At 40.1% G+C, this 140,742-nt stretch overlaps 14 protein-coding genes, 1 long non-coding RNA gene and 1 pseudogene across 34 annotated transcripts; all 16 read left to right on the top strand.

Moving 5' to 3' along the window:
• Positions 1-974: 974 nt before the first annotated feature.
• Positions 975-2,912, top strand: LOC146687133 (tripartite motif-containing protein 16-like). Its single transcript, XM_085438860.1, has one exon. It carries the CDS (start codon positions 975-977, stop codon positions 2,625-2,627), a length of 1,653 nt encoding a protein of 550 aa, XP_085294986.1. The 3' UTR covers positions 2,628-2,912.
• Positions 2,913-5,808: 2,896 nt separating this feature from the next.
• On the top strand, positions 5,809-11,315 carry LOC146687132 (sperm-associated antigen 4 protein-like; annotated as a pseudogene).
• Positions 11,316-11,943: 628 nt separating this feature from the next.
• On the top strand, positions 11,944-13,913 carry LOC146687131 (tripartite motif-containing protein 16-like). The gene has a single exon (XM_085439176.1). It carries the CDS (start codon positions 11,968-11,970, stop codon positions 13,624-13,626), a length of 1,659 nt encoding a protein of 552 aa, XP_085295302.1. The 5' UTR covers positions 11,944-11,967; the 3' UTR covers positions 13,627-13,913.
• A 3,413-nt stretch (positions 13,914-17,326) lies between these two features.
• On the top strand, positions 17,327-24,231 carry LOC146687130 (serine/threonine-protein kinase pim-2-like). Of its 4 annotated transcripts, none has more exons than XM_085439244.1 (10): positions 17,327-18,319; positions 19,732-19,805; positions 20,783-20,908; positions 21,953-22,189; positions 22,315-22,440; positions 22,564-22,658; positions 22,797-23,147; positions 23,237-23,417; positions 23,504-23,674; positions 23,764-24,231. In XM_085439244.1, exons 3-10 carry the CDS (start codon positions 20,890-20,892, stop codon positions 23,853-23,855), a joined length of 1,272 nt encoding a protein of 423 aa, XP_085295370.1. In that variant the 5' UTR covers positions 17,327-18,319; positions 19,732-19,805; positions 20,783-20,889; the 3' UTR covers positions 23,856-24,231. The 4 variants fall into 4 exon arrangements, with proteins under 4 accessions (XP_085295370.1, XP_085295371.1, XP_085295369.1 ...); XM_085439245.1 differs by having other exon boundaries at positions 20,729-20,908; XM_085439246.1 differs by lacking the exons at positions 17,327-18,319; positions 19,732-19,805; positions 20,783-20,908 and adding an exon at positions 21,031-21,555 and having other exon boundaries at positions 22,797-22,844; positions 22,929-23,147.
• Positions 24,232-27,967: 3,736 nt separating this feature from the next.
• Positions 27,968-29,741, top strand: LOC146687129 (tripartite motif-containing protein 16-like). Its single transcript, XM_085439262.1, has one exon. The coding sequence runs from the start codon at positions 27,989-27,991 to the stop codon at positions 29,648-29,650; it is 1,662 nt and encodes a 553-aa protein (XP_085295388.1). The 5' UTR covers positions 27,968-27,988; the 3' UTR covers positions 29,651-29,741.
• A 10,114-nt stretch (positions 29,742-39,855) lies between these two features.
• On the top strand, positions 39,856-41,792 carry LOC146687128 (tripartite motif-containing protein 16-like). Its single transcript, XM_085439242.1, has one exon. The coding sequence runs from the start codon at positions 39,856-39,858 to the stop codon at positions 41,503-41,505; it is 1,650 nt and encodes a 549-aa protein (XP_085295368.1). The 3' UTR covers positions 41,506-41,792.
• Positions 41,793-52,704: 10,912 nt separating this feature from the next.
• On the top strand, positions 52,705-54,685 carry LOC146687127 (E3 ubiquitin/ISG15 ligase TRIM25-like). Of its 2 annotated transcripts, XM_085439239.1 has the most exons (2): positions 52,705-53,525; positions 54,233-54,347. In XM_085439239.1, exons 1-2 carry the CDS (start codon positions 52,734-52,736, stop codon positions 54,287-54,289), a joined length of 849 nt encoding a protein of 282 aa, XP_085295365.1. In that variant the 5' UTR covers positions 52,705-52,733; the 3' UTR covers positions 54,290-54,347. The 2 variants fall into 2 exon arrangements, with proteins under 2 accessions (XP_085295365.1, XP_085295364.1); XM_085439238.1 differs by having other exon boundaries at positions 52,705-54,685.
• A 3,714-nt stretch (positions 54,686-58,399) lies between these two features.
• On the top strand, positions 58,400-60,537 carry LOC146687126 (E3 ubiquitin/ISG15 ligase TRIM25-like). Of its 2 annotated transcripts, XM_085439237.1 has the most exons (2): positions 58,400-59,409; positions 60,120-60,253. In XM_085439237.1, exons 1-2 carry the CDS (start codon positions 58,618-58,620, stop codon positions 60,174-60,176), a joined length of 849 nt encoding a protein of 282 aa, XP_085295363.1. In that variant the 5' UTR covers positions 58,400-58,617; the 3' UTR covers positions 60,177-60,253. The 2 variants fall into 2 exon arrangements, with proteins under 2 accessions (XP_085295363.1, XP_085295362.1); XM_085439236.1 differs by having other exon boundaries at positions 58,401-60,537.
• A 5,127-nt stretch (positions 60,538-65,664) lies between these two features.
• On the top strand, positions 65,665-71,203 carry LOC146687125 (serine/threonine-protein kinase pim-1-like). Of its 2 annotated transcripts, XM_085439265.1 has the most exons (11): positions 65,665-65,780; positions 66,389-66,462; positions 68,616-68,852; positions 68,978-69,103; positions 69,227-69,321; positions 69,460-69,507; positions 69,592-69,810; positions 69,900-69,926; positions 70,230-70,398; positions 70,485-70,655; positions 70,745-71,203. In XM_085439265.1, exons 1-11 carry the CDS (start codon positions 65,737-65,739, stop codon positions 70,834-70,836), a joined length of 1,302 nt encoding a protein of 433 aa, XP_085295391.1. In that variant the 5' UTR covers positions 65,665-65,736; the 3' UTR covers positions 70,837-71,203. The 2 variants fall into 2 exon arrangements, with proteins under 2 accessions (XP_085295391.1, XP_085295390.1); XM_085439264.1 differs by lacking the exons at positions 65,665-65,780; positions 66,389-66,462 and adding an exon at positions 67,592-68,212.
• A 663-nt stretch (positions 71,204-71,866) lies between these two features.
• LOC146687124 (uncharacterized) lies at positions 71,867-73,985 on the top strand. Its single transcript, XR_014916413.1, has 2 exons — positions 71,867-73,708; positions 73,790-73,985. It is a non-coding gene; the product is annotated as an uncharacterized LOC146687124 (long non-coding RNA).
• A 7,270-nt stretch (positions 73,986-81,255) lies between these two features.
• Positions 81,256-83,199, top strand: LOC146687123 (tripartite motif-containing protein 16-like). Of its 2 annotated transcripts, XM_085439241.1 has the most exons (2): positions 81,256-82,086; positions 82,791-82,904. In XM_085439241.1, the coding sequence occupies exons 1-2, from the start codon at positions 81,295-81,297 to the stop codon at positions 82,845-82,847; spliced, it is 849 nt and encodes a 282-aa protein (XP_085295367.1). In that variant the 5' UTR covers positions 81,256-81,294; the 3' UTR covers positions 82,848-82,904. The 2 variants fall into 2 exon arrangements, with proteins under 2 accessions (XP_085295367.1, XP_085295366.1); XM_085439240.1 differs by having other exon boundaries at positions 81,256-83,199.
• Positions 83,200-86,613: 3,414 nt separating this feature from the next.
• LOC146687122 (serine/threonine-protein kinase pim-2-like) lies at positions 86,614-93,572 on the top strand. Of its 8 annotated transcripts, none has more exons than XM_085439259.1 (11): positions 86,615-86,831; positions 87,640-87,660; positions 89,076-89,149; positions 90,127-90,252; positions 91,294-91,530; positions 91,656-91,781; positions 91,905-91,999; positions 92,138-92,488; positions 92,578-92,758; positions 92,845-93,015; positions 93,105-93,572. In XM_085439259.1, exons 4-11 carry the CDS (start codon positions 90,234-90,236, stop codon positions 93,194-93,196), a joined length of 1,272 nt encoding a protein of 423 aa, XP_085295385.1. In that variant the 5' UTR covers positions 86,615-86,831; positions 87,640-87,660; positions 89,076-89,149; positions 90,127-90,233; the 3' UTR covers positions 93,197-93,572. The 8 variants fall into 8 exon arrangements, with proteins under 8 accessions (XP_085295383.1, XP_085295382.1, XP_085295384.1 ...); XM_085439260.1 differs by having other exon boundaries at positions 90,073-90,252; XM_085439257.1 differs by lacking the exon at positions 90,127-90,252 and having other exon boundaries at positions 86,614-86,831.
• A 10,041-nt stretch (positions 93,573-103,613) lies between these two features.
• LOC146687121 (tripartite motif-containing protein 16-like) lies at positions 103,614-105,583 on the top strand. The gene has a single exon (XM_085439263.1). It carries the CDS (start codon positions 103,635-103,637, stop codon positions 105,294-105,296), a length of 1,662 nt encoding a protein of 553 aa, XP_085295389.1. The 5' UTR covers positions 103,614-103,634; the 3' UTR covers positions 105,297-105,583.
• Positions 105,584-108,948: 3,365 nt separating this feature from the next.
• Positions 108,949-115,902, top strand: LOC146687120 (serine/threonine-protein kinase pim-2-like). 6 transcript variants are annotated; one of them, XM_085439248.1, is made up of 9 exons: positions 108,949-109,979; positions 111,391-111,464; positions 113,624-113,860; positions 113,986-114,111; positions 114,235-114,329; positions 114,468-114,818; positions 114,908-115,088; positions 115,175-115,345; positions 115,435-115,902. In XM_085439248.1, the coding sequence occupies exons 2-9, from the start codon at positions 111,428-111,430 to the stop codon at positions 115,524-115,526; spliced, it is 1,290 nt and encodes a 429-aa protein (XP_085295374.1). In that variant the 5' UTR covers positions 108,949-109,979; positions 111,391-111,427; the 3' UTR covers positions 115,527-115,902. The 6 variants fall into 6 exon arrangements, with proteins under 6 accessions (XP_085295374.1, XP_085295379.1, XP_085295375.1 ...); XM_085439253.1 differs by lacking the exon at positions 108,949-109,979 and adding an exon at positions 110,695-110,782; XM_085439249.1 differs by lacking the exon at positions 108,949-109,979 and having other exon boundaries at positions 114,468-114,515; positions 114,600-114,818.
• A 3,733-nt stretch (positions 115,903-119,635) lies between these two features.
• LOC146687119 (tripartite motif-containing protein 16-like) lies at positions 119,636-121,671 on the top strand. The gene has a single exon (XM_085438584.1). It carries the CDS (start codon positions 119,677-119,679, stop codon positions 121,336-121,338), a length of 1,662 nt encoding a protein of 553 aa, XP_085294710.1. The 5' UTR covers positions 119,636-119,676; the 3' UTR covers positions 121,339-121,671.
• Positions 121,672-130,947: 9,276 nt separating this feature from the next.
• Positions 130,948-132,940, top strand: LOC146687118 (tripartite motif-containing protein 16-like). The gene has a single exon (XM_085438585.1). It carries the CDS (start codon positions 130,963-130,965, stop codon positions 132,607-132,609), a length of 1,647 nt encoding a protein of 548 aa, XP_085294711.1. The 5' UTR covers positions 130,948-130,962; the 3' UTR covers positions 132,610-132,940.
• The last annotated feature ends 7,802 nt before the right edge of the window (positions 132,941-140,742 follow it).

Below are 140,742 nucleotides of genomic sequence, written 5' to 3'. Positions count from 1 at the left end.
ACAGTTCAGGCAAAATTTTACTAAAACCTTGAATTAAACTTTAACGTTTTCATAATAATAATAATAACGGATACTTTATTGATCCCCATGGGGAAATTACTTGTTTTTCTCTGCATTTGACCCATTCACTCAGTGAAGCAGTGGGCAGCCCACTAAGCAGGCGCCCGGGGAGCAGTGTGTAGGGACGGTACCTTGCTCAGGGGTACCTCAGGGTAGCCGTTAGGTGGATTCGAACCGCCGACCTTCCGATCATGGGGTGACCACTTTACCTACTGAGCTATCCCTGCCCCTTTCATTTAAACTCCACTGTGACTGTGTACACAGGAAAGACTACAAAATAATGTTTAATTGTTTTGTAAACACTGTGGACCGATCTGCATTTGTTGTTGCTAAATTTAAATATTTGTTACTATTTAATGATCATAATCTCATTTGAACATAGGTTTGATTTAGTGGAGTCAGTTGTTCCCATGCATCATTCTGTAAGTATGAGAATGAACTAAGATTAGAAAATGTCAAAATATAAAGTGTCATTTATTTTTATTCATCACAGCATCCTAAACTTTGCTGAACTTTTTGAAATATAAAATGAACTCACTGAGTGTTGACTGTCATAACTCAAGAAAAGTTAAACTGGGCTGTCCCAGTTGAAACTAATTTTAACAGTTTAAACCAGTTTGCCTGGGTCAGACTTGTTACTGCATGATGTAACCAAACATAACACACCCTGCTTCACCTGATTGGCTCTTGGTCGCTCTGTAAGAATATTTCTTTAGTGCCTCCCTTCACAGATGTGTCTGTATCAGGATGGGTCTAAACAACATGGTGTAAATGCAGTTGCTGGTGAGCCTCATTTCCTGTAGGAGGTGAACAAGAGCAGAGATCTGTTTCCCTTCAGAGCACAGAGGTTGTTTCTGTTCAGAGGAAGTGAAACTGTCTGACAGTCACTGAGAGACGGTGAAACGGCACAGCACATGAATCAAATGGATCAAACAAAATTCTGCTGTTCAGTCTGTTTGGATCTACTGAAGGATCCGGTGACTATTCCCTGTGGACACAGCTACTGCATGAACTGTATTAAAAGCTTCTGGGATGAAGAGGAAAAGAAGAAAATCTACAGCTGCCCTCAGTGCCGGAGGACTTTCACAGCGAGGCCTGTCCTGGAGAAAAACACCATGTTAGCAGATTTAGTGGAGGAGCTGAAGAAGACTGGACTCCAAGCTGCTCCTGCTGATCACTGCTATGCTGGACCTGAAGATGTGGCCTGTGATGTCTGCACTGGGAGAAAAATGAAAGCATTCAAGTCCTGTCTGATGTGTTTGGTCTCTTACTGTGAGAAACACCTTCGGCGTCATTATGATGTGGCTCAGTTAAAGAAACACAAGCTGGTGGAGCCCTCCAAGAAGCTCCAGGAGAACATCTGCTCTCGTCATGATGAGGTGATGAAGATGTTCTGTCGTACTGATCAGCAGAGTATCTGTTATCTCTGCTCTGTGGATGAACATAAAGGCCACGACACAGTCTCAGCTGCAGCAGAAAGGACTGGGAGGCAGAGAGAGCTGGAGGTGAGTCGACAAAACATCCAGCAGAGAATCCAGGACAGAGAGAAAGATGTGAAGCTGCTTCAACAGGAGGTGGAGGCCATCAATCAGTCTGCTGATCAAACAGTGGAGCACAGTGAGAAGATCTTCACTGAGCTGATCCATCTCATCCAGAAAAGAAGCTCTGATGTGAAGCAGCAGATCAGATCCCAGCAGGAAACTGAAGTGAGTCGAGTCAAAGAGCTTCAGGAGAAGCTGGAGCAGGAGATCACTGAGCTGAAGAGGAAAGATGCTGAGCTGAAGCAGCTCTCACACACAGAGGATCACATCCAGTTTCTACACAACTACCCCTCACTGTCAGCACTCAGTGAGTCTACAGACTCATCCAGCATCAATATCCGTCCTCTGAGCTACTTTGAGGATGTGACAGCAGCTGTGTCAGAGGTCAGAGATAAACTACAGGACATTCTGAGAGAGGAATGGACAAACATCTCACTGACAGTCACTGAAGTGGATGTTTTACTGTCACAACCAGAGCCAAAGACCAGAGCTGGATTCTTAAAATATTCATGTGAAATCACACTGGATCCAAACACATCACACACATGGCTGTTATTATCAGAGGGGAACAGAAAAGCAACATTAATGGAAGAACAACATTATTCTGATCATCCAGACAGATTCACTGACAAGTGGCAGGTCCTGAGTAGAGAGAGTCTGACTGGACGTTGTTACTGGGAGGTGGAGTGGAGAGGGGGAGGAGTTCGTGTGGCAGTCGCTTACAAGAATATCAGCAGAGCAGGGAGTGAATCTTTATTTGGATATAATGACAAATCTTGGTCATTAAATTTTTACAACAACATTTATACATTTCGGTACAACAACATTGAAACTCGTGTCTCAGGTCCTCGTTCCTCCAGAGTAGGAGTGTACCTGGATCACAGAGCAGGTATTTTGTCCTTCTACAGCGTCTCTGAAACCATGACTCTCCTCCACAGAGTCCAGACCACATTCACTCAGCCGCTCTATGCTGGACTGTTGCCTTATTATTATGGAGCCACTGCTGAGTTGATTAAAGTGAAATAGACTGAAGTCTTTCATATTGTGGGTTTAAATCTGTATTTTAGTTTCATTTTATTTTCTCTCCATCATTTCTGCACAGAGATCAGCTGTCAGTCAAACATTATGGGTGGTACCTCCACATCTTCTAGTTGTTCTCTTGATGTTTCTGAGTTTTTAAAGGAGATCTTTCCTGTGACTGTTTATGGAGGCTATCACTGCTCATCATCATTTTGATTTACTAAAATATTTCTCCACATGAAAATGTAAACTTCTCTATCCTCTAAATGTTTCTGGAATATTTGTCTTGAAAAATGTCGACATTTCTCTCTATGAGTATGGCAGACCATGTGTGTGTGTTTGTGTTTGTTTTGGTCAAAATCATCAAACAAATGAGGAAAAACTGTGATTTTAATGAATGAATTCATATATTGTGTTGATGTTTTATTGTGTGAATAAACTGGAAGGTTTGACTATAAATCAAACTTTGAACAAAGTCTTTTCTTCTGTCTTCATTCCAGGATCTCACTCAAATCTGATGCAGAAAATATGAAACTAATCTGAGAGAATAACTGAAGCAGTTTTCCTCCTGAAGCATCACAAAGTTCAGAGTTCATGTTTCGAGCAGAAGATTCAGCAGTCGCTCTGTGACCTTTCAACTTTCTTCACTAAAACAGCTTCATTACAGAGAAACAAGTCACATTTTCTTCATGTTCTTAAGTCCTTTCAAATGTTTTTAATGGTCCTTGAATGCAGCATCAGTGTCGCAGGTTTAAAAGGTCACTTTCTGTTGTGTTCAAAGATTTCCTTCAGATATGGTCTTTAATCAGTAAAGCCAGTGATACAGCAGTGTCATTAGCTGTGTTATTGGCACCAGGCTGTGTTTATGTATGTATTTAATTCTGTCTGAGGATGTCTTCAGCATGAAATGATCATTTGCTCAGCTGCTGTGTCTCATCTCTTATCAGACATTGGTTGGAACAGAGTTTTGTTGCTGACCATCTGACAAGAGGGTGAAGAAAAGCTTCAGGCTTCATTTGGACACTACGTTGGACAGAAGTCTCCACAAAAATGACTCAGAAACACAAATATTATTAATGAAAGTCCAAATGTCAAAAAGGGGTCATACATGATCCTGAGAAATGTCCTTGAACATTTGAACATGAGTCAGAGGGTTGTCAGGTTTCTACACTGCATCGTGGCATCAAGCCTGAGATGTCTGTGGAAACAAGTATGGAGGACACAAATGCACAGACGCAGTCGAGCTGTTTACTGCTGATGAGGAAGGAAAATAGTCTGTTGGATATTAAAGCAGCATTTATTAGAGTAAGAACAGATACTTGTGTCCTTCATTTGATCCCCGTCAATTTACAGAAGACTTAAGGACCCTTTGACTTCTAACATACAGCTGCATGTTTACAATTTTATTATTTATTTATTTATTTCTAGCAAAGCGAGACTTTACTGATTAAAGACATATAATCAGACATATTACTGTTACTTTCTGAAAAAGACTCACATAAAGCAGATTTATCACAAGCAAACATCAAGACACATCCTTCATGGCTTAAAGGTGCAGTGGGACTCTTCCGCCATCTGGTGGTTGTAACAGTTATGACAACTGTTCCTGCATATATGTCCCTCCTCAGTGTGAAGAAGACTGGACTCCTGCTCCTGCTGATCACTGCGTGTTCCTCCTGTCAGATGTTTCCCATTTTTATGACCACCTACACCCCAAGATACTGTTTTAAAAAATGTTGATTTCAGATGAAAACTCTGAAACAAGCATGAGAGCTGATCTTTTCTTAGATGGCTCGTATGTTGCTGGTTGTTCAGGCTGTGCAGGCCTCTCCCTCTCTCTCAGCAACGCACTGATCCAGCGCCACACCTCAGCCCTGTCAGGTCTGCTCAGACACTTAAGATCCTTAAACCTAGGATCCAGTGCCGTTGCAACCCTGAGCCACATGATGTTGGTTTTTTCCTTGCGCTTCTCCGTTTCTGCTTTGAAGGTCTCCTTGAATTTAACCATGTAAGCTGGGTCATCCTCAGAGACTGCCATCACTCACCACAGGAGCTGGCAACACCACTGAGGAGGGAATAAACTTCTCCCCTCCCAGAAGTTCAGTTATACACCTGCGATAATAGAGAAACACACTTCATTGAGAATTTGTTACATTTACTCACCTAAGGTTCAGTTACTTTACACACACACACACACACACACACCACTTCTTACATAGGAAAGTGCTGATTATGTTTATGTTCAGTTCCCCACTGTGGTGAAAAATAATGTCCTGTTACCCCGAGGTAACTGTGATTACTTAGAGAAGTCCGATAGTCTCCGGTGAGTGCAACCGTGTTGGTCTACCCCAAAGCCTCCTCCACTTTGGCTTTCTCATCTTCACACAAGTTTTCTATCTTGGTTACAGTGGTGGCTCTCGAAGGCAATTCATACCCCTCATCCTCCACGATGTTAATCGGCCTGCAAGCTGTAGCTACCCATTTTGCTATGGCTGGAAATTTATTTGAAAAGAGATTTTTTTCAAGAAAAGCAAGAAAATGTTGTGATCTGATGATACGATCAGAATCAGAACAATATGACTCTTTGCTTTTGAAGACGCTAAGAAAAAAAGTTCCTTAATTAAGAGAGATTTTCATATATGAGTGTGATTCAAATATTATTCTGTTCATAAGAAAAAAACAAGCTGGCACCGTAAAGTTTATATATAAAAGAATCTGCACTGATGTGTACAGAGATGCTTCTAATGGAAACATGCTCAAATCATAGTTAAGACGTCTGATAAGCTTTGTGTTAGAGTCCCTTAACCCTTTCTCTCGCTTTCATTTTACAGCCATGTTGAGAAGAAGTGAAAGACTTCAGTCTATGGGCTGTTACAGCAGAGAAGGAGAGCCGATAATCTCCTACAAGGAGACTTTATACAGTTTAGTGCTGATCTACATGTTCTTTTTTGTCATCCATTGACATATATGCATGTTTTATAATGACAATCCATTTGTTCTTCCATGTACCTTTTTGTCTCACGTGATTTTGTTTGTTCTATGCAGAATTTTCAAAGGGCGACGGCTCCGTCCTCGTCCTGGCCCCGACACTGCTGACCACGACGATGTTGATTCTGACTACACTATAGTCAGTGACAGCAGCAGAGGCCTCTTTGGAGCCACCAAGGCATTGGGACTTTTGGTCCTCATGCTGGCATTGTGTTTTGGTAAATGATCTCCTTCCACAAACAGTTACAGTCTTTCTAGTAGTACTATGTGCTTTTCTTCTGGATTAAGCGTCTCATCTTATTTTGTGTTTCTCTTCACCCACCAGGATTGATTTTCGGTATTGGAGGGCCCAAAATTGACTTTTCCACCCCGTTCATGAGTAAGGTATGAAAAACATATGAAGCTCATGATATAAAACTGATTTTAATTTTCAGATAATGCCAGTTTAATGTATCATAAAGCTTTTACATATAACATAAATGGCCTCGTCTCAGTTACATTACTTAAGTAAGTTACATTACTTAACCACCTGTCCTCAGACATCCTGGTGAACTTCTATCGTTGCACCATCGAGAGCATCCTGACCAACTGTATAACAGTCTGGTACGGGAACTGCTCTGCCGTTGCAGAGGGTCGTGAAAACTGCCCAGCGCATCGCCGGAGCACCACTTCCTGCCATAAAAGACATCTACAGGAAGCGGTGTCTGAAAAGGGCTGGGAAAATCATCAAAGACCCCAGTCACCCATCACATGGACTCTTCACCCTCCTGCCCTCTGGGAGGTGCCACAGGAGCCCCCGGACTAAGAACACCAGGTACCGGAACAGCTTCTTCCCCACAGCTGTCAGACTCCTGAACTCTGCCTCCTGACATCTGACCCACGTTAAACTCATGGACTGAACATACACACACCCACAATGGACAACTGTACCCTCAAACACACAATAATAACATGGACTGAACCACCACTCACAACCACTAGCACTTTATATAGCCTCTGTAGAAACTATCTACACCCTCACTTATCTTAACTGCACTACTGTATAGCTCTGTGTAAATAATCATTCTGTACATTCAATAATCTTTAATCCTACAACTGTTTACAACTTGCATAGTTCCCATTTCTGTATAGCTGTATATCTCAAATTTCTGTAAAGTTATTTATTTCATATTCTGTATAGTTTTTCATATTTATATCCTGTTCATAGCCTGTACATAGCTTGTACTCACTACAGCCTGTACATACTTAGTTATAGAATATTCACAACATACTTCATACCGTGTACATTATAACATACCATAATAGACCCATTTCTGTAATATACTTACATATCTATACTATTGCTAATATATATTGTAATATATCTATATCACTAAAGCACTTCTGGATGGATGCAAACTGCATTTCGTTGCCCTGTACCTGTGCATGTGCAATGACAATAAAGTTGAATTCTATTCTATTCTATTAATGAGCGAACATGAACAGGTGGAAGGGCAGTTACAACAGCTGCAAAGGGAGTTCATGGACATTAAAAAAAGAATGGACTCCCTTCTTCCAGTTGGGGACAGGATGCTCAACTTTGCTCTGGAGGGACTGGGTAAGACATGAAATCAGATCAGAAGTCATGTAAGAATTTCTTTGTTGTTGTTTTGCAATTCCTTTCTCACTCTGTGTTTTTGCCTACAGGAGCAAAGATTGTAAGAGAACAGTCTTCATCATCCTACCTTCCAGAACAGTCTGGATTGAAGCTGTGGGGGCTTACATTAATACCTGCAAAACCACCATGTGTAAGACCAAGAGTGGTTATTCAGGTATAATCTACTCCCACAAAACAACAACATAACATCTCACACATCTGCACAGTTTAATAGTCAAACACTAGCGGTCCGTACTGAGCTCTGTTTTTCTTTTTCTCTTTAGAGTCGAGCACCCATGGTCCCAGGAGTGTGTTGGAGTTTTGCAGGCTCCCAGGGACATTTAACAATTGAGCTCTCCCACAGCATCACGATCAGCCATGTGACACTGGGTCATATTTCTAAGACGGTGTCACCATCTGGAAAGATCTCCAGTGCTCCCAGGATGTTTTCAGTGTTTGTAAGTCACAGATTTCTGGATTTCACTGTGCACACATCCCATCACTGCACCAATGTTGAACTGTTGCATTTAGCATACATGTACATAGAGAACAACTTTATATGTATTCATTTCTGTCTTTTCACGGAAAGAGAGCGTTAGGCGACAGTGGTGTCCACCTGGGAACATTTCTATATGATGAAAATGGAGATCCACTGCAGACCCCGTGAGTATACTCTGCCATTAGACACATGCACATCGACTTTTCTATCCAGAGTAGAGATTAGCACCCCTTGCTATCTGTATATCCTCCCTCAAGATAATCAAAGTATCCCAAAATTTATCATCCTGTCAAGACTCAAAAACTTTTATCCAACTAACTCGACCTGGTTTTTTTTGTCTCTCAGGACCACAAAGTAGATGTCATCCGCTACGTCGCACTGCATGTGTTGAACAACTTGGGCAACCACAAGTATTCCTGTCTGTACAGCTTCGGAGTTCATGGAAAGCTGACAGAACCAGCTTCCCATGAACTTCAAATATATAAGAAAAGAGAGGGGAAATGTGACAGTGAATCAGACTCCAAAACATATTTAAATAATTGCATTAGAAAACAATGTCCATTTAACCCAATTTTTTCCAGGGAACATCCATCCTACCAGGTAAGACATGTCTGATTAATATGTTTGCAGTCTGCTTCACCTCACCCCCAACCAGCCATGGCAGAGGACTTGCCCCTCCCTGAGCCTGGCTCTGCTGGAGGTTCCTTCCTGTTAAAAGGGAGTTTTTCCTCCCCACTGTTGCCAAGTGCTTGCTCAAAGGAGATCATCTGATTGTTGGGGTTTTCCATCTCTTATACTGTAGGGTTTTTACTTTACATATACAGTGCTTAACAAATTTATTACAACACCCGTCATAAAAATAAGAACACCCCAAATTTCTTAAACCTGTAATTCTGGTCTACTGGTTTTGTTGAGCACTGTGTTATTGTGAATTGGCCCTACATAACATGAACTCATTTGGACTGAATTACATTTTTTGTAAAACAAAACAATTCTCTAAATTTTCTCCTCTGAAAATTTTGATACATTTTAAGAACAAGATCAATAAAATTTTAAGAAGATATGTTTTTTGTTATTCTTAATTGTCAGTGTATATTAAACAAGCGTGATAACACTATGGCCACAGGATTTAAAATTTGAAAATGAACATTAAAACCCCTAAAAGTAAAAAAGTAAAGTCCATGTTGATGTGCTGTGAGCCTTCACTGTGATGAAGGATTTGAGGTTTAGTGATTTAACTTCTGCTTTAACCGTGTGATGTCAGTAATACAAAGGTAGCTTACGTCTTACCCTGGTACAGGCACGTGCAGAGGGGGCTTGAGCACCCGCCCCTTTCCTGATGGGTTCCCAAGGTGCCCTTTTGTTGAGGTAACTTTTTTTTTTTTTTAATTATTATTATTTTTTTTTTAATGTGTGTGTGCGTGCGGAGTCCTGTCTGTGCCCCTCAACAATAATATTTAACTATTAATCACAGTTTTGCTAAATAAAAGGATCTGGCTTGCATCAGTCACATGATCACATTTAACCAATGATCGCCCTTGATGGCAGAACGCGCTGGTTACGAGCCGGGAACGAGCTCACAAAGAGCACGCGCATGTTTTGCGGTCCGGAGCTGTAGGAGAAACACAAGTTAACTCAGAGACACAGACTGATGCCACAAAACCAGTAAGTAGGTGTACAGCGTACACTGTAGTGTATAGCACACAGGAGTATTGGCTTATTACGTACACGTTGGTAAGCTGTCTTGTTGCAACTGACGAACTGAAACAAACGAGCGTGCTGTGTGTGCAACAGCGCGACAAACATTACCTGTCCTTTTATTAACTACACAACTAGTGCTGGTCATAGCTGCTGGCTACCTGTGTAAGGCTGTCATGGGTCTGTAGCTCTGTCACCGTTTTAGGGAACATATTTAGTTTTAAAGTATTTAGAACATATTTAGTTTTAAAGTAAGTTACAGAGCATTTCCTGCCTTTCTGAGGGGATTATATTTCACTAAAAAACGATCTAATATGCATGTCCACATAATAATTATTATAATTATAATATATTAAAAAACACACGCTGTATTTTAAAGAACATACATTAAGAAACAGATTATATTAGATTTATATTTTAAATAAGACAAAAGTTGGATTTTACAGCAGTAAAATGATTGTATCTCTACAGTTTAAACATGTAATAAGCTTTGCCCTGCACAGAGTGGATAGTGAAACAAGTGGAATCATCATAATGACATTATTTCATATTTATTACTTCCCCCTCCTCATTGCTTTATTATTGTAGCTCTAGTAATAAATAATAATGTAAGGATTCTGGATCAGCACCATGATGCCCATAGTATATACAGTATTCTGAAGAAGGTCTAAAATGTCACTGTGTGTGCGTGCATGTGTGTGTTTTATGTATATGGATTATTTTAAATTATTACTCATGATATAACATTGTCCAGACATGCCTGGTAAGGACATGAGGAGGAAACAGAGCTGTGTGAGGCTACTAAAGGCAGGGCTATAACATTTTTCTGTCGTCATTTTATTATAGATTAAGTGCAAGAGTTGTTAGGTGTGGATAATTAGATTATAGTTTATTGCAATACCAAGTTGTGCCTTGTTCTCAGAAAGACAGCAAGTGGAGAGTGATATATGAAAAGATGGGATGGAAGGAAGAAGAGAAGCAAAGAGTGATTCACAGGCAGAGCCTAAGCGCTGTCACCAATCTTTGCATTTAGTTATTATCTCATGACACTTGTTTAATCAGCTACCATCTCTCCTATGGACTTTTTAATGTCTACAGTCTCAGATCAACACAGCCCTGCCCTCCAGCACTATCCACAGCAACCCCTCAACAGCAACATTGTACCCATCAGGTAAAGCATCGGCTACGTTTGCTTTGCCTTGTTGCCCATATTAGATTCTTGATGAATGTGTGTTGTTGTTATTCAGCCTGGCTCAATGTGCCCCTTTTTAGCTTTAAGCACCCGCCCCTTTAAACCTCTCTGCACGGCCCTGCCCTGGTACCATCATTGTCGTTATCAGTAACTGTGTCATGGTCCCTGTGTCTGCCCGGTCGGCCCAGTGTGGCTACATGTGTTTTTGCTCTCTCTCTCTCTCTCTCTCGCATCGCTCTGCCTGGGCGGAGCTCACCTCGGCCTCCCGCCTTTGGTCCACGCACCTGCAACTAATTACTCACCTGTGGTTCATCGTCCTGTTTGCCGGCCACTTCTTAAGGAGTGGCTCTGAGCTCCTCGTCGCTGGACTATTGAGTAGCACACGTTAGTCTAATCGTGGCTTCGTGAATTTCGGAGATTCTTTGTGCGTTTCTGGTTGTGATCATCTCGTCTCAGTGTGTCCAGAATCGCACGGACCCGTCCCGTAACCCTGTAGCTTGGAAACCTGAGCATGAGTGTGAGAAGTTTGACGTGGTATGTGTGGAAAAGGAATTTCCCGAGTGGAGCGAGCGAGCTGGAAGTGGAGCGTGTGCGAGTGTGAAGATCCTGTTTTCCCTGAACTTCCCCGTGGACCCCTGGCTTTCCACTGTGACTGTGTACACAGGAAAAACTATAAAATAATGTTTGTTTGTTTGTTTGTTTGTTTGTTTGTTTGTTTGTTTGTTTGTTTGTTTGTTTTTGTAAACACTGTGGACCGATCTGCATTTGTTGTTGCTAAATTTAAATATTTGTTACTATTTAATGATCATAATCTCATTTGAACATAGGTTTGATTTAGTGGAGTCAGTTGTTCCCATGCATCATTCTGTAAGTGTGAGAATGAACTAAGATTAGAAAATGTCAAAATATAAAGTTTGATTTATTTTTATTCATCACAGCATCCTAAACTTTGCTGAACTTTTTGAAATATAGAATGAACTCACTGAGTGTTGACTGTCACATTTCAAAGCACCAAGTAAAGATAAACTATTAAACTTTAACTGGGTCAGACTTGTTACTGCATGTTGTAACCAAACATACCACACCCTGCATCATGTGATTGGCTCTTGGTCGCTCTGTAAGAATATTTCTTTAGTGCCTCCCTTCACAGATGTGTCTGTATCAGGATGGGTCTAAACAACATGGTGTAAATGCAGTTGCTGGTCAGCCTCATTTCCTGTAGGAGGTGAACAAGAGCAGAGATCTGTTTCCCTTCAGAGCACAGAGGTTGTTTCTGTTCAGAGGAAGTGAAACTGTCTGAAAGTCACTGAGAGACGGTGAAACGGCACAGCACATGAATCAAATGGATCAAACAAAATTCTGCTGTTCAGTCTGTTTGGAGCTACTGAAGGATCCGGTGGCTATTCCCTGTGGACACAGCTACTGCATGAACTGTATTAAAAGCTTCTGGGATGAAGAGGAAAAGAAGAAAATCTACAGCTGCCCTCAGTGCCGGAGGACTTTCACAGCGAGGCCTGTCCTGGAGAAAAACACCATGTTAGCAGATTTAGTGGAGGAGCTGAAGAAGACTGGACTCCAAGCTGCTCCTGCTGATCACTGCTATGCTGGACCTGAAGATGTGGCCTGTGATGTCTGCACTGGAAGAAAAATGAAAGCCTTCAAGTCCTGTTTATTCTGTCTGGCATCTTACTGTGAGAAACACCTTCAGACTCATTATGATGTGGCTCCATTAAAGAAACACAAGCTGGTGGAGCCCTCCAAGAAGCTCCAGGAGAACATCTGCTCTCGTCATGATGAGGTGATGAAGATGTTCTGCCGTACTGATCAGCAGAGTATCTGTTATCTCTGCCCTGTGGATGAACATAAAGGCCACGACACAGTCTCAGCTGCAGCAGAAAGGACTGAGAGGCAGAGAGAGCTGGAGGTGAGTCGACAAAACATCCAGCAGAGAATCCAGGACAGAGAGAAAGATGTGAAGCTGCTTCAACAGGAGGTGGAGGCCATCAATCAGTCTGCTGATCAAACAGTGGAGCACAGTGAGAAGATCTTCACTGAGCTGATCCATCTCATCCAGAAAAGAAGCTCTGATGTGAAGCAGCAGATCAGATCCCAGCAGGAAACTGAAGTGAGTCGAGTCAAAGAGCTTCAGGAGAAGCTGGAGCAGGAGATCACTGAGCTGAAGAGGAAAGATGCTGAGCTGAAGCAGCTCTCACACACAGAGGATCACATCCAGTTTCTACACAACTACCCCTCACTGTCAGCACTCAGTGAGTCTACAGACTCATCCAGCATCAATATCCGTCCTCTGAGCTACTTTGAGGATGTGACAGCAGCTGTGTCAGAGGTCAGAGATAAACTACAGGACATTCTGAGAGAGCAATGGACAAACATCTCACTGACAGTCACTGAAGTGGATGTTTTACTGTCACAACCAGAGCCAAAGACCAGAGCTGGATTCTTAAAATATTCATGTGAAATCACACTGGATCCAAACACAGCGTACACACAGCTGTTATTATCAGAGGGGAACAGAAAAGTAACAGCAATGAAACAACAACAGTCTTATTCTGATCATCCAGACAGATTCACTGGATCGTGGCAGGTCCTGAGTAGAGAGAGTCTGACTGGACGTTGTTACTGGGAGGTGGAGTGGAGAGGGAGAGTTTATGTAGCAGTCGCATACAAGAATATCAGCAGAACAGGGAGTGGGAGTGAATGTTGGCTTGGACATAATGACAAATCTTGGTCATTAGATTGTAACAACAACAGTTATACATTTCGGTACAACAACATCCAAACTCGTGTCTCAGGTCCTCGTTCCTCCAGAGTAGGAGTGTACCTGGATCACAGAGCAGGTATTTTGTCCTTCTACAGCGTCTCTGAAACCATGACTCTCCTCCACAGAGTCCAGACCACATTCACTCAGCCGCTCTATGCTGGACTGATGCCTTGTCATCATGGATACAATGCTGAGTTGATTAAAGTGAAATAGACTGAAGTCTTTCATATTGTGGGTTTAAATCTGTATTTTAGTTTCATTTTTTTTCTCTCCATCATTTCTGCACAGAGATCAGCTGTCAGTCAAACATTATGGGTGGTACCTCCACATCTTCTAGTTGTTCTCTTGATGTTTCTGAGTTTTTAAAGGAGATCTTTCCTGTGACTGTTTATGGAGGCTATCACTGCTCATCATCATTTTTGATTTACTAAAATATTTCTCCACATGAAAATGTAAACTTCTCTATCCTCTAAATGTTTCTGGAATATTTGTCTTGAAAAATGTCGACATTTCTCTTTATGAGTATGGCAGACCATGTGTGTGTGTTTGTGTTTGTTTTTGTCAAAATCATCAAACAAATGAGGAAAAACTGTGATTTTAATGAATGAATTCATATATTGTGTTGATGTTTTATTGTGTGAATAAACTGGAAGGTTTGACTATAAATCAAACTTTGAACAAAGTCTTTTCTTCTGTCTTCATTCCAGGATCTCACTCAAATCTGATGCAGAAAATATGAAACTAATCTGAGAGAATAACTGAAGCAGTTTTCCTCCTGAAGCATCACAAAGTTCAGAGTTCATGTTTAGAGCAGAAGATTCAGCAGTCGCTCTGTGACCTTTCAACTTTCTTCACTAAAGCAGCTTCATTACAGAGAAACAAGTCACATTTTCTTCATGTTCTTAAGTCCTTTCAAATGTTTTTAATGGTCCTTGAATGCAGCATCAGTGTCGCAGGTTTAAAAGGTCACTTTCTGTTGTGTTCAAAGATTTCCTTCAGATATGGTCTTTAATCAGTAAAGCCAGTGATACAGCAGTGTCATTAGCTGTGTTATTGGCACCAGGCTGTGTTTATGTATGTATTTAATTCTGTCTGAGGATGTCTTCAGCATGAAATGATCATTTGCTCAGCTGCTGTGTCTCATCTCTTATCAGACATTGGTTGGAACAGAGTTTTGTTGCTGACCATCTGACAAGAGGGTGAAGAAAAGCTTCAGGCTTCATTTGGACACTACGTTGGACAGAAGTCTCCACAAAAATGACTCAGAAACACAAATATTATCAATGAAAGTCCAAATGTCAAAAAGGGGTCATACATGATGCTGAGAAATGTCCTTGAACATTTGAACATGAGTCAGAGGGTTGTCAGGTTTCTACACTGCATCGTGGCATCAAGCCTGAGATGTCTGTGGAAACAAGTATGGAGGACACAAATGCACAGACGCAGTCGAGCTGTTTACTGCTGATGAGGAAGGAAAATAGTCTGTTGGATATTAAAGCAGCATTTATTAGAGTAAGAACAGATACTTGTGTCCTTCATTTGATCCCCGTCAATTTACAGAAGACTTAAGGACCCTTTGACTTCTAACATACAGCTGCATGTTTACAATTTTATTATTGATTTATTTCTAGCAAAGCGAGACTTTACTGATTAAAGACATATAATCAGACATATTACTGTTACTTTCTGAAAAAGACTCACATAAAGCAGATTTATCACAAGCAAACATCAAGACACATCCTTCATGGCTTAAAGTTGCAGTGGGACTCTTTCGCCATCTGGTGGTTGTAACAGTTATGACAACTGTTCCTGCATAATGTCCCTCCTCAGTGTGAAGAAGACTGGACTCCAAGCTGCTCCTGCTGATCACTGCGTGTTCCTCCTGTGTCTAAAATCTATTTCCATTATGAATCAGGAAACTGTTTGCACCAATCATAAAGCCAATAAAATACGTCACACACTAAGAAATAACAAAAAGGAATTGTGCATTTCAAGGAGATTTTTCCCTCGTTTTTTGAAATCATAAGAATACAAACTAATGCCAGACTGTCATGTTTTCATAAGTTTGTAGAGACACTGTTCTGTTGTATTCTAGGACATCAGTCACTTTTTAAATGCATGCTACTCCTCATCATCATCATCAGCATCATCATCAGCACCCATGACCTCCTTTTAGTTTTGTTTTGTTATTTTTCAGAGTTCAGGAGACGTTCTTATGGGATTTCCACAGTGTACAAGTACTGTTTAGAGCCTTTACCTAAAAGAAAAGAGTAAAGTTCAAAGTAGATTTACTCACTGCAGGAAAATAATGCCTCAATCTGATATATTGTCTTATATGACAAACTGAAAGTGATGCATCAAAGTGTAAGCAGCATTTTCCTGTTACAGCTTGTCTAGATGGAACTGATCTGATCTCCTTTATGTGCAGGTAGATATCCAGTGGGTTTGCTAAGGGTCACAGATGAGGGGCTGTGTGAGATGTTTAATGGGAAAGGAAATAAAACCATTGTTCCAGACCTGCAGCTAAGATACTCGAGTATCTTCAAATATGAAGCTGAGTATTACTTCCATACTTTCCTCCACTGCTGATGACCTTGTTACCTGCTGCTCCCTGTTAATGATCAGCCTCAGTTCTGATAGTAAACTGTTGGCTCTCTGGGGGGAAGAAAGAAGTTTGTATTTGTTTAAGATACAATGAAATCATATTTTGACATATTGGAAGATGACATGGAGCTGAAAAAATACTACAGGTATAAATGGAAACTACAGTTTATTTCTGTTATTTCCTGTGATAGTGTTTGTACACTCGCTCATGATAACTGTTCATTCAGCTGCTGTTTTTGTCTGCTGGACATCTTTAGCCTTCAGTAAGGATGCATTCATAGATCAGCACATCTTTTTGAACCACATTTCTTATGAGACTCAGAGTTTACATTTTGGAAATGTGGTGAGACCTGGGGTAGAAAGAGACTGAAGCCAGCTTCAACCTCGGCAGTTTTGTGTGTGTCTGAAGCAGAAAGATAAGAACTGTGTGGCCAACTCATCACACACATAATCCTGAATCAGAAAAACAGCATCAAGTGTTGTAATTGTTAAACACAGAAGTGTGATTTATATCAAAGTCAAAGTCAGCTTTATTGTCAAGGACCATATACGTACAGTCATACACAAGAATTTGAAATTGCAATCCTCCCATGGCCCCCAGTGTACACTAAAACAATATAAAGATAAAAGGATAAAAATAAAATAAAAGTTTTATGCACAACACAATACAATACTATACAATTATTTAAACAGCAGTGTCCAACACAATCATAGTGATTGTGGACAAGTTTGTGTGCAAGTGGGGGTGGGGCGGACAGTGAAAAAGTAATAGTGTTGGGTCAGAGTTCATATGTTTGGGGGGTGGGGGGTTCAGAGGAAAGAGGTTAATGCAGGTCTGGAGTTCGTGTGTGAGAGCAGGGAGTGAATTCAGCATCCTGACAGCCTGATGGATGAAGCTGTCGCTCAGTCTGCTGGTTCTGGCCCGAAGGCTGTTCAGTCTCCTTCCTGATGGCAGCAAACTGAAGAAGGTGTTGGACGGATGAGTGGAGTCACCTGTGATGCAGATAGGGTTGCCAACCGTCCCTTAAAAAACGGAATCGTCCCGTATTTAGAAACAAAAGTACACGTCCCGTATTGAGCTAATAAGGGACGCACTTTGTCCCGCAATACAGTGAGAATCAAAAGTAGTCTATAAATGTTTATGGAATTAACGCTTTGTTTGAAAACATAATTCCCAGCCCCTCTCCTGCTTTGTGACCAATGAGCTGACAGCACACTTATGACAATTCGAGTATGACAATTCAGATTACCGCTCATCTCATTGGTCGAGGAAAGGTCGCTTACGGAGAAAATACCGGAAGACAACAGATGACCACAACAACAAGCATGGCCAACAGGGAAACAAACGCCGACACGGCGGTGCAAGTCTCGGACGACAGTACACCTGGGCAGTAAAGCTGGGCAGACACTGTGCGATTTTTTCAGTCACGTTATTCAGCTCCTGCTCAAACTGCATGATTGACGCGCAGGGGTTAGAAGTTGGTAGGTCACGATGCAGGTCTCACACTATACCGCCCGATGCTCTGATGCGACCTGAGCGCTCACACTGTGCGTCCATAAAATGAAGGTTATAACAGAAAATCTCTCGCTCTCTCTGTCTTTCACTCACACAGACACACCACCAACATCAACTTTGCTAAATTGCTAATGAAAAACATGATCAGGCAGCTGTGATTGAGCAGCATGTAAATCCAACTATTTTCACGGTTGTTGTGGTCGTGATAATTTTGTGATGCCACATCGAAAAGGCTCGGATGAGCTTTCCAAAGTTCTACAAGTTGTGCCTCCATCGCTTGTGTCCAGTTCACACGCTGCACAGCCGTGCTGCTCCGTCTTTTTCACCGACGTTTACGTGTTTGCGCGTGAGCAGTGTTAGCCGAGCGATTGATATCGGGAGCTGGTCGTGAGGTGTTAATCGCTTCTCGTTACCCCACGTATACTACACGATGCACGATGAAGGCCCAAATCGGGCCGATCACCAAATCGGTCGCACGACTCAAAAATCGACTCAAAATGGGCCAAAAATCGCACAGTGTGAGCCCAGCATTAGAGCAGCAATGTTTGTTTGTTCAGACAAAGAAAAAAAAAAGGCTGCAAAAGTACAGGGAGGAATGGGAAAAGGAAAACACCTGGCTGGGAAAATGCACGATAACACCTATAAAGCGCACTGCACTGTGTGCCGGCGCACTTTTTCCATAGGCATGCTTCTAGTGGTGGGCACATGAAGAACATTAGGGGCGTGAAAGCTCGGAGAACCCTTAACCAACTTTTTGTCCACCAGGCCATGGCAGAAGCAGATATGGTATGTAAACACTGGTTTGTTTTTTTTCAAACCCTCTGGTTAAGGTTAATATGGGCATGTGCAGTGAATATCAGCGCTATGTGGCCAGAAGTGTGATAATATAATTTATTTTGTGTAATAAACAACTGCAAGGATAGATGATTACAACAAATAGATCACTAATACATAAAAGTAATACATAGATTAATGATGATGATGAGTTATGATGTGTAATCATGGGAACAAGTGGGTTTACAAACAGAAGCAGCTGATTAGCTTTAGAAAAGCTGAAATAATACCTCAACTGAAGCCAATTGTACTAAATGCACTATATGTGCACTGTTACAAGAATATTTTTCGTTCTATTGTTTTCTATTAATTTATATAATTTTAAGTTAAGCAGGACAGAGTTCTTTTAAAGAAAGATTTACTTATATTCTCAAAAGTTAAGCATGACAGGCTTCTGTTTAAGAAGGAGACCTGTTTTACTGTGTTAATGTTGTCATTTTGAGCTAAAAATAAATGGCTAAATGATCATTTGTTTCCCATATGGTCATATCACAAAGAATATGCATCTGCTTAAATCAAATTCAAGTCAAATGGTTAAAAAATAATTTCACACACAAAAAAAGGGCTACAAAATTCACCACACTGGGAAGGGTGAACTGGGTTGCCCGGCCCTGGCCACGAGGTGTCTCTTATTTATTTTTCAGGGAGTTGGCAACCCTACATAGCAGCCACCCAGCCCAGCTCTAGAATTTTCTTTTCCTCCCTTGATCTGATGAGGAGTGTTGTTCTTGTGCCCACTGCCAGCTGGAAACTTGGGTACATTTAATATGAGCCGCTGTAGATAAGTTTATGAAACATTTGTACTTGAAACTGATGTTTTAATGTGTTGTTAGACAGAGAAGTCATGAGCCGAATCCGACAGGCATTGGCCATTGCATGAACTCCTCTGGGGAGTTAGCTTGCAGCACATGTTCAAATTGAATGTTCTGGGTCTTATTATGCTGCAACGAGATTCAAATCCACAACTGCGATGTTTTTGTTAAGGAAGAAAGCTAAATGTTCTAAAATATGTGAATGAAGTTATTACCGGGCTGGATAGCAGACTGTTAGCAAGCTAGCAGCTAAGGAAACCTGGCTACCTTTCCAATATGGCGGCTGATACAAGGTCAAATATCAAGATTATCTGCTTTTGCCTAAGAAAATTTGGTTAACAGCATTTATTTTTTCTGTTAATATTTTTTATATGGACCAGCCTGTACCTTTATGATGTTAAGACTGCTAGATGAGCTGTTAGTGACACTGAGTTAGTCATGACTATGCTTTCTGTGTTTTTTCCCTCCCCTTTTGGTATCCTGTTCCTGCTGGATGAACCACTTCATGATCATCCTCATCTGATGACTCCGCTGCGCTATCCTGCCTGGTAGATTCTCCTTGCTGCAGGTGTATGCTTCTGCCAGCTGGATGCTGTTACTGGATAGTACACTGTTCCAATGGAGCGGTAGGAACAAATTGAAACACACTAAAAGAAAAGGGTTATTGTTTAAAATTGTGTTTTAATAAATGTGTTAATGTTAATTAAGTGTTCATTGTGTGCTGGAGGTCCTACTGGTCCTATGGTGGAGCAGCTACTACCTCTCCTTTAAGAAACTTGCCTCTGATGGGATACAGATATTTGGGACACATTTCAATTCTTGTAAGGGTTTAAAAAATACACAAACTTGGAAGAGTTGACTGGATTTGTACAAAATGAGATGGCTGGCAATGGAAAGATGCAATTCGATTGTTACATGTTTAACTCTTTAAAGCCGGTCGGAGCGGGCACGCTCTGTTTTGCGTAACTATTTTTAAATCCCTGTAGAACCGGGAACCGCGTAAGCTAGCGCAATAATTTTTTTGCATATGAAACCAGAGGAGTTGTACTTACATCTTATGCCATCAGCTTGTCCTAGGTCACGGTTTCCTTCCACATACAGCTTTGCAAAAATTGCATAAAAAGCGCTTGCAGTAACAAAAACATAATATTCCAGAAACACGCTTTGCCGATCCGATCAGCTGTTCGTATTCCAGATGTATTTAATTTTCAATCAAGATGGCAGAGCTGTAATCATGCTCTAAAATTATATATTGTAATATGACAATTGTAAAGTTACTTAACCTGTGAGTCCTTGGTAAAGACATTCTCTTCAAAGTGAACGCTTCAAAGATGAGATGCAAGTTTCAAGTACATCCTTCTTATGTTAGCTAGCCACTAGTTCAGTCTCTGTGCTACACCATCACCTACAGGACAACTGCAAAACAACAACAACAACAACAAAGAACAAAAAAACAAAACATGTAGTTAAGATGATGGTTTTTAATTAGCTGCTGTAAAACAATGTAATAACAATAAATAATGCAACCATGACATTAACTGCTTTTTAGGTAAGTACTTTATGTACTTTTGGAGAACTGTTAGATCATCCATGTTTTCTACAGTCATTGGTTTGCTGGACAAAGTGGCCCACCCGAGGGGTTCCCTGCCATTGACCAGCAAGCCACCCTGGCTGAGGATCATCTGATTGCCAGGGCAGAAGGAGCAGAGCATGCCAGGCAGTCATGGAGGTACAGCATTCTAATAAGGTGTCAAGGGGGTATACACCAGGCTTTGCTGGACACGGGCTGCGCACAGCTCCTGGTTCACCAAACCCCGCTTTGCCCCAGGACATTATTGGTGTTGCAGTGGGTGGAGGTTACATGTGTACATGGGGGCATTCACAGACAAAACACATGGAATAAAGGCTGCAGTCAGTTATATTTTATCTCAGATAAACTAGTCAGTGTTTATTAGTGTTTGCTCAACTAGAAGTCTTCATAGTAGCATCCACACATCAAGTCTTTAAACAAATAATGAAAGGATAATGAAAGAAAGTTTAATGTGAAATTACTGAATTATATGAAATATTATGGCTTTGTCTGCCAGAGTGTTTTTCTTTAAACTACTTGGAACACTTTTACTGGCAGTCAGTGATGTCACTAAAAGGCAAGCTTCTTATGTTGTGTTGCCATAGTCTCCGGAGTTTACTTTTAAAGCTCACTTACAGAACTGACTTATACAGCTTAGTTAGAAAAGTCAAGCATCCAGACATTTGAAGGACTATTCACTCATTAAGGTGACATTTTCTATTTTAAAAGTTCTCAAAAAATTAAAATGAAAAAGGAAACAAGAAAAGTTACGACTGAGGCAGATAAGAAAGATCCAGGAGATCAAAGTAAGTAAAATAATAAAATCAAATCCTGGTAAAATCCAAATCCTAGAAATGTTGACACTGTGTGAATCGTTTTTAGAGCAATTGAATCATATGTTTGATTGAAAATAGCTTTAATACAAGATGTCTAATCAAAGAAAGGTTACTGGGGCACTTTGTCTTTTGGTAAAATAATGTGACAGGTTTATTCTTGGACTCAACAGTAAAAACAGAGCAACAAGTGTCATCAAGATGTAAGACTTAGTAAACCTAGTATCAATTCGCATTGGTCAGTTTTTTTATCCCAAGAATAAACTTGTGATAATTTAAGCAAAAGCAATTTCAAATTCTTTGCCATCAAACTGCTTCCAGTCCTGACGTCAGGGACTCTTTTTCACCACTGTGTTGTTGTTGTTTATAGATTGTAAGAGCAGAACTGCTAAAAGAAAGGCCAGTCCTGAAAAGAAGACCCCAATAAAAAGGAGGAGGGTCGCTGAGCAGGCTGGTCCTTCCACCAGCTCAGATGTGGTCAAAGGAGTGAAGCGCAAGGTTGTGCAAGATGAAGAGGGCACAACAAAGAAAGCAAAGAAGGCTAAACTTCTCCACCATATGAGCGGTGACAAGGAGCAAGCATCCTCCTTGTTGGACTCTGGTAAAGGTAGGCTAATTAGTTGAATAAGGGGGTAGATTAAGTGTGGTTGCTAGGTTTAAGATATTAGTGTTTAGTGTTTGTGTCTATCATCCAGTGAGCTGATGTGCTTTTGGTGTTTTCCACATCTCCAGACTTGAACAACAAACAGGTGTGTGCAAAAAATGGCAAAAGAAAGGCCACGGGAGACAACAGAGAGCCACCCAAGAAAAAAAAAAGGAATGTGGACCAGGACAAAAAATCAGTGGCAGACCAAAAACGTAAGTAGCAAGCAGCTTGGGTTTTATATTCAGGGGAAGGGCAAAAGGAACATTTATGCTACAGAGGAGAGTAATTTGTGTCACAGCTGTAATAAAACAAGATTTGTTGTTTTGTCTGTTCAGGTGAATTCCAAGCCAGATATGTGGAGGAGCACCAGCTCGGAGAAGGAGGCTGCGGAGCAGTGTTTGCTGGCTACCGGATAGAAGATCGTTTTCCAGTAAGTGTTCAGATGATGGTAGTAAGACAGGCAGTAACGCAGATAATGGATAATATCGTAAACTGAGACGTCTGCTGTGTTTCCACCTTTCATTATGTCATACTGAGGAAATGCTCACCAGTGCTCTGTGTCTTCTAGGTTGCCATCAAACACATTCCCAAAAATAAAGTCTACTGCAAAGTGGCGGTAAGCGTCCAACACTTGAATCAGTTTTACATTACTGGATTGAATGCGGCGTTCCTCATCATCCACTTTGTTGTAATATTTCAGGATGAAAGCGGGAAGAAGCTCTCAGTGGAAGTGGCCATTATGGTTAAACTTGCAGGTGAAGCAGAAGGGTCAGTGGGAATATCTGCACCTGTGTCCTTGCTGGAGTGGTTCGACCTTGGCAAAGAGCTGATCCTGGTGCTGGAGAGACCTGTCCCCGCTGTGGACCTGCAAAAATACAAAGCAGAACATGGAAGAACTTTAACAGAGGACAAGGCCAAGGTAGGTTGACTGGGAGAGCCTTAGACTGTACAGCATTCAATCAAGGCAGAAAAGCATTAACTCATTATTGTGTTTTTCATCTTTTCCAGGTCATTCTGAAGCAACTAGTTGATGCTGTAAAGGAACTTGAGGATAAACACATCTTTCATCGGGACATCAAGGGACCAAACATTCTGATTGAGACCGGCTCAGATGTGCCTCGAGTTCGCATCATTGACTTTGGACTGAGCTGCTTTGTTAAGCAGCGATCTCTGTATCGCATCTTCTATGGTAACATATTCTGCTCCTGCTTTTCACAGATGTAACAATTTGTGTCTTTTGTTTTAGAAGAAATTGCAATTGTGTCTGTTTGTTAGGCACTCCTCTTCACATCCCTCCCGAGTGGTACATTAGGAGCTGCTACAGGTGTGGACCCACCACGGTGTGGCAAATGGGAGTGGTGTTGTATGAAGCGCTTCATGCACAATACTTTAGTACCGCGAGGTTCCTCACAAAGAAACTGAGCATCAAAAAGCGTCTGTCCACAGGTAAGAAAACTTCACACTTCCAGATTCACTGATGCCTTGGATCACTAGAACTATCATCTTCATCTTTTTGATCTTTTCTTTCTTTCAAGAATGCCGGGATTTCTTGGACGCATGTTTAGCTTTAGTCCCGGAGAAGCGCCCAACACTGGAGGAGCTCCAGCTTCACCCCTGGCTAAGATAACACACACAAACACACAATTCACACCTTATCATATAAGTATGATACGTTGTAGTAACTTCCTTCCTTTTTTCTGTTGGACAGGAATAGATAGAATGGGTCAATCTTAAAAAATAAATAAATAAAAATTTAGCTTTTTTGGAGTTCCTGTAACCCCCCCAGCCATCCCAGGAAAGGGGATCTCTCTTTGAATGGGCTTTCCCGAGGTTTCTTCCCATCGATCTGGCCCCCTGGGGAGTTTTTCCTCGTCTTCATAGAGAGCTTGGGCTGGGTCAGGAGCTCCATCAAAACTGTCTTTATTTGATGACATTAAAGTCATCAAATAAAGATGTGTTTTACTTAAAGTAAAATTTGATCAAAATAAAACTTGTTTAATTCATCTTTGCTGAGGATTCTCCTTCATTACTATTTTGTTTTGTTTTTTGTTTTGTTTTTTACCCATGGTGCATTTTGACAAATAAGAAAACTGAATGAGGTTAAAGTGTGCACAAAGACAGTCACACTGCAAATGATCTGAAGACTTGCATCTGTTGCTCTAACCCCCAACTAGTTTAGACAGATTTCCTGGTTCTACCAGAGGTTTTTTCCTTCAAGAAGGGAGTTCTTCCTTCCCACTGTTGCTGAGTGTTTGCTCATAGTGGGTTGTAAAAGCATAAAAGTTAATAAGAGGCATTCATAGCAGAGTTATCACAGCGGGAACTATATAGCTTAAATGTACAATTTCTACAGGACGAATTATAACTTCGTTATGTATAAAAGCTCCTGTGGATAATTACTCCTATTTGTAACTTTACACAAGAGAAAGTTTGCTGTCACACTATTTATAACAGGTTGGATTTTGTCCTCTGAGTTGAGCCTTTGGTTGCAGTTTATTGAAGAATTTCCTCTAAAGTAGCTGTTGATAAAGATTTAAAGTCCTGTTTATATACAGAAATATGCTTTAGTTCATGTTTTTTACATGTCTGCCTCAGTGGATCAGTAGAAGATCTGGCACAGGAAACTAGATGATGAAAAAAGGGTACGAATATATATATATATATAGATAGATAGATAGATAGACACAGGTTGCAACGTAGTATTTTCATTTTTTCTTAGCATTTCTTTAACGTCTTGGTGCAAAAGAATACCTGCATTTGTGTGTAAAGAAATGTTACATATATACTCAAAACAGTTGGAAAAAAGAACTACAAATTTGGAAAGGAATTTATTCATGTTCTTACTCATAGATGGAGTACATGGTTTAAAAAACACTGAGGAAACAGATATGAGGCGGCTGTATCAACATAAAAAAATTAATACAGTTACAAAATGAATAAAAAGTTGCACGCTTAAACTTATTTCTCTACAGTTTGTACAATTCATCCATGTAACAATAGGTTCTCTCTTAATATAGTAGTTAATTAAAATATCTTTACATAAAATACATTTTTAAGTATTCTCCGGTGGAAGTCTGTTGTGGCTTATGTTTCTAAATGACACAACCATAAAGCAGCCCACAGAATATACAAATATGTCTTTGATAAGTGAATGTTGGCTCCCACAATGGCCTGTTAAGTTGTTGCAAAAATAATTTACTGCATAATATGTCAGATTAGAACATGTTATAAGCACAAACTGAAGGGGAAACGATAAAAACAAAAATTAAAATACTAAATGAAGTTAAAGGATATTTCTTACTATACTATATAATTGTATAATGTTGCGTTTGATTGCAAATGAAAACCCACCAAGAAAAAAAGAAAGAAAGAAAAAGAGAGAATAGAGTTTAATTTATTCCAAACACATTCTTTTCTTTTATTTAAGCTGTAGCGAGATTCAAATGGACAAAAGAGAAAGAAAAATATTACAGATCTGTTTTATTAATCATGAATAAACTTTATTATACACAACTCTAAATTTCAGTTGGTCTTAGTCAGATGTGTTTTTAATTAAATCCTGCAACACTGTGCTCGCTGCCATCACTTTATATCTTAGTGTGCAATTCAAATATATACTTATTACAATATTTTTCCCCCTTAACTCTCAACTCGCGTTTTTAAAATGTCTGTGATCATATTTGTCCGTTGACTTCTGTCTGGGCCTCGAACGATTCATCAGACAGGTTGGCAGCCTCCAACTGATGCTCCAGACTTTCATCATCGCCTCTATTCTGATCAACTCTTATCTTAAACTTAGTGATGAACTCATTACTGGCCAGCGCGCCCTCCTTTTTAGGGCACGTGGGCTTTGATAACAGCCGGCTTTCCAGTCGCTCTGCAAAGAAAATTGACAAAACATTTCTTATTTGGTAAGCTTGTTAACAAATTTTAGTTCAGTTTTGCTGAAAGTTATAGCATGCATCAGGTAAGAAGCAATTGGTTTTTAAAAAGCATATACATTCCCCAAAACATTTTTATTATGTGCATTCTGGAGAATAAAAGATTGTACACAATTTCCCTTTTTAAAGTAAAAAGATTATTAAGTCTAATTCTTACTTATTCAGTAGATTAAAGTACTGAAACATCATTATTCATAAAATATGCACATTACAAAATTAAAGTTATTCAAAAATTACTCAAGTACTTACTCCAATACTCACATTATTCAAGTAAATTTAATTTTTGCCAATGTAATGTCACATAAAATCTTAATCTGAATAAGGGATTTGAACCCCACTGTCACGGCCAGGGGATCAGCAGGCCGCTGACTAGTAGTGTTCTCTCTCTCTCTCTCGCCAGGGCGGAACTCATGGTGGGTTCACGCCCTCGGGCCACGCCCCTCTGAAGAGGAAACACCTGGGCCTCATCAGTGCAGCTAGCATTTAAGCCAGGGAGTGGCTTCTACTCATCGCTGGATCGTTGTGTGTGACTCGCGTCAGTGCAGCCCGGCTCTGAGCAAGTTCTCTTTTGCTTCCCTGTGCAAAACCTCTAACGTGTGTTTCCTTCTGTACATAGATCCCCTGGACCCGACTCTGCATTCCCCGAGCGGATTCCCTTTTTGTGTGAGTGTTTGGAGAGGAGCAAGTGTCTTTTCCCTACCTGGATTTCCCCGGAGCCTTTTCCCTGTCACCGCTTTGTATATAGCACTATCCCCTGCACTGTTTGTATATACACCTGGTGGAACTGTAATAAATACTGACTGTGCCTCTGAGTCCTGCGTGTGAGTCCTCAAGCGAACCGTGACACCCACACAGATGAGAGCTTAGCAGTGAAGCTCTCTCTTAAAGGGACGTCCACACACTGTCTGGGGATAGTCTCACCACCCAATCGTTGGGGGGGGTCCTCTGTGCGGGGGTGAAGGTCTGTGCCTCAAAGCGAGCGAAGAATTTGTTTAGCTCATCCGGTAAAGACATGAAACCAATATTAAATTCAGTTCTTTTGAACTTGAACTTCTTATTTGTAAATATGTGTACAAATGGTTGGTTTTTTGTACTGTTTTTATCAATAAATCTCAGCAACAAAGGACCTACACCCATGTGTGTTGATTTCTCCCTAAGATGGCAAACTGAAACACTCCAAGTTGGTGACTTTTGGAGATTTATTTCCCTGGATGATTGAGAATGCATCAAGATGAAACACAAAAGGAAGTTCACAGCTTTTAGCAGCTCCCCCACTCCCCTCCCTCCAGAATTCCCAGCTAACAACCCAATTTACATATGAATGACTAGCCAATTTAGCTTCCACTTGGCTGAAGCTAAAGCTTAGCTAAAAGCCTACCAGCCATTTGGCTGGTGGCGGGTTTTAAAGGTAGAAGCCTGGGACTCCTAGTGTTAAATGAACGATAAACAAAGGCCAAGAAAACTGAGTTAAACTCCTGAGTCTACTATATCTTTGCACTATGAATAAATGAATTGTTAAACTTTAACTGGGTCAGACTTGTTACTGCATGCTGTAACCAAACATACCACACCCTGTATCAACTGATTGGCTCTTGGTCGCTCTGTAAGAATATTTCTTTAGTGCCTCCCTTCACAGATGTGTCTGTATCAGGATGGGTCTAAACAACATGGTGTAAATGCAGTTGCTGGTAAGCCTCATTTCCTGTAGGAGGTGAACAAGAGCAGAGATCTGTTTCCCTTCAGAGCACAGAGGTTGTTTCTGTTCAGAGGAAGTGAAACTGTCTGACAGTCACTGAGAGACGGTGAAACGGCACAGCACATGAATCAAATGGATCAAACAAAATTCTGCTGTTCAGTCTGTTTGGATCTACTGAAGGATCCGGTGACTATTCCCTGTGGACACAGCTACTGCATGAACTGTATTAAAAGCTTCTGGGATGAAGAGGAAAAGAAGAAAATCTACAGCTGCCCTCAGTGCCGGAGGACTTTCACAGCGAGGCCTGTCCTGGAGAAAAGCACCATGTTAGCAGATTTAGTGGAGGAGCTGAAGAAGACTGGACTCCAAGCTGCTCCTGCTGATCACTGCTATGCTGGACCTGAAGATGTGGCCTGTGATCTGTGCTCTGGCATGAAGCTAAAGGCTGTGAAATCCTGTCTAGTGTGTTTGGTCTCTTACTGTGAGAAACACCTTCAGCCACATTATGATGTGGTTCAATTAAAGAAACACAAGCTGGTGGAGCCCTCCAAGAAGCTCCAGGAGAACATCTGCTCTTGTCATGATGAGGTGATGAAGATGTTCTGTCGTACTGATCAGCAGAGTATCTGTTATCTCTGCCCTGTGGATGAACATAAAGGCCACGACACAGTCTCAGCTGCAGCAGAAAGGACTGAGAGGCAGAGAGAGCTGGAGGTGAGTCGACAAAACATCCAGCAGAGAATCCAGGACAGAGAGAAAGATGTGAAGCTGCTTCAACAGGAGGTGGAGGCCATCAATCAGTCTGCTGATCAAACAGTGGAGCACAGTGAGAAGATCTTCACTGAGCTGATCCATCTCATCCAGAAAAGAAGCTCTGATGTGAAGCAGCAGATCAGATCCCAGCAGGAAGCTGAAGCGAGTCGAGTCAAAGAGCTTCAGGAGAAGCTGGAGCAGGAGATCACTGAGCTGAAGAGGAAAGATGCTGAGCTGAAGCAGCTCTCACACACAGAGGATCACATCCAGTTTCTACACAACTACCCCTCACTGTCAGCACTCAGTGAGTCTACAGACTCATCCAGCATCAATATCCGTCCTCTGAGCTACTTTGAGGATGTGACAGCAGCTGTGTCAGAGGTCAGAGATAAACTACAGGACATTCTGAGAGAGGAATGGACAAACATCTCACTGACAGTCACTGAAGTGGATGTTTTACTGTCAGATCCACCAGAGCCAAAGACCAGAGCTGGATTCTTAAAATATTCATGTGAAATCACACTGGATCCAAACACAGCAAACAAACAGCTGTTATTATCAGAGGGGAACAGAAAAGCAACATTAATGAATCAACAACAGTCTTATTCTGATCATCCAGACAGATTCACTATAATGTGGCAGGTCCTGAGTAGAGAGAGTCTGACTGGACGTTGTTACTGGGAGGTGGAGTGGAGAGGGGGAGGAGTTGATGTAGCAGTCGCATACAAGAATATCAGCAGAACAGGGAGTGATTGTAGATTTGCACGTAATGACAAATCTTGGTCATTAGAGTGTTACAACAACAGATATATATTTTGGTACAACAACATCCAAACTCCTGTCTCAGGTCCTCGTTCCTCCAGAGTAGGAGTGTACCTGGATCACAGAGCAGGTATTTTGTCCTTCTACAGCGTCTCTGAAACCATGACTCTCCTCCACAGAGTCCAGACCACATTCACTCAGCCGCTCTATGCTGGACTGTTGGTTTACTATGATTATGGAGACACAGCTGAGTTGATTAAGCTCAAATAGACTGACGTCTTTCATATTTTGGGTTTAAATCTGTATTTTAGTTTCATTTTATTTTCTCTCCATCATTTCTGCACAGAGATCAGCTGTCAGTTAAACATTATGGGTGGTACCTCCACATCTTCTAGTTGTTCTCTTGATGTTTCTGAGTTTTTAAAGGAGATCTTTCCTGTGACTGTTTATGGAGGCTATCACTGCTCATCATCATTTTGATTTACTAAAATATTTCTCCACATCAAAATGTAAACTTCTCTATCCTCTAAATGTTTCTGGAATATTTGTCTTGAAAAATGTCGACATTTCTCTTTATGAGTATGGCAGACCGTGTGTGTGTGTTTGTGTTTGTTTTTGTCAAGATCATCAAACAAATGAGGAAAAACTGTGATTTTAATGAATGAATTCATATATTGTGTTGATGTTTTATTGTGTGAATAAACTGGAAGGTTTGACTATAAATCAAACTTTGAACAAAGTCTTTTCTTCTGTCTTCATTCCAGGATCTCACTCAAATCTGATGCAGAAAATATGAAACTAATCTGAGAGAATAACTGAAGCAGTTTTCCTCCTGAAGCATCACAAAGTTCAGAGTTCATGTTTAGAGCAGAAGATTCAGCAGTCGCTCTGTGACCTTTCAACTTTCTTCACTAAAACAGCTTCATTACAGAGAAACAAGTCACATTTTCTTCATGTTCTTAAGTCCTTTCAAATGTTTTAATGGTCCTTGAATGCAGCATCAGTGTGGCAGGTTTAAAAGGTCACTTTCTGTTGTGTTCAAAGATTTCCTTCAGATATGGTCTTTAATCAGTAAAGCCAGTGATACAGCAGTGTCATTAGCTGTGTTATTGGCAGTGTTGGGTAAGTTACTTTAAAACAGTAACTTAGTTACATTACTAGTTACTTCTCTCAAAAGTAACTCAGTTACTTCAAGTTACTCGTTACTTTCAAAGTAACTAGTTACTAGGGAAAGTAACTTTGGTTTTACTCAGAATTCTCTTGTTAATGTGTTTTTTCCATAACTTTGCCAGTCTTCTAGCTTGCTTACTTGCCACAAGTGCACTGTGCCACCTACCAATAGAAAGGAAAAGATATTGTGCACATTTCCACGAGAGAAATCCCACGCCTGGACCGTCATTGACTGCTGCCATGATTCTAGCCTACGTCACAGTGTCATCTGCGCCTTTTACATCCAACACAAAAACTGCAGTCGTGGTGCTTTCAATTGTACTCAGAACTCGGAAATTCTGCCTTCTGAATAGGAAGATGTAGGTAACACCAGACTGCAGATGAGCTGCATACAGGGCTGGACTGGGACAGAAAATTGTCCCGGGCATTTTGACCATTATAGGAAAAATCATAAAGCCTTTGAATGAAAATAAACACTGTTGTGACAGTGATGTTCACTGTTTTGATGGTATATATGCATCAATCTATCAATTGTTTGTTGTAAGATTCAGATAATTATTTTTTAAAAGCTAGACATTTTAAATGAGAATAAGAAAGAAAAGTATTTCTTTGTGCCCCCCTCTCCCTGTTAATGCCCTACCTGCCCCCCTGGCCACACTTTGCTAGACCCGCCCCTGCACAGTTACCAGCTGTCAGCTACCTAAAAAAGGATCCTGGGGTTATTTGTCTCTCAGAAACAGTTCATAACTTCCCTTCAACTCATTCCTGTCACCTAAAAGGTAAACCTGTTTCTCCATCACCTGTTCAGCTCTGATGATCCAGTAAGGACATCTCCTGGTTTCATCTTCATGTTTCCCTCTCACCAGATAACCAAACCATATCATGACCAGCAGGTTTACAGCTGTGGCTCCAGCAAACATCAGCTGATACTAGAAATTAATATTAAATAAATTTTAACAGCTGATCAAGCTTAAAGTGCTGCTGTTGTTTAGCGCAACATCTGCTGGTTTCCTGTTTCGGCGCAAAGTGAGCGATAAACAAACAAGAGAGCCGATCAGCTGATCATTGATCAGTTTTCATGATTGAAGTAGAAACGGGAGAGGGAGGGGAGAGAATGAGAGAAGAAGAGGCAGCTGTGCAGCAAAGACACAGAATAACTCCAGCTTTGTGCCTTTTCCATTGTAGCTGAATTACGGGACAAACTGTTCCTTTTCACCTCAATAAGAAACGTTTAATATTTTCTCTGAATACCAGACGGGACGGTTGGCAACTCTAATAACTTATGAACAAAATAAAGTTCAACATCATTAACTTCATAGCACCACCCAGCTGTATAGAAACTCCGTCATGCTAGCTAGCACGCAGTACGGAAAAAGTCAGAATAACGAAAATAAACTCCACCTAAACTTGGTTCATATCTGACCCAGAGAGACTGCAGGTCATAACTTCTTACCTGAAGTTCAGTTCACACTTGGACCGGCGGCCGCCTCGGGTCTCTTTTCCTTCTGCGTCCCTTTTCCTTCATCCACCTGCTGGCCTCCACCACTTGCTAATGTTACTGAATCTGTGGAAGCTCCGCGATAGCCACCACACGAAGTAACGAGTAACGACCCTATCTAAATCCCAGTAACGAGTAACGCGTTCCTGATTTTGGCATAATAACTAGTTACCATGCTCGTTACCACAATAATAACGTTGTTACTGTAACGCGTTACTTAATAACGCGTTAGTCCCAACACTGGTTATTGGCACCAGGCTGTGTTTATGTATGTATTTAATTCTGTCTGAGGATGTCTTCAGCATGAAATGATCATTTGCTCAGCTGCTGTGTCTCATCTCTTATCAGACATTGGTTGGAACAGAGTTTTGTTGCTGACCATCTGACAAGAGGGTGAAGAAAAGCTTCAGGCTTCATTTGGACACTACGTTGGACAGAAGTCTCCACAAAAATGACTCAGAAACACAAATATTATTAATGAAAGTCCAAATGTCAAAAAGGGGTCATACATGATCCTGAGAAATGTCCTTGAACATTTGAACATGAGTCAGAGGGTTGTCAGGTTTCTACACTGCATCGTGGCATCAAGCCTGAGATGTCTGTGGAAACAAGTATGGAGGACACAAATGCACAGACGCAGTCGAGCTGTTTACTGCTGATGAGGAAGGAAAATAGTCTGTTGGATATTAAAGCAGCATTTATTAGAGTAAGAACAGATACTTGTGTCCTTCATTTGATCCCCGTCAATTTACAGAAGACTTAAGGACCCTTTGACTTCTAACATACAGCTGCATGTTTACAATTATTTATTTATTTATTTCTAGCAAAGCGAGACTTTACTGATTAAAGACATATAATCAGACATATTACTGTTACTCTCTGAAAAAGACTCACATAAAGCAGATTTATCACAAGCAAACATCAAGACACATCCTTCATGGCTTAAAGTTGCAGTGGGACTCTTTCGCCATCTGGTGGTTGTAACAGTTATGACAACTGTTCCTGCATATATGTCCCTCCTCAGTGTGAAGAAGACTGGACTCCAAGCTGCTCCTGCTGATCACTGCGTGTTCCTCCTGTGTCTAAAATCTATTTCCATTATGAATCAGGAAACTGTTTGCACCAATCATAAAGCCAATAAAATACGTCACACACTAAGAAATAACAAAAAGGAATTGTGCATTTCAAGGAGATTTTTCCCTCGTTTTTTGAAATCATAAGAATACAAACTAATGCAAGACTGTCATGTTTTCATAAGTTTGTAGAGACACTGTTCTGTTGTATTCTAGGACATCAGTCACTTTTTAAATGCATGCTACTCCTCATCATCATCAGCATCATCATCAGCACCCATGACCTCCTTTTAGTCTTTGTTTTGTTATTTTTCAGAGTTCAGGAGACGTTCTTATGGGATTTCCACAGTGTACAAGTACTGTTTAGAGCCTTTACCTAAAAGAAAAGAGTAAAGTACAAAGTAGATTTACTCACTGCAGGAAAATAATGCCTGAATCTGATATATTGTCTTATATGACAAACTGAAAGTGATGCATCAAAGTGTAAGCAGCATTTTCCTGTTACAGCTGGTCTAGATGGAACTGATCTGATCTCCTTTATGTGCAGGTAGATATTCAGTGGGTTTGCTAAGGGTCACAGATGAGGGGCTGTGTGAGATGTTTAATGGGAAAGGAAATAAAACCATTGTTCCAGACCTGCAGCTAAGATACTCGAGTATCTTCAAATATGAAGCTGAGTATTACTTCCATACTTTCCTCCACTGCTGATGACCTTGTTACCTGCTGCTCCCTGTTAATGATCAGCCTCAGTTCTGATAGTAAACTGTTGGCTCTCTGGGGGGAAGAAAGAAGTTTGTATTTGTTTAAGATACAATGAAATCATATTTTGACATATTGGAAGATGACATGGAGCTGAAAAAATACTACAGGTATAAATGAAACTACAGTTTATTTCTGTTATTTCCTGTGATAGTGTTTGTACACTCGCTCATGATAACTGTTCATTCAGCTGCTGTTTCTGTCTGCTGGACATCTTTAGCTTTCAGTAAGGATGCATTCATAGATCAGCACATCTTTTTGAACCACATTTCTTATGAGACTCAGAGTTTACATTTTGGAAATGTGGTGAGACCTGGGGTAGAAAGAGACTGAAGCCAGCTTCAACCTCGGCAGTTTTGTGTGTGTCTGAAGCAGAAAGATAAGAACTGTGTGGCCAACTCATCACACACATAATCCTGAATCAGAAAAACAGCATCAAGTGTTGTAATTGTTAAACACAGAAGTGTGATTTATATGTGGTTTTACTGATGGTTAACACAGTCGCACAAACACCTGAAACTGATCAAAATATAAAACAACATATAAACATAAATATGTGCCAGTTACCAGAACTTATATGTGGTTTCACTGAGGTTTAATTCTGCTCAGTTTATCAATACTCACTCATACAAAAGTTTGTTATGTCTTATTGATTATTTGGCTTTAGGTTTTCCAGTTTTCCAGCTGCTGCTGTTTAATGTTTGCCTGGGAAAAGAAATTTCAGTTAGTGTGGGAAGTTTGGTTAAGCTGGTGGAAAACAATACTGTTACACTGACCTTTTGGATAAGATTGTCTTACCTGTGGTTTCTCTGATGTGCACGACAAAACAGTCTCCAGGCAGCTTGAGTGCCCATTTAAAGGTTCCTGGTGGTACCAAGTGATTGAAGAGAGGATTGAAAAGCCATATTAGTTTATTGTAGATTGTAGTCAGTTGGCCAAGCTTGTAATGAAAAACGGTTCATTACTCGAAGCTTTCATCACAGTCCTCTTTGGTGACATCTGGTGGACAAATATATGAAGAGCAGCTTGAGTCTGCAGCTTATAATGAACTGCTTCATTATGATTGCCCACTCTGCAGAGCTGACAGCTTGTGTTTGATGTCATGTGACAGTTCTGTGTGATATCGGGCTGATATGTTGCTTTGAACATGAATTTTTGGGAGGTGAAAAAATTATGTTATCATCAATCAATCATGTGGTCAGAAGAATCTGTGCTTACCTTGCAGGAATGTTTTCAATTGACAGATTGGGAAGTTTTTATTCAGTCTTGATGCTTTGGTGGATGTTAGCTCATATGCAGTTTTTGTAAAGACATGATTATACCCCTTAAGCGTGCTAAAGTGTACCCTAACAATAAGCCATGGGTCACCAAATGCATCAAATCCTGTTCAAGGAAAAAGAGACAGGCTTTTAAAGAGGGGGCTGTTACTGACTTTCAGGCAGTCACCAAAGACTTGAAAATCGAGCTCTTGAAAGCAAAACAGATCTACAAAAACCTTCTTGAAAGAAAATTTGCTGCAAAACGTTTTGGGTCTGCCTGGACTTGTATGAAAACCATATCAGGGTTTCAAAAATCCCCAGAGCAGCAGTCAGATCATTGTAGACGGTTTTAAGCCAGACAGAGATTTGAATATGCTTGATGCTCGTTTTAGTTCTTCTGAACTGAAACAGAAACTGAAAGATACTCAACACTTCATCACTGAACTCAGCGATGTCCAAAAGGCCTTTCATACAGTTAATGTGAACAAGAGCCAGGGCCCTGATAACATTAGTGCCGCCTAATTAAATCTTGTGCTAAAGAGCTCAGTCCTAAATTTCAGGTTATTTTCAATAAATCCTTTCAAATACAAAATGTGCCCTCGCTTTGGAAGGAAGCTGTCGTCGTTCATGTCCCTAAATCTAGTCGTCCAAACGTCCTGAATGACTTCAGGCCTGTTGCCTCACCTGAGTTGTCATGAAAGTCTTTGAAAACATCATCAGAAATGTGATTATGGAAGAGATTGAATATCAGCTGGATCCAATGCAGTTTGCGTACAGGCCCAACAGAGGAGTGCAGGACGCGCTTTGGACTAAATCTGATTCTTAAACATGTAGAGAGTAAAGGGACTTTTGCAAGACTTCTTTTCATTGATTTTTCTTCAGCTTTTAATACAATACAGCCCCATATTTTAATGAAAAGACTTTTAGAAGAGTTTGAAATCAGGAAAAACCTGGTTTGCTGGATTTTAGATCTTTTAACTGACAGGTCACAAAGAGTGAGAATAAATGGGGTTCTGTCTGACCCAGTGTTCTCCTCCACAGCTTCTCCTCCAGGGTCTCTTATCACCCTTATTATTCATTCTCTTTACAAACACGTGTCAGAGCAGATATGAAAACAGGGCCATCATTAAATTTACAGATGACTTTGTTATTGTCAGCTTACTGAAAGAGGGTGAAACTCACCACGGTCCAATCATTGATGACTTTGTTCAGTGGTGGGAGGAGTCTTATCTCCAATTGAACATATCTAAAACAAAAGATATGGTTATTGATTTTAGGAAACAACTAAATGGGCACAGAGTCACTTTAATTAAAGGTCAGAAAATAGAGCAAGTGCAATCATATAAATATCTTGGGACCATAATCAATGAAAAACTGAACTTTTATTGCAAATCGGTCTGTAAAAAGGGTCACCAGTGCCTTTACTGCCTCAGGAAACTTGCTCATTTCCACATTGAGCGAAAGATTTTAACTTTGTTTTCTTGTTCTTTTATTGAGTCTGTTTTATCTTTTTGTTTGGTGCCATGGTTCAGTCAGACCTCTGTCACAGAGAAAAATTGACTGAATTAGTGAGTGAGATGGTCCAGTCGTCTGATAGATGAGTCACAGGCCTGTTTAGACTCCCTGTACTCTAAACAGGTACCACAGATGCTTAATCAATCCTTAAAAATGGTTCCCATCCTCTACGGGGTGGATTTAGCTTCTTTCTTCAGGACGGAGGTTTCTAGTTCCAAGATGCAGGACAAAGCATTATAAAAACAGCTTTGTCCCTGCTGCTGTCACTGAACTCAATAAGAATTGTTTTTGATTTGATTCACTTTGTTTAATTAAAATATGTGTTTTGTCAGGTTTCATTAGGTGTGTGTGTTTGTGAAGGGAGGCCAAATGCTATCATTGTTCTGTAAAGCAAATTTACCTGTGGGTATAAATAAAGTAACCTTAACTTAAAGCTTATAGGAGGTTGTGAGGTCACTGCCTCCACCTGATTATGTAATTAACCAGCAGACTGGTACGTTTATATATAATATACTATAAGTTATATCATTATAATTATGTGTACATCATATTTCTTATGTACATTTTAGACCTGGGAGCAGAAATGCTGATGAACTGGTTTTTATTCAGGAACAGGCAGAGCGTCCTCTCTTCCTGGCTCCATGTCTATAATTATGTCACACACTGATTCGCTCTCACAAAATCACCAAAACACAGCACAAATCCCACCAATGGTTCAATTCCTTATAAATCTTTGAATCAGGTACTGAAGCAGTGACGTGCTGAATGAAGCTTCAGACGTCATTGATCACGTGACTCTGTTCAGTCAAACCAAGCCTCAGCACAGCGTTTCTGAAGCAGTGTGTTGATTTTTTGACACACGTGCCGGAGCTTCAGCTTCAAACGGGCCGTCACCATCAGAGTTGCTGGAACCATGTCCCACTACTGGCTACTCTGTTTTATTCTGTGTTAAGTTTTTGAATGTGAATTTTCTGTGTTAAGAATAACAAAGAAAATGTAATGAAGTGATTTTAAAGTTTAAACTTTGTGTTAAATCTTGTGAGTCAGAGAGAGAGAGAGAGATGAGGTGTGGGTGGACATCAGATGATCAAATGTCAACAACCTGATTGGCCCAAGTGTGAAGATGTGACGTCCAGTGAGGGAAGGGGGGAGAAAGGGTGAGCAGGTATAAAAGTGAGGTGAAGAAGAGATTTGGGGTTCTTCCCTTTTGTCCTCTGTGAGATGAGCAGTTCAGAAGTTTGGATCTAAGAGGTTCACAGTTAAAATTCCAGCAGAGACGCTAAAAGGAGAACCACAGTCCAACCTGTGAATGTTTTTAACCCTTTGTGAAACAACAAAGGCATAAATATGATCATATAAATATCATCTACTGGGTCAGACTCATAGGATCAGGGATTAGAACTCCTTTTATCAGAGAGATGAAATCTACTTCCTGTACAGGGTTTTTTTGTGGGCCTACCGATCGACAGAAACTAGAGTCAATAAAAAAACTGGACATTGGCTCAATGTGTGTGTGGCACAGGCAAACAAGGACTGAGCGCTGTGTAGTCCCACATAAAGTCAGACACCTGGTCACCCTAGGTGGACCATGGCATGGTCTATATGGAGGATACAGACACTGCTGAAAACATGACTCTGTCTGGTTTAGATGATCAAATGTCTTTACTTTAGGAGGCTGTGGCTCAGAGTACATTCACATAATGCCTTTGAATAAATGTAAAAAGCTTGTTTTTCTCCTGCTTTGATTTCTTTGTCCAGGTAGAAATTCTGCTTTTTTGCCTCTAAAATCGGAAACAGTTTGAAACAAAGTTTGGCGCTCTAATCCTCTCTGTGTTTGTCCTTTGGTCAGATGGTGATATTGAATGAAATATTCCAGTATTCAGTAGCTCAGCAGCTTTGTAACATGTGGTTTTGCACACTGTTCAAACCTCAGATGTTTGTGTAAACAAGTGTGGAGGACACAAACTGACGGGGGGAGGAACGACATTTACTGTTGATGTGTCTGACATTTAGTCTCCATGAGTTCTCATAAGACTGAAGAACTCTGTGATCTCTAACATGCAGCTGTATGTTTTGAAATCATGTGTCTCATTCTCTGGACTTTACTAGACAACGAGTGAAGAACAGATAACGAATATCATCTTTAAAGTGATGAATAATAACTCTGCCTCTGTGTCTTCATAAAAAGATCGTACTTCTGAAAGGTCAGAGGGCAGCATCCACTCTGGGTTTACACAGTTTTGCAGCTTTAGCTCTTCTGAAGTTCAGCACCTGCTTTTTCAACCAATCAGAAGCCAGTATTGTAGAGAGTTCATATTTCTTTTCATGCAATTGAATAATTTTGAATGTTTAGGTGAATATTTATATTTAGAGTATTTCCTCGATCAGTGTCTTCAGTCCTGACCCTGAGTGCGTACATTTAAAAATAAAGTGATATAACTTCTTTTACATTACTGTGAACTTCTTGTACAGTTTGACAGCTGATTGTTGTCGTGTTTGTCGTCATATGAAGATCGTTTCCTAAAGAGGACTGAACAGTCATTTAGCCTCTGGCTCCATCCATGAATCTGATGTTTGCTGTATAATCTGTGCTGTTAAAAGTGTAATGGAACATATAATTTGCACATATAATTTCATATGTAATTATGATGATCTTTACCCATTAAGATTTTAAATGAAACGATAAACAAAGGCCAAGAAAACTGAGTTAAACTCCTGAGTCTACTACATATTTGCACCATGAAGAAATGAATTGTTTGCACCAGTAATAAATAATCAAATATATCAAATTATCATCAATTATTTAAATAAAAAGAACCATCGCTCCAAACAAAACAACAATTAAACAGAGAGTCCTATAAAACTTCAATTTCAAACATCCACGTAAAGTTAAACTATTAAACTTTAACTGGGTCAGACTTGTTACTGCATGTTGTAACCAAACATACCACACCCTGCATCATGTGATTGGCTCTTGGTCGCTCTGTAAGAATATTTCTTTAGTGCCTCCCTTCACAGATGTGTCTGTATCAGGATGGGTCTAAACAACATGGTGTAAATGCAGTTGCTGGTGAGCCTCATTTCCTGTAGGAGGTGAACAAGAGCAGAGATCTGTTTCCCTTCAGAGCACAGAGGTTGTTTCTGTTCAGAGGAAGTGAAACTGTCTGACAGTCACTGAGAGACGGTGAAACGGCACAGCACATGAATCAAATGGACCAAACAAAATTCTGCTGTTCAGTCTGTTTGGATCTACTGAAGGATCCGGTGGCTATTCCCTGTGGACACAGCTACTGCATGAACTGTATTAAAAGCTTCTGGGATGAAGAGGAAAAGAAGAAAATCTACAGCTGCCCTCAGTGCCGGAGGACTTTCACAGCGAGGCCTGTCCTGGAGAAAAACACCATGTTAGCAGATTTAGTGGAGGAGCTGAAGAAGACTGGACTCCAAGCTGCTCCTGCTGATCACTGCTATGCTGGACCTGAAGATGTGGCCTGTGATGTCTGCACTGGAAGAAAAATGAAAGCCTTCAAGTCCTGTTTATTCTGTCTGGCATCTTATTGTGAGAAACACCTTCAGACTCATAATATTGTTGCAGCTTCATTAAAGAAACACAAGCTGGTGGAGCCCTCCAAGAAGCTCCAGGAGAACATCTGCTCTCGTCATGATGAGGTGATGAAGATGTTCTGCCGTACTGATCAGCAGAGTATCTGTTATCTCTGCTCTGTGGATGAACATAAAGGCCACGACACAGTCTCAGCTGCAGCAGAAAGGACTGAGAGGCAGAGAGAGCTGGAGGTGAGTCGACAAAACATCCAGCAGAGAATCCAGGACAGAGAGAAAGATGTGAAGCTGCTTCAACAGGAGGTGGAGGCCATCAATCAGTCTGCTGATCAAACAGTGGAGCACAGTGAGAAGATCTTCACTGAGCTGATCCATCTCATCCAGAAAAGAAGCTCTGATGTGAAGCAGCAGATCAGATCCCAGCAGGAAACTGAAGTGAGTCGAGTCAAAGAGCTTCAGGAGAAGCTGGAGCAGGAGATCACTGAGCTGAAGAGGAAAGATGCTGAGCTGAAGCAGCTCTCACACACAGAGGATCACATCCAGTTTCTACACAACTACCCCTCACTGTCAGCACTCAGTGAGTCTACAGACTCATCCAGCATCAATATCCGTCCTCTCAGCTACTTTGAGGATGTGACAGCAGCTGTGTCAGAGGTCAGAGATAAACTACAGGACATTCTGAGAGAGGAATGGACAAACATCTCACTGACAGTCACTGAAGTGGAGCCAGAACCAAAGACCAGAGCTGAGTTCTTAAAATATTCATGTGAAATCACACTGGATCCAAACACAGCATACAAACAGCTGTTATTATCAGAGGGGAACAGAAAAGCAACATTAATGAAACAAAAACATTATTCTGATCATCCAGACAGATTTACTTCGTATAAACAGGTCCTGAGCAGAGAGAGTCTGACTGGACGTTGTTACTGGGAGGTGGAGTGGAGAGGGGGAGGAGTTCGAGTAGCAGTCGCATACAAGAATATCAGCAGAAAAGGATGGGGTAATGAATGTGTACTTGGACGTAATGACAAATCTTGGTCATTAGATTGTAACAACAACAGTTTTACATTTTTGTACAACAACATCCAAACTCCTGTCTCAGGTCCTCGTTCCTCCAGAGTAGGAGTGTACCTGGATCACAGAGCAGGTATTTTGTCCTTCTACAGCGTCTCTGAAACCATGACTCTCCTCCACAGAGTCCAGACCACATTCACTCAGCCGCTCTATGCTGGACTGTTGTTTTACTATGAATATGGAGCCACAGCTGAGTTGATTAAAGTGAAATAGACTGAAGTCTTTCATATTGTGGGTTTAAATCTGTGTTTTAGTTTCATTTTATTTTCTCTCCATCATTTCTGCACAGAGATCAGCTGTCAGTCAAACATTATGGGTGGTACCTCCACATCTTCTAGTTGTTCTCTTGATGTTTCTGAGTTTTTAAAGGAGATCTTTCCTGTGACTGTTTATGGAGGCTATCACTGCTCATCATCATTTTGATTTACTAAAATATTTCTCCACATGAAAATGTAAACTTCTCTATCCTCTAAATGTTTCTGGAATATTTGTATTGAAAAATGTCGACATTTCTCTTTATGAGTATGGCAGACCATGTGTGTGTGTTTGTGTTCAAACAAATGAGGAAAAACTGTGATTTTAATGAATGAATTCATATATTGTGTTGATGTTTTATTGTGTGAATAAACTGGAAGGTTTGACTATAAATCAAACTTTGAACAAAGTCTTTTCTTCTGTCTTCATTCCAGGATCTCACTCAAATCTGATGCAGAAAATATGAAACTAATCTGAGAGAATAACTGAAGCAGTTTTCCTCCTGAAGCATCACAAAGTTCAGAGTTCATGTTTAGAGCAGAAGATTCAGCAGTCGCTCTGTGACCTTTCAACTTTCTTCACTAAAACAGCTTCATTACAGAGAAACAAGTCACATTTTCTTGATGTTCTTAAGTCCTTTCAGATGTTTTTAATGGTCCTTGAATGCAGCATCAGTGTCGCAGGTTTAAAAGGTCACTTTCTGTTGTGTTCAAAGATTTCCTTCAGATATGGTCTTTAATCAGTAAAGCCAGTGATACAGCAGTGTCATTAGCTGTGTTATTGGCACCAGGCTGTGTTTATGTATGTATTTAATTCTGTCTGAGGATGTCTTCAGCATGAAATGATCATTTGCTCAGCTGCTGTGTCTCATCTCTTATCAGACATTGGATGGAATGTCATTGGTCATAGCAGATGGCCCCGCCCCTCCCTAAGCCTGGTTCTGCCGGAGGTTTCTTCGTATCAAAAGGGAGTTTTTCCTTCCCACTGTTCCCTAAGTGCTTGCTCATAGGAGGTCATGTGATTGTTGGGTTTTTTGCTGTATGTATTATTGTAGGGTTTACCTTACAATATAAAGCACCTTGAGGCGACTTTTGTTGTGATTTGAAGCTATATAAATAAAGTTTTCAGTTCGGTTCAGTTCATTTTTATTTCAAACATTTCAAACATGTGCCTTCACAATCATTACAAAATATCATTCCATTATTTGTTTGAAAAGGAGTAGGCAGAAGTATTTACTTATTTGTCCCTACCCCTTCAAGTTTTACCTCTCGTTCATTTAATTTTTTTTTTGTCTTAAATTAAACAAACAACATATGAAACATATGAAGTAAAGCAAAACAAAACATACATAAATCAAAAACAAGAAATTAGCAATCCCACCACACTATAGTTTCTTTCATATGAAAAATACAGAATGTGTATATTTGCAGATACACGAGTTATGGAAAAACAAAAAAAACAAAAAAGAACCACAACACCATTACCAGCAACATTACCGTCCTGGGTTAACCCCGTTTCTTCATTCTTATACTTATTTAAAATTAGGTTTTTATATTTTACTTTAAACTTTTTTATGTTTTTACTGTCTTTTATTTCTTCTGTTAGACTGCTCCATAATTTAACTCCTGCAATTGAGATTGACATAGTTCTTAAAGTTGTTCTAGCACTTTGTATTTTTAAATTCCATTTCCCTCTTAAGTATATACCCACCTTCTCTTTCTATGAAAAATTTACAGATTTCTTTGGGAAGTAATTTATTTCTTACTTTATACATTATTTGCGCTGTTTTAAGCTTCACCAAGTCTTGGAATTTAATTGCGTGCATTTTGACAAGGAGTGCATTTGTATGGTCCCTGTACCTCACATTATTTATTAATCTAATGGCCCTTTTCTGTATTATAGTTATTGTTTGTGTGTTACTTTTGTATGTGTTTCCCCAGACCTCTACACAGTAGCTCATATATGGCAGTAGTAAAGCACAGTATAAAATGTGCAGTGCTTTCTGATCCAACATATGCTTTGCTTTCCCCAAGACGCCAATGCCCCGTGCCAATTTCCCCCGAACATAAGTAATGTGTGGCTTCCAACAGAGCTTGTGGTCAATGATCACCCCAAGAAATTTTATTTCATTTACTCTTTCTAAATATACATTGTCAACACATATTTCTACTTCGATGTTTTTCTTTTGGTTTCCAAACAACATAAATTTGGTTTTAGCTAGATTCAATGATAATTTATTTATATTAAACCACTTCTTTAATATCGTTAATTCCTGTGTGATCATCCCCAAAACCTGTGGCAATTCCACACCTGAACACAGTATATTTGTGTCATCTGCAAATATTACAAACTTTAAAATCTCAGATACACTGCAGATATCATTTAAGTACATAATAAACATAAATAAAGTAAATAAAGTTTAATTGAATGGACACAGTCAAACTGCACGATGCAAATAAAATGACTAAAATCATCTTTCTTGTGGTTTATTGACTTCAGACCAGCAGACAAAGCCGACAGATTCTAAAGTTGGGGAGAAATCTAGATTGTGTACTAAAAAGTTTTCTTGTTATCAATAGACATTTGGAATGACAGTGTTATGACGTGGACCGAAAACGCAGACAAAGGAGAAAATCAAAGTAAAAAAAAAAAAGAAATTTAAAAAAGGTGAACCGTTTCTTTTGGGCTGAAGTCAAAAATGGAAAACAATTAGGGCAAAACGTCCTGGGACAAACTAAACTACAAACTAAACTGGGAGCAGCTAAATTACTATGATGACTGAAACATGAAACTGAACCGGAACATGAAGAAAAAAAAAACATGAGCATGAACCTGAGAAGTAGAAATAAAACGCTGTGACCAGATGTGACTTGACATGGAGAAAACACACAACCTGAAAAAGAACAGGGGAAGGCAGAGGACATGAATACACAGAAGGGTAATGAGGGAAGTGGAAACACAGCTGACACAAATGTACCTGAACGCCACAGGGAAAGTACAACTAAACACACTGATTATGGAACAGAATCCACAATAAAACAGGAAACATTGAGACATGAACTGGGACACGCAAGCTTGACACGAGACAGAGGGAGCGAGACACAAAGGGAACCTACAGACGAGGAGATAACACATGGAAAAAAACAGAAAGAGACTCAAACAAGGAGACGAAGGAGAAACATAAACTAGGTGAAATCTCAACTAAACCCTAACTAATACTAAACACCAGAACCTAACATATTTACAATGTAACATAAAGAAAACTCAACTCAGTTGTTGTTTGTTCTAAAGTAAAGTTCACAGTCTTAAGTGTTGATATTCAACACAAAGAAAAGCTCACGTGTTTGAATTTACTTACAATTAGTTTTTATAAATTCTGACCGTAAACAATTTTTACAGGTTTGATATTCTTGGACACTCGATATCAGGTGATGCGATTTAATAAAAATTTTAAAATTTGTAATTTTATATGTCCCAATGAGTCATTTGCACTAAACAGTGACAGTATAACAGATTTGTCATTTAGATCCCAAATTTCTGAGAGAAATAGCTGAATTTAAAATATGGCAGACCTCAAATCAGACTTAATTGATAGAGACATATGCAAATGTGGTGGCACAAAGGTGGAAAACAGGTAAAGGCAACTAGATGGTGTTGACAGCGCCACCTGGGGAGGAAGTTACACCCCAGGAGAGGTTACAATAGCCAGTGCAAACGTAACAGTTACAAAAGGCACACGGGCTTGTTATTAATCCTTTCATGGATGATGGGGGCGATCGTGGCTCAAGAGTTGGGAGTTCGCCTTGTAATCGGAAGGTTGCCGGTTCGAGCAAACCTTCCGATTCCGTTCGGTCGTTGTGTCCTTGGGCAAGACACTTCACCCGTTGCCTACTGGTGGTGGTCAGAGGGCCCGGTGGCGCCAGTGTCCGGCAGCCTCGCCTCTGTCAGTGCGCCCCAGGGTGGCTGTGGCTACAATGTAGCTGCCATCACCAGTGTGTGAATGTGTGTGTGAATGTGTGTGTGAATGTGTGTGTGAATGGGTGAATGACTGAATGTAGTGTAAAGTGCTTTGGGGTCCTTAGGAACTAGTAAAGCGCTATACAAATACAGGCCATTTACCATGGATGAATTATGACAACCTCACTCAGGATTGTTTTCTTGAGTATTTTTATTCATCTTTAGTCATGAAAAAAAGATTTTTGAACTTGAGTTTTTTAAACGTAGTTTTCAAAGAGTTTTTTACATGTCCACTTAGGTGGACAACATATGTTTCAACTTGTGAATTTGACACTGTGTGTTGTGGTTATGTGCAAGTATATCATCAACACTGACACAAATACAAGAAAACAGCCTTTGAATAGCTGTCCACTGTAGTGACCACTATGTGTGAAAGGTCAGAGGTGAGGAAGGTCAGTTTCATAAAACAAAGTTTAGACAAAATAACTGCAAATGTAGAGCTGCAGAAAAGAAACTCCTTAGATAGCAGGGCTGTCAACACAGAACCGTGAATGAAAACACTTTATTAGCAAACATTAATTAAATGAACAGGCTTCACTGCAGTGATGGTGGAGACCGGCCACTTGAGGAGGCAACCTACAGCAAGTGAGAGCAGCTAAACAGATTCAGCACAAAGATGTAAACACAAAGCGTGGATCGTTCACCCGATGGCACGTACACAGACACATTGTCGGGGCTGAATGCTGACATCTCACATTTTCTGAAGCTGCAGGTTTTGTCACTCTCTGACCAAAATTCACTGAACGAGCAGCAAAGAAGATCAAAACTGCTTCACATTTGATGAACATCATCATAAAATCCCTCCTACCTTTGCTGTTTTGGTTCCACCAGGGTAAAATCACACCTCCTGCACAGCTCTCTCTCTCTCAGTGTACTTCAAGAACAGTTTCCCATCTCAAATCTGTTCTCTGCATTATTCACTTGCTTATTATGCACCAGTCTACCGTTGTGTACAGCGCTGTCAGGTGCTGTTTTTATGAAATAACCTCTGACAAAAAAGCCTCATTTCGGTTGTTCAATACTGAAGAAATCTAAACTTTTTAAAATGATGCCAAATTGCAAAACGCTTAGCTGTGTCTCTAGTAAAACCTCTGTACCTTTGCTCTGCTTCACTTCAGCAGCATCACGTAATCTTCATATGCTGAGTCAAAATTGGATCGAAATGGTGATTGAATCGAATCGGGACCTTGTGAATTGGAATCAAAATGATTGTAGAAATCAAAATTGATACCCAGCCCAAGATATAACCCCACATACAGCTGAGCCACAAAGTGAACCAACTCATCTAATTACAACAACAGAGGACCAAATGCACCTAACCAGCCTGCACCAACCTGACATTTCTTCCCCCTAAGTTAAATGAATAGATGGAAGTTAAATGACTGCAGACATAAAAGCGACTAGTTCCCACACAACAGTTCCCCGACACTGTGTTAATTTGTTTAGTTTTTATCAACAGTTGTAACAGACTAAGCTACCTGAGACATTGCATTGAATTATTGTTTATATCTTAATTATTTCACCTGACTGATTTCACCTCAGATATCTTGTTTTTTCCTTTTGGTAGATCAAAGCAGCTCGTGCTGTTTCTTCTTTCTTTTTCATGCCAAAAAGAAGAAGATTGCTTCAAAGAAGTGGAGTTCATGGTCTCAGTGGATTGTTGTTTGGAGATGTGTAATATTAGTGCATGCTACAGTTTGTTATTCAAAATTGTTCACTTGTTATCTGTTTTGCTGACAAAGCATTCAAACTGAGCAGAATACAGAAAGAGCAGAGATTACAAAACAAATCAGGAAATGACTTCAAACTTACTGAGAGCAAGGCCTCTGTTACAAATCTGTCTCATACAAAAACATGCTGTACAGGTACAATATGGTAAGTGTTCACGGGAATTCAACAGCTGGCTCTACCTGAACCACTTAAATATTTTATAAAGTCACTGAGTCCAGAGTTTCTAACGTTTGTTTTCTTAATTGCAGTTAAAGTGTGGCTGGTAAAGATGAAAACACATACAGAATGTAAACTGTCTGAGTTTGTGAGATTTGTTAATAACAACTGACACAAAAACAAAGATAAACAACACAAACAGGTTCTTAATATTCATTAATAATTAGAAAACATCTAAACATCCTGGTCGTGGATTTTTACAGTCTTAGTTGTGCTCACTGTCATCTTCATAATTATCATGATCAACATATGACAGGGGGAGGTCCTGAGGTGGGCGGGGCTGTCTCTGGTGACGTCACCATGAATGGCAGGAACAGCGTTTGCCACATGTTGCTGAAACATCACAGTACACTGGTGTAGTTTCATTTCCAGCTGTTTAACATTTGACACGTCAACACTGAGGCGAACAAGAAGAAACAGTGTTGGGTCTAAAATAACTGGCACGAAGTAACCAGTAACCAGTAGTTAGAAAGTGGCTGGCATGTGTTTATAGTGACTGCGTTATGATAACTACAGTTAGGTAACTATAGTTACCAAAAGCAGAAGCACACAGACCAACAGGGATCAGATGATGAATGTTACAGGAACTCGCTCATCTGTGGTGATCACTGAGTGCTGCTGCGTTCTTTTATTGGAGTTGGCTGGTTGGACAGTCGAATAGTGAAAATGACTTAAAGAGGTCTAGAATATTACTACTATTAAACATTAGAGCTCAAGTTTGGATCATTTAGATCTAAATTGATCAAACTAGCTCTTAATTTCAGCAATCCAGTGAACAGACAGGAGATTAGAGGACAGTTTGGTGTTATATATCAAAATTACAGCCAATGAGATGTTGCATGGTGGAGCATCTTCTGATATCATATATCATATCATGTCAATTCAGGTGTCAAAGTAATTTGACAAACTTGAAATTGCCAAAATTTTCAAAAAGTGATAATTATAGTGAAGAAAATCTCTTTTTCATCCGTTTAACCAAACATTTTAAACCTCAGCTGTCTCAGTCCTTCTATAGCGTTCTGCAACTACGACTAACCTGAGGAGGCTTGGATTTGGTTGCAGGCGTCCCTGAACATCCTCCTCAGCAGCACACATGTGGGTACCATATAATATCACACTTCTTTCTGAGCTTTGCTTCCTCTAGACTAAAGATGGCATCCTGTGTCACACAGTCGTATCATCATCCACCTGGAGAAGAAACATTTACAGTAATCCTGGTTTTGTTTTCTGATCCTCTAAAAAGATTGAGGTCAGCAAAGCCCAGAGAACACAAAATACACAAGGTCAAACATTCAGACTCAAACAGCTTTCATCAATGAAGAGCACAAGGTTGGTCCAATTATACTAGATATCATCATACATCACATTACTGTGTATGAATAATAACCAAGAAACAAACTCAGAGATGCTGAGGATGTGGTCCCATCATCAGACTGTAAACAAACATCTACCAGACTTCTTTGTTGGAACAGGTAATGCCTAAAATAGGGCTGATTCTCCCATCAGGGATCTGTACAGTGTATTCACCTGTGGTATAAGCAGCAGTCACTGAAATAAGAATAAGAATAACTTTATTTATCCCGAGGGAAATTCTTTTGTCATGTACATGCTCAAAGCAGCAGGAGAGACAGAGGAACAGATGAATAAGATATACAATATATACAATAAGAATAGTAGTGTACAGTAATATACAGTAGGATAGTGCAAGACATAGTATCAAATAACTCTAACGAAGTGTATAACTATATCCTGGAGAATAAATAACTTAACTATCAGTGCAGGCGATTCTATAAAGTGACATATTATTGTGCAATTGAATAAAGGGAGTAGCAGCGTATGATGGAGGGATGAAACAAATATTCAATAAGGTACTGTTGGGTAATATTGCACGGTCTGGAAGGGAACAGAATAACATTGGTAATAGTCTCAGGAGACTTCTCCAGTCTGACACCCAGGACAGAACCAGCCTTTTTAATCACTTTGTTCAGTCTGTTGGCATCAGCTGTCTTCACCCCACTGCCCCAGCACACAGCTGCAAAGAACACAGTGCTCTCTACCACAGAGTGATAGAACATGGTCAGCATTTTCCTGCAAGCATTAAAGGACCTGAGCCGCCTCGGTAGGAAAAGCCGAATCTGCCCTTTTTTAAAGACAGCATTGGTGTTCTTGGTCCAGTCCAGTTTACAGTCCAAGTGTACCCCCAGGTACCGGTAGTCCTCCACGATTATGCCGGCTTGTACACATACACGAGAGACACGAGAGTTCTTCTTTACTGATGTTTACTGTGCTTCTCTTAACGTACACAGGTACACCGTAGAACTGGTGAATACAAATGTACAAGAAAATTATATTTCAGCATTAAAACATATTACAATATAAAATTCACAAAATATAAACAAACATACCACTTTGGCCTGCAAGTAGGCAAACCGGTGTAATTGGAACTTAGGGCTTATTTCTTCTTTAACATTCACACGGCTAGACCGTCACCATGAGCAGCTTCTCTGACCTTACTTCCCAAAACAGGAAGTGACCTCTGCCCTTACCTTATACTTACAAAATTAACCGGTTATTTTCCATGTACCAAATTAACTGTACATCAATCCGGTAGGCAAAAAGAAAAGGAAAATGTTAACATGCTCAACACAAAAATAAAACATACAAAATAAAATGCGTTAATTACATTATCATTACAAGAGCTCCGCCTTGTGGTCAAATAATAACATTTCACCAACTGTTACAACGATCTCTACATCAGCCCCCTCTGATGGTGACTGCGGTAGGAGGAGGAGCATGCTTCCTAAAGTCCATGATCAGTTCTTTTGTCTTTGTGATGTTAAGTTGTAGGTGGTTTAGCTCACACCACTCGACAAAGCTGTCCACCACACTCCTGCACTCCTCCTCCTGTCCATCCCTGATACAACCCACAATGGCAGAGTCAGAATTTCTGCAGATGACATGACTGAGACTTGTACCTGAAGTCAGATGTGTAGAGGGGGAAGAGGAAGAGAAATATTATTGTTTCACATAATAAGATCTACTTCATAAAAACCAGGGTGGGAGGATTTTAGATGACCTCTGAAAACTGACTCACCTCTGCGAGTGTGAGGCTGTTCCTCCAACCTCAAAAAAAATCTGACTCTCCAGTCACAGACAAAAACAAATATCCAGCAGGGTAAACGCTGACTGGGTGGATGCTGGAGGTTGCTGGTCACACACATTAGCAGAGTGCTTCTAGTTCCCACTGACCCATGTGGACAGTGACTGTGGAGAGCTGCCCTGGCAAACTGAAAAAGGGAAATAAAATTTAAAAAGCCAAACAGGATTTCCGTAAAGACCATCTTGGAATCAGTAATCAAAGATGGATCACAAACTTATAGACAATCATTGGTTCATCAAATAAATATGAACAGGTTCCTTAACTGTAGTGATTTGATTCCCATCCTTCATGTACACAGCACATTTGTCAGGGCCTTCAGGTAAATACAGGAATAATCTCAGGTAACATGGCTTATTGTAGGAATTCTGTGAGAAAGGTTGCTCTAATATTAATACCACAAAATCCAAGGACAAAGCAACAGCTCAGATTTCTTGAACAATTTTAAAAAAAAAAACGTCAGCCTATCGATCCATTTTCTTCTTTATATTTAATTCAGGGTCACAGTGGGAGGGTTGGTGGGTGGGGACTAGGGCCTGTCCCAGTAATTATAGGTAGAGTACACCTGGACAGGTCACCAGTCTGTGGCAGCACTAACAGAGACAGACATTAGAGTAACAAGTCTGTTTAAAATGACTGCAAGCTTGCTACAGCTGCATATATGACCATGTGTTTCTGTGCATACAGTCCACTGCAGGAAGCTGCTGTCAATTTTTTTGAGTCAACTTTAAACAGACCTCACAAAAGGCTGATGGAGCTCGTCCAGTAGTCTGAATTAAGAATGATACCTTTGGCCAGGGATGAATCCAGCACATCTCCTCACCACCTTCATTTTAACGGTCCTGGAGTGTGTACTCTTAAGTATTTTTCCCAAACTTAAATAAAAAATACTGGTATTTAATAAAATACTCGGTTAAGTAGGTGAGGCAAAGTTACAGTTACTGGATCAGTTTAAGACCAAAATACATTCAAATGAATTACTGACATGGACACTTTGTAAAAAACAAAAATTACTAAACAGTTCATGCAAAAATTTTACTAAAACCTTTGAATTAAACTTCAAAGTTTTCATTTCAAGCACATCTTGATGTTTTCTTTTAAATTCCACTGTGACTGTGTACACAGGAAAAACTACAAAATAATGTTTGTTTGTTTGTTTTTGTAAACACTGTGGAGCGATCTGCATTTGTTGTTGCTAAATTTAAATATTTGTTACTATTTAATAATAATAATGGATTGGATTTATATAGCGCTTTTTAAGGCACCCAAAGCGCTTTACAATGCCACTATTCATTCACTCTCACATTCATACACTGGTGGAGGCAGCTACAGTTGTAGCCACAGCTGCCCTGGGGCAGACTGACAGAAGCGAGGCTGCCATATCGCGCCATCGGCCCCTCTGGCCAAAACCGGTAGGCAAGTAGGGTAAAGTGTCTTGCCCAGGGACACAACGACCAGGACAGAGAACCCAGGGATCGAACCGGCGACCTTCCGGTTACAGATGCGATTCCCAACCCCCCTGAGCCACGGTCGCCGATCATAATCTCATTTGAACATAGGTTTGATTTAGTGGAGTCAGTTGTTCCCATGCATCATTCTGTAAGTGTGAGAATGAACTAAGATTAGAAAATGTCAAAATATAAAGTTTGATTTATTTTTATTCATCACAGCATCCTAAACTTTGCTGAACTTTTTGAAATATAAAATGAACTCGCTGAGTGTTGACTGTCACATTTCAAGGCACCAAGTAAAGATAAACTATTAAACTTTAACTGGGTCAGACTTGTTACTGCATGTTGTAATCACACATAACACACCCTGCATCATGTGATTGGCTCTTGGTCGCTCTGTAAGAATATTTCTTTCGTGCCTCCCTTCACAGATGTGTCTGTATCAGGATGGGTCTAAACAACATGGTGTAAATGCAGTTGCTGATGAGCCTCATTTCCTGTAGGAGGTGAACAAGAGCAGAGATCTGTTTCCCTTCAGAGCACAGAGGTTGTTTCTGTTCAGAGGAAGTGAAACTGTCTGACAGTCACTGAGAGACGGTGAAACGGCACAGCACATGAATCAAATGGATCAAACAAAATTCTGCTGTTCAGTCTGTTTGGATCTACTGAAGGATCCGGTGGCTATTCCCTGTGGACACAGCTACTGCATGAACTGTATTAAAAGCTTCTGGGATGAAGAGGAAAACAAGAAAATCTACAGCTGCCCTCAGTGCAGACAGACTTTCACAGCGAGGCCTGTCCTGGTGAAAAACACCATGTTAGCAGATTTAGTGGAGGAGCTGAAGAAGACTGGACTCCAAGCTGCTCCTGCTGATCACTGCTATGTTGGACCTGAAGATGTGGCCTGTGATCTGTGCTCTGGCATGAAGCTAAAAGCCGTGAAATCCTGTCTGATGTGTTTGGTCTCTTACTGTGAGAAACACCTTCAGCCTCATTATGATTCACCTACATTCAAGAAACACAAGCTGGTGGAGCCCTCCAAGAAGCTCCAGGAGAACATCTGCTCTCGTCATGATGAGGTGATGAAGATGTTCTGCCGTACTGATCAGCAGAGTATCTGTTATCTCTGCTCTGTGGATGAACATAAAGGCCACGACACAGTCTCAGCTGCAGCAGAAAGGACTGAGAGGCAGAGAGAGCTGGAGGTGAGTCGACAAAACATCCAGCAGAGAATCCAGGACAGAGAGAAAGATGTGAAGCTGCTTCAACAGGAGGTGGAGGCCATCAATCAGTCTGCTGATCAAACAGTGGAGCACAGTGAGAAGATCTTCACTGAGCTGATCCATCTCATCCAGAAAAGAAGCTCTGATGTGAAGCAGCAGATCAGATCCCAGCAGGAAACTGAAGTGAGTCGAGTCAAAGAGCTTCAGGAGAAGCTGGAGCAGGAGATCACTGAGCTGAAGAGGAAAGATGCTGAGCTGAAGCAGCTCTCACACACAGAGGATCACATCCAGTTTCTACACAACTACCCCTCACTGTCAGCACTCAGTGAGTCTACAGACTCATCCAGCATCAATATCCGTCCTCTGAGCTACTTTGAGGATGTGACAGCAGCTGTGTCAGAGGTCAGAGATAAACTACAGGACATTCTGAGAGAGGAATGGACAAACATCTCACTGACAGTCACTGAAGTGGATGTTTTACTGTCAGATCCACCAGAGCCAAAGACCAGAGCTGGATTCTTAAAATATTCACGTGAAATCACACTGGATCCAAACACAGCAAACACACAGCTGTTATTATCAGAGGGGAACAGAAAAGTGCAAGCAGTGATTCAACAACAGTCTTATTCTGATCATCCAGACAGATTCACTTATTGGTTTCAGGTCCTGAGTAGAGAGAGTCTGACTGGACGTTGCTACTGGGAGGTGGAGTGGAGAGGGAGAGGAGTTTATGTAGCAGTCGTATACAAGAATATCAGCAGAAAAGGAGGGGGTAATGAATGTAAATTTGGACATAATGACAAATCTTGGGTATTACATTGTGACAACAACAGTTATACATTTTGGTACAACAACATCCAAACTCCTGTCTCAGGTCCTCGTTCCTCCAGAGTAGGAGTGTACCTGGATCACAGAGCAGGTATTTTGTCCTTCTACAGCGTCTCTGAAACCATGACTCTCCTCCACAGAGTCCAGACCACATTCACTCAGCCGCTCTATGCTGGACTTTGGGTTCACTATTATGGAGACACAGCTGAGTTGATTAAGCTCAAATAGACTGAAGTCTTTCATATTGTGTGTTTAAATCTGTGTTTTAGTTTCATTTTATTTTCTCTCCATCATTTCTGCACAGAGATCAGCTGTCAGTCAAACATTATGGGTGGTACCTCCACATCTTCTAGTTGTTCTCTTGATGTTTCTGAGTTTTTAAAGGAGATCTTTCCTGTGACTGTTTATGGAGGCTATCACTGCTCATCATCATTTTGATTTACTAAAATATTTCTCCACATGAAAATGTAAACTTCTCTATCCTCTAAATGTTTCTGGAATATTTGTATTGAAAAATGTCGACATTTCTCTTTATGAGTATGGCAGACCATGTATGTGTGTTTGTGTTTGTTTTTGTCAAAATCATCAAACAAATGAGGAAAAACTGTGATTTTAATGAATGAATTCATATATTGTGTTGATGTTTTATTGTGTGAATAAACTGGAAGGTTTGACTATAAATCAAACTTTGAACAACGTCTTTTCTTCTGTCTTCATTCCAGGATCTCACTCAAATCTGATGCAGAAAATATGAAACTAATCTGAGAGAATAACTGAAGCAGTTTTCCTCCTGAAGCATCACAAAGTTCAGAGTTCATGTTTAGAGCAGAAGATTCAGCAGTCGCTCTGTGACCTTTCAACTATCTTCACTACAGTATTAGTCAATGTCAAGTCAAAAGAAACTTTATTGTAATCTCTACTATATCTGGTGCAGCATACAGGGAGACAAGACTATGGGGCTCTGGTTAGATCAGTGCAAAAAAGGCAATAAATAGATAAAGAAAGGAGAAGAAAATAAATAAAAGCTTAAGTCTAAGGTGATCAAGAAACTTCTCAATTAGAATTTACAGTTTGGAGTTTAAAGTGACCAGTGTAGCAGCTTGTAAACCTGGAGTAAATAAATGTCCATAGAGCAGCATGTCTTACAGAGGCAGTGGTGTGTAAAGTGCAAAAGAGTCGGTTAGCAGTTTGTGTGGGGGAGAGAGGGAGTTCACGAGTCTGAGGGCTTGTGGGAAAAAGCTATTCTGCAGTCTGGGGGATCAGGCCCCGATGCTGCAGTAGTGTCTGCAGGATGGAAGGAGAGAAAAGAGTACATGTGAGGGGTGAGAGGGGTCAAGCACGATGCTGGAGGCTTTACTGATGCAGCGGTTTTGTAGCAGAGGGAGAGATGTTCCGATGATCTTGGCAGCTGCTTTAACAATGCATTGTAGTTTGCTAAGATCACCAGCATTGCAGTTGCCAAACCACACGGAGATGCAGCTGGTCAGAACACTCTCAATGGTGCTCTGTAGAACGTGGTGAGGATGGGAGGAGTGAGGTTGGCCCGCTTCAGGCGTCTCAGGAAGTGGAAGCGCTGCTGGGCCTTTTTTTGGTGATGGGGGTGGTGTTGGTGGTCCAGGTGAGGTTGTCTGAGATGTGAACGCCCAGGAACGTGATGCTGGTAACAGTCTCTACCGTGGAACCACGAATGCTGAGTGGTGTCTGAGTGGAGTCTTCCTGAAGTCGACAATCATCTCCTTACACTTGTTAACAACAAATCATTTCAAATGAAGTCTATTACAGTTTAACAACTAGTTGATGTGTACAGTGAAACAGTCATGTGACCACAGAACAGGTGAAGACTGAACTGAGGTGAGGATGACACTCAGTGTTTCAAAGGTCACTTTCTGTTGTGTTCAAAGATTTCCTTTAGATATGGTCTTTAATCAGTAAAGCCAGTGATACAGCAGTGTCATTAGCTGTGTTATTGGCACCATGTTGTGTTTATGTATGTGTTTAATTCTGTCTGAGGATGTCTTCAGCATGAAATGATCATTTGGACACAAGTGCACAGACGGAGTCGAGCTGTTTACTGCTGATGAGGAAGGAAAATAGTCTGTTGGATATTAATACAAATTCATAAGCCTGAAAACAATGTAAATACACTGCGAAATTGTTTTAAATTGGTTATTTTTCATGTTGCATTAATGGTTGTCATTTGATTCAAGAGAACTGCGATCTGTACATCAGTAATCGGCTAGTAAGTCTTTTCTGGGATCGATTGGTAATGGCTTCTTTCTCTACCAGGGGGCTTTCGCGCGCTCTCTCCTCATTACAAAACTAATGCAGAAGAGAAGCATCTCAAAATCACCCTCGTCATTCTTTCCTCCGTGTTTTAAGGTAATGGTGATCAAAACATGATATTTTATACTCTGTACGTTGTTGAGATATTTTATAGGTAGTCTTTCGTTATTTTGTGAGCTTCAGAAACATTTTATTATAGATTTTTAGTGGGTAGGCCGCGGTTTTGAGCCTCAGTTGCACAATGGCCATTAAGCTAACGGCAGGAGCTACAAACGTTTCTATTGTTATCTATTTTGTACAGAAACATGTTCAGATACAAATAGTAAGCACTCAATTGTTATTTTTGGGTTATTAATTAGCTCTTTCTTCCACTGTGTGACATTGAGCAGTACGCAATGTGAATTACTTATGTTCATTTTTCATTGCATTAAACTACTGCATGAGAGAATCACTTGAAAATCACTCGTAATTTCCCCTCTGCTTTCAGGGGTGTAACATAACTGCGCAATACAGCTGCAGTGAGCAAAGCTTTGGATGTCCAGTTAAGAAATTAAAATACTAAAGCTAAGTAGGTGAAGCAAGCATGCAGTTAATGACTTTTTTACACCACAGTACACTTGGCATTAGGGCTGCCAAGATTAGTCGACTAGTCATTATTACGTCGTTTATCAAAATCGTAAACCACTAATTTAATAGTCGACGCGTCGTTTGAAGCTTTGTAAGATCCTGAAAGACAGGAATAAGCAGTAGGATTTAAGAGTGTAATAACGGACTGAAACAGAAGATGGCAGCAATGCATGTTCAAGGATGCCACCTGCCGTTAAAGGCAAAAGAAGAAGAAGCAGTCTCCGGCATCGTAGCTCTGTCCAAATTCAGGGGCGGCATCCTTCTGAGGCCGCATTTGTAGGCCGATTGCTTTACAGCGACGCGACGAAGGCTCCGACAAATGCGTCGTCCTTTTCCCCGGATTTGGAGGATGGGTCATGCTAGTGCAGTAAGCTGTGCGTCCAATGGATGCATGGTCTGATCAGTCAACTAATCGCAAAAATAATCGGTGACTAGTCGACGATCAAAATGATCAAGCCCTACTTGGCACTGGTCATTTGTATAATAATTCTTACATAATGAGTGAAACATATGTTTGATTTATTGTAGACAGTTGTTCCCATGCTTATTTTGAGAAAAAGTCAACACGTGAGATTAGTTGTTTCAAGAAAAACTGCCATGGCTGCTGTACCCTCTACAAAATGCCTTGTTTAGATGAGTTAAGAGTGTAACAAATTCATCCTGTTTAATCCACAAGGGCAGGGGTGTCAAAGTCCTGAAACTTTTACATGTGTCCCTGCTGCAACACACCTGAATAAAATGAGTAGGTCATTAGCAAGAGTCTTGACTACATGCTGAGGTGGGAACCCCTAAACCTCAACATTTTTAACTTAACATTCAGCAATTATTTCAACTCAAAACGTTCAGTTATCAGCATTCACACTGCAGTTTGTTCAGAAAATGCATTTTCTAGTTTGAAATAAATGAAAGTGTTGGGAAAAAATGTACTTCAACAATAAAAATGCTTATATTGTGCCACGTTCATTCATGAGCTGCTATAACATGAATCTAATGGCTGAATTGTCACCTCAGTATGCAGTCAGGGCTCTTGCTAATTAATCTAATTTTATTGAGGTGTGTTGGAGCAGCGACACGTGTAAAAGTTTCAGGACCTCAAGGACTGGAGTTTTGACACCTGTGCACAAGGGTGTAACCAGCGTTATCATGGAGCGCTTTATTATTATCTCAAAAGGTACTATACCAATAAAGTTTTACCTTACTTAAATCATCGCCACAAGGCATTTCATATAGGCTAAGTTACTAGTTAACAAGGTTAGCTAGGTCACAGTTTTAACTGCATATTGTAAATCAAACATAACAAACCCTGGCACTGATGAAATAAGCATTTATGACTTGTTGTTGCCTCCCTTCACAGATGTGTCTGTATCAGGATGGGTCTAAACAACATGGTGTAAATGCAGTTGCTGGTGAGCCTCATTTCCTGTAGGAGGTGAACAAGAGCAGAGATCTGTTTCCCTTCAGAGCACAGAGGTTGTTTCTGTTCAGAGAAAGTCAAACTGTCTGACAGTCACTGAGAGACGGTGAAACGGCACAGCACATGAATCAAATGGATCAAACAAAAATCTGCTGTTCAGTCTGTTTGGATCTACTGAAGGATCCGGTGACTATTCCCTGTGGACACAGCTACTGCATGAACTGTATTAAAAGCTTCTGGGATGGAGAGGAAAAGAAGAAAATCTACAGCTGCCCTCAGTGCCGGAGGACTTTCACAGCGAGGCCTGTCCTGATGAAAAACACCATGTTAGCAGATTTAGTGGAGGAGCTGAAGAAGACTGGACTCCAAGCTGCTCCTGCTGATCACTGCTATGCTGGACCTGAAGATGTGGCCTGTGATGTCTGCACTGGAAGAAAAATGAAAGCCTTCAGGTCCTGTTTAGTCTGTCTGGCATCTTACTGTGAGAAACACCTTCAGCCACATTATGAAGTAGCTCCATTAAAGAAACACAAGCTGGTGGAGCCCTCCAAGAAGCTCCAGGAGAACATCTGCTCTCGTCATGATGAGGTGATGAAGATGTTCTGCCGTACTGATCAGCAGAGTATCTGTTATCTCTGCTCTGTGGATGAACATAAAGGCCACGACACAGTCTCAGCTGCAGCAGAAAGGACTGAGAGGCAGAGAGAGCTGGAGGTGAGTCGACAAAACATCCAGCAGAGAATCCAGGACAGAGAGAAAGATGTGAAGCTGCTTCAACATGATGTGGAGGCCATCAATCAGTCTGCTGATCAAACAGTGGAGCACAGTGAGAAGATCTTCAGTGAGCTGATCCATCTCATCCAGAAAAGAAGCTCTGATGTGAAGCAGCAGATCAGATCCCAGCAGGAAACTGAAGTGAGTCGAGTCAAAGAGCTTGAGGAGAAGCTGGAGCAGGAGATCACTGAGCTGAAGAGGAAAGATGCTGAGCTGAAGCAGCTCTCACACACAGAGGATCACATCCAGTTTCTACACAACTACCCCTCACTGTCAGCACTCAGTGAGTCTACAGACTCATCCAGCATCAATAACTGTCCTCTGAGCTACTTTGAGGATGTGACAGCAGCTGTGTCAGAGGTCAGAGATAAACTACAGGACATTCTGAGAGAGCAATGGACAAACATCTCACTGACAGTCACTGAAGTGGATGTTTTACTGTCAGATCCACCAGCAGAGCCAAAGACCAGAGCTGGATTCTTAAAATATTCGCGTGAAATCACACTGGATCCAAACACAGCAAACACATGGCTGTTATTATCAGAGGGGAACAGAAAAGCAACATTTATGAATCAACAACAGTCTTATTCTGATCATCCAGACAGATTCACTGGATGTTGTCAGGTCCTGAGTAGAGAGAGTCTGACTGGACGTTGCTACTGGGAGGTGGAGTGGAGAGGGAGAGGAGCTTATGTAGCAGTCGCATACAAGAATATCAGCAGAGCAGGGAATAGTAATGAATGTAAATTTGGACATAATGACAAATCTTGGTCATTAGATTGTAACAACAACAGTTTTACATGTTGGTACAACAACATCCAAACTCCTGTCTCAGGTCCTCGTTCCTCCAGAGTAGGAGTGTACCTGGATCACAGAGCAGGTATTTTGTCCTTCTACAGCGTCTCTGAAACCATGACTCTCCTCCACAGAGTCCAGACCACATTCACTCAGCCGCTCTATGCTGGACTGTTGCCTTATTATTATGGAGCCACTGCTGAGTTGATTAAGCTCAAATAGACTGAAGTCTTTCATATTTTGGGTTTAAATCTGTGTTTTAGTTTCATTTTAGTTTCTCTCCATCATTTCTGCACAGAGATCAGCTGTCAGTCAAACATTATGGGTGGTACCTCCACATCTTCTAGTTGTTCTCTTGATGTTTCTGAGTTTTTAAAGGAGATCTTTCCTGTGACTGTTTATGGAGGCTATCACTGCTCATCATCATTTTGATTTACTAAAATATTTCTCCACATGAAAATGTAAACTTCTCTATCCTCTAAATGTTTCTGGAATATTTGTATTGAAAAATGTTGACATTTCTCTTTATGAGTATGGCAGACCATGTGTGTGTGTTTGTGTTTGTTTTTGTCAAAATCATCAAACAAATGAGGAAAAACTGTGATTCTAATGAATTAATTCATATATTGTGTTGATGTTTTATTGTGTGAATAAACTGGAAGGTTTGATTATAAATCAAACTTTGAACAAAGTCTTTTCTTCTGTCTTCATTCCAGGATCTCACTCAAATCTGATGCAGAAAATATGAAACTAATCTGAGAGAATAACTGAAGCAGTTTTCCTCCTGAAGCATCACAAAGTTCAGAGTTCATGTTTAGAGCAGAAGATTCAGCAGTCGCTCTGTGACCTTTCAACTTTCTTCACTAAAACAGCTTCATTACAGAGAAACAAGTCACATTTTCTTCATGTTCTTAAGTCCTTTAAAATGTTTTAATGGTCCTTGAATGCAGCATCAGTGTCGCAGGTTTAAAAGGTCACTTTCTGTTGTGTTCAAAGATTTCCTTCAGATATGGTCTTTAATCAGTAAAGCCAGTGATACAGCAGTGTCATTAGCTGTGTTATTGGCACCAGGCTGTGTTTATCTATGTATTTAATTCTGTCTGAGGATGTCTTCAGCATGAAATGATCATTTGCTCAGCTGCTGTGTCTCATCTCTTATCAGACATTGGTTGGAACAGAGTTTTGTTGCTGACCATCTGACAAGAGGGTGAAGAAAAGCTTCAGGCTTCATTTGGACACTACGTTGGACAGAAGTCTCCACAAAAATGACTCAGAAACACAAATATTATTAATGAAAGTCCAAATGTCAAAAAGGGGTCATACATGATCCTGAGAAATGTCCTTGAACATTTGAACATGAGTCAGAGGGTTGTCAGGTTTCTACACTGCATCGTGGCATCAAGCCTGAGATGTCTGTGGAAACAAGTATGGAGGACACAAATGCACAGACGCAGTCGAGCTGTTTACTGCTGATGAGGAAGGAAAATAGTCTGTTGGATATTAAAGCAGCATTTATTAGAGTAAGAACAGATACTTGTGTCCTTCATTTGATCCCCGTCAATTTACAGAAGACTTAAGGACCCTTTGACTTCTAACATACAGCTGCATGTTTACAATTTTATTATTTATTTATTTCTAGCAAAGCGAGACTTTACTGATTAAAGACATATAATCAGACATATTACTGTTACTTTCTGAAAAAGACTCACATAAAGCAGATTTATCACAAGCAAACATCAAGACACATCCTTCATGGCTTAAAGTTGCAGTGGGACTCTTTCGCCATCTGGTGGTTGTAACAGTTATGACAACTGTTCCTGCATATATGTCCCTCCTCAGTGTGAAGAAGACTGGACTCCAAGCTGCTCCTGCTGATCACTGCGTGTTCCTCCTGTGTCTAAAATCTATTTCCATTATGAATCAGGAAACTGTTTGCACCAATCATAAAGCCAATAAAATACGTCACACACTAAGAAATAACAAAAAGGAATTGTGCATTTCAAGGAGATTTTTCCCTCGTTTTTTGAAATCATAAGAATACAAACTAATGCAAGACTGTCATGTTTTCATACGTTTGTAGAGACACTGTTCTGTTGTATTCTAGGACATCAGTCACTTTTTAAATGCATGCTACTCCTCATCATCATCATCAGCACCCATGACCTCCTTTTAGTCTTTGTTTTGTTATTTTTCAGAGTTCAGGAGACGTTCTTATGGGATTTCCACAGTGTACACGTACTGTTTAGAGCCTTTACCTAAAAGAAAAGAGTAAAGTACAAAGTAGATTTACTCACTGCAGGAAAATAATGCCTCAATCTGATATATTGTCTTATATGACAAACTGAAAGTGATGCATCAAAGTGTAAGCAGCATTTTCCTGTTACAGCTGGTCTAGATGGAACTGATCTGATCTCCTTTATGTACAGGTAGATATCCAGTGGGTTTGCTAAGGGTCACAGATGAGGGGCTGTGTGAGATGTTTAATGGGAAAGGAAATAAAACCATTGTTCCAGACCTGCAGCTAAGATACTCGAGTATCTTCAAATATGAAGCTGAGTATTACTTCCATACTTTCCTCCACTGCTGATGACCTTGTTACCTGCTGCTCCCTGTTAATGATCAGCCTCAGTTCTGATAGTAAACTGTTGGCTCTCTGGGGGGAAGAAAGAAGTTTGTATTTGTTTAAGATACAATGAAATCATATTTTGACATATTGGAAGATGACATGGAGCTGAAAAAATACTACAGGTATAAATGGAAACTACAGTTTATTTCTGTTATTTCCTGTGATAGTGTTTGTACACTCGCTCATGATAACTGTTCATTCAGCTGCTGTTTTTGTCTGCTGGACATCTTTAGCTTTCAGTAAGGATGCATTCATAGATCAGCACATCTTTTTGAACCACATTTCTTATGAGACTCAGAGTTTACATTTTGGAAATGTGGTGAGACCTGGGGTAGAAAGAGACTGAAGCTTCAACCTCGGCAGTTTTGTGTGTGTGTGAAGCAGAAAGATAAGAACAGTGTGGCCAACTCATCACACACATAATCCTGAATCAGAAAAACAGCATCAAGTGTTGTAATTGTTAAACACAGAAGTGTGATTTATATCAAAGTCAAAGTCAGCTTTATTGTCAAGGACCATATACGTACAGTCATACACAAGAATTTGAAATTGCAATCCTCCCATGGCCCCCAGTGTACACTAAAACAATATAAAGATAAAAGGATAAAAATAAAATAAAAGTTTTATGCACAACACAATACAATACTATACAGTTATTTAAACAGCAGTGTCCAACACAATCATAGTGATTGTGGACAAGTTTGTGTGCAAGTGGGGGTGGGGCGGTCAGTGAAAAAGTAATAGTGTTGGGTCAGAGTTCATATGTTTGGGGGGTGGGGGGTTCAGAGGAAAGAGGTTAATGCAGGTCTGGAGTTCGTGTGTGAGAGCAGGGAGTGAATTCAGCATCCTGACAGCCTGATGGATGAAGCTGTCGCTCAGTCTGCTGGTTCTGGCCCGAAGGCTGTTCAGTCTCCTTCCTGATGGCAGCAAACTGAAGAAGGTGTTGGACGGATGAGTGGAGTCACCTGTGATGCAGATAGGGTTGCCAACCGTCCCTTAAAAAACGGAATGGTCCCGTATTTCGAAACAAAAGTACACGTCCCGTATTGAGCTAATAAGGGACGCACTTTGTCCCGTAATACAGTGAGAATCAAAAGTAGTCTATAAATGTTAATGGAATTAACGCTTTGTTTGAAAACATAATTCCCAGCCCCTCTCCTGCTTTGTGACCAATGAGCTGACAGCACACTTATGACAATTCGAGTATGACAATTCAGATTACCGCTCATCTCATTGGTCGAGGAAAGGTCGCTTACGGAGAAAATACCGGAAGACAACAGATGACCACAACAACAAGCATGGCCAACAGGGAAACAAACGCCGACACTGCGGTGCAAGTCTCGGACGACAGTACACCTGGGCAGTAAAGCTGGGCAGACACTGTGCGATTTTTTCAGTCACGTTATTCAGCTCCTGCTCAAACTGCACGATTGACGCGCAGGGGTTAGAAGTTGGCAGGTCACGATGCAGGTCTCACACTATACCGCCCGATGCTCTGATGCGACCTGAGCGCTCACACTGTGCGTCCATAAAATGAAGGTTATAACAGAAAATCTCTCGCTCTCTCTCTCTCTGTCTTTCACTCACACAGACACACCACCAACATCAACTTTGCTAAATTGCTAATGAAAAACATGATCAGGCAGCTGTGATTGAGCAGCAGTGTAAATCCAACTATTTTCACGGTTGTTGTGGTCGTGATAATTTTGTGATGCCACATCGAAAAGGCTCGGATGAGCTTTCCAAAGTTCTACAAGTTGTGCCTCCATCGCTTGTGTCCAGTTCACACGCTGCACAGCCGTGCTGCTCCATCTTTTTCACCGACGTTTACGTGTTTGCGCGTGAGCAGTGTTAGCGGCTCACGAGCGATTGATATCGGGAGCTGGTCGTGAGGTGTTAATCGCTTCTCGTTACCCCACGTATACTACACGATGCACGATGAAGGCCCAAATCGGGCCGATCACCAAATCGGTCGCACGACTCAAAAATCGGCTCAAAATGGGCCAAAGATCGCACAGTGTAAGCCCAGCATTAGAGCAACAATGTTTGTTTGTTCAGACAAAGAAAAAAAAAGGCTGCAAAAGTACAGGGAGGAATGGGAAAAGGAAAACACCTGGCTGGGAAAATGCACGATAACACCTATAAAGCGCACTGCACTGTGTGCCGGCGCACTTTTTCCATAGGCATGCTTCTAGTGGTGGGCACATGAAGAACATTAGGGGCGTGAAAGCTCGGAGAACCCTTAACCAATTTTTTGTCCACCAGGCCACGGCAGAAGCAGATATGGTATGTAAACACTGGTTTGTTTTTTCAAACCCTCTGGTTAAGGTTAATATGGGCATGTGCAGTGAATATCAGCGCCATGTGGCCAGAAGTGTGATAATATAATTTATTTTGTGTAATAAACAACTGCAAGGATAGATGATTACAACAAATAGATGACTAATACATAAAAGTAATACATAGATTAATGATGATGATGATGAGTTATGATGCGTAATCATGGGAACAAGTGGGTTTACAAACAGGAGCAGCTGATTAGCATTAGAAAAGCTGAAATAATACCTCAACTGAAGCCAATTGTACTAAATGCACTATATGTGCACTGTTACAAGAATATTTTTCATTCTATTGTTTTCTATTAATTTATATAATTTTAAGTTAAGCAGGACAGAGTTCTTTTAAAGAAAGATTTACTTATATTCTCAAAAGTTAAGCATGACAGGCTTCTGTTTAAGAAAGAGACCTGTTTTACTGTGTTAATGTTGTCATTTTGAACTAAAAATAAATGGCTAAATGATCATTTGTTTCCCATATGGTCATATCACAAAGAATATGCATCTGCTTAAATCAAATTCAAGTCAAATGGTTAAAAAATAATTTCACACACAAAAAAAGAGCTACAAAATTCACCACACTGGGAAGGGTGAACTGGGTTGCCCGGCCCTGGCCACGAGGTGTCTCTTATTTATTTTTCAGGGAGTTGGCAACCCTACATAGCAGCCACCCAGCCCAGCTCTAGAATTTTCTTTTCCTCCCTTGATCTGATGAGGAGTGTTGTTCTTGTGCCCACTGCCAGCTGGAAACTTGGGTACATTTAATATGAGCCGCTGTAGATAAGTTTATGAAACATTTGTACTTGAAACTGATGTTTTAATGTGTTGTTAGACAGAGAAGTCATGAGCCGAATCCGACAGGCATTGGCCATTGCATGAACTCCTCTGGGGAGTTAGCTTGCAGCACATGTTCAAATTGAATGTTCTGGGTCTTATTATGCTGCAGCGAGATTCAAATCCACAACTGCGATGTTTTTGTTAAGGAAGAAAGCTAAATGTTCTAAAATATGTGAATGAAGTTATTACCGGGCTGGATAGCAGACTGTTAGCAAGCTAGCAGCTAAGGAAACCTGGCTACCTTTCCAATATGGCGGCTGATACAAGGTCAAATATCAAGATTATGTGCTTTTGCCTAAGAAAATTTGGTTAACAGCATTTATTTTTTCTGTTAATATTTTTTATATGGACCAGCCTGTACCTTTATGATGTTAAGACTGCTAGATGAGCTGTTAGTGACACTGAGTTAGTCATGACTATGCTTTCTGTGTTTTTTCCCTCCCCTTTTGGTATCCTGTTCCTGCTGGATGAACCACTTCATGATCATCCTCATCTGATGACTCCGCTGCGCTATCCTGCCTGGTAGATTCTCCTTGCTGCAGGTGTATGCTTCTGCCAGCTGGATGCTGTTACTGGATAGTACACTGTTCCAATGGAGCGGTAGGAACAAATTGAAACACACTAAAAGAAAAGGGTTATTGTTTAAAATTGTGTTTTAATAAATGTGTTAATGTTAATTAAGTGTTCATTGTGTGCTGGAGGTCCTACTGGTCCTATGGTGGAGCAGCTACTACCTCTCCTTTAAGAAACTTGCCTCTGATGGGATACAGATATTTGGGACACATTTCAATTCTTGTAAGGGTTTAAAAAATACACAAACTTGGAAGAGTTGACTGGATTTGTACAAAATGAGATGGCTGGCAATGGAAAGATGCAATTCGATTGTTACATGTTTAACTCTTTAAAGCCGGTCGGAGCGGGCACGCTCTGTTTTGCGTAACTATTTTTAAATCCCTGTAGAACCGGGAACCGCGTAAGCTAGCACAATAATTTTTTTGCATATGAAACCAGAGGAGTTGTACTTACATCTTATGCCATCAGCTTGTCCTAGGTCACAGTTTCCTTCCGCATATAGCTTTGCAAAAATTGCATAAAAAGCGCTTGCAGTAACAAAAACATAATATTCCAGAAACACGCTTTGCCGATCCGATCAGCTGTTCGTATTCCAGATGTATTTAATTTTCAATCAAGATGGCAGAGCTGTAATCATGCTCTAAAATTATATATTGTAATATGACAATTGTAAAGTTACTTAACCTGTGAGTCCTTGGTAAAGACATTCTCTTCAAAGTGAACGCTGCAAAGATGAGATGCAAGTTTCAAGTACATCCTTCTTATGTTAGCTAGCCACTAGTTCAGTCTCTGTGCTACACCATCACCTACAGGACAACTGCAAAACAACAACAACAACAACAAAGAACAAAAAAACAAAACATGTAGTTAAGATGATGGTTTTTAATTAGCTGCTGTAAAACAATGTAATAACAATAAATAATGCAACCATGACATTAACTGCTTTTTAGGTAAGTACTTTATGTACTTTTGGAGAACTGTTAGATCATCCATGTTTTCTACAGTCATTGGTTTGCTGGACAAAGTGGCCCACCTGAGGGGTTCCCTGCCATTGACCAGCAAGCCACCCTGGCTGAGGATCATCTGATTGCCAGGGCAGAAGGAGCAGAGCATGCCAGGCAGTCATGGAGGTACAGCATTCTAATAAGGTGTCAAGGGGGTATACACCAGGCTTTGGTGGACACGGGCTGCGCACAGCTCCTGGTTCACCAAACCCCGCTTTGCCCCGGGACATTATTGGTGTTGCAGTGGGTGGAGGTTACATGTGTACATGGGGGCATTCACAGACAAAACACATGGAATAAAGGCTGCAGTCAGTTATATTTTATCTCAGATAAACTAGTCAGTGTTTATTAGTGTTTGCTCAACTAGAAGTCTTCATAGTAGCATCCACACATCAAGTCTTTAAACAAATAATGAAAGGATAATGAAAGAAAGTTTAATGTGAAATTACTGAATTATATGAAATATTATGGCTTTGTCTGCCAGAGTGTTTTTCTTTAAACTACTTGGAACACTTTTACTGGCAGTCAGTGATGTCACTAAAAGGCAAGCTTCTTATGTTGTGTTGCCATAGTCTCCGGAGTTTACTTTTAAAGCTCACTTACAGAACTGACTTATACAGCTTAGTTAGAAAAGTCAAGCATCCAGACATTTGAAGGACTATTCACTCATTAAGGTGACATTTTCTATTTTAAAAGTTCTCAAAAAATTAAAATGAAAAAGGAAACAAGAAAAGTTACGACTGAGGCAGATAAGAAAGATCCAGGAGATCAAGGTAAGTAAAAAAAAATCCCCCAAATAACAGAATCTACATTTCTAACAATGTTGAGGCTCTGTGTATAAAATGATTCATTTTTAGAGGATTTAAATCCTGGTTTTGATTGAAACTAACGTAAGTGCAACATGTCTAATCAAAGAAAGGTTACTGGGGCACTTTGTCTTTTGGTAAAATAATGTGACAGGTTTATTCTTGGACTGAGCAGTGAAAACAGAGCAACAAGTGTCATCAAGATGTAAGACTTAGTAAACCTAGTATCAATTCGCACTGGTCAGTTTTTTTTATCCCAAGAATAAACTTGTGATAATTTAAGCAAAAGCAATTTCAAATTCTTTGCCAAACTGCTTCCAGTCCTGATGTCGGGGACTCTTTTTCACCACTGTGTTGTTGTCGTTTATAGATTGTAAGAGCAGGACTGCTAAAAGAAAGGCCAGTCCTGAAAAGAAGACCCCAATAAAAAGGAGGAGGGTCGCTGAGCAGGCTGGTCCTTCCACCAGCTCAGATGTGGTCAAAGGAGTGAAGCGCAAGGTTGTGCAAGATGAAGAGGGCACAACAAAGAAAGCAAAGAAGGCTAAACTTCTCGACCATATGAGCGGTGACAAGGAGCAAGCATCCTCCTTGTTGGACTCTGGTAAAGGTAGGCTAATTAGTTGAATAAGGGGGTAGATTAAGTGTGGTTGCTAGGTTTAAGATATTAGTGTTTAGTGTTTGTGTCTATCATCCAGTGAGCTGATGTGCTTTTGGTGTTTTCCACATCTCCAGACTTGAACAACAAACAGGTGTGCGCAAAAAATGGCAAAAGAAAGGCCACGGGAGACAACAGAGAGCCACCCAAGAAAAAAAAAAGGAATGTGGACCAGGACAAAAAATCAGTGGCAGACCAAAAACGTAAGTAGCAAGCAGCTTGGGTTTTATATTCAGGGGAAGGGCAAAAGGAACATTTAGGCTACAGAGGAGAGTAATTTGTGTCACAGCTGTAATAAAACAAGATTTGTTGTTTTGTCTGTTCAGGTGAATTCCAAGCCAGATATGTGGAGGAGCACCAGCTCGGAGAAGGAGGCTGCGGAGCAGTGTTTGCTGGCTACCGGATAGAAGATCGTTTTCCAGTAAGTGTTCAGATGATGGTAGTAAGACAGGCAGTAATGCAGATAATGGATAATATCGTAAACTGAGACGTCTGCTGTGTTTCCACCTTTCATTATGTCATACTGAGGAAATGCTCACCAATGCTCTGTGTCTTCTAGGTTGCCATCAAACACATTCCCAAAAATAAAGTCTACTGCAAAGTGGTGGTAAGCGTCCAACACTTGAATCAGTTTTACATTACTGGATTGAATGCGGCGTTCCTCATCATCCACTTTGTTGTAATATTTCAGGATGAAAGCGGGAAGAAGCTCTCAGTGGAAGTGGCCATTATGGTTAAACTTGCAGGTGAAGCAGAAGGGTCAGTGGGAATATCTGCACCAGTGTCCTTGCTGGAGTGGTTCGACCTTGGCAAAGAGCTGATCCTGGTGCTGGAGAGACCTGTCCCCGCTGTGGACCTGCAAAAATACAAAGCAGAAAATGGAAGAACTTTGACAGAGGACAAGGCCAAGGTAGGTTGACTGGGAGAGCCTTAGACTGTACAGCATTCAATCAAGGCAGAAAAGCATTAACTCATTATTGTGTTTTTCATCTTTTCCAGGTCATTCTGAAGCAACTAGTTGATGCTGTAAAGCAGGGGTGTCAAACTCAAATACACAGTTGGCCAAAATTCAAAACTGGAACAAAGTCGCGGGCTAACGTTAATATTTATTGAAATATATTTATTCCTCCAGATATAAGAATGAATATTTTCTTATGGACTCAAACACGTTTTGCTGAAAAACTGAATATGGAACAAGCAAAGCTTAATACTAAACAATATATATATTAGCTGTATAATACCAGTAGGCCAGCTCTGATAGTAATTTGGTATGGCTTCGCGGGCCAAATGTAAGTAGGCTGCGGGCCAAATTTGGCCCGCGGGCCAGAGTTTGACACCTATGCTGTAAAGGAACTTGAGGATAAACACATCTTTCATCGGGACATCAAGGGACAAAACATTCTGATTGAGACCGGCTCAGATGTGCCTCGAGTTCGCATCATTGACTTTGGACTGAGCTGCTTTGTTAAGCAGCGATCTCTGTATCGCATCTTCTATGGTAACATATTCTGCTCCTGCTTTTCACAGATGTAACAATTTGTGTCTTTTGTTTTAGAAGAAATTGCAATTGTGTCTGTTTGTTAGGCACTCCTCTTCACATCCCTCCCGAGTGGTACATTAGGAGCTGCTACAGGTGTGGACCCACCACGGTGTGGCAAATGGGAGTGGTGTTGTATGAAGCGCTTCATGCACAATACTTTAGTACCGTGAGGTTCCTCACAAAGCAACTGAGCATCAAAAAGCGTCTGTCCACAGGTAAGAAAACTTCACACTTCCTGATTCACTGATGCCTTGGATCACTAGAACTATCATCTTCATCTTTTTGATCTTTTCTTTCTTTCAAGAATGCCGGGATTTCTTGGACGCATGTTTAGCTTTAGTCCCGGAGAAGCGCCCAACACTGGAGGAGCTCCAGCTTCACCCCTGGCTAAGATAACACACACAAACACACCTCATCATATAAGTATGATACGTTGTAGTAACTTCCTTCCTTTTTTCTGTTGGACAGGAATAGATAGAATGGGTCAATCTTAAAAAATAAATAAATAAAAATTTAGCTTTTTTGGAGTTCCTGTAACCCCCCCAGCCATCCCAGGAAAGGGGATCTCTCTTTGAATGGGCTTTCCCGAGGTTTCTTCCCATCGATCTGGCCCCCTGGGGAGTTTTTCCTCGTCTTCATAGAGAGCTTGGGCTGGGTCAGGAGCTCCATCAAAACTGTCTTTATTTGATGACATTAAAGTCATCAAATAAAGATGTGTTTTACTTAAAGTAAAATTTGATCAAAATAAAACTTGTTTAATTCATCTTTGCTGAGGATTCTCCTTCATTACTATTTTGTTTTGTTTTTTTGTTTTGTTTTGTTTTTACCCATGGTGCATTTTGACAAATAAGAAAACTGAATGAGGTTAAAGTGTGCACAAAGACAGTCACACTGCAAATGATCTGAAGACTTGCATCTGTTGCTCTAACCCCCAACTAGTTTAGACAGATTTCCTGGTTCTACCAGAGGTTTTTTCCTTCAAGAAGGGAGTTCTTCCTTCCCACTGTTGCTGAGTGTTTGCTCATAGTGGGTTGTAAAAGCATAAAAGTTAATAAGAGGCATTCATAGCAGAGTTATCACAGCGGGAACTATATAGCTTAAGTGTACAATTTCTACAGGACGAATTATAACTTCATTATGTATAAAAGCTCCTGTGGATAATTACTCCTATTTGTAACTTCACACAAGAGAAAGTTTGCTGTCACACTATTTATAACAGGTTGGATTTTGTCCTCTGAGTTGAGCCTTTGGTTGCAGTTTATTGAAGAATTTCCTCTAAAGTAGCTGTTGATAAAGATTTAAAGTCCTGTTTATATACAGAAATATGCTTTAGTTCATGTTTTTTTACATGTCTGCCTCAGTGGATCAGTAGAAGATCTGGCACAGGAAACTAGATGATGAAAAAAGGGTACGAATACACACATATATATATATATATCTATATAGATACAGATATATATACACACACACACAGGTTGCAACGTAGTATTTTCATTTTTTCTTAGCATTTCTTTAACGTCTTGGTGCAAAAGAATACCTGCATTTGTGTGTAAAGAAATGTTACATATATACTCAAAACAGTTGGAAAAAAGAACTACAAATTTGGAAAGGAATTTATTCATGTTCTTACTCATAGATGGAGTACATGGTTTAAAAAACACTGAGGAAACAGATATGAGGCGGCTGTATCAACATAAAAACATTAATACAGTTAGAAAATGAATAAAAAGTTGCACGCTTAAACTTATTTCTCTACAGTTTGTACAATTAATCCATGTAACAATAGGTTCTCTCTTAATATAGTAGTTAATTAAAATATCTTTACATAAAAATACATTTTTAAGTACTCTCCGGTGGAAGTCTGTTGTGGCTTATGTTTCTAAATGACACAACCATAAAGCAGCCCACAGAATATACAAATATGTCTTTGATAAGTGAATGTTGGCTCCCACAATGGCCTGTTAAGTTATTGCAAAAATAATTTACTGCATAATATGTCAGATTAGAACATGTTATAAGCACAAAACTGAAGGGGAAACAATAAAAACAAAAACTAAAAAACAAATACTAAATTAAGTTAAAGGATATTTCTTACTATACTATATAATTGTATAATGTTGCGTTTGATTGCAAATGAAAACCCACCAAGAAAAAAAGAAAGAAAAAGAGAGAATAGAGTTTAATTTATTCAAAACACATTCTTTTCTTTTATTTAAGCTGTAGCGAGATTCAAATGGACAAAAGAGAAAGAAAAATATTACAGATTTGTTTTATTAATCATGAATAAACTTTATTATACACAACTCTAAATTTCAGTTGGTCTTAGTCAGATGTGTTTTTAATTAAATCCTGCAACACTGTGCTCGCTGCCATCACTTTATATCTTAGTGTGCAATTCAAATATATACTTATTACAATATTTTTCCCCCTTAACTCTCAACTGGCGTTTTTAAAATGTCTGTGATCATATTTGTCCGTTGACTTCTGTCTGGGCCTCGAACGATTCATCAGACAGGTTGGCAGCCTCCAACTGATGCTCCAGACTTTCATCATCGCCTCTATTCTGATCAACTCTTATCTTAAACTGAGTGATGAACTCATTACTGGCCAGCGCGCCCTCCTTTTTAGGGCATGTGGGCTTTGATAACAGCCGGCTTTCCAGTCGCTCTGCAAAGAAAATTCACAAAACATTTCTTATTTGGTAAGCTTGTTAACACATTTTAGTTCAGTTTTGCTGAAAGTTATAGCATGCATCAGGTAAGAAGCAATTGGTTTTTAAAAAGCATATACATTCCCCAAAACATTTTTATTATGTGCATTCTGGAGAATAAAAGATTGTACACAGTTTCCCTTTTTAAAGTAAAAAGATTATTAAGTCTAATTCTTACTTATTCAGTAGATTAAAGTATTGAAACATCATTATTCATAAAATATGCACATTACAAAATTAAAGTTATTCAAAAATTACTCAAGTACTTACTCCAATACTCACATTACTCAAGTAAATTAAATTTTTGCCAATGTAATGTCACATAAAATCTTAATCTGAATAAGGGATTTGAACCCCACTGTCACGGCCAGGGGATCAGCAGGCCGCTGACTAGTAGTGTTCTCTCTCTCGCTCTCTCGCCAGGGCGGAACTCATGGTGGGTTCACGCCCTCGGCCCACGCCCCTCTGAAGAGGAAACACCTGGGCCTCATCAGTGCAGCCAGCATTTAAGCCAGGGAGTGGCTTCTACTCATCGCTGGATCGTTGTGTGTGACTCGCGTCAGTGCAGCCCGGCTCTGAGCAAGTTCTCTTTTGCGTCCCTGTGCAAAACCTCTAACGTGTGTTTCCTTCTGTACATAGATCCCCTGGACCCGACTCTGCATTCCCCGAGCGGATTCCCTTTTTGTGTGAGTGTTTGGAGAGGAGCAAGTGTCTTTTCCCTACCTGGATTTCCCCGGAGCCTTTTCCCTGTCACCGCTTTGTATATAGCACTATCCCCTGCACTGTTTGTATATACACCTGGTGGAACTGTAATAAATACTGACTGTGCCTCTGAGTCCTGCGTGTGAGTCCTCAAGCGAACCGTGACACCCACACAGATGAGAGCTTAGCAGTGAAGCTCTCTCTTAAAATTTGAGTTATAAAGTCAGAAGTTATCACTGACAGAGATCCATGTTCTTTTAACATAAGAAAGAATATTTGCTGAAATTGACATTAATCCAAGCCCTTAAAACGCCATTTTGGATTAAGCATTTCCTTTTAGAAAAGTCTTCAATGAGCAGGAAGCTCCAGTACTGAAAAAGAAGCCAACATCAACTGCTAAACGTGCTAAAAGTAAGTAAGTCCCCGTAGACTCCTATGATCAAAACACATACAGTATAAAAGTTATAGGTTACAGATCTGAGAAGTAAAACAAATGTCAAAGTGCAAAAAGACTTATGGTCCCATAGAAGTCTATTCCATTTGCCTGGAATTAGGTGAACACCTTTGTGACAAATTTAATGGCTCAGTCATTTGTGTCATGTCATATTTAATAAAAGACTGACATGGTGGCATGTTGAATTGTCCATTTTGCACATATTTGGTCATTCTAAGCGTCAGAAGGGGAAAGATCATTCTGGGAATGCCTACTGGCGAAGGATGTGTGACTGACAAGTCCAGTGTGTGAAGTTTAACTACAGTCTAAGGAGCTTGGAAAGAAAAGCATCTGGACTTCTTTAAGTTTCTTGAAGATGTTTCACCTCTCATCTGAGAAGCTTCTTCAGTTCAGAATTTCTTCAGAGAACTGAAGAAGCTTCTTGAATTTTGAATCTTCTTCTTGGGCAGTTATTTTGCGCCTTGGTTTTTCCACACGCTTCTTGCGACCCTGTTGACTATTTTGAATGAAACGCTTGATTGTTCGATGATCACGCTTCAGAAGCTTTGCAATTTTGAGACTGCTGTATCCCTCTGCAAGATATCTCACTATTTTTGACTTTTCTGAGCCTGTCAAGTCCTTCTTTTGACCCATTTTGCCAAAGGAAAGGACATTGCCTAATAATTATGCACACCTGATATAGGGTGTTGATGTCATTAGACCACACCCCTTCTCATTACAGAGATGCACATCACCTAATATGCTTAATTGGTAGTAGGCTTGGAGTAGGACAACATGCATGAAGAGGATGATGTGGACAAAATACTCATTTGCCTAATAATTCTGCACTCCCTGTATTAACAGAACATGGTTCATAAAACTGCTCCTACAACTGTTTTTGAATCAGTTTTAAAGACACTTTATTGTTCTGTTTTTGTCTTTTGGCATTTCTGTGCTAATTTCTTGTTTTAATGGTGCTCTAATTTAAACTGATTTTTCCTATTTTAATACCTAAATAAATAATCATTTATTTTTTGTTCATTTGTCTAAATTCTGGGAAAAGAAAGAAGTTTGTATTTGTTTAAGATACAATGAAATCATATTTTGACATATTGGAAGATGACATGGAGCTGAAAAAATACTACAGGTATAAATGGAAACTACAGTTTATTTCTGTTATTTCCTGTGATAGTGTTTGTACACTCGCTCATGATAACTGTTCATTCAGCTGCTGTTTTTGTCTGCTGGACATCTTTAGCTTTCAGTAAGGATGCATTCATAGATCAGCACATCTTTTTGAACCACATTTCTTATGATACTCAGAGTTTACATTTTGGAAATGTGGTGAGACCTGGGGTAGAAAGAGACTGAAGCCAGCTTCAACCTCGGCAGTTTTGTGTGTGTCTGAAGCAGAACGATAAGAACTGTGTGGCCAACTCATCACACACATAATCCTGAATCAGAAAAACAGCATCAAGTGTTGTAATTGTTAAACACAGAAGTGTGATTTATATGTGGTTTTTACTGATGGTTAACACAGTCGCACAAACACCTGAAACTGATCAAAATATAAAACAACATATTAAACATAAATATGTGCCAGTTACCAGAACTTATATGTGGTTTCACTGAGGTTTAATTCTGCTCAGTTTATCAATACTCACTCATGCAAAAGTTTGTTATGTCTTATTGATTAGTTGGCTTTAGGTTTTCCAGTTTTCCAGCTGCTGCTGTTTAATGTTTGCCTGGGAAAAGAAATTTCAGTTAGTGTGGGAAGTTTGGTTAAGCTGGTGGAAAACAATACTGTTACACTGACCTTTTGGATAAGATTGTCTTACCTGTGGTTTCTCTGATGTGCACGACAAAACAGTCTCCAGGCAGCTTGAGTGCCCATTTAAAGGTTCCTGGTGGTACCAAGTGATTGAAGAGAGGATTGAAAAGCCATATTAGTTTATTGTAGATTGTAGTCAGTTGGCCAAGCTTGTAATGAAAAACGGTTCATTACTCGAAGCTTTCATCACAGTCCTCTTTGGTGACATCTGGTGGACAAATATATGAAGAGCAGCTTGAGTCTGCAGCTTATAATGAACTGCTTCATTATGATTGCCCACTCTGCAGAGCTGACAGCTCATGTTTGATGTCATGTGACAGTTCTGTGTGATATCGGGCTAATATGTTGCTTTGAACATGAATTTTCGGGGGGTGAAAAAATTATGTTATCATCAATCAATCATGTGGTCAGAAGAATCTGTGCTTACCTTGCAGGAATGTTTTAAATTTACAGATTGGGAAGTTTTTATTCAGCCTTGATGCTTTGGTGGATGTTAGCTCATATGCAGTTTTTGTAAAGACATGATTATACCCCTTAAGCGTGCTAAAGTGTACCCTAACAATAAACCATGGGTCACCAAATGCATCAAATCCTGTTTAAGGAAAAAGAGACAGGCTTTTAAAGAGGGGGCTGTTACTGACTTTCAGGCAGTCACCAAAGACTTGAAAATCGAGCTCTTGAAAGCAAAACAGATCTACAAAAACCTTCTTGAAAGAAAATTTGCAGCAAAAGATTTTGGGTCTGCCTGGACTTGTATGAAAACCTCAGGGTTTCAAAATCCCCAGAGCAGCAGTCAGATCATTGTAGACGGTTTTAAGTCAGACAGAGATTTGAATATGCTTGATGCTCGTTTTAGTTCTTCTGAACTGAAACAGAAACTGAAAGTTACTCAACACTTCATCACTGAACTCAGCGATGTCCAAAAGGCCTTTCATACAGTTAATGTGAACAAGAGCCAGGGCCCTGATAACATTAGTGCCGCCTAATTAAATCTTGTGCTAAAGAGCTCAGTCCTAAATTTCAGGTTATTTTCAATAAATCCTTTCAAATACAAAATGTGCCCTCGCTTTGGAAGGAAGCTGTCGTCATTCATGTCCCTAAATCTAGTCGTCCAAACGTCCTGAATGACTTCAGGCCTGTTGCCTCACCTGAGTTGTCATGAAAGTCTTGGAAAAAATCATCAGAAATGTGATTATGGAAGAGATTGAATATCAGCTGGATCCAATGCAGTTTGCGTACAGGCCCAACAGAGGAGTGCAGGACGCGCTTTTGACTAAATCTGATTCTTAAACACGTAGAGAGTAAAGGGACTTTTGCAAGACTTCTTTTCATTGATTTTTCTTCAGCTTTTAATACAATACAGCCCCATATTTTAATGAAAAGACTTTTAGAAGAGTTTGAAATCAGGAAAAACCTGGTTTGCTGGATTTTAGATCTTTTAACTGACAGGTCACAAAGAGTGAGAATAAATGGGGTTCTGTCTGACCCAGTGTTCTCCTCCACAGCTTCTCCTCCAGGGTCTCTTATCGCCCTTATTATTCATTCTCTTTACAAACACGTGTCAGAGCAGATATGAAAACAGGGCCATCATTAAATTTACAGATGACTTTGTTATTGTCAGCTTACTGAAAGAGGGTGAAACTCACCATAGTCCAATCATTGATGAGTTTGTTCAGTGGTGGGAGGAGTCTTATCTCCAATTGAACATATCTAAAACAAAAGATATGGTTATTGATTTTAGGAAACAACTAAATGGGCACAGAGTCACTTTAATTAAAGATCAGAAAATAGAGCAAGTGCAATCATATAAATATCTTGGGACCATAATCAATGAAAAACTGAACTTTTATTGCAAATCGGTCTGTAAAAAGGGTCACCAGTGCCTTTACTGCCTCAGGAAACTTGCTCATTTCCACATTGAGCGAAAGATTTGAACTTTGTTTTCTTGTTCTTTTATTGAGTCTGTTTTATCTTTTTGTTTGGTGCCATGGTTCAGTCAGACCTCTGTCACAGAGAAAAATTGACTGAATTAGTTAGTGAGATGGTCCAGTCGTCTGATAGATGAGTCACAGGCCTGTTTAGACTCCCTGTACTCTAAACAGGTACCACAGATGGCTTAATCAATCCTTAAAAATGGTTCCCATCCTCTACGGGGTGGATTTAGCTTCTTTCTTCAGGACGGAGGTTTCTAGTTCCAAGATGCAGGACAAAGCATTATAAAAACAGCTTTGTCCCTGCTGCTGTCACTGAACTCAAGAAGAATTGTTTTTGATTTGATTCACTTTGTTTAATTAAAATATGTGTTTTGTCAGGTTTCATTAGGTGTGTGTGTTTGTGAAGGGAGGCCAAATGCTATCATTGTTCTGTAAAGCAAATTTACCTGTGGGTATAAATAAAGTAACCTTAACTTAAAGCTTATAGGAGGTTGTGAGGTCACTGCCTCCACCTGATTATGTAATTAACCAGCAGACTGGTATGTTTATATATAATATACTATAAGTTATATCATTATAATTATGTGTACATCATATTTCTTATGTACATTTTAGACCTGGGAGCAGAAATGCTGAGGAACTGGTTTTTATTCAGGAACAGGCAGAGCGTCCTCTCTTCCTGGCTCCATGTCTATAATTATGTCACACACTGATTCGCTCTCACAAAATCACCAAAACACGGCACAAATCCCACCAATGGTTCAATTCCTTATAAATCTTTGAATCAGGTACTGAAGCAGTGACGTGCTGAATGAAGCTTCAGACGTCATTGATCACGTGACTCTGTTCAGTCAAACCAAGCCTCAGCACAGCGTTTCTGAAGCAGTGTGTTGATTTTTTGACACACGTGCCGGAGCTTCAGCTTCAAACGGGCCGTCACCATCAGAGTTGCTGGAACCATGTCCCACTACTGGCTACTCTGTTTTATTCTGTGTTAAGTTTTTGAATGTGAATTTTCTGTGTTAAGAATAACAAAGAAAATGTAATGAAGTGATTTTAAAGTTTAAACTTTGTGTTAAATCTTGTGAGTCAGAGAGAGAGAGAGAGATGAGGTGTGGGTGCACATCAGATGATCAAATGTCAACAACCTGATTGGCCCAAGTGTGAAGATGTGACGTCCAGTGAGGGAAGGGGGGAGAAAGGGTGAGCAGGTATAAAAGTGAGGTGAAGAAGAGATTCGGGGTTCTTCCCTTTTGTCCTCTGTGAGATGAGCAGTTCAGAAGTTTGGATCTAAGAGGTTCACAGTTAAAATTCCAGCAGAGACGCTAAAAGGAGAACCACAGTCCAACCTGTGAATGTTTTTAACCCTTTGTGAAACAACAAAGGCATAAATATGATCATATCAATATTATCTACTGGCTCAGACTCATAGGATCAGGGATTAGAACTCCTTTTATCAGAGAGATGAAATCTACTTCCTGTACAGGGTTTTTTTGTGGGCCTAGCGATCGACAGAAACTAGAGTCAATAAAAAAACTGGACATTGGCTCAATGTGTGTGTGGCACAGGCAAACAAGGACTGAGCGCTGTGTAGTCCCACATAAAGTCAGACACCTGGTCACCCTAGGTGGACCATGGCATGGTCTATATGGAGGATACAGACACTGCTGAAAACATGACTCTGTCTGGTTTAGATGATCAAATGTCTTTACTTTAGGAGGCTGTGGCTCAGAGTACATTCACATAATGCCTTTGAATAAATGTAAAAAGCTTGTTTTGCTCCTGCTTTGATTTCTTTGTCCAGGTAGAAATTCTGCTTTTTGCCTCTAAACTCTGAAACAGTTTGAAACAAAGTTTGGCGCTCTAATCCTCTCTGTGTTTGTCCTTTGGTCAGATGGTGATATTGAATGAAATATTCCAGTATTCAGTAGCTCAGCAGCTTTGTAACATGTGGTTTTGCACACTGTTCAAACCTCAGATGTTTGTGTAAACAAGTGTGGAGGACACAAACTGACGGGGGGAGGAACGACATTTACTGTTGATGTGTCTGACATTTAGTCTCCATGAGTTCTCATAAGACTGAAGAACTCTGTGATCTCTAACATGCAGCTGTATGTTTTGAAATCATGTGTCTCATTCTCTGGACTTTACTAGACAACGAGTGAAGAACATGTAACGAATATCATCTTTAAAGTGATGAATAATAACTCTGCCTCTGTGTCTTCATAAAAAGATCGTACTTCTGAAAGGTCAGAGGGCAGCATCCACTCTGGGTTTACACAGTTTTGCAGCTTTAGCTCTTCTGAAGTTCAGCACCTGCTTTTTCAACCAATCAGAAGCCAGTATTGTAGAGAGTTCATATTTCTTTTCATGCAATTGAATAATTTTGAATGTTTAGGTGAATATTTATATTTAGAGTATTTTCTCGATCAGTGTCTTCAGTCCTGACCCTGAGTGCGTACGTTTAAAAATAAAGTGATATAACTTCTTTTACATTACTGTGAACTTCTTGTACAGTTTGACAACTGATTGTTGTCGTGTTTGTCGTCATATGAAGATCGTTTCCTAAAGAGGGCTGAACAGTCATTTAGCCTCTGGCTCCATCCATGAATCTGATGTTTCCTGTATAATCTGTGCTGTTAAAAGTGTAATGGAACATATAATTTGCACATATAATTTCATATGTAATTATGATGATCTTTACCCATTAAGATTTCAAATGAAACGATAAACAAAGGCCAAGAAAACTGAGTTAAACTCCTGAGTCTACTATATATTTGCACCATGAAGAAATGAATTGTTTGCACCAGTAATAAATAATCAAATATATCAAATTATCATCAATGTTTAAATAAATGAACCATCGCACCAAACAAAACAACAATTAAACAGAGAGTCCTATAAAACTTCAATTTCAAACATCCAAGTAAAGTTAAACTATTAAACTTTAACTGGGTCAGACTTGTTACTGCATGTTGTAACCAAACATACCACACCCTGCATCATGTGATTGGCTCTTGGTCGCTCTGTAAGAATATTTCTTTAGTGCCTCCCTTCACAGATGTGTCTGTATCAGGATGGGTCTAAACAACATGGTGTAAATGCAGTTGCTGGTGAGCCTCATTTCCTGTAGGAGGTGAACAAGAGCAGAGATCTGTTTCCCTTCAGAGCACAGAGGTTGTTTCTGTTCAGAGGAAGTGAAACTGTCTGACAGTCACTGAGAGACGGTGAAACGGCACAGCACATGAATCAAATGGATCAAACAAAATTCTGCTGTTCAGTCTGTTTGGATCTACTGAAGGATCCGGTGACTATTCCCTGCGGACACAGCTACTGCATGAACTGTATTAAAAGCTTCTGGGATGAAGAGGAAAAGAAGAAAATCTACAGCTGCCCTCAGTGCCGGAGGACTTTCACAGCGAGGCCTGTCCTGGAGAAAAACACCATGTTAGCAGATTTAGTGGAGGAGCTGAAGAAGACTGGACTCCAAGCTGCTCCTGCTGATCACTGCTATGCTGGACCTGAAGATGTGGCCTGTGATTTCTGCACTGGAAGAAAAATGAAAGCATTCAAGTCCTGTTTATTCTGTCTGGCATCTTACTGTGAGAAACACCTTCAGCCTCATTATGATGTGGCTCCATTAAAGAAACACAAGCTGGTGGAGCCCTCCAAGAAGCTCCAGGAGAACATCTGCTCTCGTCATGATGAGGTGATGAAGATGTTCTGCCGTACTGATCAGCAGAGTATCTGTTATCTCTGCCCTGTGGATGAACATAAAGGCCACGACACAGTCTCAGCTGCAGCAGAAAGGACTGAGAGGCAGAGAGAGCTGGAGGTGAGTCGACAAAACATCCAGCAGAGAATCCAGGACAGAGAGAAAGATGTGAAGCTGCTTCAACAGGAGGTGGAGGCCATCAATCAGTCTGCTGATCAAACAGTGGAGCACAGTGAGAAGATCTTCACTGAGCTGATCCATCTCATCCAGAAAAGAAGCTCTGATGTGAAGCAGCAGATCAGATCCCAGCAGGAAACTGAAGTGAGTCGAGTCAAAGAGCTTCAGGAGAAGCTGGAGCAGGAGATCACTGAGCTGAAGAGGAAAGATGCTGAGCTGAAGCAGCTCTCACACACAGAGGATCACATCCAGTTTCTACACAACTACCCCTCACTGTCAGCACTCAGTGAGTCTACAGACTCATCCAGCATCAATATCCGTCCTCTGAGCTACTTTGAGGATGTGACAGCAGCTGTGTTAGAGGTCAGAGATAAACTACAGGACATTCTGAGAGAGGAATGGACAAACATCTCACTGACAGTCACTGAAGTGGATGTTTCACTGTCACAACCAGAGCCAAAGACCAGAGCTGGATTCTTAAAATATTCATGTGAAATCACACTGGATCCAAACACAGCAAACACACATCTGTTATTATCAGAGGGGAACAGAAAAGCAACAGTAATGAAACAACAACAGTCTTATTCTGATCATCCAGACAGATTCACTTGGTGGTTTCAGGTCCTGAGTAGAGAGAGTCTGACTGGACGTTGTTACTGGGAGGTGGAGTGGAGAGGGGGAGGAGTTCGAGTAGCAGTCGCATACAAGAATATCAGCAGAAAAGGAGGGGGTAATGAATGTGGATTTGGACGTAATGACAAATCTTGGTCATTATATTGTAACAACAACAGTTTTACATTTTTGTACAACAACATCCAAACTCCTGTCTCAGGTCCTCGTTCCTCCAGAGTAGGAGTGTACCTGGATCACAGAGCAGGTATTTTGTCCTTCTACAGCGTCTCTGAAACCATGACTCTCCTCCACAGAGTCCAGACCACATTCATTCAGCCGCTCTATGCTGGTCTGAGGATTTATGTTTATGGAGCCACCGCTGAGTTGATTAAAGTGAAATAGACTGAAGTCTTTCATATTGTGGGTCTAAATCTGTATTTTAGTTTCATTTTATTTTCTCTCCATCATTTCTGCACAGAGATCAGCTGTCAGTCAAACATTATGGGTGGTACCTCCACATCTTGTAGTTGTTCTCTTGATGTTTCTGAGTTTTTAAAGGAGATCTTTCCTGTGACTGTTTATGGAGGCTATCACTGCTCATCATCATTTTCATTTACTAAAATATTTCTCCACATGAAAATGTCAACTTTTCTATCCTCTAAATGTTTCTGGAATATTTGTATTGAAAAATGTCGACATTTCTCTTTATGAGTATGGCAGACCATGTGTGTGTGTTTGTGTTTGTTTTTGTCAAAATCATCAAACAAATGAGGAAAAACTGTGATTTTAATGAATGAATTCATATATTGTGTTGATGTTTTATTGTGTGAATAAACTGGAAGGTTTGACTATAAATCAAACTTTGAACAAAGTCTTTTCTTCTGTCTTCATTGCAGGATCTCACTCAAATCTGATGCAGAAAATATGAAACTAATCTGAGAGAATAACTGAAGCAGTTTTCCTCCTGAAGCATCACAAAGTTCAGAGTTCATGTTTAGAGCAGAAGATTCAGCAGTCGCTCTGTGACCTTTCAACTTTCTTCACTAAAACAGCTTCATTACAGAGAAACAAGTCACATTTTCTTGATGTTCTTAAGTCCTTTAAAATGTTTTAATGGTCCTTGAATGCAGCATCAGTGTCGCAGGTTTAAAAGGTCACTTTCTGTTGTGTTCAAAGATTTCCTTCAGATATGGTCTTTAATCAGTAAAGCCAGTGATACAGCAGTGTCATTAGCTGTGTTATTGGCACCAGGCTGTGTTTATGTATGTGTTTAATTCTGTCTGAGGATGTCTTCAGCATGAAATGATCATTTGCTCAGCTGCTGTGTCTCATCTCTTATCAGACATTGGTTGGAACAGAGTTTTGTTGCTGACCATCTGACAAGAGGGTGAAGAAAAGCTTCAGGCTTCATTTGGACACTACGTTGGACAGAAGTCTCCACAAAAATGACTCAGAAACACAAATATTATTAATGAAAGTCCAAATGTCAAAAAGGGGTCATACATGATCCTGAGAAATGTCCTTGAACATTTGAACATGAGTCAGAGGGTTGTCAGGTTTCTACACTGCATCGTGGCATCAAGCCTGAGATGTCTGTGGAAACAAGTATGGAGGACACAAATGCACAGACGCAGTCGAGCTGTTTACTGCTGATGAGGAAGGAAAATAGTCTGTTGGATATTAAAGCAGCATTTATTAGAGTAAGAACAGATACTTGTGTCCTTCATTTGATCCCCGTCAATTTACAGAAGACTTAAGGACCCTTTGACTTCTAACATACAGCTGCATGTTTACAATTTTATTATTGATTTATTTATTTCTAGCAAAGCGAGACTTTACTGATTAAAGACATATAATCAGACATATTACTGTTACTTTCTGAAAAAGACTCACATAAAGCAGATTTATCACAAGCAAACATCAAGACACATCCTTCATGGCTTAAAGTTGCAGTGGGACTCTTTCGCCATCTGGTGGTTGTAACAGTTATGACAACTGTTCCTGCATATATGTCCCTCCTCAGTGTGAAGAAGACTGGACTCCAAGCTGCTCCTGCTGATCACTGCGTGTTCCTCCTGTGTCTAAAATCTATTTCCATTATGAATCAGGAAACTGTTTGCACCAATCATAAAGCCAATAAAATACGTCACACACTAAGAAATAACAAAAAGGAATTGTGCATTTCAAGGAGATTTTTCCCTCGTTTTTTGAAATCATAAGAATACAAACTAATGCAAGACTGTCATGTTTTCATACGTTTGTAGAGACACTGTTCTGTTGTATTCTAGGACATCAGTCACTTTTTAAATGCATGCTACTCCTCTTCATCATCAGCATCATCATCAGCACCCATGACCTCCTTTTAGTCTTTGTTTTGTTATTTTTCAGAGTTCAGGAGACGTTCTTATGGGATTTCCACAGTGTACAAGTGCTGTTTAGAGCCTTTACCTAAAAGAAAAGAATAAAGTACAAAGTAGATTTACTCACTGCAGGAAAATAATGCCTCAATCTGATATATTGTCTTATATGACAAACTGAAAGTGATGCATCAAAGTGTAAGCAGCATTTTCCTGTTACAGCTGGTCTAGATGGAACTGATCTGATCTCCTTTATGTGCAGGTAGATATCCAGTGGGTTTGCTAAGGGTCACAGATGAGGGGCTGTGTGAGATGTTCAATGGGAAAGGAAATAAAATCATTGTTCCAGACCTGCAGCTAAGATACTCGAGTATCTTCAAATATGAAGCTGAGTATTACTTCCATACTTTCCTCCACTGCTGATGACCTTGTTACCTGCTGCTCCCTGTTAATGATCAGCCTCAGTTCTGATAGTAAACTGTTGGCTCTCTGGGGGGAAGAAAGAAGTTTGTATTTGTTTAAGATACAATGAAATCATATTTTGACATATTGGAAGATGACATGGAGCTGAAAAAATACTACAGGTATAAATGGAAACTACAGTTTATTTCTGTTATTTCCTGTGATAGTGTTTGTACACTCGCTCATGATAACTGTTCATTCAGCTGCTGTTTTTGTCTGCTGGACATCTTTAGCTTTCAGTAAGGATGCATTCATAGATCAGCACATCTTTTTGAACCACATTTCTTATGAGACTCAGAGTTTACATTTTGGAAATGTGGTGAGACCTGGGGTAGAAAGAGACTGAAGCCAGCTTCAACCTCGGCAGTTTTGTGTGTGTCTGAAGCAGAAAGATAAGAACTGTGTGGCCAACTCATTACACACATAATCCTGAATCAGAAAAACAGCATCAAGTGTTGTAATTGTTAAACACAGAAGTGTGATTTATATCAAAGTCAAAGTCAGCTTTATTGTCAAGGACCATATACATACAGTCATACACAAGAATTTGAAATTGCAATCCTCCCATGGCCCCCAGTGTACACTAAAACAACATAAAGATAAAAGGATAAAAATAAAATAAAAGTTTTATGCACAACACAATACAATACTATACAATTATTTAAACAGCAGTGTCCAACACAATCATAGTGATTGTGGACAAGTTTGTGTGCAAGTGGGGGTGGGGCGGTCAGTGAAAAAGTAATAGTGTTGGGTCAGAGTTCATATGTTTGGGGGGTGGGGGGTTCAGAGGAAAGAGGTTAATGCAGGTCTGGAGTTCGTGTGTGAGAGCAGGGAGTGAATTCAGCATCCTGACAGCCTGATGGATGAAGCTGTCGCTCAGTCTGCTGGTTCTGGCCTGAAGGCTGTTCAGTCTCCTTCCTGATGGCAGCAAACTGAAGAAGGTGTTGGACGGATGAGTGGAGTCACCTGTGATGCAGATAGGGTTGCCAACCGTCCCTTAAAAAACGGAATCGTCCCGTATTTCGAAACAAAAGTACACGTCCCGTATTGAGCTAATAAGGGACGCACTTTGTCCCGTAATACAGTGAGAATCAAAAGTAGTCTATAAATGTTAATGGAATTAACGCTTTGTTTGAAAACATAATTCCCAGCCCCTCTCCTGCTTTGTGACCAATGAGCTGACAGCACACTTATGACAATTCGAGTATGACAATTCAGATTACCGCTCATCTCATTGGTCGAGGAAAGGTCGCTTACGGAGAAAATACCGGAAGACAACAGATGACCACAACAACAAGCATGGCCAACAGGGAAACAAACGCCGACACTGCGGTGCAAGTCTCGGACGACAGTACACCTGGGCAGTAAAGCTGGGCAGACACTGTGCGATTTTTTCAGTCACGTTATTCAGCTCCTGCTCAAACTGCACGATTGACGCGCAGGGGTTAGAAGTTGGTAGGTCACGATGCAGGTCTCACACTATACCGCCCGATGCTCTGATGCGACCTGAGCGCTCACACTGTGCGTCCGTAAAATGAAGGTTATAACAGAAAATCTGTCGCTCGCTCTCTCTGTCTTTCACTCACACAGACACACCACCAACATCAACTTTGCTAAATTGCTAATGAAAAACATGATCAGGCAGCTGTGATTGAGCAGCAATGTAAATCCAACTATATTCACGGTTGTTGTGGTCGTGATAATTTTGTGATGCCACATCGAAAAGGCTCGGATGAGCTTTTCAAAGTTCTACAAGTTGTGCCTCCATCGCTTGTGTCCAGTTCACACGCTGCACAGCCGTGCTGCTCCATCTTTTTCACCGACGTTTACGTGTTTGCGCGTGAGCAGTGTTAGCGGCTCACGAGCGATTGATATCGGGAGCTGGTCGTGAGGTGTTAATCGCTTCTCGTTACCCCACGTATACTACACGATGCACGATGAAGGCCCAAATCGGGCCGATCACCAAATCGGTCGCACGACTCAAAAATCGGCTCAAACTGGGCCAAAAATCGCACAGTGTAAGCCCAGCATTAGAGCAGCAATGTTTGTTTGTTCAGACAAAGAAAAAAAAGGCTGCAAAAGTACAGGGAGGAATGGGAAAAGGAAAACACCTGGCTGGGAAAATGCACGATAACACCTATAAAGCGCACTGCACTGTGTGCCGGCGCACTTTTTCCATAGGCATGCTTCTAGTGGTGGGCACATGAAGAACATTAGGGGCGTGAAAGCTCGGGGAACCCTTAACCAACTTTTTGTCCACCAGGCCACGGCAGAAGCAGATATGGTATGTAAACACTGGTTTGTTTGTTTTTTTTAAACCCTCTGGTTAAGGTTAATATGGGCATGTGCAGTGAATATCAGCGCTATGTGGCCAGAAGTGTGATAATATAATTTATTTTGTGTAATAAACAACTGCAAGGATAGATGATTACAACAAATAGATGACTAATACATAAAAGTAATACATAGATTAATGATGATGATGAGTTATGATGCGTAATCATGGGAACAAGTGGGTTTACAAACAGGAGCAGCTGATTAGCATTAGAAAAGCTGAAATAATACCTCAACTGAAGCCAATTGTACTAAATGCACTCTATGTGCACTGTTACAAGAATATTTTTCGTTCTATTGTTTTCTATTAATTTATATAATTTTAAGTTAAGCAGGACAGAGTTCTTTTAAAGAAAGATTTACTTATATTCTCAAAAGTTAAGCATGACAGGCTTCTGTTTAAGAAAGAGACCTGTTTTACTGTGTTAATGTTGTCATTTTGAGCTAAAAATAAATGGCTAAATGATCATTTGTTTCCCATATGGTCATATCACAAAGAATATGCATCTGCTTAAATCAAATTCAAGTCAAATGGTTAAAAAATAATTTCACACACAAAAAAAGGGCTACAAAATTCACCACACTGGGAAGGGTGAACTGGGTTGCCCGGCCCTGGCCACGAGGTGTCTCTTATTTATTTTTCAGGGAGTTGGCAACCCTACATAGCAGCCACCCAGCTCAGCTCTAGAATTTTCTTTTCCTCCCTTGATCTGATGAGGAGTGTTGTTCTTGTGCCCACTGCCAGCTGGAAACTTGGGTACATTTAATATGAGCCGCTGTAGATAAGTTTATGAAACATTTGTACTTGAAACTGATGTTTTAATGTGTTGTTAGACAGAGAAGTCATGAGCCGAATCCGACAGGCATTGGCCATTGCATGAACTCCTCTGGGGAGTTAGCTTGCAGCACATGTTCAAATTGAATGTTCTGGGTCTTATTATGCTGCAGCGAGATTCAAATCCACAACTGCGATGTTTTTGTTAAGGAAGAAAGCTAAATGTTCTAAAATATGTGAATGAAGTTATTACCGGGCTGGATAGCAGACTGTTAGCAAGCTAGCAGCTAAGGAAACCTGGCTACCTTTCCAATATGGCGGCTGATACAAGGTCAAATATCAAGATTATGTGCTTTTGCCTAAGAAAATTTGGTTAACAGCATTTATTTTTTCTGTTAATATTTTTTATATGGACCAGCCTGTACCTTTATGATGTTAAGACTGCTAGATGAGCTGTTAGTGACACTGAGTTAGTCATGACTATGCTTTCTGTGTTTTTTCCCTCCCCTTTTGGTATCTTGTTCCTGCTGGATGAACCACTTCATGATCATCCTCATCTGATGACTCCGCTGCGCTATCCTGCCTGGTAGATTCTCCTTGCTGCAGGTGTATGCTTCTGCCAGCTGGATGCTGTTACTGGATAGTACACTGTTCCAATGGAGCGGTAGGAACAAATTGAAACACACTAAAAGAAAAGGGTTATTGTTTAAAATTGTGTTTTAATAAATGTGTTAATGTTAATTAAGTGTTCATTGTGTGCTGGAGGTCCTACTGGTCCTATGGTGGAGCAGCTACTACCTCTCCTTTAAGAAACTTGCCTCTGATGGGATACAGATATTTGGGACACATTTCAATTCTTGTAAGGGTTTAAAAAATACACAAACTTGGAAGAGTTGACTGGATTTGTACAAAATGAGATGGCTGGCAATGGAAAGATGCAATTCGATTGTTACATGTTTAACTCTTTAAAGCCGGTCGGAGCGGGCACGCTCTGTTTTGCGTAACTATTTTTAAATCCCTGTAGAACCGGGAACCGCGTAAGCTAGCGCAATAATTTTTTTGCATATGAAACCAGAGGAGTTGTACTTACATCTTATGCCATCAGCTTGTCCTAGGTCACAGTTTCCTTCCACATACAGCTTTGCAAAAATTGCATAAAAAGCGCTTGCAGTAACAAAAACATAATATTCCAGAAACACGCTTTGCCGATCCGATCAGCTGTTCGTATTCCAGATGTATTTAATTTTCAATCAAGATGGCAGAGCTGTAATCATGCTCTAAAATTATATATTGTAATATGACAATTGTAAAGTTACTTAACCTGTGAGTCCTTGGTAAAGACATTCTCTTCAAAGTGAACGCTGCAAAGATGAGATGAAAGTTTCAAGTACATCCTTCTTATGTTAGCTAGCCACTAGTTCAGTCTCTGTGCTACACCATCACCTACAGGACAACTGCAAAACAACAACAACAACAACAAAGAACAAAAAAACAAAACATGTAGTTAAGATGATGGTTTTTAATTAGCTGCTGTAAAACAATGTAATAACAATAAATAAATGCAACATGACATTAACTGCTTTTTAGGTAAGTACTTTATGTACTTTTGGAGAACTGTTAGATCATCCATGTTTTCTACAGTCATTGGTTTGCTGGACAAAGTGGCCCACCCGAGGGGTTCCCTGCCATTGACCAGCAAGCCACCCTGGCTGAGGATCATCTGATTGCCAAGGCAGAAGGAGCAGAGCATGCCAGGCAGTCATGGAGGTACAGCATTCTAATAAGGTGTCAAGGGGGTATACACCAGGCTTTGGTGGACACGGGCTGCGCACAGCTCCTGGTTCACCAAACCCCGCTTTGCCCCGGGACATTATTGGTGTTGCAGTGGGTGGAGGTTACATGTGTACATGGGGGCATTCACAGACAAAACACATGGAATAAAGGCTGCAGTCAGTTATATTTTATCTCAGATAAACTAGTCAGTGTTTATTAGTGTTTGCTCAACTAGAAGTCTTCATAGTAGCATCCACACATCAAGTCTTTAAACAAATAATGAAAGGATAATGAAAGAAAGTTTAATGTGAAATTACTGAATTATATGAAATATTATGGCTTTGTCTGCCAGAGTGTTTTTCTTTAAACTACTTGGAACACTTTTACTGGCAGTCAGTGATGTCACTAAAAGGCAAGCTTCTTATGTTGTGTTGCCATAGTCTCCGGAGTTTACTTTTAAAGCTCACTTACAGAACTGACTTATACAGCTTAGTTAGAAAAGTCAAGCATCCAGACATTTGAAGGACTATTCACTCATTAAGGTGACATTTTCTATTTTAAAAGTTCTCAAAAAATTAAAATGAAAAAGGAAACAAGAAAAGTTACGACTGAGGCAGATAAGAAAGATCCAGGAGATCAAGGTAAGTAAAATAATAAAATCAAATCCTGGTAAAATCCAAATCCTAGAAACGTTGACACTGTGTGAATCGTTTTTAGAGCAATTGAATCATATGTTTGATTGAAAATAGCTTTAATACAAGATGTCTAATCAAAGAAAGGTTACTGGGGCACTTTGTCTTTTGGTAAAATAATGTGACAGGTTTATTCTTGGACTGAGCAGTGAAAACAGAGCAACAAGTGTCATCAAGATCTAAGACTTAGTAAACCTAGTATCAATTCGCACTGGTCAGTTTTTTTATCCCAAGAATAAACTTGTGATAATTTAAGCAAAAGCAATTTCAAATTCTTTGCCAAACTGCTTCCAGTCCTGATGTCGGGGACTCTTTTTCACCACTGTGTTGTTGTTGTTTATAGATTGTAAGAGCAGGACTGCTAAAAGAAAGGCCAGTCCTGAAAAGAAGACCCCAATAAAAAGGAGGAGGGTCGCTGAGCAGGCTGCTCCTTCCACCAGCTCAGATGTGGTGAAAGGAGTGAAGCGCAAGGTTGTGCAAGATGAAGAGGGCACAACAAAGAAAGCAAAGAAGGCTAAACTTCTCCACCATATGAGCGGTGACAAGGAGCAAGCATCCTCCTTGTTGGACTCTGGTAAAGGTAGGCTAATTAGTTGAATAAGGGGGTAGATTAAGTGTGGTTGCTAGGTTTAAGATATTAGTGTTTAGTGTTTGTGTCTATCATCCAGTGAGCTGATGTGCTTTTGGTGTTTTCCACATCTCCAGACTTGAACAACAAACAGGTGTGCGCAAAACATGGCAAAAGAAAGGCCACGGGAGACAACAGAGAGTCACCCAAGAAAAAAAAAAGGAATGTGGACCAGGACAAAAAATCAGTGGCAGACCAAAAACGTAAGTAGCAAGCAGCTTGGGTTTTATATTCAGGGGAAGGGCAAAAGGAACATTTATGCTACAGAGGAGAGTAATTTGTGTCACAGCTGTAATAAAACAAGATTTGTTGTTTTGTCTGTTCAGGTGAATTCCAAGCCAGATATGTGGAGGAGCACCAGCTCGGAGAAGGAGGCTGCGGAGCAGTGTTTGCTGGCTACCGGATAGAAGATCGTTTTCCAGTAAGTGTTCAGATGATGGTAGTAAGACAGGCAGTAACGCAGATAATGGATAATATCGTAAACTGAGACGTCTGCTGTGTTTCCACCTTTCATTATGTCATACTGAGGAAATGCTCACCAGTGCTCTGTGTCTTCTAGGTTGCCATCAAACACATTCCCAAAAATAAAGTCTACTGCAAAGTGGCGGTAAGCGTCCAACACTTGAATCAGTTTTACATTACTGGATTGAATGCGGCGTTCCTCATCATCCACTTTGTTGTAACATTTCAGGATGAAAGCGGGAAGAAGCTCTCAGTGGAAGTGGCCATTATGGTTAAACTTGCAGGTGAAGCAGAAGGGTCAGTGGGAATATCTGCACCTGTGTCCTTGCTGGAGTGGTTCGACCTTGGCAAAGAGCTGATCCTGGTGCTGGAGAGACCTGTACCCGCTGTGGACCTGCAAAAATACAAAGCAGAACATGGAAGAACTTTAACAGAGGACAAGGCCAAGGTAGGTTGACTGGGAGAGCCTTAGACTGTACAGCATTCAATCAAGGCAGAAAAGCATTAACTCATTATTGTGTTTTTCATCTTTTCCAGGTCATTCTGAAGCAACTAGTTGATGCTGTAAAGGAACTTGAGGATAAACACATCTTTCATCGGGACATCAAGGGACCAAACATTCTGATTGAGACCGGCTCAGATGTGCCTCGAGTTCGCATCATTGACTTTGGACTGAGCTGCTTTGTTAAGCAGCGATCTCTGTATCGCGTCTTCTATGGTAACATATTCTGCTCCTGCTTTTCACAGATGTAACAATTTGTGTCTTTTGTTTTAGAAGAAATTGCAATTGTGTCTGTTTGTTAGGCACTCCTCTTCACATCCCTCCCGAGTGGTACATTAGGAGCTGCTACAGGTGTGGACCCACCACGGTGTGGCAAATGGGAGTGGTGTTGTATGAAGCGCTTCATGCACGATACTTTAGTACCGCGAGGTTCCTCACAAAGAAACTGAGCATCAAAAAGCGTCTGTCCACAGGTAAGAAAACTTCACACTTCCAGATTCACTGATGCCTTGGATCACTAGAACTATCATCTTCATCTTTTTGATCTTTTCTTTCTTTCAAGAATGCCGGGATTTCTTGGACGCATGTTTAGCTTTAGTCCCGGAGAAGCGCCCAACACTGGAGGAGCTCCAGCTTCACCCCTGGCTAAGATAACACACACAAACACACAATTCACACCTCATCATATAAGTATGATACGTTGTAGTAACTTCCTTCCTTTTTTCTGTTGGACAGGAGTAGATAGAATGGGTCAATCTTAAAAAATAAATAAATAAAAATTTAGCTTTTTTGGAGTTCCTGTAACCCCCCCAGCCATCCCAGGAAAGGGGATCTCTCTTTGAATGGGCTTTCCCGAGGTTTCTTCCCATCGATCTGGCCCCCTGGGGAGTTTTTCCTCGTCTTCATAGAGAGCTTGGGCTGGGTCAGGAGCTCCATCAAAACTGTCTTTATTTGATGACATTAAAGTCATCAAATAAAGATGTGTTTTACTTAAAGTAAAATTTGATCAAAATAAAACTTGTTTAATTCATCTTTGCTGAGGATTCTCCTTCATTACTATTTTGTTTTGTTTTGTTTTTACCCATGGTGCATTTTGACAAATAAGAAAACTGAATGAGGTTAAAGTGTGCACAAAGACAGTCACACTGCAAATGATCTGAAGACTTGCATCTGTTGCTCTAACCCCCAACTAGTTTAGACAGATTTCCTGGTTCTACCAGAGGTTTTTTCCTTCAAGAAGGGAGTTCTTCCTTCCCACTGTTGCTGAGTGTTTGCTCATAGTGGGTTGTAAAAGCATAAAAGTTAATAAGAGGCATTCATAGCAGAGTTATCACAGCGGGAACTATATAGCTTAAATGTACAATTTCTACAGGACGAATTATAACTTCATTATGTATAAAAGCTCCTGTGGATAATTACTCCTATTTGTAACTTTACACAAGAGAAAGTTTGCTGTCACACTATTTATAACAGGTTGGATTTTGTCCTCTGAGTTGAGCCTTTGGTTGCAGTTTATTGAAGAATTTCCTCTAAAGTAGCTGTTGATAAAGATTTAAAGTCCTGTTTATATACAGAAATATGCTTTAGTTCATGTTTTTTTTTACATGTCTGCCTCAGTGGATCAGTAGAAGATCTGGCACAGGAAACTAGATGATGAAAAAGGGTACGAATACACATATATATCTATATAGATACAGATATATATACACACACAGGTTGCAACGTAGTATTTTCATTTTTTCTTAGCACTTCTTTAACGTCTTGGTGCAAAAGAATACCTGCATTTGTGTGTAAAGAAATGTTACATATATACTCAAAACAGTTGGAAAAAAGAACTACAAATTTGGAAAGGAATTTATTCATGTTCTTACTCATAGATGGAGTACATGGTTTAAAAAACACTGAGGAAACAGATATGAGGCGGCTGTATCAACATAAAAACATTAATACAGTTAAAAATGAATAAAAAGTTGCACGCTTAAACTTATTTCTCTACAGTTTGTACAATTAATCCATGTAACAACAGGTTCTCTCTTAATATAGTAGTTAATTAAAATATCTTTACATAAAATACATTTTTAAGTATTCTCTGGTGGAAGTCTGTTGTGGCTTATGTTTCTAAATGACACAACCATAAAGCAGCCCACAGAATATACAAATATGTCTTTGATAAGTGAATGTTGGCTCCCACAATGGCCTGTTAAGTTATTGCAAAAATAATTTACTGCATAATATGTCAGATTAGAACATGTTATAAGCACAAACTGAAGGGGAAACAATAAAAACAAAAATGAAAAAACAAATACTAAATTAAGTTAAAGGATATTTCTTACTATACTATATAATTGTATAATGTTGCGTTTGATTGCAAATGAAAACCCACCAAGAAAAAAAGAAAGAAAGAAAAAGAGAGAATAGAGTTTAATTTATTCAAAACACATTCTTTTCTTTTATTTAAGCTGTAGCGAGATTCAAATGGACAAAAGAGAAAGAAAAATATTACAGATTTGTTTTATTAATCATGAATAAACTTTATTATACACAACTCTAAATTTCAGTTGGTCTTAGTCAGATGTGTTTTTAATTAAATCCTGCAACACTGTGCTCGCTGCCATCACTTTATAGCTTAGTGTGCAATTATTACAATATTTTTCCCCCTTAACTCTCAACTGGCGTTTTTAAAATGTCTGTGATCATATTTGTCCGTTGACTTCTGTCTGGGCCTCGAACGATTCATCAGACAGGTTGGCAGCCTCCAACTGATGCTCCAGACTTTCATCATCGCCTCTATTCTGATCAACTCTTATCTTAAACTTAGTGATGAACTCATTACTGGCCAGCGCGCCCTCCTTTTTAGGGCACGTGGGCTTTGATAACAGCCGGCTTTCCAGGCGCTCTGCAAAGAAAATTCACAAAACATTTCTTATTTGGTAAGCTTGTTAACACATTTTAGTTCAGTTTTGCTTAAAGTTATAGCATGCATCAGGTAAGAAGCAATTGGTTTTTAAAAAGCATATACATTCCCCAAAACATTTTTATTATGTGCATTCTGGAGAATAAAAGATTTTACACAATTTCCCTTTTTAAAGTAAAAAGATTATTAAGTCTAATTCTTACTTATTCAGTAGATTAAAGTACTGAAACATCATTATTCATAAAATATGCACATTACAAAATTAAAGTTATTCAAAAATTACTCAAGTACTTACTCCAATACTCACATTACTCAAGTAAATTTAATTTTTGCCAATGTAATGTCACATAAAATCTTAATCTGAATAAGGGATTTGAACCCCACTGTCACGGCCAGGGGATCAGCAGGCCGCTGACTAGTAGTGTTCGATCTCTCGCCAGGGCGGAACTCATGGTGGGTTCACGCCCTCGGGCCACGCCCCTCTGAAGAGGAAACACCTGGGCCTCATCAGTGCAGCCAGCATTTAAGCCAGGGAGTGGCTTCTACTCATCGCTGGATCGTTGTGTGTGACTCGCGTCAGTGCAGCCCGGCTCTGAGCAAGTTCTCTTTTGCGTCCCTGTGCAAAACCTCTAACGTGTGTTTCCTTCTGTACATAGATCCCCTGGACCCGACTCTGCATTCCCCGAGCGGATTCCCTTTTTGTGTGAGTGTTTGGAGAGGAGCAAGTGTCTTTTCCCTACCTGGATTTCCCCGGAGCCTTTTCCCTGTCACCGCTTTGTATATAGCACTATCCCCTGCACTGTTTGTATATACACCTGGTGGAACTGTAATAAATACTGACTGTGCCTCTGAGTCCTGCGTGTGAGTCCTCAAGCGAACCGTGACACCCACACAGATGAGAGCTTAGCAGTGAAGCTCTCTCTTAAAATTTGAGTTATAAAGTCAGAAGTTATCACTGACAGATATCCATGTTCTTTTAACATAAGAAAGAATATTTGCTGAAATTGACATTAATCCAAGCCCTTAAAACGCCATTTTGGATTAAGCATTTCCTTTTAGAAAAGTCTTCAATGAGCAGGAAGCTCCAGTACTGAAAAAGAAGCCAACATCAACTGCTAAACGTGCTAAAAGTAAGTAAGTCCCCGTAGACTCCTATGATCAAAACACATACAGTATAAAAGTTATAGGTTACAGATCTGAGAAGTAAAACAAATGTCAAAGTGCAAAAAGACTTATGGTCCCATAGAAGTCTATTCCATTTGCCTGGAATTAGGTGAACACCTTTGTGACAAATTTAATGGCTCAGTCATTTGTTTCATGTCATATTTAATAAAAGACTGACATGGTGGCATGTTGAATTGTCCATTTTGCACATATTTGGTCATTCTAAGCGTCAGAAGGGGAAAGATCATTCTGGGAATGCCTACTGGCGAAGGATGTGTGACTGACAAGTCCAGTGTGTGAAGTTTAACTACAGTCTAAGGAGCTTGGAAAGAAAAGCATCTGGACTTCTTTAAGTTTCTTGAAGATGTTTCACCTCTCATCTGAGAAGCTTCTTCAGTTCAGAATTTCTTCAGAGAACTGAAGAAGCTTCTTGAATTTTGAATCTTCTTCTTGGGCAGTTATTTTGCGCCTTGGTTTTTCCACACGCTTCTTGCGACCCTGTTGACTATTTTGAATGAAACGCTTGATTGTTCGATGATCACGCTTCAGAAGCTTTGCAATTTTGAGACTGCTGTATCCCTCTGCAAGATATCTCACTATTTTTGACTTTTCTGAGCCTGTCAAGTCCTTCTTTTGACCCATTTTGCCAAAGGAAAGGACATTGCCTAATAATTATGCACACCTGATATAGGGTGTTGATGTCATTAGACCACACCCCTTCTCATTACAGAGATGCACATCACCTAATATGCTTAATTGGTAGTAGGCTTTCGAGCCTATACAGCTTGGAGTAAGACAACATGCATGAAGAGGATGATGTGGACAAAATACTCATTTGCCTAATAATTCTGCACTCCCTGTATTAACAGAACATGGTTCATAAAACTGCTCCTACAACTGTTTTTGAATCAGTTTTAAAGACACTTTATTGTTCTGTTTTTGTCTTTTGGCATTTCTGTGCTAATTTCTTGTTTTAATGGTGCTCTAATTTAAACTGATTTTTCCTATTTTAATACCTAAATAAATAATCATTTATTTTTTGTTCATTTGTCTAAATTCTGGGAAAAGAAAGAAGTTTGTATTTGTTTAAGATACAATGAAATCATATTTTGACATATTGGAAGATGACATGGAGCTGAAAAAATACTACAGGTATAAATGGAAACTACAGTTTATTTCTGTTATTTCCTGTGATAGTGTTTGTACACTCGCTCATGATAACTGTTCATTCAGCTGCTGTTTTTGTCTGCTGGACATCTTTAGCTTTCAGTAAGGATGCATTCATAGATCAGCACATCTTTTTGAACCACATTTCTTATGAGACTCAGAGTTTACATTTTGGAAATGTGGTGAGACCTGGGGTAGAAAGAGACTGAAGCCAGCTTCAACCTCGGCAGTTTTGTGTGTGTCTGAAGCAGAAAGATAAGAACTGTGTGGCCAACTCATCACACACATAATCCTGAATCAGAAAAACAGCATCAAGTGTTGTAATTGTTAAACACACAAGTGTGATTTATATGTGGTTTTACTGATGGTTAACACAGTCGCACAAACACCTGAAACTGATCAAAATATAAAACAACATATTAAACATAAATATGTGCCAGTTACCAGAACTTATATGTGGTTTCACTGAGGTTTAATTCTGCTCAGTTTATCAATACTCACTCATACAAAAGTTTGTTATGTTTTATTGATTATTTGGCTTTAGGTTTTCCAGTTTTCCAGCTGCTGCTGTTTAATGTTTGCCTGGGAAAAGAAATTCCAGTTAGTGTGGGAAGTTTGGTTAAGCTGGTGGAAAACAATACTGTTACACTGACCTTTTGGATAAGATTGTCTTACCTGTGGTTTCTCTGATGTGCACGACAAAACAGTCTCCAGGCAGCTTGAGTGCCCATTTAAAGGTTCCTGGTGGTACCAAGTGATTGAAGAGAGGATTGAAAAGCCATATTAGTTTATTGTAGATTGTAGTCAGTTGGCCAAGCTTGTAATGAAAAACGGTTCATTACTCGAAGCTTTCATCACAGTCCTCTTTGGTGACATCTGGTGGACAAATATATGAAGAGCAGCTTGAGTCTGCAGCTTATAATGAACTGCTTCATTATGATTGCCCACTCTGCAGAGCTGACAGCTCGTGTTTGATGTCATGTGACAGTTCTGTGTGATATCGGGCTGATATGTTGCTTTGAACATGAATTTTTGGGGGGTGAAAAAATTATGTTATCATCAATCAATCATGTGGTCAGAAGAATCTGTGCTTACCTTGCAGGAATGTTTTAAATTTACAGATTGGGAAGTTTTTATTCAGTCTTGATGCTTTGGTGGATGTTAGCTCATATGCAGGTTTTGTAAAGACATGATTATACCCCTTAAGCATGCTAAAGTGTACCCTAACAATAAGCCATGGGTCACCAAATGCATCAAATCCTGTTTAAGGAAAAAGAGACAGGCTTTTAAAGAGGGGGCTGTTACTGACTTTCAGGCAGTCACCAAAGACTTGAAAATCGAGCTCTTGAAAGCAAAACAGATCTACAAAAACCTTCTTGAAAGAAAATTTGCTGCAAAACGTTTTGGGTCTGCCTGGACTTGTATGAAAACCATATCAGGGTTTCAAAATCCCCAGAGCAGCAGTCAGATCATTGTAGACGGTTTTAAGTCAGACAGAGATTTGAATATGCTTGATGCTCGTTTTAGTTCTTCTGAACTGAAACAGAAACTGAAAGATACTCAACACTTCATCACTGAACTCAGCGATGTCCAAAAGGCCTTTCATACAGTTAATGTGAACAAGAGCCAGGACCCTGATAACATTAGTGCCGCCTAATTAAATCTTGTGCTAAAGAGCTCAGTCCTAAATTTCAGCTTATTTTTAATAAACCCTTTCAAATACAAAATGTGCCCTCGCTTTGGAAGGAAGCTGTCGTCGTTCATGTCCCTAAATCTAGTCGTCCAAACGTCCTGAATGACTTCAGGCCTGTTGCCTCACCTGAGTTGTCATGAAAGTCTTTGAAAACATCATCAGAAATGTGATTATGGAAGAGATTGAATATCAGCTGGATCCAATGCAGTTTGCGTACAGGCCCAACAGAGGAGTGCAGGACGCGCTTTGGACTAAATCTGATTCTTAAACATGTAGAGAGTAAAGGGACTTTTGCAAGACTTCTTTTCATTGATTTTTCTTCAGCTTTTAATACAATACAGCCCCATATTTTAATGAAAAGACTTTTAGAAGAGTTTGAAATCAGGAAAAACCTGGTTTGCTGGATTTTAGATCTTTTAACTGACAGGTCACAAAGAGTGAGAATAAATGGGGTTCTGTCTGACCCAGTGTCCTCCTCCACAGCTTCTCCTCCAGGGTGTCTCTTATCGCCCTTATTATTCATTCTCTTTACAAACACGTGTCAGAGCAGATATGAAAACAGGGCCATCATTAAATTTACAGATGACTTTGTTATTGTCAGCTTACTGAAAGAGGGTGAAACTCACCATAGTCCAATCATTGATTAGTTTGTTCAGTGGTGGGAGGAGTCTTATCTCCAATTGAACATATCTAAAACAAAAGATATGGTTATTGATTTTAGGAAACAACTAAATGGGCACAGAGTCACTTTAATTAAAGGTCAGAAAATAGAGCAAGTGCAATCATATAAATATCTTGGGACCATAATCAATGAAAAACTGAACTTTTATTGCAAATCGGTCTGTAAAAAGGGTCACCAGTGCCTTTACTGCCTCAGGAAACTTGCTCATTTCCACATTGAGCGAAAGATTTGAACTTTGTTTTCTTGTTCTTTTATTGAGTCTGTTTTATCTTTTTGTTTGGTGCCATGGTTCAGTCAGACCTCTGTCACAGAGAAAAATTGACTGAATTAGTGAGTGAGATGGTCCAGTCGTCTGATAGATGAGTCACAGGCCTGTTTAGACTCCCTGTACTCTAAACAGGTACCACAGATGGCTTAATCAATCCTTAAAAATGGTTCCCATCCTCTACGGGGTGGATTTAGCTTCTTTCTTCAGGACGGAGGTTTCTAGTTCCAAGATGCAGGACAAAGCATTATAAAAACAGCTTTGTCCTGCTGCTGTCACTGAACTCAATAAGAATTGTTTTTGATTTGATTCACTTTGTTTAATTAAAATATGTGTTTTGTCAGGTTTCATTAGGTGTGTGTGTTTGTGAAGGGAGGCCAAATGCTATCATTGTTCTGTAAAGCAAATTTACCTGTGGGTATAAATAAAGTAACCTTAACTTAAAGCTTATAGGAGGTTGTGAGGTCACTGCCTCCACCTGATTATGTAATTAACCAGCAGACTGGTACGTTTATAAATAATATACTATAAGTTATATCATTATAATTATGTGTACATCATATTTCTTATGTACATTTTAGACCTGGGAGCAGAAATGCTGAGGAACTGGTTTTTATTGAGGAACAGGCAGAGCGTCCTCTCTTCCTGGCTCCATGTCTATAATTATGTCACACACTGATTCGCTCTCACAAAATCACCAAAACACAGCACAAATCCCACCAATGATTCAATTCCTTATAAATCATTGAATCAGGTACTGAAGCAGTGACGTGCTGAATGAAGCTTCAGACGTCATTGATCACGTGACTCTGTTCAGTCAAACCAAGCCTCAGCACAGCGTTTCTGAAGCAGTGTGTTGATTTTTTGACACACGTGCCGGAGCTTCAGCTTCAAACGGGCCGTCACCATCAGAGTTGCTGGAACCATGTCCCACTACTGGCTACTCTGTTTTATTCTGTGTTAAGTTTTTGAATGTGAATTTTCTGTGTTAAGAATAACAAAGAAAATGTAATGAAGTGATTTTAAAGTTTAAACTTTGTGTTAAATCTTGTGAGTCAGAGAGAGAGAGAGAGATGAGGTGTGGGTGGACATCAGATGATCAAATGTCAACAACCTGATTGGCCCAAGTGTGAAGATGTGACGTCCAGTGAGGGAAGGGGGGAGAAAGGGTGAGCAGGTATAAAAGTGAGGTGAAGAAGAGATTCGGGGTTCTTCCCTTTTGTCCTCTGTGAGATGAGCAGTTCAGAAGTTTGGATCTAAGAGGTTCACAGTTAAAATTCCAGCAGAGACGCTAAAAGGAGAACCACAGTCCAACCTGTGAATGTTTTTAACCCTTTGTGAAACAACAAAGGCATAAATATGATCATATAAATATCATCTACTGGGTCAGACTCATATCAGGGATTAGAACTCCTTTTATCAGAGAGATGAAATCTACTTCCTGTACAGGGTTTTTTTGTGGGCCTAGCGATCGACAGAAACTAGAGTCAATAAAAAAACTGGACATTGGCTCAATGTGTGTGTGGCACAGGCAAACAAGGACTGAGCGCTGTGTAGTCCCACATAAAGTCAGACACCTGGTCACCCTAGGTGGACCATGGCATGGTCTATATGGAGGACACAGACACTGCTGAAAACATGACTCTGTCTGGTTTAGATGATCAAATGTCTTTACTTTAGGAGGCTGTGGCTCAGAGTACATTCACATAATGCCTTTGAATAAATGTAAAAAGCTTGTTTTTCTCCTGCTTTGATTTCTTTGTCCAGGTAGAAATTCTGCTTTTTGCCTCTAAAATCGGAAACAGTTTGAAACAAAGTTTGGCGCTCTAATCCTCTCTGTGTTTGTCCTTTGGTCAGATGGTGATATTGAATGAAATATTCCAGTATTCAGTAGCTCAGCAGCTTTGTAACATGTGGTTTTGCACACTGTTCAAACCTCAGATGTTTGTGTAAACAAGTGTGGAGGACACAAACTGACGGGGGGAGGAACGACATTTACTGTTGATGTGTCTGACATTTAGTCTCCATGAGTTCTCATAAGACTGAAGAACTCTGTGATCTCTAACATGCAGCTGTATGTTTTGAAATCATGTGTCTCATTCTCTGGACTTTACTAGACAACGAGTGAAGAACATATAACGAATATCATCTTTAAACTGATGAATAATAACTCTGCCTCTGTGTCTTCATAAAAAGATCGTACTTCTGAAAGGTCAGAGGGCAGCATCCACTCTGGGTTTACACAGTTTTGCAGGTTTAGCTCTTCTGAAGTTCAGCACCTGCTTTTTCAACCAATCAGAAGCCAGTATTGTAGAGAGTTCATATTTCTTTTCATGCAATTGAATAATTTTGAATGTTTAGGTGAATATTTATATTTAGAGTATTTTCTCGATCAGTGTCTTCAGTCCTGACCCTGAGTGCGTACATTTAAAAATAAAGTGATATAACTTCTTTTACATTACTGTGAACTTCTTGTACAGTTTGACAGCTGATTGTTGTCGTGTTTGTCGTCATATGAAGATCGTTTCCTAAAGAGGACTGAACAGTCATTTAGCCTCTGGCTCCATCCACGAATCTGATGTTTGCTGTATAATCTGTGCTGTTAAAAGTGTAATGGAACATATAATTTGCACATATAATTTCATATGTAATTATGATGATCTTTACCCATTAAGATTTTAAATGAAACGATAAACAAAGGCCAAGAAAACTGAGTTAAACTCCTGAGTCTACTATATATTTGCACCATGAAGAAATGAATTGTTTGCACCAGTAATAAATAATCAAATATATCAAATTATCATCAATATTTAAATAAATGAACCATCGCTCCAAACAAAACAACAATTAAACAGAGAGTCCTATAAAACTTCAATTTCAAACATCCACGTAAAGTTAAACTATTAAACTTTAACTGGGTCAGACTTGTTACTGCATGCTGTAACCAAACATACCACACCCTGCATCATGTGATTGGCTCTTGGTCGCTCTGTAAGAATATTTCTTTAGTGCCTCCCTTCACAGATGTGTCTGTATCAGGATGGGTCTAAACAACATGGTGTAAATGCAGTTGCTGGTGAGCCTCATTTCCTGTAGGAGGTGAACAAGAGCAGAGATCTGTTTCCCTTCAGAGCACAGAGGTTGTTTCTGTTCAGAGGAAGTGAAACTGTCTGACAGTCACTGAGAGACGGTGAAACGGCACAGCACATGAATCAAATGGACCAAACAAAATTCTGCTGTTCAGTCTGTTTGGATCTACTGAAGGATCCGGTGGCTATTCCCTGTGGACACAGCTACTGCATGAACTGTATTAAAAGCTTCTGGGATGGAGAGGAAAAGAAGAAAATCTACAGCTGCCCTCAGTGCAGACAGACTTTCACAGCAAGGCCTGTCCTGGTGAAAAACATATTAGTGGAAGATTTAGTGGAGGAGCTGAAGAAGACTGGACTCCAAGCTGCTCCTGCTGATCACTGCTATGCTGGACCTGAAGATGTGGCCTGTGATGTCTGCACTGGAAGAAAAATGAAAGCCTTCAAGTCCTGTCTGATGTGTTTGGTCTCTTACTGTGAGAAACATGTTAAGCTTCATTATGAATGTCCTGCATTTGACAAACACAAGCTGGTGGAGCCCTCCAAGAAGCTCCAGGAGGACATCTGCTCTCGTCATGATGAGGTGATGAAGATGTTCTGCCGTACTGATCAGCAGAGTATCTGTTATCTCTGCTCTGTGGATGAACATAAAGGCCACGACACAGTCTCAGCTGCAGCAGAAAGGACTGAGAGGCAGAGAGAGCTGGAGGTGAGTCGACAAAACATCCAGCAGAGAATCCAGGACAGAGAGAAAGATGTGAAGCTGCTTCAACAGGAGGTGGAGGCCATCAATCAGTCTGCTGATCAAACAGTGGAGCACAGTGAGAAGATCTTCACTGAGCTGATCCATCTCATCCAGAAAAGAAGCTCTGATGTGAAGCAGCAGATCAGATCCCAGCAGGAAACTGAAGTGAGTCGAGTCAAAGAGCTTCAGGAGAAGCTGGAGCAGGAGATCACTGAGCTGAAGAGGAAAGATGCTGAGCTGAAGCAGCTCTCACACACAGAAGATCACATCCAGTTTCTACACAACTACCCCTCACTGTCAGCACTCAGTGAGTCTACAGACTCATCCAGCATCAATATCCGTCCTCTGAGCTACTTTGAGGATGTGACAGCAGCTGTGTCAGAGGTCAGAGATAAACTACAGGACATTCTGAGAGAGGAATGGACAAACATCTCACTGACAGTCACTGAAGTGGATGTTTTACTGTCACAACCAGAGCCAAAGACCAGAGCTGGATTCTTAAAATATTCACGTGAAATCACACTGGATCCAAACACAGCAAACAAACTGCTGTTATTATCAGAGGGGAACAGAAAAGCAACAGCAGTGGAACAAGAACAGTCTTATTCTGATCATCCAGACAGATTCACTAGATGGTGGCAGGTCCTGAGTAGAGAGAGTCTGACTGGACGTTGTTACTGGGAGGTGGAGTGGAGAGGGGAAGGAGTTTATGTAGCAGTCGCATACAAGAATATCAGCAGAACAGGGAGTGGGAATGAATGTAGATTTGGACGTAATGACAAATCTTGGTCATTAGATTGTGACAACAACATTTATACATTTTGGCACAACAACATCCAAACTCGTGTCTCAGGTCCTCGTTCCTCCAGAGTAGGAGTGTACCTGGATCACAGAGCAGGTATTTTGTCCTTCTACAGCGTCTCTGAAACCATGACTCTCCTCCACAGAGTCCAGACCACATTCACTCAGCCGCTCTATGCTGGAATTTGGCTTTGGCGAATTGGAGACACTGCTGAGTTGATTAACGTGAAATAGACTGAAGTCTTTCATATTGTGGGTTTAAATCTGTATTTTAGTTTCATTTTATTTTCTCTCCATCATTTCTGCACAGAGATCTGCTGTCAGTCAAACATTATGGGTGGTACCTCCACATCTTCTAGTTGTTCTCTTGATGTTTCTGAGTTTTTAAAGGAGATCTTTCCTGTGACTGTTTATGGAGGCTATCACTGCTCATCATCATTTTGATTTACTAAAATATTTCTCCACATGAAAATGTAAACTTCTCTATCCTCTAAATGTTTCTGGAATATTTGTCTTGAAAAATGTCGACATTTCTCTTTATGAGTATGGCAGACCATGTGTGTGTGTTTGTGTTTGTTTTTGTCAAAATCATCAAACAAATGAGGAAAAACTGTGATTTTAATGAATGAATTCATATATTGTGTTGATGTTTTATTGTGTGAATAAACTGGAAGGTTTGACTATAAATCAAACTTTGAACAAAGTCTTTTCTTCTGTCTTCATTCCAGGATCTCACTCAAATCTGATGCAGAAAATATGAAACTAATCTGAGAGAATAACTGAAGCAGTTTTCCTCCTGAAGCATCACAAAGTTCAGAGTTCATGTTTAGAGCAGAAGATTCAGCAGTCGCTCTGTGACCTTTCAACTTTCTTCACTAAAACAGCTTCATTACAGAGAAACAAGTCACATTTTCTTCATGTTCTTAAGTCCTTTCAGATGTTTTTAATGGTCCTTGAATGCAGCATCAGTGTCGCAGGTTTAAAAGGTCACTTTCTGTTGTGTTCAAAGATTTCCTTCAGATATGGTCTTTAATCAGTAAAGCCAGTGATACAGCAGTGTCATTAGCTGTGTTATTGGCACCAGGCTGTGTTTATGTATGTATTTAATTCTGTCTGAGGATGTCTTCAGCATGAAATGATCATTTGCTCAGCTGCTGTGTCTCATCTCTTATCAGACATTGGTTGGAACAGAGTTTTGTTGCTGACCATCTGACAAGAGGGTGAAGAAAAGCTTCAGGCTTCATTTGGACACTACGTTGGACAGAAGTCTCCACAAAAATGACTCAGAAACACAAATATTATTAATGAAAGTCCAAATGTCAAAAAGGGGTCATACATGATCCTGAGAAATGTCCTTGAACATTTGAACATGAGTCAGAGGGTTGTCAGGTTTCTACACTGCATCGTGGCATCAAGCCTGAGATGTCTGTGGAAACAAGTATGGAGGACACAAATGCACAGACGCAGTCGAGCTGTTTACTGCTGATGAGGAAGGAAAATAGTCTGTTGGATATTAAAGCAGCATTTATTAGAGTAAGAACAGATACTTGTGTCCTTCATTTGATCCCCGTCAATTTACAGAAGACTTAAGGACCCTTTGACTTCTAACATACAGCTGCATGTTTACAATTTTATTATTGATTTATTTCTAGCAAAGCGAGACTTTACTGATTAAAGACATATAATCAGACATATTACTGTTACTCTCTGAAAAAGACTCACATAAAGCAGATTTATCACAAGCAAACATCAAGACACATCCTTCATGGCTTAAAGTTGCAGTGGGACTCTTTCGCCATCTGGTGGTTGTAACAGTTATGACAACTGTTCCTGCATATATGTCCCTCCTCAGTGTGAAGAAGACTGGACTCCAAGCTGCTCCTGCTGATCACTGCGTGTTCCTCCTGTGTCTAAAATCTATTTCCATTATGAATCAGGAAACTGTTTGCACCAATCATAAAGCCAATAAAATACGTCACACACTAAGAAATAACAAAAAGGAATTGTGCATTTCAAGGAGATTTTTCCCTCGTTTTTTGAAATCATAAGAATACAAACTAATGCAAGACTGTCATGTTTTCATACGTTTGTAGAGACACTGTTCTGTTGTATTCTAGGACATCAGTCACTTTTTAAATGCATGCTACTCCTCATCATCATCAGCATCATCATCAGCACCCATGACCTCCTTTTAGCCTTTGTTTTGTTATTTTTCAGAGTTCAGGAGACGTTCTTATGGGATTTCCACAGTGTACAAGTGCTGTTTAGAGCCTTTACCTAAAAGAAAAGAGTAAAGTACAAAGTAGATTTACTCACTGCAGGAAAATAATGCCTCAATCTGACATATTGTCTTATATGACAAACTGAAAGTGATGCATCAAAGTGTAAGCAGCATTTTCCTGTTACAGCTGGTCTAGATGGAACTGATCTGATCTCCTTTATGTGCAGGTAGATATCCAGTGGGTTTGCTAAGGGTCACAGATGAGGGGCTGTGTGAGATGTTTAATGGGAAAGGAAATAAAACCATTGTTCCAGACCTGCAGCTAAGATACTCGAGTATCTTCAAATATGAAGCTGAGTATTACTTCCATACTTTCCTCCACTGCTGATGACCTTGTTACCTGCTGCTCCCTGTTAATGATCAGCCTCAGTTCTGATAGTAAACTGTTGGCTCTCTGGGGGGAAGAAAGAAGTTTGTATTTGTTTAAGATACAATGAAATCATATTTTGACATATTGGAAGATGACATGGAGCTGAAAAAATACTACAGGTATAAATGGAAACTCCAGTTTATTTCTGTTATTTCCTGTGATAGTGTTTGTACACTCGCTCATGATAACTGTTCATTCAGCTGCTGTTTTTGTCTACTGGACATCTTTAGCTTTCAGTAAGGATGCATTCATAGATCAGCACATCTTTTTGAACCACATTTCTTATGAGACTCAGAGTTTACATTTTGGAAATGTGGTGAGACCTGGGGTAGAAAGAGACTGAAGCCAGCTTCAACCTCGGCAGTTTTGTGTGTGTCTGAAGCAGAAAGATAAGAACTGTGTGGCCAACTCATCACACACATAATCCTGAATCAGAAAAACAGCATCAAGTGTTGTAATTGTTAAACACAGAAGTGTGATTTATATCAAAGTCAAAGTCAGCTTTATTGTCAAGGACCATATACATACAGTCATACACAAGAATTTGAAATTGCAATCCTCCCATGGCCCCCAGTGTACACTAAAACAATATAAAGATAAAAGGATAAAAATAAAATAAAAGTTTTATGCACAACACAATACAATACTATACAGTTATTTAAACAGCAGTGTCCAACACAATCATAGTGATTGTGGACAAGTTTGTGTGCAAGTGGGGGTGGGGCGGACAGTGAAAAAGTAATAGTGTTGGGTCAGAGTTCATATGTTTGGGGGGTGGGGGGTTCAGAGGAAAGAGGTTAATGCAGGTCTGGAGTTCGTGTGTGAGAGCAGGGAGTGAATTCAGCATCCTGACAGCCTGATGGATGAAGCTGTCGCTCAGTCTGCTGGTTCTGGCCCGAAGGCTGTTCAGTCTCCTTCCTGATGGCAGCAAACTGAAGAAGGTGTTGGACGGATGAGTGGAGTCACCTGTGATGCAGATAGGGTTGCCAACCGTCCCTTAAAAAACGGAATGGTCCCGTATTTCGAAACAAAAGTACACGTCCCGTATTGAGCTAATAAGGGACGCACTTTGTCCCGCAATACAGTGAGAATCAAAAGTAGTCTATAAATGTTTATGGAATTAACGCTTTGTTTGAAAACATAATTCCCAGCCCCTCTCCTGCTTTGTGACCAATGAGCTGACAGCAAACTTATGACAATTCAGATTACCGCTCATCTCATTGGTCGAGGAAAGGTCGCTTACGGAGAAAATACCGGAAGACAACAGATGACCACAACAACAAGCATGGCCAACAGGGAAACAAACGCCGACACTGCGGTGCAAGTCTCGGACGACAGTACACCTGGGCAGTAAAGCTGGGCAGACACTGTGCGATTTTTTCAGTCGCGTTATTCAGCTCCTGCTCAAACTGCATGATTGACGCGCAGGGGTTAGAAGTTGGTAGGTCACGATGCAGGTCTCACACTATACCGCCCGATGCTCTGATGCGACCTGAGCGCTCACACTGTGCGTCCATAAAATGAAGGTTATAACAGAAAATCTGTCGCTCTCTCTCTCTCTGTCTTTCACTCACACAGACACACCACCAACATCAACTTTGCTAAATTGCTAATGAAAAACATGATCAGGCAGCTGTGATTGAGCAGCAATGTAAATCCAACTATTTTCACGGTTGTTGTGGTCGTGATAATTTTGTGATGCCACATCGAAAAGGCTCGGATGAGCTTTCCAAAGTTCTACAAGTTGTGCCTCCATCGCTTGTGTCCAGTTCACACGCTGCACAGCCGTGCTGCTCCATCTTTTTCACCGACGTTTACGTGTTTGCGCGTGAGCAGTGTTAGCCGAGCGATTGATATCGGGAGCTGGTCGTGAGGTGTTAATCGCTTCTCGTTACCCCACGTATACTACACGATGCACGATGAAGGCCCAAATCGGGCCGATCACCAAATCGGTCGCACGACTCAAAAATCGGCTCAAAATGGGCCAAAAATCGCACAGTGTAAGCCCAGCATTAGAGCAGCAATGTTTGTTTGTTCAGACAAAGAAAAAAAAGGCTGCAAAAGTACAGGGAGGAATGGGAAAAGGAAAACACCTGGCTGGGAAAATGCACGATAACACCTTTAAAGCGCACTGCACTGTGTGCCGGCGCACTTTTTCCATAGGCATGCTTCTAGTGGTGGGCACATGAAGAACATTAGGGGCGTGAAAGCTCGGAGAACCCTTAACCAATTTTTTGTCCACCAGGCCACGGCAGAAGCAGATATGGTATGTAAACACTGGTTTGTTTTTTTCAAACCCTCTGGTTAAGGTTAATATGGGCATGTGCAGTGAATATCAGCGCTATGTGGCCAGAAGTGTGATAATATAATTTATTTTGTGTAATAAACAACTGCAAGGATAGATGATTACAACAAATAGATGACTAATACATAAAAGTAATACATAGATTAATAATGATGATGAGTTATGATGTGTAATCATGGGAACAAGTGGGTTTACAAACAGGAGCAGCTGATTAGCATTAGAAAAGCTGAAATAATACCTCAACTGAAGCCAATTGTACTAAATGCACTATATGTGCACTGTTACAAGAATATTTTTCGTTCTATTGTTTTCTATTAATTTATATAATTTTAAGTTAAGCAGGACAGAGTTCTTTTAAAGAAAGATTTACTTATATTCTCAAAAGTTAAGCATGACAGGCTTCTGTTTAAGAAAGAGACCTGTTTTACTGTGTTAATGTTGTCATTTTGAGCTAAAAATAAATGGCTAAATGATCATTTGTTTCCCATATGGTCATATCACAAAGAATATGCATCTGCTTAAATCAAATTCAAGTCAAATGGTTAAAAAATAATTTCACACACAAAAAAAGGGCTACAAAATTCACCACACTGGGAAGGGTGAACTGGGTTGCCCGGCCCTGGCCACGAGGTGTCTCTTATTTATTTTTCAGGGAGTTGGCAACCCTACATAGCAGCCACCCAGCCCAGCTCTAGAATTTTCTTTTCCTCCCTTGATCTGATGAGGAGTGTTGTTCTTGTGCCCACTGCCAGCTGGAAACTTGGGTACATTTAATATGAGCCGCTGTAGATAAGTTTATGAAACATTTGTACTTGAAACTGATGTTTTAATGTGTTGTTAGACAGAGAAGTCATGAGCCGAATCCGACAGGCATTGGCCATTGCATGAACTCCTCTGGGGAGTTAGCTTGCAGCACATGTTCAAATTGAATGTTCTGGGTCTTATTATGCTGCAGCGAGATTCAAATCCACAACTGCGATGTTTTTGTTAAGGAAGAAAGCTAAATGTTCTAAAATATGTGAATGAAGTTATTACCGGGCTGGATAGCAGACTGTTAGCAAGCTAGCAGCTAAGGAAACCTGGCTACCTTTCCAATATGGCGGCTGATACAAGGTCAAATATCAAGATTATGTGCTTTTGCCTAAGAAAATTTGGTTAACAGCATTTATTTTTTCTGTTAATATTTTTTATATGGACCAGCCTGTACCTTTATGATGTTAAGACTGCTAGATGAGCTGTTAGTGACACTGAGTTAGTCATGACTATGCTTTCTGTGTTTTTTCCCTCCCCTTTTGGTATCCTGTTCCTGCTGGATGAACCACTTCATGATCATCCTCATCTGATGACTCCGCTGCGCTATCCTGCCTGGTAGATTCTCCTTGCTGCAGGTGTATGCTTCTGCCAGCTGGATGCTGTTACTGGATAGTACACTGTTCCAATGGAGCGGTAGGAACAAATTGAAACACACTAAAAGAAAAGGGTTATTGTTTAAAATTGTGTTTTAATAAATGTGTTAATGTTAATTAAGTGTTCATTGTGTGCTGGAGGTCCTACTGGTCCTATGGTGGAGCAGCTACTACCTCTCCTTTAAGAAACTTGCCTCTGATGGGATCCAGATATTTGGGACACATTTCAATTCTTGTAAGGGTTTAAAAAATACACAAACTTGGAAGAGTTGACTGGATTTGTACAAAATGAGATGGCTGGCAATGGAAAGATGCAATTCGATTGTTACATGTTTAACTCTTTAAAGCCGGTCGGAGCGGGCACGCTCTGTTTTGCGTAACTATTTTTAAATCCCTGTAGAACCGGGAACCGCGTAAGCTAGCGCAATAATTTTTTTGCATATGAAACCAGAGGAGTTGTACTTACATCTTATGCCATCAGCTTGTCCTAGGTCACAGTTTCCTTCCGCATATAGCTTTGCAAAAATTGCATAAAAAGCGCTTGCAGTAACAAAAACATAATATTCCAGAAACACGCTTTGCCGATCCGATCAGCTGTTCGTATTCCAGATGTATTTAATTTTCAATCAAGATGGCAGAGCTGTAATCATGCTCTAAAATTATATATTGTAATATGACAATTGTAAAGTTACTTAACCTGTGAGTCCTTGGTAAAGACATTCTCTTCAAAGTGAACGCTGCAAAGATGAGATGCAAGTTTCAAGTACATCCTTCTTATGTTAGCTAGCCACTAGTTCAGTCTCTGTGCTACACCATCACCTACAGGACAACTACAAAACAACAACAACAACAAAGAACAAAAAAACAAAACATGTAGTTAAGATGATGGTTTTTAATTAGCTGCTGTAAAACAATGTAATAACAATAAATAAATGCAACATGACATTAACTGCTTTTTAGGTAAGTACTTTATGTACTTTTGGAGAACTGTTAGATCATCCATGTTTTCTACAGTCATTGGTTTGCTGGACAAAGTGGCTCACCTGAGGGGTTCCCTGCCATTGACCAGCAAGCCACCCTGGCTGAGGATCATCTGATTGCCAGGGCAGAAGGAGCAGAGCATGCCAGGCAGTCATGGAGGTACAGCATTCTAATAAGGTGTCAAGGGGGTATACACCAGGCTTTGCTGGACACGGGCTGCGCACAGCTCCTGGTTCACCAAACCCCGCTTTGCCCCGGGACATTATTGGTGTTGCAGTGGGTGGAGGTTACATGTGTACATGGGGGCATTCACAGACAAAACACATGGAATAAAGGCTGCAGTCAGTTATATTTTATCTCAGATAAACTAGTCAGTGTTTATTAGTGTTTGCTCAACTAGAAGTCTTCATAGTAGCATCCACACATCAAGTCTTTAAACAAATAATGAAAGGATAATGAAAGAAAGTTTAATGTGAAATTACTGAATTATATGAAATATTATGGCTTTGTCTGCCAGAGTGTTTTTCTTTAAACTACTTGGAACACTTTTACTGGCAGTCAGTGATGTCACTAAAAGGCAAGCTTCTTATGTTGTGTTGCCATAGTCTCCGGAGTTTACTTTTAAAGCTCACTTACAGAACTGACTTATACAGCTTAGTTAGAAAAGTCAAGCATCCAGACATTTGAAGGACTATTCACTCATTAAGGTGACATTTTCTATTTTAAAAGTTCTCAAAAAATTAAAATGAAAAAGGAAACAAGAAAAGTTACGACTGAGGCAGATAAGAAAGATCCAGGAGATCAAGGTAAGTAAAAAAAAAAAAAAAATCCCCCAAATAACAGAATCTACATTTCTAACAATGTTGAGGCTCTGTGTATAAAATGATTCATTTTTAGAGGATTTAAATCCTGGTTTTGATTGAAACTAACGTAAGTGCAACATGTCTAATCAAAGAAAGGTTACTGGGGCACTTTGTCTTTTGGTAAAATAATGTGACAGGTTTATTCTTGGACTGAGCAGTGAAAACAGAGCAACAAGTGTCATCAAGATCTAAGACTTAGTAAACCTAGTATCAATTCGCACTGGTCAGTTTTTTTATCCCAAGAATAAACTTGTGATAATTTAAGCAAAAGCAATTTCAAATTCTTTGCCATCAAACTGCTTCCAGTCCTGATGTCGGGGACTCTTTTTCACCACTGTGTTGTTGTCGTTTATAGATTGTAAGAGCAGGACTGCTAAAAGAAAGGCCAGTCCTGAAAAGAAGACCCCAATAAAAAGGAGGAGGGTCGCTGAGCAGGCTGGTCCTTCCACCAGCTCAGATGTGGTCAGAGGAGTGAAGCGCAAGGTTGTGCAAGATGAAGAGGGCACAACAAAGAAAGCAAAGAAGGCTAAACTTCTCGACCATATGAGCGGTGACAAGGAGCAAGCATCCTCCTTGTTGGACTCTGGTAAAGGTAGGCTAATTAGTTGAATAAGGGGGTAGATTAAGTGTGGTTGCTAGGTTTAAGATATTAGTGTTTAGTGTTTGTGTCTATCATCCAGTGAGCTGATGTGCTTTTGGTGTTTTCCACATCTCCAGACTTGAACAACAAACAGGTGTGCGCAAAAAATGGCAAAAGAAAGGCCACGGGAGACAACAGAGAGCCACCCAAGAAAAAAAAAAGGAATGTGGACCAGGACAAAAAATCAGTGGCAGACCAAAAACGTAAGTAGCAAGCAGCTTGGGTTTTATATTCAGGGGAAGGGCAAAAGGAACATTTAGGCTACAGAGGAGAGTAATTTGTGTCACAGCTGTAATAAAACAAGATTTGTTGTTTTGTCTGTTCAGGTGAATTCCAAGCCAGATATGTGGAGGAGCACCAGCTCGGAGAAGGAGGCTGCGGAGCAGTGTTTGCTGGCTACCGGATAGAAGATCGTTTTCCAGTAAGTGTTCAGATGATGGTAGTAAGACAGGCAGTAATGCAGATAATGGATAATATCGTAAACTGAGACGTCTGCTGTGTTTCCACCTTTCATTATGTCATACTGAGGAAATGCTCACCAGTGCTCTGTGTCTTCTAGGTTGCCATCAAACACATTCCCAAAAATAAAGTCTACTGCAAAGTGGCGGTAAGCGTCCAACACTTGAATCAGTTTTACATTACTGGATTGAATGCGGCGTTCCTCATCATCCACTTTGTTGTAACATTTCAGGATGAAAGCGGGAAGAAGCTCTCAGTGGAAGTGGCCATTATGGTTAAACTTGCAGGTGAAGCAGAAGGGTCAGTGGGAATATCTGCACCTGTGTCCTTGCTGGAGTGGTTCGACCTTGGCAAAGAGCTGATCCTGGTGCTGGAGAGACCTGTCCCCGCTGTGGACCTGCAAAAATACAAAGCAGAACATGGAAGAACTTTAACAGAGGACAAGGCCAAGGTAGGTTGACTGGAAGAACCTTAGACTGTACAGCATTCAATCAAGGCAGAAAAGCATTAACTCATTATTGTGTTTTTCATCTTTTCCAGGTCATTCTGAAGCAACTAGTTGATGCTGTAAAGGAACTTGAGGATAAACACATCTTTCATCGGGACATCAAGGGACCAAACATTCTGATTGAGACCGGCTCAGATGTGCCTCGAGTTCGCATCATTGACTTTGGACTGAGCTGCTTTGTTAAGCAGCGATCTCTGTATCGCATCTTCTATGGTAACATATTCTGCTCCTGCTTTTCACAGATGTAACAATTTGTGTCTTTTGTTTTAGAAGAAATTGCAATTGTGTCTGTTTGTTAGGCACTCCTCTTCACATCCCTCCCGAGTGGTACATTAGGAGCTGCTACAGGTGTGGACCCACCACGGTGTGGCAAATGGGAGTGGTGTTGTATGAAGCGCTTCATGCACAATACTTTAGTACCGCGAGGTTCCTCACAAAGAAACTGAGCATCAAAAAGCGTCTGTCCACAGGTAAGAAAACTTCACACTTCCAGATTCACTGATGCCTTGGATCACTAGAACTATCATCTTCATCTTTTTGATCTTTTCTTTCTTTCAAGAATGCCGGGATTTCTTGGACGCATGTTTAGCTTTAGTCCCGGAGAAGCGCCCAACACTGGAGGAGCTCCAGCTTCACCCCTGGCTAAGATAACACGCACAAACACACAATTCACACCTCATCATATAAGTATGATACGCTGTAGTAACTTCCTTTCTTTTTTCTGTTGGACAGGAATAGATAGAATGGGTCAATCTTAAAAAATAAATAAATAAAAGTTTAGCTTTTTTGGAGTTCCTGTAACCCCCCCAGCCATCCCAGGAAAGGGGATCTCTCTTTGAATGGGCTTTCCCGAGGTTTCTTCCCATCGATCTGGCCCCCTGGGGAGTTTTTCCTCGTCTTCATAGAGAGCTTGGGCTGGGTCAGGAGCTCCATCAAAACTGTCTTTATTTGATGACATTAAAGTCATCAAATAAAGATGTGTTTTACTTAAAGTAAAATTTGATCAAAATAAAACTTGTTTAATTCATCTTTGCTGAGGATTCTCCTTCATTACTATTTTGTTTTGTTTTTTTGTTTTGTTTTGTTTTTACCCATGGTGCATTTTGACAAATAAGAAAACTGAATGAGGTTAAAGTGTGCACAAAGACAGTCACACTGCAAATGATCTGAAGACTTGCATCTGTTGCTCTAACCCCCAACTAGTTTAGACAGATTTCCTGGTTCTACCAGAGGTTTTTTCCTTCAAGAAGGGAGTTCTTCCTTCCCACTGTTGCTGAGTGTTTGCTCATAGTGGGTTGTAAAAGCATAAAAGTTAATAAGAGGCATTCATAGCAGAGTTATCACAGCGGGAACTATATAGCTTAAATGTACAATTTCTACAGGACGAATTATAACTTCATTATGTTTAAAAGCTCCTGTGGATAATTACTCCTATTTGTAACTTTACACAAGAGAAAGTTTGCTGTCACACTATTTATAACAGGTTGGATTTTGTCCTCTGAGTTGAGCCTTTGGTTGCAGTTTATTGAAGAATTTCCTCTAAAGTAGCTGTTGATAAAGATTTAAAGTCCTGTTTATATACAGAAATATGCTTTAGTTCATGTTTTTTTACATGTCTGCCTCAGTGGATCAGTAGAAGATCTGGCACAGGAAACTAGATGATGAAAAAAGGGTACAAATATATATATATATAGATAGATAGATAGACACAGGTTGCAACGTAGTATTTTCATTTTTTCTTAGCATTTCTTTAACGTCTTGGTGCAAAAGAATACCTGCATTTGTGTGTAAAGAAATGTTACATATATACTAAAAACAGTTGGAAAAAAGAACTACAAATTTGGAAAGGAATTTATTCATGTTCTTACTCATAGATGGAGTACATGGTTTAAAAAACACTGAGGAAACAGATATGAGGCGGCTGTATCAACATAAAAACATTAACACAGTTAAAAATGAATAAAAAGTTGCACGCTTAAACTTATTTCTCTACAGTTTGTACAATTAATCCATGTAACAATAGGTTCTCTCTTAATATAGTAGTTAATTAAAATATCTTTACATAAAAATACATTTTTAAGTACTCTCCGGTGGAAGTCTGTTGTGGCTTATGTTTCTAAATGACACAACCATAAAGCAGCCCACAGAATATACAAATATGTCTTTGATAAGTGAATGTTGGCTCCCACAATGGCCTGTTAAGTTATTGCAAAAATAATTTACTGCATAATATGTCAGATTAGAACATGTTATAAGCACAAAACTGAAGGGGAAACAATAAAAACAAAAATTAAAAAACAAATACTAAATGAAGTTAAAGGATATTTCTTACTATACTATATAATTGTATAATGTTGCGTTTGATTGCAAATGAAAACCCACCAAGAAAAAAAGAAAGAAAGAAAAAGAGAGAATAGAGTTTAATTTATTCAAAACACATTCTTTTCTTTTATTTAAGCTGTAGCGAGATTCAAATGGACAAAAGAGAAAGAAAAATATTACAGATTTGTTTTATTAATCATGAATAAACTTTATTATACACAACTCTAAATTTCAGTTGGTCTTAGTCAGATGTGTTTTTAATTAAATCCTGCAACACTGTGCTCGCTGCCATCACTTTATATCTTAGTGTGCAATTATTACAATATTTTTCCCCCTTAACTCTCAACTCGCGTTTTTAAAATGTCTGTGATCATATTTGTCCGTTGACTTCTGTCTGGGCCTCGAACGATTCATCAGACAGGTTGGCAGCCTCCAACTGATGCTCCAGACTTTCATCATCGCCTCTATTCTGATCAACTCTTATCTTAAACTTAGTGATGAACTCATTACTGGCCAGCGCGCCCTCCTTTTTAGGGCATGTGGGCTTTGATAACAGCCGGCTTTCCAGTCGCTCTGCAAAGAAAATTCACAAAACATTTCTTATTTGGTAAGCTTGTTAACAAATTTTAGTTCAGTTTTGCTGAAAGTTATAGCATGCATCAGGTAAGAAGCAATTGGTTTTTAAAAAGCATATACATTCCCCAAAACATTTTTATTATGTGCATTCTGGAGAATAAAAGATTGTACACAATTTCCCTTTTTAAAGTAAAAAGATTATTAAGTCTAATTCTTACTTATTCAGTAGATTAAAGTATTGAAACATCATTATTCATAAAATATGCACATTACAAAATTAAAGTTATTCAAAAATTACTCAAGTACTTACTCCAATACTCACATTATTCAAGTAAATTTAATTTTTGCCAATGTAATGTCACATAAAATCTTAATCTGAATAAGGGATTTGAACCCCACTGTCACGGCCAGGGGATCAGCAGGCCGCTGACTAGTAGTGTTCGCTCTCTCGCCAGGGCGGAACTCATGGTGGGTTCACGCCCTCGGCCCACGCCCCTCTGAAGAGGAAACACCTGGGCCTCATCAGTGCAGCCAGCATTTAAGCCAGGGAGTGGCTTCTACTCATCGCTGGATCGTTGTGTGTGACTCGCGTCAGTGCAGCCCGGCTCTGAGCAAGTTCTCTTTTGCTTCCCTGTGCAAAACCTCTAACGTGTGTTTCCTTCTGTACATAGATCCCCTGGACCCGACTCTGCATTCCCCGAGCGGATTCCCTTTTTGTGTGAGTGTTTGGAGAGGAGCAAGTGTCTTTTCCCTACCTGGATTTCCCCGGAGCCTTTTCCCTGTCACCGCTTTGTATATAGCACTATCCCCTGCACTGTTTGTATATACACCTGGTGGAACTGTAATAAATACTGACTGTGCCTCTGAGTCCTGCGTGTGAGTCCTCAAGCGAACCGTGACACCCACACAGATGAGAGCTTAGCAGTGAAGCTCTCTCTTAAAGGGACGTCCACACACTGTCTGGGGATAGTCTCACCACCCGATCGTTGGGGGGGTCCTCTGTGCGGGGATGAAGGTCTGTGCCTCAAAGCGAGCGAAGAATTTGTTTAGCTCATCCGGTAAAGACATGAAACCAATATTAAATTCAGTTCTTTTGAACTTGAACTTCTTATTTGTAAATATGTGTACAAATGGTTGGTTTTTTGTACTGTTTTTATCAATAAATCTCAGCAACAAAGGACCTACACCCATGTGTGTTGATTTCTCCCTAAGATGGCAAACTGAAACACTCCAAGTTGGTGACTTTTGGAGATTTATTTCCCTGGATGATTGAGAATGCATCAAGATGAAACACAAAAGGAAGTTCACAGCTTTTAGCAGCTCCCCCACCCCCTCATCCACACACCCCCACTCCCCTCCCTCCAGAATTCCCAGCTAACAACCCAATTTACATATGAATGACTAGCCAATTTAGCTTCCACTTGGCTGAAGCTAAAGCTTAGCTAAAAGCCTACCAGCCATTTGGCTGGTGGCGGGTTTTAAAGGTAGAAAGGTAGAAGCCTGGGACTCCTAGTGTTAAATGAACGATAAACAAAGGCCAAGAAAACTGAGTTAAACTCCTGAGTCTACTATATATTTGCACTATGAATAAATGAATTGTTAAACTTTAACTGGGTCAGACTTGTTACTGCATGCTGTAACCAAACATACCACACCCTGTATCAACTGATTGGCTCTTGGTCGCTCTGTAAGAATATTTCTTTAGTGCCTCCCTTCACAGATGTGTCTGTATCAGGATGGGTCTAAACAACATGGTGTAAATGCAGTTGCTGGTGAGCCTCATTTCCTGTAGGAGGTGAACAAGAGCAGAGATCTGTTTCCCTTCAGAGCACAGAGGTTGTTTCTGTTCAGAGGAAGTGAAACTGTCGGACAGTCACTGAGAGACGGTGAAACGGCACAGCACATGAATCAAATGGATCAAACAAAAATCTGCTGTTCAGTCTGTTTGGATCTACTGAAGGATCCGGTGACTATTCCCTGTGGACACAGCTACTGCATGAACTGTATTAAAAGCTTCTGGGATGAAGAGGAAAAGAAGAAAATCTACAGCTGCCCTCAGTGCCGGAGGACTTTCACAGCGAGGCCTGTCCTGGAGAAAAACACCATGTTAGCAGATTTAGTGGAGGAGCTGAAGAAGACTGGACTCCAAGCTGCTCCTGCTGATCACTGCTATGCTGGACCTGAAGATGTGGCCTGTGATCTGTGCTCTGGCATGAAGCTAAAGGCTGTGAAATCCTGTCTAGTGTGTTTGGTCTCTTACTGTGAGAAACACCTTCAGCCACATTATGATGTGGTTCAATTAAAGAAACACAAGCTGGTGGAGCCCTCCAAGAAGCTCCAGGAGAACATCTGCTCTCGTCATGATGAGGTGATGAAGATGTTCTGCCGTACTGATCAGCAGAGTATCTGTTATCTCTGCCCTGTGGATGAACATAAAGGCCACGACACAGTCTCAGCTGCAGCAGAAAGGACTGAGAGGCAGAGAGAGCTGGAGGTGAGTCGACAAAACATCCAGCAGAGAATCCAGGACAGAGAGAAAGATGTGAAGCTGCTTCAACAGGAGGTGGAGGCCATCAATCAGTCTGCTGATCAAACAGTGGAGCACAGTGAGAAGATCTTCACTGAGCTGATCCATCTCATCCAGAAAAGAAGCTCTGATGTGAAGCAGCAGATCAGATCCCAGCAGGAAACTGAAGTGAGTCGAGTCAAAGAGCTTCAGGAGAAGCTGGAGCAGGAGATCACTGAGCTGAAGAGGAAAGATGCTGAGCTGAAGCAGCTCTCACACACAGAGGATCACATCCAGTTTCTACACAACTACCCCTCACTGTCAGCACTCATCGAGTCTACAGACTTATCCTGCATCAATATCCGTCCTCTGAGGTATTTTGAGGATGTGACAGCAGCTGTGTCAGAGGTCAGAGATAAACTACAGGACATTCTGAGAGAGGAATGGACAAACATCTCACTGACAGTCACTGAAGTGGATGTTTTACTGTCAGACCCACCAGAGCCAAAGACCAGAGCTGGATTCTTAAAATATTCATGTGAAATCACACTGGATCCAAACACAGCGTACAAACAGCTGTTATTATCAGAGGGGAACAGAAAAGTAACAGTAGTGTATCAACAACAGTCTTATTCTGATCATCCAGACAGATTCACTGGATCGTGGTCGGTCCTGAGTAGAGAGAGTCTGACTGGACGTTGTTACTGGGAGGTGGAGTGGAGAGGGGGAGGAGTTGATGTAGCAGTCGCATACAAGAATATCAGCAGAACAGGGAGTGATTGTAGATTTGCACGTAATGACAAATCTTGGTCATTAGAGTGTTACAACAACAGTTTTACATTTTGGTACAACAACATCCAAACTCGTGTCTCAGGTCCTCGTTCCTCCAGAGTAGGAGTGTACCTGGATCACAGAGCAGGTATTTTGTCCTTCTACAGTGTCTCTGAAACCATGACTCTCCTCCACAGAGTCCAGACCACATTCACTCAGCCGCTCTATGCTGGACTTTGGCTTTACTATAATTATGGAGACACAGCTGAGTTGATTAAGCTCAAATAGACTGAAGTCTTTCATATTGTGGGTTTAAATCTGTATTTTAGTTTCATTTTATTTGCTCTCCATCATTTCTGCACAGAGATCAGCTGTCAGTCAAACATTATGGGTGGTACCTCCACATCTTCTAGTTGTTCTCTTGATGTTTCTGAGTTTTTAAAGGAGATCTTTCCTGTGACTGTTTATGGAGGCTATCACTGCTCATCATCATTTTGATTTACTAAAATATTTCTCCACATGAAAATGTAAACTTCTCTATCCTCTAAATGTTTCTGGAATATTTGTATTGAACAATGTCGACATTTCTCTTTATGAGTATGGCAGACCATGTGTGTGTGTTTGTGTTTGTTTTTGTCAAAATCATCAAAGAAATGAGGAAAAACTGTGATTTTAATGAATGAATTCATATATTGTGTTGATGTTTTATTGTGTGAATAAACTGGAAGGTTTGACTATAAATCAAACTTTGAACAAAGTCTTTTCTTCTGTCTTCATTCCAGGATCTCACTCAAATCTGATGCAGAAAATATGAAACTAATCTGAGAGAATAACTGAAGCAGTTTTCCTCCTGAAGCATCACAAAGTTCAGAGTTCATGTTTAGAGCAGAAGATTCAGCAGTCGCTCTGTGACCTTTCAACTTTCTTCACTAAAACAGCTTCATTACAGAGAAACAAGTCACATTTTCTTGATGTTCTTAAGTCCTTTCAAATGTTTTTAATGGTCCTTGAATGCAGCACCAGTGTCGCAGGTTTAAAAGGTCACTTTCTGTTGTGTTCAAAGATTTCCTTCAGATATGGTCTTTAATCAGTAAAGCCAGTGATACAGCAGTGTCATTAGCTGTGTTATTGGCACCAGGCTGTGTTTATGTATGTATTTAATTCTGTCTGAGGATGTCTTCAGCATGAAATGATCATTTGCTCAGCTGCTGTGTCTCATCTCTTATCAGACATTGGTTGGAACAGAGTTTTGTTGCTGACCATCTGACAAGAGGGTGAAGAAAAGCTTCAGGCTTCATTTGGACACTACGTTGGACAGAAGTCTCCACAAAAATGACTCAGAAACACAAATATTATCAATGAAAGTCCAAATGTCAAAAAGGGGTCATACATGATGCTGAGAAATGTCCTTGAACATTTGAACATGAGTCAGAGGGTTGTCAGGTTTCTACACTGCATCGTGGCATCAAGCCTGAGATGTCTGTGGAAACAAGTATGGAGGACACAAATGCACAGACGCAGTCGAGCTGTTTACTGCTGATGAGGAAGGAAAATAGTCTGTTGGATATTAAAGCAGCATTTATTAGAGTAAGAACAGATACTTGTGTCCTTCATTTGATCCCTGTCAATTTACAGAAGACTTAAGGACCCTTTGACTTCTAACATACAGCTGCATGTTTACAATTTTATTATTTATTGATCTCTAGCAAAGCGAGACTTTACTGATTAAAGATATATAATCAGACATGTTACTGTTACTTTCTGAAAAAGACTCACATAAAGCAGATTTATCACAAGCAAACATCAAGACACATCCTTCATGGCTTAAAGTTGCAGTGGGACTCTTTCGCCATCTGGTGGTTGTAACAGTTATGACAACTGTTCCTGCATATATGTCCCTCCTCAGTGTGAAGAAGACTGGACTCCAAGCTGCTCCTGCTGATCACTGCGTGTTCCTCCTGTGTCTAAAATCTATTTCCATTATGAATCAGGAAACTGTTTGCACCAATCATAAAGCCAATAAAATACGTCACACACTAAGAAATAACAAAAAGGAATTGTGCATTTCAAGGAGATTTTTCCCTCGTTTTTTGAAATCATAAGAATACAAACTAATGCAAGACTGTCATGTTTTCATAAGTTTGTAGAGACACTGTTCTGTTGTATTCTAGGACATCAGTCACTTTTTAAATGCATGCTACTCCTCCTCATCATCATCATCATCATCATCATCAGCACCCATGACCTCCTTTTAGTCTTTGTTTTGTTATTTTTCAGAGTTCAGGAGACGTTCTTATGGGATTTCCACAGTGTACAAGTACTGTTTAGAGCCTTTACCTAAAAGAAAAGAGTAAAGTACAAAGTAGATTTACTCACTGCAGGAAAATAATGCCTCAATCTGATATATTGTCTTATATGACAAACTGAAAGTGATGCATCAAAGTGTAAGCAGCATTTTCCTGTTACAGCTGGTCTAGATGGAACTGATCTGATCTCCTTTATGTGCAGGTAGATATCCAGTGGGTTTGCTAAGGGTCACAGATGAGGGGCTGTGTGAGATGTTTAATGGGAAAGGAAATAAAACCATTGTTCCAGACCTGCAGCTAAGATACTCGAGTATCTTCAAATATGAAGCTGAGTATTACTTCCATACTTTCCTCCACTGCTGATGACCTTGTTACCTGCTGCTCCCTGTTAATGATCAGCCTCAGTTCTGATAGTAAACTGTTGGCTCTCTGGGGGGAAGAAAGAAGTTTGTATTTGTTTAAGATACAATGAAATCATATTTTGACATATTGGAAGATGACATGGAGCTGAAAAAATACTACAGGTATAAATGGAAACTACAGTTTATTTCTGTTATTTCCTGTGATAGTGTTTGTACACTCGCTCATGATAACTGTTCATTCAGCTGCTGTTTTTGTCTGCTGGACATCTTTAGCTTTCAGTAAGGATGCATTCATAGATCAGCACATCTTTTTGAACCACATTTCTTATGAGACTCAGAGTTTACATTTTGGAAATGTGGTGAGACCTGGGGTAGAAAGAGACTGAAGCTTCAACCTCGGCAGTTTTGTGTGTGTCTGAAGCAGAAAGATAAGAACTGTGTGGCCGACTCATCACACACATAATCCTGAATCAGAAAAACAGCATCAAGTGTTGTAATTGTTAAACACAGAAGTGTGATTTATATGTGGTTTTACTGATGGTTAACACAGTCGCACAAACACCTGAAACTGATCAAAATATAAAACAACATATTAAACATAAATATGTGCCAGTTACCAGAACTTATATATGTTTTCTGAGATTTAATTCTGCTCAGTTTCTCAATACTCACTCATACAAAAGTTTGTTATGTTTTATTGATTATTTGGCTTTAGGTTTTCCAGTTTTCCAGCTGCTGCTGTTTTAATGTTTGCCTGGGAAAAGAAATTTCAGTTAGTGTGGGAAGTTTGGTTAAGCTGGTGGAAAACAATACTGTTACACTGAACTTTTGGATAAGATTGTCTTACCTGTGGTTTCTCTGATGTGCACGACAAAACAGTCTCCAGGCAGCTCGAGTGCCCATTTAAAGGTTCCTGGTGGTACCAAGTGATTGAAGAGAGGATTGAAAAGCCATATTAGTTTATTGTAGATTGTAGTCAGTTGGCCAAGCTTGTAATGAAAAACGGTTCATTACTCGAAGCTTTCATCACAGTCCTCTTTGGTGACATCTGGTGGACAAATATATGAAGAGCAGCTTGAGTCTGCAGCTTATAATGAACTGCTTCATTATGATTGCCCACTCTGCAGAGCTGACAGCTTGTGTTTGATGTCATGTGACAGTTCTGTGTGATATCGGGCTGATATGTTGCTTTGAACATGAATTTTCGGGGGGTGATAAAATTGTGTTATCATCAATCAATCATGTGGTCAGAAGAATCTGTGCTTACCTTGCAGGAATGTTTTCAATTGACAGATTGGGAAGTTTTTATTCAGTCTTGATGCTTTGGTGGATGTTAGCTCATATGCAGTTTTTGTAAAGACATGATTATACCCCTTAAGCGTGCTAAAGTGTACCCTAACAATAAGCCATGGGTCACCAAATGCATCAAATCCTGTTCAAGGAAAAAGAGACAGGCTTTTAAAGAGGGGGCTGTTACTGACTTTCAGGCAGTCACCAAAGACTTGAAAATCGAGCTCTTGAAAGCAAAACAGATCTACAAAAACCTTCTTGAAAGAAAATTTGCAGCAAAAGATTTTGGGTCTGCCTGGACTTGTATGAAAACCATATCAGGGTTTCAAAATCCCCAGAGCAGCAGTCAGATCATTGTAGACGGTTTTAAGTCAGACAGAGATTTGAATATGCTTGATGCTCGTTTTAGTTCTTCTGAACTGAAACAGAAACTGAAAGATACTCAACACTTCATCACTGAACTCAGCGATGTCCAAAAGGCCTTTCATACAGTTAATGTGAACAAGAGCCAGGGCCCTGATAACATTAGTGCCGCCTAATTAAATCTTGTGCTAAAGAGCTCAGTCCTAAATTTCAGCTTATTTTCAATAAATCCTTTCAAATACAAAATGTGCCCTCGCTTTGGAAGGAAGCTGTCGTCGTTCATGTCCCTAAATCTAGTCGTCCAAACGTCCTGAATGACTTCAGGCCTGTTGCCTCACCTGAGTTGTCATGAAAGTCTTTGAAAAAATCCTCAGAAATGTGATTATGGAAGAGATTGAATATCAGCTGGATCCAATGCAGTTTGCGTGCAGGCCCAACAGAGGAGTGCAGGACGCGCTTTTGACTCGACTAAATCTGATTCTTAAACATGTAGAGAGTAAAGGGACTTTTGCAAGACTTCTTTTCATTGATTTTTCTTCTACTTTTAATACAATACAGCCCCATATTTTAATGAAAAGACTTTTAGAAGAGTTTGAAATCAGGAAAAACCTGGTTTGCTGGATTTTAGATCTTTTAACTGACAGGTCACAAAGAGTGAGAATAAATGGGGTTCTGTCTGACCCAGTGTTCTCCTCCACAGCTTCTCCTCCAGGGTGTCTCTTATCGCCCTTATTATTCATTCTCTTTACAAACACGTGTCAGAGCAGATATGAAAACAGGGCCATCATTAAATTTACAGATGACTTTGTTATTGTCAGCTTACTGAAAGAGGGTGAAACTCACCACGGTCCAATCATTGATTAGTTTGTTCAGTGGTGGGAGGAGTCTTATCTCCAATTGAACATATCTAAAACAAAAGATATGGTTATTGATTTTAGGAAACAACTAAATGGGCACAGAGTCACTTTAATTAAAGGTCAGAAAATAGAGCAAGTGCAATCATATAAATATCTTGGGACCATAATCAATGAAAAACTGAACTTTTATTGCAAATCGGTCTGTAAAAAGGGTCACCAGTGCCTTTACTGCCTCAGGAAACTTGCTCATTTCCACATTGAGCGAAAGATTTGAACTTTGTTTTCTTGTTCTTTTATTGAGTCTGTTTTATCTTTTTGTTTGGTGCCATGGTTCAGTCAGACCTCTGTCACAGAGAAAAATTGACTGAATTAGTTAGTGAGATGGTCCAGTCGTCTGATAGATGAGTCACAGGCCTGTTTAGACTCCCTGTACTCTAAACAGGTACCACAGATGGCTTAATCAATCCTTAAAAATGGTTCCCATCCTCTACGGGGTGGATTTAGCTTCTTTCTTCAGGACGGAGGTTTCTAGTTCCAAGATGCAGGACAAAGCATTATAAAAACAGCTTTGTCCCTGCTGCTGTCACTGAACTCAAGAAGAATTGTTTTTGATTTGATTCACTTTGTTTAATTACTAAATATGTGTTTTGTCAGGTTTCATTAGGTGTGTGTGTTTGTGAAGGGAGGCCAAATGCTATCATTGTTCTGTAAAGCAAATTTACCTGTGGGTATAAATAAAGTAACCTTAACTTAAAGCTTATAGGAGGTTGTGAGGTCACTGCCTCCACCTGATTATGTAATTAACCAGCAGACTGGTACGTTTATATATAATATACTATAAGTTATATCATTATAATTATGTGTACATCATATTTCTTATGTACATTTTAGACCTGGGAGCAGAAATGCTGATGAACTGGTTTTTATTCAGGAACAGGCAGAGCGTCCTCTCTTCCTGGCTCCATGTCTATAATTATGTCACACACTGATTCGCTCACACAAAATCACCAAAACACGGCAAAAATCCCACCAATGGTTCAATTCCTTATAAATCATTGAATCAGGTACTGAAGCAGTGACGTGCTGAATGAAGCTTCAGTCGTCATTGATCACGTGACTCTGTTCAGTCAAACCAAGCCTCAGCACAGCGTTTCTGAAGCAGTGTGTTGATTTTTTGACACACGTGCCGGAGCTTCAGCTTCAAACGGGCCGTCACCATCAGAGTTGCTGGAACCATGTCCCACTACTGGCTACTCTGTTTTATTCTGTGTTAAGTTTTTGAATGTGAATTTTCTGTGTTAAGAATAACAAAGAAAATGTAATGAAGTGATTTTAAAGTTTAAACTTTGTGTTAAATCTTGTAAGTCAGAGAGAGAGAGAGAGATGAGGTGTGGGTGCACATCAGATGATCAAATGTCAACAACCTGATTGGCCCAAGTGTGAAGATGTGACGTCCAGTGAGGGAAGGGGGGAGAAAGGGTGAGCAGGTATAAAAGTGAGGTGAAGAAGAGATTCGGAGTTCTTCCCTTTTGTCCTCTGTGAGATGAGCAGTTCAGAAGTTTGGATCTAAGAGGTTCACAGTTAAAATTCCAGCAGAGACGCTAAAAGGAGAACCACAGTCCAACCTGTGAATGTTTTTAACCCTTTGTGAAACAACAAAGGCATAAATATGATCATATCAATATCATCTACTGGGTCAGACTCATAGGATCAGGGATTAGAACTCCTTTTATCAGAGAGATGAAATCTACTTCCTGTACAGGGTTTTTTTTGTGGGCCTACCGATCGACAGAAACTAGAGTCAATAAAAAAACTGGACATTGGCTCAATGTGTGTGTGGCACAGGTAAACAAGGACTGAGCGCTGTGTAGTCCCACATAAAGTCAGACACCTGGTCACCCTAGGTGGACCATGGCATGGTCTATATGGAGGACACAGACACTGCTGAAAACATGACTCTGTCTGGTTTAGATGATCAAATGTCTTTACTTTAGGAGGCTGTGGCTCAGAGTACATTCACATAATGCCTTTGAATAAATGTAAAAAGCTTGTTTTTCTCCTGCTTTGATTTCTTTGTCCAGGTAGAAATTCTGCTTTTTGCCTCTAAAATCGGAAACAGTTTGAAACAAAGTTTGGCGCTCTAATCCTCTCTGTGTTTGTCCTTTGGTCAGATGGTGATATTGAATGAAATATTCCAGTATTCAGTAGCTCAGCAGCTTTGTAACATGTGGTTTTACACACTGTTCAAACCTCAGATGTTTGTGTAAACAAGTGTGGAGGACACAAACTGACGGGGGGAGGAACGACATTTACTGTTGATGTGTCTGACATTTAGTCTCCATGAGTTCTCATAAGACTGAAGAACTCTGTGATCTCTAACATGCAGCTGTATGTTTTGAAATCATGTGTCTCATTCTCTGGACTTTACTAGACAACGAGTGAAGAACATGTAACGAATATCATCTTTAAAGTGATGAATAATAACTCTGCCTCTGTGTCATAAAAAGATCGTACTTCTGAAAGGTCAGAGGGCAGCATCCACTCTGGTTTTACACAGTATTGCAGGTTTAGCTCTTCTGAAGTTCAGCACCTGCTTTTTCAACCAATCAGAAGCCAGTATTGTAGAGAGTTCATATTTCATTTCATGCAATTGAATAATTTTGAATGTTTAGGTGAATATTTATATTTAGAGTATTTTCTCGATCAGTGTCTTCAGTCCTGACCCTGAGTGCGTACATTTAAAAATAAAGTGATATAACTTCTTTTACATTACTGTGAACTTCTTGTACAGTTTGACAGCTGATTGTTGTCGTGTTTGTCGTCATATGAAGATCGTTTCCTAAAGAGGACTGAACAGTCATTTAGCCTCTGGCTCCATCTATGAATCTGATGTTTGCTGTATAATCTGTGCTGTTAATAGTGTAATGGAACATATAATTTGCACATATAATTTCATATGTAATTATGATGATCTTTACCCATTAAGATTTTAAATGAAACGATAAACAAAGGCCAAGAAAACTGAGTTAAACTCCTGAGTCTACTATATATTTGCACCATGAAGAAATGAATTCTTTGCACCAGTAATAAATAATCAAATATATCAAATTATCATCAATGTTTAAATAAAAGCAAGCATCGCACGAAACAAAACAACAATTCAACAGACAGTTCTATAAAAGTGTGGATGATTCAAAGTGCTGCTATAACTGCACAACAAAACTGCAGTGAGAAAAGCTTTGGATGTTCAGTTTAGTTACAATGACAGTTAAACAACTGTCACAATTTGGCATGGCAAACCGTGGGGGGTGTGGGGAAGGAGGACCCAGGCGCGGTGCTCTATGTACAAGCAGTGCGTTTATTTACAGTGATGGAACTGATACACAACAATAATACATCCCCGTGTGCTCCCGACTTCCACTCCGTGTCTTCTCCCAGTGTTTGTGCTCATGTGTCTGCTCCCTCGTGCCAGTACACTCTGTGTCTGCTGCCCTCTCTTCCAGCAATCCTAGAGGCAGTAGTTAGTACCCTCAGTTCACTTGGTAAGCTCACACTCACAGACAGACCAGCTGGAGAACTGCCGGGAAGTCTCACAAAATGATCCGGCGTCGCTGGGAGCTCCAAGACTCTCTTAAGTAGCTCCCCCGACGAGGACTGATCAGCAGCAGGTGTGTGGCTTCGGGTGTGGCCAGTCCACCAGCAGGGCCACACCCACCAGGCCTGAAGGTGCCCGCAGAAACACATACACACACATCCAAGCAGGGAGAATGAGGGACAGCACTACAAAATATATATTATAATATTAGTCCATTACCGCTCAGGGATCCTGGGTCGCTCAGACCCAGGATCCCTGACAACAACTAAAATACTCGATTAAGTAGGTGAGAAAAAGTTACATTTACTGGATTAGTTTAAGACCAAAATACATTTGAATGAATTACTGACATGGACACTTTGTGAAAAATTACTAAACAGTTCAGGCAAAAATTTTACTACAACCTTTGAATTAAACTTCAAAATTTTCCTTTCGAGCACATCTTGATGTTTTCTTTTAAACTCCACTGTGACTGTGTACACAGGAAAAACTACAAAATAATGTTTGTTTGTTTGTTTTTGTAAACATTATGGACCGATCTGCATTTGTTGTTGCTAAATTTAAATATTTGTTACTATTTAATGATCATAATCTCATTTGAACATAGGTTTGATTTAGTGGAGTCAGTTGTTCCCATGCATCATTCTGTAAGTGTGAGAATGAACTAAGATTAGAAAATGTCAAAATATAAAGTTTGATTTATTTTTATTCATCACAGCATCCTAAACTTTGCTGAACTTTTTGAAATATAAAATGAACTCGCTGAGTGTTGACTGTCATAACTCAAGAAAAGTTAAACTGGGCTGACCCAGTTGAAACTAATTTTAACAGTTTAAACCAGTTTGCCTGGGTCAGACTTGTTACTGCATGTTGTAACCAAACATACCACACCCTGCATCATGTGATTGGCTCTTGGTCGCTCTGTAAGAATATTTCTTTAGTGCCTCCCTTCACAGATGTGTCTGTATCAGGATGGGTCTAAACAACATGGTGTAAATGCAGTTGCTGGTGAGCCTCATTTCCTGTAGGAGGTGAACAAGAGCAGAGATCTGTTTCCCTTCAGAGTGCAAAGGTTGTTTCTGTTCAGAGGAAGTGAAACTGTCTGACAGTCACTGAGAGACGGTGAAACGGCACAGCACATGAATCAAATGGATCAAATAAAAATCTGCTGTTCAGTCTGTTTGGATCTACTGAAGGATCCGGTGACTATTCCCTGTGGACACAGCTACTGCATGAACTGTATTAAAAGCTTCTGGGATGAAGAGGAAAAGAAGAAAATCTACAGCTGCCCTCAGTGCCGGAGGACTTTCACAGCGAGGCCTGTCCTGGAGAAAAACACCATGTTAGCAGATTTAGTGGAGGAGCTGAAGAAGACTGGACTCCAAGCTGCTCCTGCTGATCACTGCTATGCTGGACCTGAAGATGTGGCCTGTGATGTCTGCACTGGAAGAAAAATGAAAGCCTTCAAGTCCTGTTTAGTCTGTCTGGCATCTTACTGTGAGAAACACCTTCAGACTCATTATGATGTGGCTCCATTAAAGAAACACAAGCTGGTGGAGCCCTCCAAGAAGCTCCAGGAGAACATCTGCTCTCGTCATGATGAGGTGATGAAGATGTTCTGCCGTACTGATCAGCAGAGTATCTGTTATCTCTGCTCTGTGGATGAACATAAAGGCCACGACACAGTCTCAGCTGCAGCAGAAAGGACTGAGAGGCAGAGAGAGCTGGAGGTGAGTCGACAAAACATCCAGCAGAGAATCCAGGACAGAGAGAAAGATGTGAAGCTGCTTCAACAGGAGGTGGAGGCCATCAATCAGTCTGCTGATCAAACAGTGGAGCACAGTGAGAAGATCTTCACTGAGCTGATCCATCTCATCCAGAAAAGAAGCTCTGATGTGAAGCAGCAGATCAGATCCCAGCAGGAAACTGAAGTGAGTCGAGTCAAAGAGCTTCAGGAGAAGCTGGAGCAGGAGATCACTGAGCTGAAGAGGAAAGATGCTGAGCTGAAGCAGCTCTCACACACAGAGGATCACATCCAGTTTCTACACAACTACCCCTCACTGTCAGCACTCTGTGAGTCTACAGACTCATCCAGCATCAATATCCGTCCTCTGAGCTACTTTGAGGATGTGACAGCAGCTGTGTCAGAGGTCAGAGATAAACTACAGGACATTCTGAGAGAACAATGGACAAACATCTCACTGACAGTCACTGAAGTGGAGCCAGAGCCAAAGACCAGAGCTGAGTTCTTAAAATATTCGCGTGAAATCACACTGGATCCAAACACAGCAAACACATGGCTGTTATTATCAGAGGGGAACAGAAGAGTAACATTAATGAATCAACAACAGTCTTATTCTGATCATCCAGACAGATTCACTAACAGGCGTCAGGTCCTGAGTAGAGAGAGTCTGACTGGACGTTGTTACTGGGAGGTGGAGTGGAGAGGGGGAGGAGCTTATGTAGCAGTCGCATACAAGAATATCAGCAGAGCAGGGAGTGAGTGTGTATTTGGACATAATGACAAATCTTGGTCATTAGATTGTGACAACAACAGTTTTACATTTTGGTACAACAACATCCAAACTCGTGTCTCAGGTCCTCGTTCCTCCAGAGTAGGAGTGTACCTGGATCACAGAGCAGGTATTTTGTCCTTCTACAGCGTCTCTGAAACCATGACTCTCCTCCACAGAGTCCAGACCACATTCACTCAGCCGCTCTATGCTGGACTGAGGGTTTACTATAGTGGACTTGAAGATACTGCTGAGTTGATTAAGCTCAAATAGACTGAAGTCTTTCATATTGTGGGTTTAAATCTGTATTTTAGTTTCATTTTATTTTCTCTCCATCATTTCTGCACAGAGATCAGCTGTCAGTCAAACATTATGGGTGGTACCTCCACATCTTCTAGTTGTTCTCTTGATGTTTCTGAGTTTTTAAAGGAGATCTTTCCTGTGACTGTTTATGGAGGCTATCACTGCTCATCATCATTTTGATTTACTAAAATATTTCTCCACATCAAAATGTAAACTTCTCTATCCTCTAAATGTTTCTGGAATATTTGTATTGAAAAATGTCGACATTTCTCTTTATGAGTATGGCAGACCATGTGTGTGTGTGTGTTTGTTTTTGTCAAAATTATCAAACAAATGAGGAAAAACTGTGATTGTAATGAATGACTTCATATATTGTGTTGATGTTTTATTGTGTGAATAAACTGGAAGGTTTGACTATAAATCAAACTTTGAACAAAGTTTTTTCTTCTGTCTTCATTCCAGGATCTCACTCAAATCTGATGCAGAAAATATGAAACTAATCTGAGAGAATAACTGAAGCAGTTTTCCTCCTGAAGCATCACAAAGTTCAGAGTTCATGTTTAGAGCAGAAGATTCAGCAGTCGCTCTGTGACCTTTCAACTTTCTTCACTAAAACAGCTTCATTACAGAGAAACAAGTCACATTTTCTTCATGTTCTTAAGTCCTTTCAGATGTTTTTAATGGTCCTTGAATGCAGCATCAGTGTCGCAGGTTTAAAAGGTCACTTTCTGTTGTGTTCAAAGATTTCCTTCAGATATGGTCTTTAATCAGTAAAGCCAGTGATACAGCAGTGTCATTAGCTGTGTTATTGGCACCAGGCTGTGTTTATGTATGTGTTTAATTCTGTCTGAGGATGTCTTCAGCATGAAATGATCATTTGCTCAGCTGCTGTGTCTCATCTCTTATCAGACATTGGTTGGAACAGAGTTTTGTTGCTGACCATCTGACAAGAGGGTGAAGAAAAGCTTCAGGCTTCATTTGGACACTACGTTGGACAGAAGTCTCCACAAAAATGACTCAGAAACACAAATATTATTAATGAAAGTCCAAATGTCAAAAAGGGGTCATACATGATCCTGAGAAATGTCCTTGAACATTTGAACATGAGTCAGAGGGTTGTCAGGTTTCTACACTGCATCGTGGCATCAAGCCTGAGATGTCTGTGGAAACAAGTATGGAGGACACAAATGCACAGACGCAGTCGAGCTGTTTACTGCTGATGAGGAAGGAAAATAGTCTGTTGGATATTAAAGCAGCATTTATTAGAGTAAGAACAGATACTTGTGTCCTTCATTTGATCCCCGTCAATTTACAGAAGACTTAAGGACCCTTTGACTTCTAACATACAGCTGCATGTTTACAACTTTATTCTTTATTGATTTCTAGCAAAGCGAGACTTTACTGATTAAAGACATATAATCAGACATATTACTGTTACTCTCTGAAAAAGACTCACATAAAGCACATTTATCACAAGCAAACATCAAGACACATCCTTCATGGCTTAAAGTTGCAGTGGGACTCTTTCGCCATCTGGTGGTTGTAACAGTTATAACAACTGTTCCTGCATATATGTCCCTCCTCAGTGTGAAGAAGACTGGACTCCAAGCTCCTCCTGCTGATCACTGCGTGTTCCTCCTGTGTCTAAAATCTATTTCCATTATGAATCAGGAAACTGTTTGCACCAATCATAAAGCCAATAAAATACGTCACACACTAAGAAATAACAAAAAGGAATTGTGCATTTCAAGGAGATTTTTCCCTCGTTTTTTGAAATCATAAGAATACAAACTAATGCAAGACTGTCATGTTTTCATAAGTTTGTAGAGACACTGTTCTGTTGTATTCTAGGACATCAGTCACTTTTTAAATGCATGCTACTCCTCATCATCATCATCATCATCAGCACCCATGACCTCCTTTTAGTCTTTGTTTTGTTATTTTTCAGAGTTCAGGAGACGTTCTTATGGGATTTCCACAGTGTACAAGTGCTGTTTAGAGCCTTTACCTAAAAGAAAAGAGTAAAGTACAAAGTAGATTTACTCACTGCAGGAAAATAATGCCTCAATCTGATATATTGTCTTATATGACAAACTGAAAGTGATGCATCAAAGTGTAAGCAGCATTTTCCTGTTACAGCTGGTCTAGATGGAACTGATCTGATCTCCTTTATGTACAGGTAGATATCCAGTGGGTTTGCTAAGGGTCACAGATGAGGGGCTGTGTGAGATGTTTAATGGGAAAGGAAATAAAACCATTGTTCCAGACCTGCAGCTAAGATACTCGAGTATCTTCAAATATGAAGCTGAGTATTACTTCCATACTTTCCTCCACTGCTGATGACCTTGTTACCTGCTGCTCCCTGTTAATGATCAGCCTCAGTTCTGATAGTAAACTGTTGGCTCTCTGGGGGGAAGAAAGAAGTTTGTATTTGTTTAAGATACAATGAAATCATATTTTGACATATTGGAAGATGACATGGAGCTGAAAAAATACTACAGGTATAAATGGAAACTACAGTTTATTTCTGTTATTTCCTGTGATAGTGTTTGTACACTCGCTCATGATAACTGTTCATTCAGCTGCTGTTTTTGTCTGCTGGACATCTTTAGCTTTCAGTAAGGATGCATTCATAGATCAGCACATCTTTTTGAACCACATTTCTTATGAGACTCAGAGTTTACATTTTGGAAATGTGGTGAGACCTGGGGTAGAAAGAGACTGAAGCTTCAACCTCGGCAGTTTTGTGTGTGTCTGAAGCAGAACGATAAGAACTGTGTGGCCAACTCATCACACACATAATCCTGAATCAGAAAAACAGCATCAAGTGTTGTAATTGTTAAACACAGAAGTGTGATTTATATGTGGTTTTACTGATGGTTAACACAGTCGCACAAACACCTGAAACTGATCAAAATATAAAACAACATATTAAACATAAATATGTGCCAGTTACCAGAACTTATATGTGGTTTCACTGAGGTTTAATTCTGCTCAGTTTATCAATACTCACTCATACAAAAGTTTGTTATGTTTTATTGATTATTTGGCTTTAGGTTTTCCAGTTTTCCAGCTGCTGCTGTTTTAATGTTTGCCTGGGAAAAGAAATTTCAGTTAGTGTGGGAAGTTTGGTTAAGCTGGTGGAAAACAATACTGTTACACTGACCTTTTGGATAAGATTGTCTTACCTGTGGTTTCTCTGATGTGCACGACAAAACAGTCTCCAGGCAGCTTGAGTGCCCATTTAAAGGTTCCTGGTGGTACCAAGTGATTGAAGAGAGGATTGAAAAGCCATATTAGTTTATTGTAGATTGTAGTCAGTTGGCCGAGCTTGTAATGAAAAACGGTTCATTACTCGAAGCTTTCATCACAGTCCTCTTTGGTGACATCTGGTGGACAAATATATGAAGAGCAGCTTGAGTCTGCAGCTTATAATGAACTGCTTCATTATGATTGCCCACTCTGCAGAGCTGACAGCTCATGTTTGATGTCATGTGACAGTTCTGTGTGATATCGGGCTGATATGTTGCTTTGAACATGAATTTTTGGGGGGTGAAAAAATTATGTTATCATCAATCAATCATGTGGTCAGAAGAATCTGTGCTTACCTTGCAGGAATGTTTTCAATTGACAGATTGGGAAGTTTTTATTCAGTCTTGATGCTTTGGTGGATGTTAGCTCATATGCAGTTTTTGTAAAGACATGATTATACCCCTTAAGCGTGCTAAAGTGTACCCTAACAATAAGCCATGGGTCACCAAATGCATCAAATCCTGTTTAAGGAAAAAGAGACAGGCTTTTAAAGAGGGGGCTGTTACTGACTTTCAGGCAGTCACCAAAGACTTGAAAATCGAGCTCTTGAAAGCAAAACAGATCTACAAAAACCTTCTTGAAAGAAAATTTGCTGCAAAACGTTTTGGGTCTGCCTGGACTTGTATGAAAACCATATCAGGGTTTCAAAATCCCCAGAGCAGCAGTCAGATCATTGTAGACGGTTTTAAGTCAGACAGAGATTTGAATATGCTTGATGCTCGTTTTAGTTCTTCTGAACTGAAACAGAAACTGAAAGTTACTCAACACTTCATCACTGAACTCAGCGATGTCCAAAAGGCCTTTCATACAGTTAATGTGAACAAGAGCCAGGGCCCTGATAACATTAGTGCCGCCTAATTAAATCTTGTGCTAAAGAGCTCAGTCCTAAATTTCAGGTTATTTTCAATAAATCCTTTCAAATACAAAATGTGCCCTCGCTTTGGAAGGAAGCTGTCGTCGTTCATGTCCCTAAATCTAGTCGTCCAAACGTCCTGAATGACTTCAGGCCTGTTGCCTCACCTGAGTTGTCATGAAAGTCTGAAAAAATCATCAGAAATGTGATTATGGAAGAGATTGAATATCAGCTGGATCCAATGCAGTTTGCGTACAGGCCCAACAGAGGAGTGCAGGACGCGCTTTGGACTAAATCTGATTCTTAAACATGTAGAGAGTAAAGGGACTTTTGCAAGACTTCTTTTCATTGATTTTTCTTCTGCTTTTAATACAATACAGCCCCATATTTTAATGAAAAGACTTTTAGAAGAGTTTGAAATCAGGAAAAACCTGGTTTGCTGGATTTTAGATCTTTTAACTGACAGGTCACAAAGAGTGAGAATAAATGGGGTTCTGTCTGACCCAGTGTTCTCCTCCACAGCTTCTCCTCCAGGGTGTCTCTTATCGCCCTTATTATTCATTCTCTTTACAAACACGTGTCAGAGCAGATATGAAAACAGGGCCATCATTAAATTTACAGATGACTTTGTTATTGTCAGCTTACTGAAAGAGGGTGAAACTCACCACGGTCCAATCATTGATTAGTTTGTTCAGTGGTGGGAGGAGTCTTATCTCCAATTGAACATATCTAAAACAAAAGATATGGTTATTGATTTTAGGAAACAACTAAATGGGCACAGAGTCACTTTAATTAAAGGTCAGAAAATAGAGCAAGTGCAATCATATAAATATCTTGGGACCATAATCAATGAAAAACTGAACTTTTATTGCAAATCGGTCTGTAAAAAGGGTCACCAGTGCCTTTACTGCCTCAGGAAACTTGCTCATTTCCACATTGAGCGAAAGATTTGAACTTTGTTTTCTTGTTCTTTTATTGAGTCTGTTTTATCTTTTTGTTTGGTGCCATGGTTCAGTCAGACCTCTGTCACAGAGAAAAATTGACTGAATTAGTAAGTGAGATGGTCCAGTCGTCTGATAGATGAGTCACAGGCCTGTTTAGACTACCTGTACTCTAAACAGGTACCACAGATGGCTTAATCAATCCTTAAAAATGGTTCCCATCCTCTACGGGGTGGATTTAGCTTCTTTCTTCAGGACGGAGGTTTCTAGTTCCAAGATGCAGGACAAAGCATTATAAAAACAGCTTTGTCCCTGCTGCTGTCACTGAACTCAATAAGAATTGTTTTTGATTTGATTCACTTTGTTTAATTAAAATATGTGTTTTGTCAGGTTTCATTAGGTGTGTGTGTTTGTGAAGGGAGGCCAAATGCTATCATTGTTCTGTAAAGCAAATTTACCTGTGGGTATAAATAAAGTAACCTTAACTTAAAGCTTATAGGAGGTTGTGAGGTCACTGCCTCCACCTGATTATGTAATTAACCAGCAGACTGGTACGTTTATATATAATATACTATAAGTTATATCATTATAATTATGTGTACATCATATTTCTTATGTACATTTTAGACCTGGGAGCAGAAATGCTGATGAACTGGTTTTTATTGAGGAACAGGCAGAGCGTCCTCTCTTCCTGGCTCCATGTCTATAATTATGTCACACACTGATTCGCTCTCACAAAATCACCAAAACACGGCACAAATCCCACCAATGATTCAATTCCTTATAAATCATTGAATCAGGTACTGAAGCAGTGACGTGCTGAATGAAGCTTCAGTCGTCATTGATCACGTGACTCTGTTCAGTCAAACCAAGCCTCAGCACAGCGTTTCTGAAGCAGTGTGTTGATTTTTTGACACACGTGCCGGAGCTTCAGCTTCAAACGGGCCGTCACCATCAGAGTTGCTGGAACCATGTCCCACTACTGGCTACTCTGTTTTATTCTGTGTTAAGTTTTTGAATGTGAATTTTCTGTGTTAAGAATAACAAAGAAAATGTAATGAAGTGATTTTAAAGTTTAAACTTTGTGTTAAATCTTGTAAGTCAGAGAGAGAGAGAGAGATGAGGTGTGGGTGCACATCAGATGATCAAATGTCAACAACCTGATTGGCCCAAGTGTGAAGATGTGACGTCCAGTGAGGGAAGGGGGGAGAAAGGGTGAGCAGGTATAAAAGTGAGGTGAAGAAGAGATTCGGGGTTCTTCCCTTTTGTCCTCTGTGAGATGAGCAGTTCAGAAGTTTGGATCTAAGAGGTTCACAGTTAAAATTCCAGCAGAGACGCTAAAAGGAGAACCACAGTCCAACCTGTGAATGTTTTTAACCCTTTGTGAAACAACAAAGGCATAAATATGATCATATCAATATCATCTACTGGGTCAGACTCATAGGATCAGGGATTAGAACTCCTTTTATCAGAGAGATGAAATCTACTTCCTGTACAGGGTTTTTTTTGTGGGCCTACCGATCGACAGAAACTAGAGTCAATAAAAAAACTGGACATTGGCTCAATGTGTGTGTGGCACAGGCAAACAAGGACTGAGCGCTGTGTAGTCCCACATAAAGTCAGACACCTGCTCACCCTAGGTGGACCATGGCATGGTCTATATGGAGGATACAGACACTGCTGAAAACATGACTCTGTCTGGTTTAGATGATCAAATGTCTTTACTTTAGGAGGCTGTGGCTCAGAGTACATTCACATAATGCCTTTGAATAAATGTAAAAAGCTGGTTTTTCTCCTGCTTTGATTTCTTTGTCCAGGTAGAAATTCTGCTTTTTGCCTCTAAAATCTGAAACAGTTTGAAACAAAGTTTGGCGCTCTAATCCTCTCTGTGTTTGTCCTTTGGTCAGATGGTGATATTGAATGAAATATTCCAGTATTCAGTAGCTCAGCAGCTTTGTAACATGTGGTTTTACACACTGTTCAAACCTCAGATGTTTGTGTAAACAAGTGTGGAGGACACAAACTGACGGGGGGAGGAACGACATTTACTGTTGATGTGTCTGACATTTAGTCTCCATGAGTTCTCATAAGACTGAAGAACTCTGTGATCTCTAACATGCAGCTGTATGTTTTGAAATCATGTGTCTCATTCTCTGGACTTTACTAGACAACGAGTGAAGAACATGTAACGAATATCATCTTTAAAGTGATGAATAATAACTCTGCCTCTGTGTCTTCATAAAAGGATCGTACTTCTGAAAGGTCAGAGGGCAGCATCCACTCTGGGTTTACACAGTTTTGCAGCTTTAGCTCTTCTGAAGTTCAGCACCTGCTTTTTCAACCAATCAGAAGCCAGTATTGTAGAGAGTTCATATTTCTTTTCATGCAATTGAATAATTTTGAATGTTTAGGTGAATATTTATATTTAGAGTATTTTCTCGATCAGTGTCTTCAGTCCTGACCCTGAGTGCGTACATTTAAAAATAAAGTGATATAACTTCTTTTACATTACTGTGAACTTCTTGTACGGTTTGACAGCTGATTGTTGTCGTGTTTGTCGTCATATGAAGATCGTTTCCTAAAGAGGACTGAACAGTCATTTAGCCTCTGGCTCCATCCATGAATCTGATGTTTGCTGTATAATCTGTGCTGTTAAAAGTGTAATGGAACATATAATTTGCACATATAATTTCATATGTAATTATGATGATCTTTACCCATTAAGATTTCAAATGAAACGATAAACAAAGGCCAAGAAAACTGAGTTAAACTCCTGAGTCTACTATATATTTGCACCATGAAGAAATGAATTGTTTGCACCAGTAATAAATAATCAAATATATCAAATTATCATCAATTATTTAAATAAAAAGAACCATCGCTCCAAACAAAACAACAATTAAACAGAGAGTCCTATAAAACTTCAATTTCAAACATCCACGTAAAGTTAAACTATTAAACTTTAACTGGGTCAGACTTGTTACTGCATGTTGTAAC

This window comes from Copadichromis virginalis, linkage group LG18 (assembly GCF_057382275.1).
Source record: "Copadichromis virginalis isolate Kocher_CV1m ecotype Utaka linkage group LG18, C_Virginalis_male_GT1.1, whole genome shotgun sequence".
In the NCBI taxonomy this organism is placed as follows: domain Eukaryota; kingdom Metazoa; phylum Chordata; class Actinopteri; order Cichliformes; family Cichlidae; genus Copadichromis; species Copadichromis virginalis.
This window is presented reverse-complemented; position numbering and strand designations above follow the sequence as displayed.

What these genes read in the sequence shown, in the direction of transcription:
- LOC146687133 (XM_085438860.1), top strand. Translation starts at nt 975, where the DNA reads ATGAATCAAATGGATCAAACAAAATTCTGCTGTTCAGTCTGTTTGGAT.
- LOC146687131 (XM_085439176.1), top strand. Translation starts at nt 11,968, where the DNA reads ATGAATCAAATGGATCAAACAAAATTCTGCTGTTCAGTCTGTTTGGAG.
- LOC146687130 (XM_085439243.1), top strand. Translation starts at nt 21,495, where the DNA reads ATGAAAAAGGAAACAAGAAAAGTTACGACTGAGGCAGATAAGAAAGAT. An exon ending in CTTGTTGGACTCTGGTAAAG is followed by an intron (nt 22,190 to 22,314) that starts GTAGGCTAATTA and finishes CCACATCTCCAG; the next exon opens with ACTTGAACAACAAACAGGTG. An exon ending in ATCAGTGGCAGACCAAAAAC is followed by an intron (nt 22,441 to 22,563) that starts GTAAGTAGCAAG and finishes TTGTCTGTTCAG; the next exon opens with GTGAATTCCAAGCCAGATAT.
- LOC146687129 (XM_085439262.1), top strand. Translation starts at nt 27,989, where the DNA reads ATGAATCAAATGGATCAAACAAAATTCTGCTGTTCAGTCTGTTTGGAT.
- LOC146687128 (XM_085439242.1), top strand. Translation starts at nt 39,856, where the DNA reads ATGAATCAAATGGACCAAACAAAATTCTGCTGTTCAGTCTGTTTGGAT.
- LOC146687127 (XM_085439238.1), top strand. Translation starts at nt 52,734, where the DNA reads ATGAATCAAATGGATCAAACAAAATTCTGCTGTTCAGTCTGTTTGGAT.
- LOC146687126 (XM_085439236.1), top strand. Translation starts at nt 58,618, where the DNA reads ATGAATCAAATGGATCAAACAAAAATCTGCTGTTCAGTCTGTTTGGAT.
- LOC146687125 (XM_085439265.1), top strand. Translation starts at nt 65,737, where the DNA reads ATGAGGAGTGTTGTTCTTGTGCCCACTGCCAGCTGGAAACTTGG. An exon ending in TACACTGTTCCAATGGAGCG is followed by an intron (nt 66,463 to 68,615) that starts GTAGGAACAAAT and finishes TGTCGTTTATAG; the next exon opens with ATTGTAAGAGCAGGACTGCT. An exon ending in CTTGTTGGACTCTGGTAAAG is followed by an intron (nt 68,853 to 68,977) that starts GTAGGCTAATTA and finishes CCACATCTCCAG; the next exon opens with ACTTGAACAACAAACAGGTG.
- LOC146687123 (XM_085439240.1), top strand. Translation starts at nt 81,295, where the DNA reads ATGAATCAAATGGATCAAACAAAATTCTGCTGTTCAGTCTGTTTGGAT.
- LOC146687122 (XM_085439254.1), top strand. Translation starts at nt 90,839, where the DNA reads ATGAAAAAGGAAACAAGAAAAGTTACGACTGAGGCAGATAAGAAAGAT. An exon ending in CTTGTTGGACTCTGGTAAAG is followed by an intron (nt 91,531 to 91,655) that starts GTAGGCTAATTA and finishes CCACATCTCCAG; the next exon opens with ACTTGAACAACAAACAGGTG. An exon ending in GGATAGAAGATCGTTTTCCA is followed by an intron (nt 92,000 to 92,137) that starts GTAAGTGTTCAG and finishes TGTGTCTTCTAG; the next exon opens with GTTGCCATCAAACACATTCC.
- LOC146687121 (XM_085439263.1), top strand. Translation starts at nt 103,635, where the DNA reads ATGAATCAAATGGACCAAACAAAATTCTGCTGTTCAGTCTGTTTGGAT.
- LOC146687120 (XM_085439253.1), top strand. Translation starts at nt 110,739, where the DNA reads ATGAGGAGTGTTGTTCTTGTGCCCACTGCCAGCTGGAAACTTGG. An exon ending in ATCAGTGGCAGACCAAAAAC is followed by an intron (nt 114,112 to 114,234) that starts GTAAGTAGCAAG and finishes TTGTCTGTTCAG; the next exon opens with GTGAATTCCAAGCCAGATAT. An exon ending in TAACAGAGGACAAGGCCAAG is followed by an intron (nt 114,819 to 114,907) that starts GTAGGTTGACTG and finishes CATCTTTTCCAG; the next exon opens with GTCATTCTGAAGCAACTAGT.
- LOC146687119 (XM_085438584.1), top strand. Translation starts at nt 119,677, where the DNA reads ATGAATCAAATGGATCAAACAAAAATCTGCTGTTCAGTCTGTTTGGAT.
- LOC146687118 (XM_085438585.1), top strand. Translation starts at nt 130,963, where the DNA reads ATGAATCAAATGGATCAAATAAAAATCTGCTGTTCAGTCTGTTTGGAT.